Below are 126,667 nucleotides of genomic sequence, written 5' to 3'. Positions count from 1 at the left end.
ATATATAACGGCAGTGCACAGTGCTATCTCCTCACAGTTTTCTCCTTCAGAGTGCCGATAATTTCTCTCTCGTACCCTGCACGAAATTTTTATTTCTCTCTATTAGAATTTCCCGTCAAGATCTGCACCTCTCACAGTGGGTGAATCAGAGTTTTCTTCAACACCCTGTGGTGCTCTGGCAATCGCGGATTACTACATTCACCGTTGAATGGCAGTGTATGGATTTTCCCTCCTGTGGGACAGCGGGAGGGAGAAACATCTTTGCCGTTTTCACCGCTTCACAGTGAAAGGACTATTCTGCAGCCTGTGGGCTCAACGGAATGTATTTGAATTACTGGATTTTCTGTAAGCACGTAGCATAAGTGCTACAGCCTGATTGTGTTTGAACGTGTATTTGTATACTGTGCACAATTGTAAAGAGCCGTTTGCTTAACGACGTCTTTATAAAGATGACGTTTTGCAAATGTTTCCACAAGCACATGAAAACCCTCTGTCTGGCAGGCATGAGCGCTGTTTTACATTCAGCGGTACTCGTTGAGGCTGATTGTGTTCACTGTGAATGCATGAATCTCAAAAGACACTTGCACTCAGCTCGTTTTTAGTTCTAAAAGCCAAAGCCGGTCCCCTCTCCTCCTGCCATACTCCTTCTGCGGCTCCCAAGGGACCGCACGAAGGAGGCGTGTGAGGACAGGATATAGAGCATGGAGAACTTGAGGATGTTTTGTCACTGGGTCACGCCGTGTGTTTCTCTTCTCCACATAGAGCGGCTTCACCTGCCCAGTACGGCCGTGATGCGCGGCACACATGATGCGATCATGTTCGGAGGAGTTTATGATTAGAGGGGTGCTATGTCAATAACATTATCCCTGCCTGGCATGCTTGTTGAGATTGATCGTATTATTGCGAGTACGTAATACTTAAATGCTTTGCTCTCAACCTGCTTCTGAGGAAGCTGACGCTGTCCCCCTCTCCTCCCTATATCTAGCGAGGACGGGACACAGAGCGTGAAGAATTTGAGGGTGATTTTTGCTGCCTTGTGCCTGCGTCCCTCCTCTTCTCCATTTCCAGCGTCCTCGCCTGTTCCGTTGTGATTTATAACTTGCTCCAACACGCTACAATTGTTCACGATGGTTTATGTCAGGGATACTTTGTCACTAGGCTACATTAGTGGATATGTACGCACTCAGGTGAGATGTTTACCGTAATTTCCCCCCACCCCCCCACCCTTCTGTGGGCGGGAAAATGGTACGAAACGGCGATGCCTGAAGATTCCTTGTTTAAGCCTTAAAAAAAAATTTTTGGCATGCCTCCGAGTTTCACCACTGGTGACGTTCTTCCAGAGCTGCACAAACAGCTTATTATGGCTTGATGTTCTCCCTATTCAGTGAGAGTTCAAGTCTCTGGCGCTGTCACTTTGCTGTGCTTATTAAACACGCTCCTCATTTATCCCGCCGTTGCGAGCTGGGAACATAGTGTGTAATTTCCTCTGTAACGCAGGACGGTTCGCTCTGTTTTTACTATGGTTGGTGTGACCGGCCTTTGTTTAGCTCTGCGTTGTGTGGATAAATGAACAAGACCGGGCAACAGGAATTACTCTGGCCAGATTTTATTCTGCATGAATAAAGAAACAAATTAATCAATCTGTGGCCTTCTCTCACAACTGGAACACCAGCCTCTCTTCAGTCGCGCTTACCGCGAACTGAACACATTTTACACTTTTCATGTAAATCAAAATCAATTGTGTTCAACATATTTCATAAAAAAATAGAAAAATAAAACTAAATAAAATAAAGCATTTTACATAAATTCAAAACAATATTATCAGAAGCATGAAAGAGAACATACCTGCATGAATAAAGAAACAAATTAATCAATCTGTGGCCTTCTCTCACAACTGGAACACCAGCCTGTCCGTGAAAAGCATTATTTTAGCCACAGAGCTTGCACACTCATGCTTAATGAACTCTCTCCAAAAATACATGCTCCATATCATTCACACAAACTTCATACATGTTTGAATAAGATTAAAGTGAATTTAAGAACAAAATTACATGTCTTATTACAATAAAAAAAACCCATATCAAACTTTTTAGATGGAGCTTCAGCACAACTAACCTCTCTTCAGTCGCGCTTACCGCGAACTGAAGGAGAGCAACCAGAACCGGAACATAAGTCTTAAAGGAGCCACGTGCCATTTTTAACAATACTGAAAAAGTACCATATAACCATAGAAACATGACATCTCAAATAAAAGAAATCAATATTAAAAGAATTTCCAGGATACAAAATAATTATATAAATATAACAAATGATAATAACAAAAAGAGAGATTTTGTGTGAAATTAATAAATAAATATAACACCTGTTACATTCACCTCCCCTAATTTCACCAAAATTCTACATGAGTAACGAGAATTTCCTAAAGAATCACAATGCAAAAATACCATAGTTACAGCAATGAAAGCTATCTGTCTTGACAGATACAGAGAAATTTAAGGGTGATCAAGCCTCAAAACCTCTTAGTAAAGTATGTTGCCAAATACACCATACCACACTTAACCTTTGCAACAAATCCTCACTCACATTATTCTTATATCACTTAATGAAAAATTGATCCCAAAAAGAAAAAGAAATAGAAAGTAAACTTCCTACGCAATCACGAAATTTAGAATAGGCTTAAAAGGGACTGTGACTTTTTCTGGAATCTGTTTGACAAGTTTGCCATTTTAAATGGCTTTTGGGCCATAGTCTCAATCAAACGGTTGACTTTTTTTACTACTCTACCAGCCCGTGTTGTAATTGTGCCTTGTTCAGGACCTGGCATTGACGCATCATCACAGACAGGTAAATCAGAGTCAGTAATACCTGAATTGGTCAAATCAGATGTTGCCAATGATGCATTGTCACAATCAGAATTTCCTGTGTTCAATGTTTTATCAGGGAGCATCTGGTTTTGACTGTCTTGACCAGAATTAACACAGTAAGTGTCATCACCTTCATCTTCCTCCTGTTCCATTTGTACATCAAAAGGTTTTGAACTCTTTGAAACATCCTCATTTAATACTAATGAATGTGTTTTGTTTTCAGGATCTTCATCCTCCAAGGAATCAGTGGAATTTGTTGATCGGCTCTCACACTCAAAATCATTTGAGCAATCGGCAACCGTTGATCCACATGTTTCATCCTCAGGACATGTCACTGGTAAGAAACTAATGTCTAAGAGCATGTTCCGATGTACCACTTTAGTGTGCCCTTTGTCATCCTTCACTTTGTATATGTGTGTCTGGGGATCATTATCCACAATGGTGTACACAGTAGGTTCCCATCTATCTGCCAACTTCCTTTTTCCTCTTTCTCCTTTATTGGCAATGAGCACTCTATCTCCATTGCTCAAATGTACTCCCTTGATCTTGCGGTTATAAATCTTGGTCTGTTTCCTCTGTTCTTGTACAGCATGTTTTTGAGCAATTTCAGCTGCTTCGTGAAGGTGAGACATTAAAGTTGCAACATAGCTACTATAATCAACAATCACCGGATCCTTCAATACTTGCTTGAACATTATGTCCACAGGTAATCGTGGGACACGTCCAAACATGAGTTGGAAAGGTGCGTAACCAGTCGTCTCATGTATTGTTGAGTTGTAAGCGAAGGTCAAAGTCTGAATTTGTTGTGGCCACTTATCCTTAGATCTCAGGGGCAAGGAGCGAAGCATATTTCCTAATGTTCGGTTGAACCGCTCTGTGATGCCATTTCCCATAGGATGATAGGCAGTTGTACGAGATTTGGAAACCCCAGAAAGTGCTAGCAATTCAGCAATGAGCTCACTCTCAAAATTTGTGCCTTGATCCGTATGGATCCGCTCAGGGAACCCATACACGCAGAACACATGATCCCATAACTTTCGAGCAACTTGCTTTGCCGTTTGGTTAATGCAAGGAAAGGCATGAGCGAGTTTAGTGAAATGATCTGTCAAGACCAACACATCCACTGAACGCTGCTTGTTATCCTCTGCACTCCAAAAGTCAAGACAAACCAACTCCATAGGTGCAGAAGTTTGAATACTTTCCAGTGGAGCTCGAGCAGCTGGCTCAGGTGTTTTTGCCAGAATACACCTCTTGCAACACTTCACATATTCTCTGATCTCGCTCTCCATCTTGGGCCAGAAGAAGCGCTGTCTTGCCAAATGAACTGTTCTAGCCTGTCCTTGGTGACCGGCAAGATCGTGAAGACCGTGTAGAACTTTTTCTACCATGCTATGAGGCAGAACATACTGATGTCTTCTCTGTCTGCTTATTGGGTCCTTAGTTAACCTGTACAGAATCCCATCACACACTTTTAGGTGATCCCATTGCTTGACAAGGGCTAAAGCTCTGTAGTCGAGCTTTTCTTTCTCTCTTCTTGAAGGGCGTCTTTTACGAAGTACAAAAGGGAGAACCTTGGAAATGGTAAGGTCGAGCTCTTGACTTCTTTCCAACTCATCATGAGAGAACATGGGTAGAGGCTGTTCACCTTGGCTAGTAGCTGCAATCTGCTGAACTAACTGCACCAGCTGAACTGCTCGCGTCACTGTCGCCATTTCCCAGTCATCTTGGACATGGCAAAGTGTCTTGACGGTTACTGGATCACATGACTGCACATGACAACTTGACTGACATCCAAGCTGATCACTCATCTTGTGACACTCAACCTTCAGACGAAACACATCCTGTATTCCTTCTTCTCCTACAGCATCAACTTCGTTAAGTAAGCGGTTGTAACTCTCATTCATGAGCCTATGACTAATTGACCTTGCAAATGGATCTCTGCTTAAGGTATCAGCCACAATGTTCTTGACTCCTGCAATATGTTTTATGTCAAAAGAATAAGAGGCTAATTTTGAAACCCACCTTTGTTCACAGGCATCGAGTTTTGGCTTAGTCATAATGTGTGTAAGTGGATTGTTGTCAGTCCAAACTGTGAAGCTGTGCCCCTTGAGCCAGTGGCTGAACTTTTCGCACACACTCCATTTCAAAGCCAAAAACTCGAGCCTGTGCGCAGGGTACTTCCTCTGTGACACGGTTAGGGTCTTGCTGGCGAAGGCAATAGGCCGAGCTATTTCTTCCCCTGCTGGAACTTGGGATAGCACAGCACCTAACCCATCTAAAGATGCGTCAATTGAGAGAATCAAAGGCCTAGAGAAATCAGGATGTGCTAGCACAGCACAGTTTGACAACCTCTCTTTGAGTGTATTGAAAGCAATGTCACAGTCCTCCGTCCAATCACTTGGATTCAGCTTTCTGAATGTGCCAACAGGCTTCCTAACTTTCTCTTTACCTCGTCTCTTCTGACCCGCAGTTAGAGCAAAGAGAGGCTTGGCGATCGAAGAACAATTATGGATGAAGTGTTGATAGTAGAAAATCATTCCTAGAAATGACTTGATTCTTCGCGCTGATGGAGTGCAACCATCTTCCTCCATAAGTTGCAACTTGGACATTTTGGATATAACATCCACCTTCGTGAAGTCCACTGAGATGCCATGGCCAGAAATAATATGACCCAAGAATCTCACTGAATCACGCAAGAAATGACATTTTTTGGGACTCAGTTTCAGGTGATATAACCTAAGCCGCTGAAAAACCATTTCCAACCTGCTTAAAGCCTCTTGCTCCGTGGGTGCAAACACAAGTAAATCATCCAAATAGCAGAGCAGACTGCTAAAGTTCATATCCCCAAAAATGCTAAGCATCATCCGCATGAACGAAGCTGGGCTGTTGCACAAGCCTTGTGGCATGCGGTTATACTCATGTAGTCCCATAGGAGTAATGAACGCGGTGTATTTTTTGTCTTGTTCATGCATAGGCAAATTGTAGAATCCGGAGGTTAAGTCCAAGGTGCTGAAGTAATTGTTACCTCCTAAAGCAGCGAGACAGTCGGACTGATGAGGGAGTGGGTGAGCATCCTTGAGTGTCCTCGCATTAAGCCACCTGAAGTCCGTACAGATGCGGAGGCTTCCATCCTTTTTCCACACAAGCACCAAAGGCGATGCATATTCGCTTACCGATTTTCTAATTATCCCTTGCTCCTCCATCTCAGTTAACACCTGACGCAGCTTCTGGTAATGAGCAGGAGGGATCCTCCGATATGGCAACCGGAAAGGCCTCTCATCTGTAAGTCGGATACGGTGTTCAAACTCCTTAGCCTCACCACAGTCTAAGGGATGCTTTGAAAACACATCATTGTAATTCACCAATAACTGTACAAGTTTCTCTTTGGATGCATCAGTAACTTTGCAGAGATCAATGTCAATTTCACTTAACCCAACATCTTGCAGTCTCAAATTTGAAGTATAATTTGGAGAAGCTTGCATCTCTGAACTAACCTCCTTTATCTTTCCAGTGCCCTGCAAAACTGGGAAATCTTCAACAGCCAAACAAGGTGAAACATCTGCCAATTTCCGATTCTTTCTTAGCGTGACAGGTTGGTCTGACAAATTGGTTATTTTCATAGGTACCCACCTATCACCCCACATAGATGTTATCACACGAGCTACCATGATGTTTCTTGGCATAGTCTTGGAAGTAGTTGGTTCAACAAGAATGGTACTCCCGAGGGACAATAAAGTGTCGCTGGGCAGTCTTCCCCACACTAAATGTTCTTGTCTAGCAGCAAGAGTGACAGCATGATGAAGCTTTATTGTTCCGATTTTGCTAGGGATCTCATCATGTCGCCAGCGAGTGAGATTTGACATCACATCCAAAAAGTGTTCACCATCCGGTGATAACTGTGTAGCGCTTTGCGATATGAAGTCCCAATACTCATCTGTGTTCTTCATTTGATTCACAATATGCTTGATCAAGTTGGTGCCAAGAATTAAATCATCATGTTGTCCTGGAACAACAAGAATTGGAACTCGACAGCTGATGCCATACACTTTCATACTAACTTCGTACAAACATTTTGGCTGTGCGGTCTTACCCCCAACACCGACAAGAATGATATTCTCAGGTAGTGATCTTTTGTCCAAGACAACATTTTCAGCCAACAACTTTTGTTCAGCTGTCTCACTAAGAGTACAAGACATAGAGCCAGTGTCAAGCATTCCTCTCATGTGGAACTGGTCATTTACAATCACAGAAGTATAGAAAAGATCATCAAAAGCCTTTATTTTCTGCATGTTTTGTGCGTATATCACGCAAGTACCATCAGATGCTGTATGACATGCATTCTCATACTGCTGTTCCAGATCACTTATGAGGGTTTGATCCTCACCCACACATCCCCTCTCCAAATGTGGGTCTAATGGTTTAAAGGACCAGCTCCTCGTGGCGAGTAGTTTACCTCCAGACTGTCATGACTACTCCACTTCGGACACTCTCTTTTTCTGTGTCCATGTTCAAAACAAAACAAGCATAAACCATCTCTTCTACAATGTGCAACTGTAGAATGGTCCATGCCTCTGCACACTTTGCAAAACTTCCTGCTCGCATTCCCATGCCTAAATGAATCTACAGGTACAGAGGGGGTTTGCATGTTATGCTTCAGCACACGATCGAGCAAACTGATAAGGGACTGAGTACAGCTGTCACTTGTCTGAACTGATGGTGTAACTGACAGCCCACCTTGACCTGCTGATACTTTCGGCACATTCCCAGATGTTCCATCATCTAAATTTGACATTTGGGCATTGGTAGCTACAGTCTTCGTAAAGGCAGAATGGTTAGACTGTGCCTTCATTTGTGCTCTTTTCTCAGCTTGATATTCATCAAGACGTTCTTGTATTTCAGCCGCCGTCCACCTATCAGCAGACTTGAACTTCAAGATAGCAGAAAGAGATTGGTCAGGGCAATGCTTAACAAACATTTGTGTCACCTCACGGGTAGGATCTTCAATACTTCTGCCCTGTCTTCTCAAACACTCGTCAGCTACATCAACAGCTTTATTAAGCCGAATCCAATATTCCATTGCATTCTCTCCTGCTACAGGTAAAGTGCCATAGAAGTCAGCAAGCGGCATAGATGAATATGACAATTCGCTGAAGTGCTGTTTGAGTATGTCTGTGACAATCCTTGGGTTTGTTTTAGGCTTCAGTGATGGATTGCTGCGTAGTGCTATCTTGATTACATCTTTAGCTCTCCCCATTAAATTCGACATGATCTCATCGGATTGTTCAGCTAAAGGAACACCTTTCTTCCTCAAATAAACATCCATGAATTCTTCCCATTCGTGTACTGATAATTTGTCAGATCCATCCCCTCTGAAACAGGGAGGTGCCTTAACATCAGGCTTCATCACCAACTTCATACCAGTCAAATTTAGAGAAGGTGACTCCACGAGAACCTGGCTCGTCCCTATGCTCTGCGTTTGAATATCAGGACACTCATTTTTTTCACTGCTTTTTTTCAGCTGATCAGATATTGACTGCCCTATTTGTTGAGCAAGCTGTGTGATTAAACTACTTAAGTCAGTGTTACTGTAGTCTCGGTTGTCTGAAGCAGCACCTTCACACTTTTCTGATTCAGTATTATGTACTCTACCGGGGTTACGGGTAGAACAGAAATCAGGAGAACCAATATTAACTGTCCTTCTGAGTGGTGTCTGTTCAAGTTCACCAAAGATACGCCCCCTGGCAAAACCCAATTCAAACCCATCATTAGGAGAGTAACTTGTCTTCTCACTATTTTTTGACATTTTGAGTTTTACAGATCAACAAAAGTAAATTAGAACAGATAATGATCACAGCAACCAAATAATCAAACAAAATGGTATTACAAATTCAACCTTTTCTTTTTCTTTTCTCTCTTCTGTAAATATGAACTTTCAACCTTTTTTCTGAATTATGTACAGTCTAATGTCCAACCTTTTTTTTTTTTCTTACACACAGGTACAGGCAGAATTAGGACGTTTGAATGCAGCAAACCCCAGCGACCAAGCTGACGTTGATCAAGGAGGATCCACGATGACTTGCATCAAATAAAAGTCACGGCACCAATGTGACCGGCCTTTGTTTAGCTCTGCGTTGTGTGGATAAATGAACAAGACCGGGCAACAGGAATTACTCTGGCCAGATTTTATTCTGCATGAATAAAGAAACAAATTAATCAATCTGTGGCCTTCTCTCACAACTGGAACACCAGCCTCTCTTCAGTCGCGCTTACCGCGAACTGAACACATTTTACACTTTTCATGTAAATCAAAATCAATTGTGTTCAACATATTTCATAAAAAAATAGAAAAATAAAACTAAATAAAATAAAGCATTTTACATAAATTCAAAACAATATTATCAGAAGCATGAAAGAGAACATACCTGCATGAATAAAGAAACAAATTAATCAATCTGTGGCCTTCTCTCACAACTGGAACACCAGCCTGTCCGTGAAAAGCATTATTTTAGCCACAGAGCTTGCACACTCATGCTTAATGAACTCTCTCCAAAAATACATGCTCCATATCATTCACACAAACTTCATACATGTTTGAATAAGATTAAAGTGAATTTAAGAACAAAATTACATGTCTTATTACAATAAAAAAAACCCATATCAAACTTTTTAGACGGAGCTTCAGCACAACTAACCTCTCTTCAGTCGCGCTTACCGCGAACTGAAGGAGAGCAACCAGAACCGGAACATAAGTCTTAAAGGAGCCACGTGCCATTTTTAACAATACTGAAAAAGTACCATATAACCATAGAAACATGACATCTCAAATAAAAGAAATCAATATTAAAAGAATTTCCAGGATACAAAATAATTATATAAATATAACAAATGATAATAACAAAAAGAGAGATTTTGTGTGAAATTAATAAATAAATATAACACCTGTTACATTGGCAACATACTAGGAGACAGCCTATGCTGCAACAGAGTTTTTAGGCGCCTCCACATCACCTAATAGCCATCTCGCTTTCCCCGCCGCTGCGAGCTGGGAACGAGTTAGTGCCTTGACACAGGTCATTTCAATGCCTGTTTGTACATTTTGTTGACGCTGTGCCGCAATGCAGAGATTTTAGGTGCCTCAATATCGCCTAATAGCCCTCTCACTTTCCCCGCTGTCGCGAGAAGGAAATTAGGTTCTGCTTTGGGCACGAGTGTGACTACGTGCTACGATTCACGAGGGAACCACCTTGTTTTAGTGCCGTTATGTCCTCCACCGTAACGGTGCAGGACGTGGCGATTCTCAACTCAGAGATATTAAATCTCCTCACAAAAGACGCGATAGAGGTGGTATCAGGGGACAATGCCCACAGCGGATTCCAAAGCCACTATTTTCTAGTTGCCAAAAAGGACAGAGGATTACATCCCATTTTGGATCTGAGACGCTTGAACTGAGCACTCACGAGGTTTCCGTTCAAAATGATTACTCTTTTACTTTTACTCTATTACTTAATGATTATGAAACAAATTCTGTCTCATGTTTGTCCTATGGACTGGTTTGTATCGATCGACCTGAAAGATGCTTACTTTCATGTACACTTCGCCCATGCACTTTCTGCAATGGGCGCCCAGCCTTTGGCACCTGGACAGGTGCTCAAGCGACCTGGCACAAAAGTTTTCTGGAACTACTCTGTGTATTTCTAGCATTAATTACTTTCAGTTAAAAATGACAATGTGTGGCAAGCGCGAGTATGACAAAATAGGTGTTCTATTGAATAATTTGCAGATTTGGAGAACATACCTTTAAAAGTGTACTTACGTTATTGATTTTGTAGCTGCAGAGCAATCTGATGATCTTTTTCACGCACACACAAACTGTACAGTGAGCGCAAAGAGAGCAGGCAGGTGCGCGAGATAGATGTAAAAAAGTACTTTGAAAGAGTGCGCACTCTGTCGTGATATGGTCCTAACGGTAGGGAGCAGATCAATATGAAGACAAAGCCACGTCCCCGAAATTTTTAGCCAATTTTGAAATCCCAGCCAGACGCTTCTTTCAGGTTGGAAAAGAGGACATGTCCTGGAAAAAATGATGCATGGTCACCCTATGTAACCATTTATCAGTAGAACTGAAAGGACGTTAGTGGAACATCATGCTTAACACAGGGGTAGAGGGGCGCACGGTTGTCATAAGAGCGGGCACTAATGACAAAAAAAAAAAAATCCTCTCATGTGGCTCCCCTCTGTCATTTTGCACCACAGGCAACCGCCTATGTCACCTTTGCCACAGGCCGGCCCTGGCACGGCGTGATGGTATAAATTCCCTACAGTGTCAGCTATGATGCATCATTCATGATTGAATTGAAAGGGAATGATAAAGTTACGACTGTAACCAGGGTTCCCTCAAATGAGGGAATGAATGCTGCATAAGATGGCCGCGCTACTGAATCTTCGCTATAAGGGTCGAGTATTGCTTGCACCCTTCAGTCGAATATTCAGAGGAGGTAGTGCTGTGCACTGCCATGCTCGCTGATGCGCGCGAGGGAGGCGGAGCACAAAGTGTTATCTACCAATTAAAATTTGTGAGAATTTATAGAGTTTCAGAGATTGGCTACCCCTGTAGGGATAAACCCATATTGTCAGCTATGAAGCAGCATTCATTTCCTCATTTGAGGGAACTATGGTTACAGTCCTAACCTTATCAGTCTCTAGATTTAGGTTTTGTTAATCACCTCATGCTTCACTCTTGTTAGGCTGAGAACTGAAAAGAAAACTATTGCTAGTCTTTGCTTGTTGCCAGTTAAGTATATTTTGCATAGGTGTGGTCTACTATCATAAATGTACTCATAATAAATAAAGCCATTTAATTCTGCTAAATACAATGCTACCAGCATTACTGTGGTGTTGGGGGCGTGGTTGTGTGTCTGTTTGCGGGAGAGAGGGAGTGGTGTGGCTCGTCAAGCTGGTTGACATGATCTCTAACAGCTGTTTGTTGTTACAGTGATAGTGGGGAGAGGCCTCAAAAGCAGCCAAAACTTGAGAGAGAGAGTGTGTGTGTGAGAGAGAGAGAGAGAGAGAGAGTGTGTGTGTGTGAGAGAGAGAGAGAGAGAGAGAGAGAGAGAGAGAGAGAGAGAGTGTGTGTGTGAGAGAGAGAGAGAGAGAGAGAGAGAGAGAGAGTGAGAGAGAGAGTGAGAGTGAGTGAGTGAGTGAGAGAGAGAGAGAGAGAGAGAGTGTGTGTGCAGCGGTTTAATGGTTTTAGGTGTTGTGAATCTGAAATTTCAAGTAGTTTATGCTGACTGAGAGTTTTGTTACACTGAACTGTTTGAAATAAGAAACGCACTGTGAAGAAGGCACGCCGAGAGTGTGGAAGGCAGAAAAATAAAAGCCTACCTGAAGCGTGTCACTGCTCCCCGTCTCCTTTCCCATACCCGAACTTAGAGTGTTACAATTACATTAGCCTATACTTAATTAGGGATGTAATGCTAAGGGAATTATAAATGTGGTAAATTAAAAGATGGTATAATTGCACAAAAAGGACATTAAAATTACTTTATAGACTATAGCCTATATTTTATTGTGAAATGTAAAATCTGGAGGGACTGTTTTCTTCCTTAAAGATTTTGGACAATAACTGTGCACATCAAATAGCTTGATCACGTTTATGTTCAAGGCTAATTGTGCACATATGTGTTGTGCAGGCTACTTCATTTCCTGTCAAAAATTGAATGACTTTACCATGTCTAAAGCAAACCCTTCTTCCACAATAATTAATAGGTTAGCATTTTTGTAATTTAACATGACGAAGAGTAATTGATCCTATAGGGACCGTCGCAGTTTGTTTACACGCATCTAAATCACACGCGTTTAGTTACTAGCATTAGAAGGTGCTTTTGCTGATGATTTGTTCTAGATCTCGTTCTTAAACCCATTTAATTTTGTTTCATTTGTTTTCAGCCCTTGATGAAAGTGTGTTTTTTCTGCAATTTCAAAAGGACGAGGTCCCACCGAGATTTGAACTCGGATCGCTGGATTCAAAGTCCAGAGTGCTAACCATTACACCATGGGACCACGTTGCCGAAAGTTGTGACATAAGAACTATTATTCGTTCCGTGTATGGTCAGGGGAAACTTGTAACATTATTTACTGTTTAATGAATTTGATCACAGTATAGTTACAGTATAGTAAATGTGTGCGTGTATTTGTGTGCGTAATGTGAATATGATATGCCTCATTTCAGAGATAGCTGTTACCTGGCTAGATTATTTTGCTAAATCCGCATCAGAGACAGGTTCTCGTGCAGTATTTCTCTTGCACTGACTTTTCCTCATTTAGTTATTTATTGCTTAATATTTTATTGTATAAAATATTTTTGATACCACCACAAAAACATATTTAGTTGTGCTTAACCGACTGCATACGGCAACATTCATACAGCACGAGCGCTAAATTAATTTCAGCTCATCACGGTATGTCAGTGCCACTGTCTGGATGCAGTTCTTCGACACGTAGATTCTCCCACGAAAAGTTTGTATTTATTTATTTTCATATTATATCATATAACGTTTCTACCGGAAAACAAAACCATCAGATTATTATGAAACCGTTTCGCTCATTTTTAACGTAATTTACAGTCATGTGACGACTTTCGTACTGTACACACATTAATATTTGTATTGCTTTATACGTGACAAAAATAACTGCAACAAACAGAGCAGATAGTTACAGCACGTTTTCAAAAGTCAAAGAGTGTTCAGGGTTGGTAAAACGAAATTTATCATTTTAAGTCTTCATATTTTTCCAGTTTATTTGTTTTTATTTGTCATTTTCTCTTCAGGAAATTAAATGCTTTTCATTTTATGACTTCTTGAGTGAACATGCACCAAGCAAGGTGAGTTAATCCTGTTTTATCCTTCTATTTCTATTTTCGGTTAATCTGGCAAATATGAGATAACTAAATGAGGGACAAAATACAGTATACTAGACTAATACAGCTCTTAGTAGGCCTACTCTATTATCTTACAACAATACAGCATGCAACTCTATTAATTCTGTGCTATTCTATCGTTATGTACAAAGTGCATTATATTGCTGATGATCTTTTATTGCTCTTATATCTCAGAAAAAAAAAAAACATGTTCAAAGGATATGTAAATTAAATATTACTGTCAGGAAAAAGATCCCAATTGGCTGGCTGCCCTTGAACTTTGACATACAATGAAGTAACACTGTATGCTCCTTCACATCCCACCATGATCTTTGTAGTCTCGGAGAGGTCATGACCTGTTACATCATTGTCACCATCAGAACATTTTGTACATGGGAAATGTAGGGAGATTAATAGAAGAACAAAGATGTGGAAAAAAAGAAAGCAAGCTTTAAGTTTTGCTAAGGCTTCTGCAAATGCAGACCGCTATAATGAAAGGGATCTTTTAGAGGTGAACACTATGACAGAGCCATTTGAATGTCACAAGAATAAATCTCCCTTGAAACACAAAGCATGATCCATGTCTAAGCAAGCATATTCTCATTTTATTTTGCTCTCATTATTTTAATCATAATAGTGTAATAGCAATGCACCTATGCAGTGGAGCTCCTAAACATCTGTATATCTTTCTCGTCTTTCTCTCTGCAGTGTTTCTAGTGGATGTGCAAAGCATACTCAGTACCCTATATGTGCCCCTCCATATTTCCAGACAATAGCCCATATATTCCAGCAAGAGGGCGGCGGAAACGGGCTGGGAATATCCAAGAGAGGCCCCTCCTCAGCATCTTTTACTTCCGCTCATGGCTCTACGATCTTTTCCACTCTCTATGTTTCTCCATCATGCTGCTCTTCCATTCCCTCGTCATTCCATCAATCCATCTTCCATCACTGCATGACCATCCTATGTATAAACATGCACACACACATACAACACATAGCCATTCTTCTCCCACTGGGTTCCACAGGGCTAAATTCCCCAAGTGACCAAAGCTCACACAATCAAACTTGTATGTTTTCCTTTCTCTTTAATGCATACATACGCACACACTGTTATGTTCTACGTTTAATACCCTAAAAACAATACCCTTTGCTATACTACTTAGGCAGACATGCCCAAGGCAAGTAAAACATGAACTCATGTCTTCTCAAACCCAAATTTATATTTGAAAAGCTGCCTGCCACAGACTGAACATTTCCATTACTTGCTGCTGTAACTGCAACGACTGGAAATCGCCTACGACTGCTATTAGGTTAAGCAGGTTATTGGCTCCGTTTGTTTTGTGTTTTATTTATAACGCTTTTCTTAGGGAATGAGCGTGGACCAGCCTAGCACTGCTGAATTAAGTGACTGACACGCAGTTCTCCTCATGCGGATAAAAATGTTTACCTCTTTGGTGCCTCTGACGTCATGACACACCCCTCGCGCTGTCGCTTGCCTGTGAATACAAGGGGTGCGTGCGTGAGTGTGTGAGTGTGTGTGTGTGTGTGTGTGTGACTGTTTTGCTTGTGGAATGTGGGAGATGTCCCCACGCGCTTTACGAACAAGCGATCTGTCCAAACAGTGCGCGCGTGGCAGAGGGTGTCACACCAACCAAAACAGCGGACGCACACTCACAGCATAGTCTTTGATCCGTTATTGGAGGGAAATCCGCCGTACGGGTAGAGTCTGGGCGGGGCGTAAATACACTGAGCCCCATCTATTTAGGGTCAAGTACAACATTTTTATAGCCCTAACTAGCGTGGGTTCAAAGTTTGTTTTGTGCACGGAAAACCATCGCGGCGAATCACCCACTGGGCGCGGAGGAACTGCTTTCAGATTCGATCTTTTCTCTCTTTTCTCTCTTTTTTTTTCATTTTTTTTTTTTTTTTTTTTTTTGCTAATTAATCCACAGACTCAAGATAAATCTGCACGGGATGGATCGAAAAGCAGCTGTAATGGGCAGAGTAATTCGTTAGCATCTTTTCAACTAGCTCCTCCAGAGGCTCTTCCGTGAGTACGGGGCTGCCGTGCGACTGGACGCAAATCGAGGCGACCCTCTGCGGGCTGAGCTGCCGAGGCGGTGGGCGTGTTTTCTCTCCGTGTCTCGGCGTGCTAGCATGTGTGCTGGCGCCAAGTTCTCCGCGTGAAGAAAAAACAAGATTTACAAGTTACGGGCCTGAGTCAAGCAGCAAAACTCACATCACGCTTGATCGGAAAAGTTACGCGGAGGTATAAAGCTCGCAGTTTACTCTGACAGACACTATTTCCAAAGTGAACGTTGTGCTCACACTAATGCAATTCAAAACAAAAGCTGCTAGTCTGCTAATGTTAGGTAACCTACTTAAGTGACTGTTTTGTCAGCATGAACTTGGCACATGAGAACGAGAGAGTTCTAAGTGAGTAAGTTGCTTTGCTTAAACACACTTGTCCAATGTCTGTTTATTTATTCGATATGTTTCTCATACATTAGAGTGCATCTATCTTTAGAGTCGCAGCACTGATTCAATGCAATTTAAACACCGACCTTGGCAGGTTATACAACGTGGAAAACTTTGCACATGTCTCCGAGTAAAGCTACCATTGAAGAACGACCTAAATCACCAAAGTTCACTATAATGATGCCGTAATTATATATAAAGCGGATAAGTTATGAGTTTGATAGTATAGCAGCGCATCGCCTTTTCTGATGCAGTAATTTCCAACTGCGACATCATCCAGTCACAGCGACAAGATCGCCTGATTTACCAGCAGTTTTTATACACACAACTGAGTTTAAAAAGTTTAAAAATTGAGCTCCCCTTAAGTAATGTACTTAACTCAGTCAAAACAAAAGATAAAGGCTTCAGCGTACTGAATCAGATCTTAAGAATGGAGAAGGAAATGGGTGTTTATTTGATAGCAGAGGGTTTTTCGGTATCACTTTATAAGTTGAATTACTAATATGAAAAAAAAAAAAGTAATTATATAACACCTAGTCAATCATTTGCTAAAGTACATTAAAATAGTTGCAGTGTCATTAAACTTTCATTCATATATTTCCATACAAATGCATATATAAAATGCATATGAACAACTGATCTGTTAAGCATTATGTTTAAGAATTACAAGGGAAAGTTATTGTTTTACTCAAGCCTTTTATTACATGTTTTTCTTCTACTTGTTAATCTTATGCTGTGGTAATAATATGCATTGTTGACATTTCCACAATATGAACAGAAAAAAATTGTGCATCTCAGTGTTGCTTTACCATAACTTTACTGAAACGTTTATAAAGCCTATATATTTTTTATAAAACCTAATAATAAAAGTACATTATAAAAAGTTTTATAAAAAATATATAATTTATTAAAATCTTAATGATGATAATAATAATGTTATATCAATCGTATTAACCCTAACATAATGCCCGTGTGGATCATATAGCAGAGTGAGCGTTTGACTCGTTGACATGAAAGCACATTGTGCTGTTGGTATGTTGAGAATCTGTAGTAGTGTGCAGAGTTTGTTTAACATGTTTGTTGAACTGGGCTAGGACTTTTTTTTTTTTACAGCAATCCTAGTGGGCAAGCACAACCAGTTCGGACATGTTGGACAAACATGGTCCAGAGGATATGATTGGCCACATTAACACCCATGTTTTCAAATTGTTAAATTAACATGATGTCGGGGGATAGACCTTGCGAATCAAAGTAATAGGAGAGGGTGGAAGGTTTGACATGCTTAGGAGGACTATTTGTGTCAAAGAGTGTGTGTGGCTTTAATGCAATTGGTAGCGGTAGTTGTTTTGTTAACGATGCTCCATTGTGTAACTTCAGGGCACTTATTCGCTAATTTGAGTGGAAATAGAATGAGATAGTCAACCATGTAACAAGATTAGACGTGATACCCTGGACAAATTTCCAAAACCGCCTCTCTCTCTCTTTTGCTCAGTTTCACTGTCTGTTACATGTATACATCCACATACTGTATATGTATAAAGATATACGTATCCCATTTTTTCCCTCTTCATTTGTGTTGGTCTTTTCCATCTTGCTAATTTGATTTTCAGTGCTGGTTGACAGAGTATGGGGATTTATTTTCCACTGAGCTCTAGAACTCGCCACATCTTCATTGCTGCACTGATTGCTACATTTATATTGTCCTATGCTGTAACTACATATGTTAAGGTTACCATCTTGAGAATACCCATTTCGTGCACCTGTAGTAAGTACATAACATGATCGACTGTCTGTGTATGTACGTGTCTCCCTTTTGTAGAGGTTGAATTGATGTTTCTTTTGTTTAAAGGGACTGGATTGTAATATTTTGGATGTTATTGTGGCGGTGCTCATTTTAGAGGCTGGAATGTGTGTGCCTGTGTGTAGTTTCTGTAACTCTAGGCAGAAGCTGTGAGGCCTTGACTGTAGCCCTGTAGAGAGGCCCATTAAAAGGGAAGTTGGCTCTGTATGTGTGTCTATGCGTGTGTGCATGCAGACCACTGGGATTGGACACAGGGTAGAAAGACCCCCTGTACGGTAGGAGGGAATAGGGAGGAAAGAGGAAGGAGGAGTCAATTACACTTTTCTGGTCACGTGTGTTCTTGCCCTGTGTTTTGCAAGTTTTATGGAAAAAGTAACCAAAGACGAACACGTAAAGAGACCATACACAACTGAGAAAGATTGCTCATTAGTAAACGGTTTGATTTTGAATTCAGGCCCTTTTGTAGACTAACAACATGAACAGTATTTGCCCGGATGTTCGTTTATTCATTGTGGCATATCTTTACAATGCTATCTCCATATATGTATCTCTTTCAATAATATTTGTTTGCTTATGATGAATTTAACAGTTAAGAAATAATTTATGTTCAGTGTTAGGAGCGTTCCCAGCATGATGGAATGATTAATGATTAATGTGTGTCTGCACAGCTTATCTTCATCTACTGTGGATTGGTCCTATGTGCTCAACATTTCGCATGGCTTTACATCAAATCTACATGGGCGTCATTGAGAATTTAATAGACAGAAAAAGCACAAAAAATAGATTGATTTTATTCCATTTAATTGATTACTGTTAGATCCTATTGATATTTTTTTTAAATGTCAAGCACTATTAAATCAAAGTCTTTTTTAGCAAGTCAGTCCACTGTCAGCCATCTTTGAAATGCTCTCAGGAGGCTATTTCCAGTCATGCCAGTTCAGCTCCTATCTACTTGAATGGAGAAAGAACAAAATCTCAAAAATGGTTGGTCTAGATTTTGATCAAAGAACAGATTTCAAATCAGCAATAAAATCTGACAATACTGGAATCATAAATTGTGATTCTTTACCTCAATTTTCCCAGCTTGTATAGCTAATGCGCATGCGCGTTCTAGAGTTGATTGACAGGTGATGTCTGTATCTAAAAGGTGATTGGCTCTTTTACCTGTAAGGCGGGACTTCCTTTGTACATCCGTTGACCATTGGGCACTCAGAGCTCCTTGGTTGAGCATTCCAATTTCTCTCATTCATTTTAATAGAACTGTCCCATCTCTGCTAAATAATCTGATTAAATGCACCCACAAAATGTAGCAAAGAGCCAGGCGATGCTGAGCTCGATTGAGGTTCTTGTTAACATAATGTCATGTGTTCAACAAAACTTTGATCTTGGTTTAGTGTGTACTTTATGTCAAGAAAGCTTTTTAGATTAGATTAGAATCTGACAGTTTTCAATAGGGTAATTTCATACTGAGCCTTAATGAAAGCTAACTGATACTCCTAAGCCTGTCTGGAAATTCACATTTGATCCTTATTTTACAGTTTGCTGTTATAAAAGGATAGAAAAGAATGAAATATAAAAAATTGAATATGCTGATGTTAAAGAACACATGAAATCGTTTGACATATGCAGGTTTCCTATTGAAACCAGAAGCGGGACATATCGAAGGACTTTTTTTTTATTTATTTTTTTTAAATAGCCAATACGTTTTAGTTACGTTACAGCCATAAACCTACTTGCTAGTCAGTTGCATGTGGTATTGGGGGAGGGACAAAAATCTATGTAGTGCCAGATGAAACTTCAATATTTTTTGGACTGATTGCCAAGAAATTAATGACTGTACTTTTTAAATGCATAGATTAGGGCTGGGTATTGATATAGATTTTTATGATTCACAAGCTCTTGATTCAATTCAATTCCAATTCATTTAGATATATTTTAGTTCTAATCTCCATTTTACATATTTACATTGATTTGCAGAACAAGCGCTAAACCGTTTCTGTCTCTTTAAGAATAGCGACAGTTCAGTGAGCGTCTCACAGAAGTGTTTTGGTTGAGCACACATAAGAGTGGAGTTGAACTGCTTTTTTACCAAGTCTGTGCTATGTGTGGTTAGAATTAAATGTTTATTTTTTTTTATTGCTTTTAATTTGTTGGTAGGCTATTAAGAGACATTCAATCACAATTGGATTGCTTGGACACTGGACACACATTACACATAACGAGTCAAACCAAACTTTTACTTTTAACATGCCATGAAAGGATCTCGGTGCTGAACTGCTTTGCCACTAGACTACTCAATCACTGGTCCATATCTGAAAATGTATCAGCCAGTGGTTAATCACAGACATTTTTAGTCGCATAGTTCAAAATTTGGTCCCATCTGCGTATGATTTTGCAGAGAGTTCTGCATAGAACAGGGGTGGGGAACTAAAGTTTGAGGAGAGATGAGGCAAGAGAGCAGGATCTAAATGCAGATTATTTTAATGAAAAAAAAAAATAATCAAAACATTTGTAACATAAGAACAGAACAAACCATTACAGCCTAAAACGGAAATGCAAATGAACTGAGGAAAACACAGGGATTAAATACACAAGGATTAATAGGATTAACAAAACACACCTGGGAGTGATAAACAAAAGAACCAATGAACAAATACAAGGAAACGAACTACAAAACCCAAAATGCAACCAAACACAAAGAGAAAACTGAACATATATGGCGGCCCCTGGTGGTCATCGGGGAATCCGTAACATAGTCCCCCCTTTAAGGAGTGGCTCCTGATGCTCCTAAAACACAAGTTCATGGGACGAGCAAGAGATCACGGGGGACCTGAGGGCGCTGGAGATCAGCGTGGACCAGGAGGCCAGGGCGGAGCCGGTGGAAGACCCAGAGACTGGTGTGGAACAGGAGGCCAGGGGAGAGCCGGCGGAGAACCCAGAGACCGGCATGGAACAGGAGACCATGGTGGAGGACCCAGAGACCGGGTGGACCAGAAGACCAAGGCAGAGCCAGCAGAGGACCCAGAGACCGGTGTGGACAAGGGAGGCCAGGGCGGAACCAGTGGAGGACCGAGAGACGGGCGTGGAGCATGGCCTGGCGAGACTGGGCGTGTGGCTGGCATGGAGGCCTTGGAGGATTCAGCCGTGGCATCTTGTGGACTGTGGCTGGTGTGGAGGCCATGATGGGGGATTCAGAGGTCAGGGCAACTGTAGAATCAGAGGGCTTAGAGGTCAGAGCAGCTGGGGACTCAGAGGGCTTAGAGGTCAGAGCAGCTGGGGACTCAGAGGGCTTAGAGGTCAGAGCAACTGGGGACTCAGTGGGCATAGAGGTCAGAGCAGCTGGGGACTCACTGATGACTCGAGGGGCAGAGCCATGGAAGACTTGAGGGGCAAGGCTGCAGGAGGTGGAGACTCATGGGTAATGGCCGCAGGAGGTGGAGACTGAGGGGGCGAGATGGCCGCAGGAGGCGGAGACTCAGGGGACTCGGAGAGCTGGGCAGGGGCCTCACAGATCTGGACAGACTGGTACCAAGTGTCAGACAGGTGCTGGGTACCGGGCTGAGCAACAGACTGGTGGCTGGTGTCTGATGGTTGCTGGCTACTGGGTGGAGCATTAAACTGGTGGCTGGTGTCTGGCAGGTGCTGGTTACTAGGCTGAGCAACAGACTGGTGGCTGGTGTCTGATGGTTGCTGGATACTGGGTTGAGCAACAAACTGGTGGCTGTTGTCTGATGGGTGCTTGTTACTGGGATGATCAACGGCTTCTGGGGACTGGACAGGCTCGTCAACAGCCTCAGGGAACTGGACAGGCTCGTCGACAGCCTCAGGGAACTGGACAGGCTCGTCGACAGCCTCCATGGCCGGGAGCGCTGGCAGCATCTGGGGAATGGCCTCCGTGGCCGGGAGCGCTGGCAGTGACTGGAGAGCAGTGATACTTCTCCTCCTCTTTCGGATGGCTGGAAGCACTGCTGTGGAAACAGCCTCCATGGCTGAGGATGCTGGCACTGGGACGGACGAGGCTTCAGGCGCTGGCACTGGGACGGACGAGGCTTCAGGCGCTGGCACTGGGACGGATGAGGCTTCAGGCGCTGGCTCTTTGACCGTGGCAGGCATGGGTGCTGGCTCATTGACCGTGGCAGGCGTTAGCACTGGCTCGTTGACCGTGGCAGGCGCGGGTGCTGGCAGCGGCAGTGGAATGGCCTCCAATGAAAGGGAGCTGGGTGCCGCAGTGGGGTTGCTGCCATACCCCACAGTGTAGGAGGAGAATGTGAGCCTCAAAGCATAGTCAATTAATTCAACCAAGGAAAGTTTACATCTGCCTCCTGGCAGACAGGATTTCACAGGCTCATGGAGTCCAGATCTATAAATGACCTTCAGCGCAATGTCTCCCCAATTAACACAGCTTGCCAAGGCGCAGAAAACTCTTGTGTACTTCTCTGTAGAGTCTGTCCCCTGCCGGAGAGACAGAAGCTCTAAAGCCGCTAGATCCATGTGAAGAGTTCAGTTCTTCTGCAACGTTTGAGAAGAGATGAGGCAAGAGAGCAGGATCTAAACGCATCTTATTTTAATGAAAAAAAAAAAAAATCAAAACATTAGAAACAGAACTTTACAAACCATTACAGCCTAAAACGGAAAAGAAATGACAATGAACAGAGGAAAACACAGGGATTAAATACACAAGGATTAATAGGGTTATCAAGACCTGGGAGTGATAAACACAAGAACCAATGAACAAAGACAAGGAAACCAAAAATGCAACCAAACACACAAAGAGAACACTGAACATATATGGCGGCCCCTGGTGGTCACCGGGGTATCCCTAACAGGAACCTTTTTCCTAGTAGGGGCCATTTTAATATTTACAAAATTATTCGTAGGCCATAAAATTGCTTGCAATTTCTGATTGTGGGTTGATATTAACGTACACATTCGGTTACATGGTCACGCACCAAGAATAAAAATCAAAAAGGTCTTTCTATTATACAATATGTTGTGTTTTGTTATTATTTTATTTTATTTTTAATCATTATTAAGATTTTTTTATTATTTATTTTTTGCAGTTAATGGAATCAAGGCTATATTTTTTGCTTTTCAAATGATTTCTCGAATGGCCTCGGAGGCCAGGTAAAATGGTCTTGCAGGCCTTATACTGACCTGAGGCCTGACATTCCCCACCCCTGGCATAGAGTAAAAGATCGATCTTGGGATTATAAGAACCCATCTCATGATCATTCAAATTAAGATTGAATATTTTTACACAGCTCTAGCATATATGTGCTAAAAGTTGATTCTGACATTTAACTTTTATGAGTACACTAGCACATATTACTAGCACTTGCACACAGATGCTTCAAAGCTGAAAGAAGGGGACTAAAAGCCACATTTCATGGATTCTTTAAAATAAAATACTAACTGAGACGTTGCTACATTCTCAACTCTGTTAAGCTGTGTTTATGATTAAAAAAATGCTTTTTTTCCATTGAGGATGATATGACTTTTGATGTTGGCCTACATGGTTTTGGATATACAATGTTCCACAAATGTACAATATTTCTTGAGTTTAAATCAAAACTCAGTTTCAGAAGAGATCTCAGCAATGTTTCCCATTGTGCTTACATTAGCCAAGATGCCAAAGTCTGCAATCAAAAGTAAGAGATTTCAGTATGAACTTAAAGAAATCATAATCTGTGTTCAATACAAGTTAAACTCAATCAACAGCATTTGTGGCATAATGTTGATTATAAAAAATAAATAAAATAAAAATATTATGGTAAAGTATTTAGTATATTAATGTATCATAGATATGCTGAAATTGTAGCCAATGCCAATTATAATTTTTTTTATCTAAATCAAAGAATCTAACTGGGGAAAAAAAATGACTTTAACATGTCTTAGAGCATTGCTTGGCATGGCTGTGGGTTTGTATTTGTGTGGTGTACTTGTGGAATTTTTGTGTGTTGTGTGTGTAAGAGAGACTGTGTGTGTGAGTGTGTGGCAGTGTTATAATCGGCTGTGTGTTTCCAGTCGGGTTCGTTTGAGGACAGCAGCATTTTCTGTGTGTTCTGGACCCGAACTGACTGACTGTTTGTGCAGGTCAGTGGATTATTGTGTGTGGAGGAAATGTGTAGGACAGTGTGTCTCTAAGTCTCTGTCTGTTTTATGGTTTTTATGGCTCTGCTGCTGTTCATTCTTGCATTATAGCCATTAAAGCCAAATTGCTGTGTTGCTCCAAGTATGAGAACAATTCTCTGGTACTTTAGAATGCCCTCTTGTATGTGTTTCTGTGTTTTCCATATGGTCTCTATGCCAGGCCTGGCATTCCTGTAGCGTGAATCTGACTGTCTGTTGTTCACATGCAGACACCCCTCATCCTTTCACTACCAGGGCTGGGGCACTTTTCTCTATTTACTCAAATTTATTATGCTTAACTATGCCTAAATGCCACACTAGTTATGAAGTAAAAAAGAACCGCATTATGCAGTGACTAGAAATATTTATTGCAGAGAGACCATAGTTACGTATGACAATTTCTGCATCACCATAGCTACGCAATTAAAAAGTTGCAATAGCACTAACGTTGTACGTTACACTATAACCACAGAAATATAATATGGAATTTGCTAATCCATGTATATGCACTGCACAGTGACTGTGGTTTAGTCTCCTCTGGTTTAGTCATAGTGTACCTCCCGTTCTTCTAGCTATATGATAAACAGGCCATTGCACTCACAACCAGGTCATTCTGCTCAAGAAGGACAGGCTTTCTCGTACACCTTGGCCTATATACTCATAAGAGCTCTGTGATGCTTCAGTCAGTTCAATGATTAACTTTGCACTACCTTAAAGATCGTCGCGATCATACATATAGTGAGGCCACAAAGTGCCAGTCATGCTGTTTTCACATGTCCAGACCTAAAATATCCCAGCATGCCATCTCAGGTGTTCTTGGGTTTTCTTAGATGTTATGTGGCATCCAATGAAACATTAACCTAAGCACCCAATTAAGACACATTGCTCGACATTTCTAAAAATCTCTCTATCTCCTTCATGCTGTGTGTTTGTTGATAAGAAGAGCCACTAAAGCAAGTGAGAGCAACCAAAAGTAGGCTCTTGTGTCATGTGTACAGTCTAAAATCTCTACAGAACACACAGCATGCATAGTTAATGATTTTGGAAATCTTGTGAAAGCAACTTCCTTCTCAGCACAAGGTCTAAGATTTTCTACAGGGTTCCCACGGTCGTGAAAAACCTGGAAATATCAGGGAATTTTTAGGGCCCGAGCATCGAGGTGCGAGGACCCTATTGTATCTGCTCCGTTTATTATTATTCTGTATTCTTTTTTTTCCAAAGTGAATCACATTTTTGAGGGCCTAAACATACTCGAAAACTCACGAAACTTTGGACACACGCCAGAAGTGGTGAAAATGTACATCTGATATGGGTTTCAAAATGAGGTGTGGCAAAATGGCTCGATAGTGCCACCTACAAAATTTCAACATTGTGTGCCTCACGCTACGTTTCACCTACATGTACGAAACTCGGTACACATGTGTAACCATCAGCCATTTTGATATTTCTCTCCAATTTTTGCCATTTCCAGGCCTTGTACTTTAACGAACTCCTCCTAGAGGTTTCATCTGATTGACATCATATGCGGTCAGTCTAATCTAACGGCCATGGCAATGCTAAATTGCGAAGCTTTTGAGTTTTCACTGCACGGTGTGGCCGTGGCGGCCTGACAATGTTCGATGTTACACCATGAAAGAGGAAGTTGTTATAACTCATACATACAATGTCCAATCTGCACCAAACATCAAATGTTTGATAATATTCCCAGCCTGAACACATCTACGTGTCAATATTCGGTTATAGTCATAGCACCACCTACTGACAACAGCTAATTCCAGGTCTTGTACTTTAACAAATTCCTCTCAGAGATTTAATCAGATCAACATCATATTCGGTCAGTCTAATCCATTGGCCTTGGTGATGTTAAATTGCGAAGCTTTTGAGTTTTCGTTAAAGGGCGTGTCCGTGGTGGCCTGACAAATTTCGATGTGAAACTAATAATATTTTTGAGGCCTAAACATGCTCGAAAGATCATGAAACTTTGCACATACCTCAAAAGTGGCGTAAATGTACATCTGATACAGGTTTTAGAATTAAGTATTGCAAAATGACTCGATAGCGCCACCTACAAAATTTCAACGAAGCAACCCTCGCCCCACGTCTCACCTACACATAAGAAAATTGGTAGGCATATGTAACATGTCAACATGTACAAAAAAGTCCCAACCCAACAGGAAGTCAGCCATTTTTAATTTTCTCTTAAATTTTTGCTCAGTTTTTGCCATTTCCAGGCCTCATACTTTAACGAACTCCTCCTAGAGATTAAATCAGATCAACATCATATTCGGTCAGTCTAATCTAAAGGCCTTTATGATGCTAAATTGCGAAGCTTTAGAGTTTTCTTTGAACAGTGTGTCCATGGCGGCCTGGCATAGTTCGATGTTTTGCCATGAAACAGGAAGTTGTTGTAACTCAAACATACAATGTCCAATCTGCTCCAAACTTCACATGTTTGATAACAGTCCTGGCCTGAATACACCTACATGCCAATATTAAGTTATAGTCATAGCGCCACCTACTGGCAACAGGAAGTGACATGTTTTGATGTATAGTTATAAAATGATTGATATTTAATTTGATGTCATTTATTTTCTCTAGCTTCAGTAATACATTGAGAAATCACCGATTAGGTGCAAGTGTTTTAAATGTTGAGTTATGACAAATATACACCATAAAAATCATGGTCACCACAGGGAGTTGGCACAGCAGCCCCAATGTCCATCGGAGTGCAAGGGCCCATTCATCGCTGCTTGCAGCTTTAATTATATTTGAATTTCACGGCATGGAAAAGCCATGAAAATTAAAACAATCTTATAAAATTTATTTCTACATTTAAAATTTTTCTAGTTATGCACCATTCTAAAATATAATTGACCAGAAATTGCCCTTTGTGAGTAAAATCTCTTTAAAAAGTTATAAATCCTTATGCAATAGGGATACACCGATAAAACATTTGTGTGGTGATACGATATCCAATAAACAATTATTTTAGAACAACATCTGCCGATACTGCAAACAATGCACCGGTACAAAATTTGTGTACCAATATTCGATTATTTAAGAACATCTGCCGAAACTGATACCAATGCACAGAAACAAATTTGTGTGCCAAAACCAATATCAATTATTTTAGAACAAAATCTGCCGATACTGATATCAATGCACTGATACAAAATTTGTGTACCGATATCCAATTATTTTATAACAACATCTGCTTATACTGAGACCGATGCATCAATACAAAATTTGTTTACAGATACCGATATCCGATTATTTTAGAACAACATCTGCAGATACTGATACAGATGCATGATACAAAATTTGTGTGCGGATACCAATTTTCAATTATTGTAGAACAACATCTGACGATTAGTTTTGTCATGATACCAAAATTCCAGTAGTTGGTACAGACACCTGATAATATTATTAATATTACTACAGTGAATATTACATTTTATTGTACAGTTGTAATATATTTCTGTTTTAATTACTTATATTTGATGCGTACAGTGCTTGTTTTGAATCATGCTTTTATATTGACGTGAGCTTTTATTTTGACTTGTGTTTTTGACAAAAGCTTCACTTTACCCTCACTTTGCTACATGGCCCAGTGTGATCGTTAAAGCGCAAAGGCTCTGATTTAATTATAGATAATATATAGTCTATATGTGCTGCATGCTTGACAGTGGATGAGTGCTCTGCTTTGTCAACTCATACAATGATGCAAATGATTCTCAATGTCTGTTGAGTTTTCAGTGTATGAGTGGTCAGCTTCACACATTTATTTAAAGCTGCAGCTCATACAGACTAAGATTGCAGTCTTTTGCAGATTAATAATCACACTAGGACTCATAACGATTTTAATTTGATTAATTATGCATTTCAGTGTAAAAGGAGTAACAGTCACACTCACTCAAATGTGTGTGAGCATTTGAAAGCAGCCGTGTGTCAGTCAGACAGCGTTCGAGTATCGAATTGTGTTTGTGCTCGGTATTAACGGTACTGCAGAAACACTGGTATTGTGATTCATGACATCTTTTTTTATTTTAGTATCGACTTTGTACCAAAGTACCGGTACTTTTGACATCACCACTGCCAATAGTGAGTATGTTTACATGGGCAGTTATATCGATCTACCGCAGGTTTTTGCTTTGTTGAGCTACAATCTTAATCTCTCTGTCCTATTATACATGACACTATGCATAATCGAATTGCTGAAGAAAGAACGTTAGCTGAGGAGGTGATGTAGATGTTTTCTGGTTGACATTTTTGCATCATAGTAGCATGTCTAGGAAGTCAGCTAGCTATCTTCTCAACTGCGAGACACAAATAACAGACACTACAACATGGAAAACTTTACATTCACGTGTATTTCTTATATTCTTTCAGATCAGTTGTACATTATCCGTTGTGCTTTTGGGGATGTCCGAAGGCAGAAGATGACACAGTTTGCTCCGGGATTGTTCGAACTATACAAGCTCTGCTTTTCTTAACTTTCATTCTTATAATCTCTGTGTAAAGTGTAGTAATGTTTAGACTGAGGAGAGATGTCGTGAATAAATAAACGATTAAGAAAATATATGGTTTGTCTATTTTCCTTGCAAATGCTGGTATTTCTTGTCTGAATACTTAAATAGTTCTGTATCAGTAGCTATCTTTTGCTTCAGGCTGCATATTCAATAAATTTTGTGCTCTCTGCCTCATTCTATGAATGGAATCCACATGAGATAAGTAAAAGCTGTTATAACCACTCGATGATTATTGAAAGTAAGATATGTGCAGTAGATATTGTGTAATTTGTAATGTTTACATCCTGCATTCATAGCGCCAATGCTAGCATGCTAACCTTGGCCATAGTATGCATCTTTTAACCTCTTTTATTGTATTTTATTGATGGAATGTGCTTTTCTTCTCTGCTTTGTGTTGCATTCGACTTCCAGGTTAAATATACGTTGCGTGCACCTCTGTTTTTCAGAGCATGCACATAATGCCGAGGCCTATTGTGGATCGATTGAAATGTATACATGCTAGATGGAACTGTTCTACAACTGCATTTTCTAGGCCCATTAGTTCTATTTCGCAAAATCCGTACAGGTATGATTTTGGTCGATCTATCGTGTTTACATGACATTTTAAAAAGACGAATTATTGCTTTAGTCTGACGGAAATCATACTTTTAAAGTGCATGTAAATGCAGACACTGAGACCGATAGTTTGACAGTCGGACGATGTAAAAAAAAAAAAAAAGCAGATAATTGCTTTTTTCAGCCGATACAGATTTTTATTGGCTGAGACATCAGTGCATCACTATTAATCACTAACGACTGGAAAAGTAATGAGAAATAATTGGTCAAAAAGAGTGGGAACACTGTTTCTAACAATTAGCAACTGAACATTTGGTGTACCTTTTTGGAAGGAAGGATGAAAATTTACTTCTGTGACACATTCAGCCTAATAATAATGTTTTGTTTATTGGGTAATTGTATTATTAAATAGAATATCCAAGAGTTTCTAATAGTGGTCTTCGTGTTAAACTTGTTGTGTTCTTCCTAAAATGTCAACTACATTTTAGTTTATTGAGTGTAATGTAGAGTATTGCTCAAAAATTAATTGATGCAGACTATATTGTATAGAAAGCCTAATCAGTCACAGCTACAGCTCACTTCACTAAGTCTACTTTATTATTTAAAAGAGTTTTTTTCACCGGCTGTTGATAAATCAGGCACGATCCAAAATAACCAAACTAAATGACTTTCTCACAACACTACCTATTAAGTGCATGTACTTGGTAAGATAATGTACATTCAGTGGCCCCAAAAGTATTTATTTAAAGGGATAGTTTACCCAGTAACTGTACCACAGTCTTTTGGCATATATATATATATATATATATATATATATATATATATATATATATATTATTTTTTATTTTTTTTTGAAGGCTTATTATGAATATTGATTGGGAGGAACATAAAATCCATCAAAAAACAACATCCATCTGCAGGTTACATTCAGAAATATGCACATAAGTAGTGCCATGTTTATGGCTGACTGCCAACGAGATCTTTGGAAAAACGGGACTCCAAATGTTTCTCACATTTGAATAGATGAATAAATGAACAGCCCAATTTAGATAAATGCATCATTATGTGGTGAAGTGTTTTGAAATAACTGTAATGGTTAAGTTTTTCTGTGTGTGGTAATTTGAGAACTTTCACTCAGAGAGGTCATGTCTTTGTGCGTGTTTGTATAATAACTGAACTGGTATTTCCATAGGGTAACTCACGCTATATGAAGCTTTCAGCATATTTTCCAGATGATTGTACGTTTATTCTAAAGAGTGCACAAAAAAAGATGGAATTTCCTCATAACTGAATAGTGAAAACAGGGAGAGCATGATATCATTCTCTGTGCTGAGGTGTGTTTATTTAGCTTTGCACGCAAAAATAGGAAATGTCGTGATGTCCCTTTAGCAAGCCCATTCACATAGAACGAAAAGTTCTCGTCCATCTTTAAATCACTTTATTGCTAATCACATTTTGTATGGTAGTGAAGGGGTTATTCGTGTGCTGTTATCTTGTCATCAGGCTCGTCAGGTTCTTCATAAACATTTATTGTCACAATATTCTTATCAGCTGATGCTTTTAGCTGTTTGAGTTTATGTGGCACTGTGACTCTATGACTAATTCCAGCATGGCTGCTGTTCCTCATTGGAACGTTCAGAGGGGCTATAGTGATTTTGAATTATTTTGTGTCAGTGATGCTCATTGCTTTGTCTGGATCTATTAAGTTATTCAAAAATACATTAAAAATGCAGTTCATACAAAACAATTATTTAAAATAATTAAAATCTGATATGATGAACATGTTTTCATGTTATTCTGATTTCAAAGACATTTTGATATTTTTTTCTGAAGGTTAAAGTAAAAAAGGTAAAAATTAAATAAAAAAAAGTGGTGTGATCGTCTGGAGACAGTAACAAAAAAATAAATAGAAGTTTAATTTAAAAGCTAGAATTCTTGATAAAAGAAATGTTAGCATAATCAAGTAGTTGGGAATAATCTTTTATTTTTTATTTCTAAAAATAAGATTTGGAAAAAATTCTGAGAGAGGGAAAATATAAGCAGTGAATTTTTTTCAGATGGTGCAAAGTCTTTCTAGCAGGTCAGTCCACTGGCGGCCATCTTTGGAACACTCCCGGGAGACAATTTCTCCCTTTCATTTTAATAGAAGTGACCCATCTCTGCTAAATAGTCTCTTGATGGTGGAACCAACATGCAGGCAGCCATTCAAAAAATAAATAAATAAACAGAGCAGAGGACATCTTTAGACCTTCACGATTGTGTGTGAAGTTTTTTTTTTAAATGTGACTGACATTTTTATGAAAATACATTTTTTTCAGGTCAATTGGACTAACCCTATGACAACCTTTTAATATTTTTTACAAAAAAATGGATGATATTTGTAAAAAATATTTAGTACCTTGACAAATATGTTTGAAAACTTTTTTTAAATTAACAAAAAGTTAAAGATGCAAGGATAGTTTTTTAGTAGCTTTTACTTGATGATTAGACCACTTGACAATAATTTTTCATTAATCAGCTTTAATATTATTGATTTGTTTATTTATTTAATTTTTTGAGAAAATTCTATGAATATTTTTCACAATTGAGTGAAATCAACATGGGCACAAATATAAAATTTCAGTGAACTTGATATGTGTGTTTTACACTAAATTTTTAAAAAATTTCTCATTTTAAATCACCTCATATTACCTTAAAGGGGTCAACAACCCTTGTGTTTGTTGTTATTACATACCATGTTGTAATTTTTGTAATAAATACACAAAAATATTCTGATAGATTTAATGAGACATTGATGCAAACAGCTGTTTGTTGTGATTTGGATGGTCACCTACTAGCACTCAAGCCCTGCCTGTTTCTCTCTCGGAGCTGTCCGGCCCTTCCTCAGTGGAGAAGCACTGATAGCTAATTAATATTCTCCTCTATCTCGGACGCTCTTTATCGATGCGCATACATTAGTGATGCTTACATAAAGAACTGTCTCCCCCCCCCTCCCCCCCACCCTCTGTTTGTGTTACTGGCCTCATGGCTTTAATCAGAATGATTTACTGTTCTATTAAAGGATTGTTAATTATTCAACACTTGCAAAGGAAAGTCAGGTATGATTTGTGGTTTTGTTACGCTGTCAGTCAATGCCGAAGTAATAGGGAATTTCCTTTTATTTCTGCTTTGCAGTCTGTTGTTTTTCTCCTTCCTGTCATTGGTCCCAACAAATGCACATCTTTGTATATATGACACAATCTGTCTCTTTCTCTCTCTGTCTCTCCTCATCCTCCATCTCCTATAGCGATGGAGTCAGCCGTTAGTACATCCACTGATGTGCCAGATGAGTTTGACCGCAATGTTCCACGGATCTGTGGTGTGTGTGGAGACAAAGCCACTGGCTTTCATTTTAACGCGATGACCTGTGAGGGCTGCAAAGGCTTCTTCAGGTACACGCACATGTGTGCGCACACTTTCTCTCATCCAATTTGGTATTCTCACATTTGCACAGATGTTCATTATGAAACACATTAACACATTATTTGTGACCAATGGGATACTGTCAGACTATTTATAGTTCCTGTGCTGTTTATGTGTGTGTGTGTGTCCATTAGGCGCAGTATGAAGCGGAAGGCCAGTTTTACCTGTCCATTTAATGGCAGCTGCACCATCACTAAAGATAACCGTCGGCACTGCCAGGCCTGCAGACTCAAGCGTTGCCTGGATATTGGCATGATGAAAGAGTGTGAGTTACTAGCCAACATAACTTATCTCACACCACTGATCAGTGTGAGCCAAGATATTCTACATTACTGTGTATCACTCTTTGTTTAATTTTAGTTTCAATTTCATTTTGTCCTGGATAAGTGTAGCAATGAATTCAGTATTTAATTTTTATGCTTTTGATTGCAGGAAGGAAATGCTATTCATAGGGTTTCAAACAAAAATGACTAATGTGATCCCTTCATAAAGGTCCCTTCTACAAGGCCGTTAGTGAAGTGAAGAGGGGATGGCAATTCCTTGCAATTCATTTCAAAACTTAAGATAACTTGCTGTAGACCTTACCTGGGATTTCAAAACATTGAACTGCTCTTGTTTACCAAAAGACCATTAGCAGGGAAATATTCTTTATATAGTGTCATGTTTTTTAAATGCATTGGGAACAGCATTTTCAATGAAAAAAGACACAATACACAATATTTTACGCTAACATATTATTGGCCACAACTATATATATAAATATATATTTTTTTTAGGTTTTGTTGTTTTTTTTTATTCCCTCACATTAAGTTTTGCGTTCCCTAGCAACAAGTTTGGGGTTCCCTCACAATAACTTTATTACAAAAATAATCATGGTTTTACTGCAGTAACCATAGTTCAACAATGTTAACCACAAAATATACCATAGTTTTACTAAGTTAAAAACCAAGAATGATTGTTATTACCATAGTTTTGGTTTTCTTGTAAGATTACTATGGTTTTACTACAAATATCATGGTTAAAATATGGTTACAGTTGTTAAAACAATGGTATATTTTGTGGTTATGGTTTTACTACAGATAATACTATAGTTAAACTATAGATACTGTAGGAAAACCATGGTACATTTTTTTAAGGAATTGAAAAAGCTATTGTGAGGGATTGCAAAACTATTGTGAGGGAATGCAAAAATATTTCAGAATTTTTTTTTTCATCCTGTCCTCTAAAGACCTCGATATACTTCCTACGAAATCTAAGCTTTTGCGTTCGTTTCAGTGGTTCGTAACAGCTCACTAGGGCAAACTTTTAGGAAAAGTTCTATTTGACAGCAAAACACCTTCTTACTGCCATTGGTCCATGTCATCGTTAGGTGTGACCTAGAGCTCCACCTACCTTGATGCCGACAGCAAGTTTTGTTTATGTTGTTAGTGAGTCAAAATGAGTCAACATGAACACATTGGCTTGTAGAGTTATTAGTGACCTGGTGCAACTTACCTACGTCTGTATAATCGTTTGCTTAGAGACATTTTCCAAGACCATGTCATGCGATTTATTTTTGTTTAATTAGTCTGCTAAAGGAATCAAATCTTCTCAAATACTCTCAAGTGTCCATTCACTCGTGCCATCTGCAGTGAAAGCCATTCACACAACTGTGTAAAGTAAGATATGCCCATGATTGTTCTTTTGTCTTTATTCTGAACATTATCACTTTTATACACTTATCTTTGCAATTGTATCAGTGTTATAAATCACAATAACAGTATAACCAGAGCACATAATGGCCACATATAGCGTATTAGCACATTAGCGGCTTGAATTCAGAATATAAACAAGACAAATAAAAAAATTTCTACTGCATATACAGTGTATTACTTTAAATCATCATCGAGTGATTAAACGGCTTCTTTTACTGACCTCATGTGAAGTGTTCTCATAGAGGCATAAAGTCATTGATAACACATTTTAGTTTAACACATTGGTTAAGGTTTTACATGTAGCGTCCTCATATTTAAATGTACTTCTAAAAGCCTCCCACATCGGTGTGGCAGGTGTCTGAATGTTCGGAAACAGTATACTGTTGCTTGGCTGTTTAGAACTTCTTTTTACCCATGAATGAAGAACAAAAAGGAACTGCCCCGAAAGTATATCGAGGCCTTTAAGCGCACACCCGGGTTCCGATGACATCAACGTTCTATTCGTTTGGATGATGTGAACGCTGTTTTCCGAACGAACCACACCTGAATCCGCTTGAAAAGGTTGTCTGGGGTACGGCCATGTGAACTCCAGTACGGTTTGCTGCTGATACCAAACTGCAGAATTGAACTGCTTGTGATGACGTATAATTCGCGTCTTTGCAGGCTTTTGGTCGCAATAATTATGGTATAATGCATTTCTCATACCGGCTTGTATCCAGTTAAATTGCCTTCAGAGAGCAGCTCACATTCTTCACATTTCTTGCATGCATCCGAAGGCTCGCAGCAGACAGGCGCTAACAATCATCTCATCACTGCACATTCAGTGTATCCGTGGCAGACAAACACGATTGTCGTTTTGTGCATGTCAAGTTTTGGTGGTAAATCCAAAGAGATGAATACTTTAATAACACAGCGAAGCTGATATCTTCTTGAGTTGTTACCTAGTTACAGTGGTAAACAGCTGCCGCTTGTACTCACATTGATGAAGCAGATGGACATCAAATCCAAATAATATGATGTGAACTGAGACCAGGAGGAAACAAACTCTGAATCGGTCCAAGCAATCGAACCAAGTGAGAAAGCACCCTAAGGGGCTCCATACACTTCAACCATAACAGCTATAAACATGAATTTTGTGTCTTCAAGGTTCATGTCAATATAACCTTATAAAAGCTGTTTTATTCTACATGGGGGAGGGGCGCCCTCATGGGGCTGCCATTTTAGAATCACATGACTAGCTGAATACTGCTCGCTTAATCACAGTAACCATCTTGTTATTGGACACTTTCACACTTTGATTAAATTAATCATGGCTGATTGTGAATAGTGAATTTCTACAATGGCATCTGTAACTGAAAACTATTGATTTTAAATGATGCTGCATCCACACCACTAGGTGTCACTGTAAGTCCAAGATGACACAAACAAAAAGTTATTGAGTGCACCTTAAAGAAAACCTGAAAACACAAAATATAAATAAAGAATGGGGGTTTAACATGGGGCAAAATATATAAATAAAATAATAAATAAATCCCATTAATTTCGGTCTGGAAAGTATCCAATAGATTTGGCTATTTTTGAAAGAAAAACCCACCAAAAAGTGTTTGTTTTCACTTCAAATAAATAAAATCTAAAACTGATTTTTTTTCCCCACTACCCAATTGAATAAAGCAACCCAAGTGAATACAAGCAATTCAGCAGAAAGATAACAAGATATATATGTAGAATCACACATCTAAACGCATGTCCTGTATGTCTTTTGCAAATTATGTAAAAATACATAACTGCATTGCCAACTGTTTATTTTTTATTCTCTATTTATTCCAGATTGATTTGAAGGTTATTGAGTATCGTCAGCGAACTATTCAACATTTAAAATATTGTTTCTCCAATCCTGGTCCTGGACACTGCACATTTTGGAAGTTTACTTTATTTGACACACCCAGCTCGGGTCATGGAGCCTCTACTAACAAGCTAATGAGTTGAAACAGGCATGTTAGATTAGGGAGGCATCCAAAATGTCTAGTGTTGAGGATACTCAAGGACCAGGATTGGGAAACACTGATCTAAAAATATGATGAATAATAAGAGTACAAAACACCTTATCGCATAAAAGAAAATTAGCTTGTAATACTTTTTGTCATTTTACCTAATCTCATTTATTATGTACTTTTATTTTACCTGTACTAAATTGTTATTAAATATGTCTAAGGCTCCCTGAAAAAATCCCTGTAATAGTGTTACCAAACAGACACGTATGAGATGGTAATGTTGTGAATCCTCCAGAGTGAGTAGGGCAGAGTGATGCTCACATTCAATTGTAATTTACTGTCTCTCTTTCAGTTATTCTGACGGATGAGGAAGTTCAGAGGAAGAAGGAGCTGATCCAGAGGAGAAAGGACGAGGAGGCACAGAGGGAGGCACAGAAGCCCCGCCTCACAGAGGAGCAGCGAAACATCATCGACATGCTGGTGGAGGCCCATCATAAAACCTATGACGATTCCTACTCCGATTTCTCGCGCTTCAGAGTAAATAACTAATCAGATTTTTCTCTATTCTCTTTTCATTTTTTACATTTGGTTTTAAAGGTAAAGTGTGTAATTTTATTGATGTTAAAATATTTCTTGTCCGAGCTCAATATGCAGAGACAACTACAAGTAAGCCCCTTGTAGTGTTGTCTACAACGCTAGTGGCGCAGGAATTACACACTTCACCTACACTGGCCAAAAGTTTGGAATAATGTACAGATTTAGCTGAAATTGGTACTTTAATTCACCAAAGTGGCATTCAACTGATCACAAAGTATAGTCAGGACATTACTAATGTAAAAAACAACACCATCACTATTTGAAAAAAGTCATTTTTTATCAAATCTAGACAGCCCACTTTTCCAGCAGCCATCACTCCAACACCTTATCCTTGAGTAATCATGCTAAATTGCTAATTTGGTACTATAAAATCACTTGCCATTATATCAAATACTGCTGAAAGCTATTTGGATCGTTAAATGAAGCTTAACATTGTCTTTGTGTTTGTTTTTGAGTTGCCACAGTATGCAATAGACTGGCATGTCTTAAGGCCAATATTAGATAAAAAATGGCAAAAAATAAACAGCTTTCTCTAGATTCTCATCAGTCAATCATTGTTTTGAGGATTGAAGGCTATACAATGCTTGAAATTGCCAAAAAAAAAAAAAAACTGAAGATTTCATACAAAGGTGTACACTACAGTCTTCAAAGACAAAGGACAACTGGCTCTAACAAGGACAGAAAGAGATGTGGAAGGCCAGATGTACAACTAAACAAGAGGATAAGTACATCAGAGTCTCTAGTTTGAGAAATAGACGCCTCACATGTCCTCAGCTGACAGCTTCATTGAATTCTACCTGCTCAACACCAGTTTCATGTACAACAGTAAAGAGAATACTCAGGGGTGCAGGCCTTATGGGAAGAACTGCAAAGAAAAAGAAAAACAGAAACTTTTAAAACAGAAAAACAAAAAGAAAAGGTTAGAGTGGGCAAAGAAACACAGACATTGGACAACAGATAATTGGAAAAGACTGTTATGGATTTTAACCCCATTGAGCTTTTGTGGGATCAGCTAGACTGTAAGGTGCGTGAGAAGTGCCCGACAAGACAGCCACATCTATGGCAAGTGCTACAGGAAGCGTGGGGTGAAATGTCACCTGAGTATCTGGACAAACTGACAGCTAGAACGCCAAGGATCTGCAATGCTGTCATTGCTGCACATGGAGGATTTTTTGATGAGAACTCTTTGAAGTAGTTTAAGGATTTTTTTTTTCAAATTATAATAGTAATTTTTCACGTTATATGTCTTGACTATACATTGTGATCAGTTGAATGCCACATTGGTGAATAAAAGTACCAATTTCTTTCCATAAGAGAAAAATCTGTACATTAATCCAAACTTTTGGCTGCCAGTGTATATGCGGTTCTTTGATGTCTCATTATTACATTGCTAATTTTTGCACCATATGTGTGTGTGTGCATGTATTTGCATGTGTGTGTTGTGTTGCAGCCTCCAGTTAGAGAGGGTCCAGTTACACGTAGTGCCAGTCGCGCCGCGTCTCTTCATTCTCTGTCAGATGCTTCCTCAGACTCCTTTAGCCACTCTCCAGGTGAAACACACACACACAAACAGATATAGATGCAAAACAAGTGCATACACATCCACACAGTTAACCTCATCTGTTCGTAAATCACCCGTTAAGTTTATTCTGAGAAATGTTTTTCAGCCCAGTGTGAGGCGCGGGGGTGGGCATGCGTGTGTGTGCGCGCGTGCTTGGGGCTTGTGTGTCTTATCTGCACAGCAGGCTCCATCCATCTCACCATGCCTGACGTCACAGGAGAGCCATTCTAATGACAAACAGACTATTCACATGCACGCACACGTTTACATGTAAACACACATATAACTCATCCTGAAAGCAGCAAGTTGTTGACTTTATTTTGCTACATATAAGATAAAATATAATAAAGTTTTTTTTAAAATGGAAATTCAGTGAAAAAGATAGAATCACTGCACTCTACCAGTTTAAGGTATGAAGATCCATGGGCCTTAACGATCTCAAAAGAAAAATGATCAGTACTTTTTTTTTCTTCAGTTTTTTGTCATTTTATTTTATTTCTCACAAGTCAGGAAACATAGACATTTAGGCCTCACGGCCTTCTTCAATATATATCTGGTTAACTAGTTCAGACAGTTTATAAGTTTAGTCTAATTGTTCCCTAGTGTGGTCATTGACTTACCTGTAATTAGAACACACAAGCACAATCACCTAATTAATCATTTAACAAGCTCATTAATCGAGCAGAAAATAAAAATAAATAAAAAGTTGCAATGCAATCATATTAGGCATAAAACCACATTTTATTTTCCCCACGATGTATGGACCAGAGCATATTTAGAAACACTTAATCAACATATTTCTATTTTCAGAATTGAATGCAAATGAACTGTACAGAAATAAAAAGTATAAACATATTTAGTTTTCCCTCAGAGAATGGGCTAGACTGAAGCTTATTCAAGAATGCTTAAAGGAAAGGGGAAAGGTCGAAATCCTCAATAAGGCCTAAAGGAGACTTCAAGCGATACGTCCAATAAACTTATCTTTGAAGTAATTTTATCTCAACATTCCCTCCTCTTCGGTAACTTTCTACCTTTTCTATTCCAATACAGGTTAACTGCTTTATGTCATGTTTATGCTCATGAAAATGTCTAGTGATTGGAAATGCAATGGAACAAATCATTTATATATTAAATAGCTATGTGGTATGGTCTGTTTTTGCCTATAGAGTTTACATAGTGTAGTTTTATGCTTGAGGGTCAGATTTTTAAAATCCAATCCATATCCACAAGAAAAAAGCCCCAACCATTTCTGGGTTCCTTTTTAGTTCTTCCTCTTGACTTGTTTGGAACACGTAAAGCAGTCCAGCGCTCTGATAACTATACAAATATATCTTCTACCATGGTGGAAATGGTATAGCAGAAAATCTACCAATTTAAACATTTCTGCTAGTGGTTGATCAATTTTATTTAAATATATATATATATATTTTTTTATGGCTGTAACAAATATCTGGAGAGAACGATGGCTGATGTAATGCTGATAAATACATTATACAGGGTTGGGCAAAATTCAGAATTGAAGAATCGGCTCTGCTTCCTTTTATGAGTTGGCTTTTGAATTCTATTGACCACATTCCACAGGATGTTGAATTGGAATAACAGGGAATTCAAATAGTTTCAACACAGTCACACAAAATACATTTTAATTAGTCTGAATACATGTTTTACAGCAACGTGTAAATATTTGATCTTTCATTTTGACTAATTATGGCTATTTATTCCCTGATATATAATTTTCTTTTTTCAACCTTGATCCTTGTGTTGCTTATTCTTGCTACTTTTCTTTCTTTTTCATTTGTAAGCATGCTTTATATTGTTTGGTTCCATTTTGCAGACTTTGGGGTAAATTTGGAAATTAAGTGTTCTTACACTGTGGTCCATAAAATGAAAGATAATGTAATGAAATGTACAGGTGGCATTTCAAACATTATTTATTAATAATATCATGGCCATCATGTTTAAAGAAATACCCCTTATGTTGTGCGTTTATAACTTTTATGGGTAATTCATACTGAAAATCAAATTATTATTCTTTAAAACTACATTTACATTAATTTTATCCTTTTCTTTGAAATTAATTCTGTTTTAATTCTACTTCCTTAAATTACATTTCAAGTTACGATTCTGTATCCTGTTTGCTACCTCAATTCGAATTCAGGAATTAAAATGGAATTTAAAAGGCATAGATAATTCAGTTTTAAATAGCCACAACCCTAACATAATACAAATAAATGACACACAAATGAGACCTACACAACATTTTTAAAATGAAAGTATGAAACCAATACTTATATTCACAATATTTACTAAAGCATTATGGCCTGGCTGATAACAGTCTATCCTTATTTTTTATTTTTTTTCATTGCATGATATATATCATCATACCACCCAGCCCTAGAATCTACCATGCAAAATGACTACATTTAAAGAATGATCACATTTCCTATGATTTGCCAGCATCTGTTCAGAGTGTTAAGTGCTCCGGTCACCATTCAGAAAATACTGGAGGCCCAGTCTGTAATGTTGATGAGAAAGAAGCAATGCATTAACCATTTTTTCTTTCTTTCTCTCTCTCCCTCTCTCTTCACATGTGAAGAGTCAGGAGATCGTAAGATGAATCTGAGTAATCTCTTGGTGATGTATCAGGAGCAGGGTTTGGGCTCCAGTCCTGATTCAAAAGAGGATGAGGGCTCTGGTCTTTCCATGCTTCCTCACCTTGCAGACCTGGTTTCCTACAGCATTCAGAAAGTCATCGGCTTTGCCAAGATGATACCTGGATTCAGGTAGTGTTTAATGTGTGTAGCAAGGCCAATGCAGTCACTTAAATCGGAGTTCCCACAGTCATGGAAATTCTGAAAATATCAAGTAATTTTAAAACTGTGTCATCCAGACTTGGAAAAGTCATGGAAATTTCAATAGTGAATATACCTTTTTCTAGTCATGCTCTGCTGTAAAACTAGATGTTTTAGATCATCCACAAGATATTACCCTTGTGTAGAGTAGAACTTGCTTGCAAGTTACGGTGATGTTCTTTTTAATGAACCGGTCAACAAAATGGTCTGAATGTTCCATTGGTGAATCAATCTGAATTAAAACTATTTTTAAACATTTGTCCAGTAATCACAAACAGCTGGAAAGATCATGGAAATTGTGAAAGTGTGGGAAACTTGTTAAATTCATAGGGCCCGAGACAAAGTTTTAGTGAGTGCTTGAGCAAGTGGCAAATAGGTACCAGTTTGTGGATAGTTCAAACTTTTTCCCAACATGCTAATGTTGACATTGAATGCATATATTTAATTTCCTCAGGCACATAAAAATAGGTTTGACCTTATATACTGTCACTCTCGGTACATGCTTCTAGCCTGCCTCTGTGTGTGTAATTCTATGTATTTACCAGCTCCCTCAGAATGTGTGCACATGCATATGCATCACTGACCGTGTGTTGCTGTGGTAACCATAGGAGTGCTATGATATCAGAACTGAATGCGCCCACTCCCTCTACATCTGCCATTCACAGAATCCAGCGTGAGCCAGCGTTAATGTGTATTTGTGTCTGTTTATGTGTGTGTGTATGTGTGTGTTTCAGGGAGCTAACAGCTGAAGATCAGATTGCTTTGTTGAAGTCTAGTGCTATAGAAGTGATCATGCTGAGGTCCAACCAGTCTTTCAGTCTAGAAGACATGAGCTGGAGCTGCGGAGGACCAGAGTTTAAATACTGCGTCAACGACGTTACAAAAGGTACACGTAAACTCAAGCGTACATGGACATGCATTGTTTCCACAACAGTTATGTCATGGTCTGCGTGAGTCATATATCGCAGAGGAAGTTTTACTGCATTTGTATCATGTCAGCAGTGGGTGAACAGCAGGGTAAAAGTGAAGAGTGTACATTTTCAAAGCAGAGCGTTAGGAGTGTTTGGAAAACCTGCTTGCAGCACTATCAAAACATTGCTCTGTTTAGCTCCATTTACACCTGGTATTAAGATGCGTTTTGGGCGATCCGTTTAAAACAAGGCGGCACTGAAGACAGGTTTAAACAGGGTCCAAAACGTTTTGAGATTTGTCCAATTCAGCCACATTCAGAGGTATTCTAGAGCGGTGGAATATGCATGTGACCACATTGGGCTTGTAGTGTAAATGCTAATCCATTAGAATACGTTCGAACAGCAGCAAACTTTGCGGCTTATGTACAGCTTTATGTAAGGGATAATGTACAGTCAGCCTGTTGTTATCACAGAATAAGGATCAGGATCGCGAAGCGGAGGGGTCTTGTATCACCCTGAAGGGATTTATTTTGTGATAACCGGCTGAATGTACATTATCCTGCTTATTACATGGCTACTAACCAAATAAATAAATACATGGACATAAAATATTGATTTGAGTTGAAAATATGTAATAATGTGAGAAGAAATTAATCACTGAACATCTGAAATCCACCTCGTTTGCATCAGACTTCTGTTGGGGTTTAATTTTATTTAGCTTATTAAAAGACTAGTTGCCAAATAAATAAGTAAATGAACATGAAACATTGATTTGAGTAAAAAAAAAAAAAAAAAATTATTAGCTTGCTTGTAAAGATGGCACAGTAATTTGAGAAGCAGGAAATGTGCAGTTGTTACAGAGAAATATCAGACCTGTAGATGGCGCCATTGACCAATAAGAATCGAGTATTCCAGAGAACCGTGTAATAATAGGAAATAACCATCCAATCTGAAAATTTGTCAAAGCGAATAAATGTACATGCTCAAGAGCTTCACTGAACTTCTTCAGGGAGTCTGATACTAACATATAGTGATACAGATGTAAATCTGAAGTTCAATTAATACAGGTACTCCACTAAAATAACTGAGAGTTCTGCTCTAAACATCATGTTTGTGCTTAGATTAAATGTAAGTATCATTAAGAGAAATGTTATGCTGGTTTTTAGCACTTTGGTTTTCCTCTTTCACCTTTTCTGCGCTTTATTATGCAGTAATGCACTGATGTAATGATTGATGTATGTTGCCATGAAATCCAAGACCCTCCCCTCGACATGTGTGGTCGAAAGATGTAAATGGTGATATGTCTCACTTGTGATTGGATTGCCCAAAATGCCTCTTAATACCAGGTTTAAACAGGAGCATTGCATCCATCCCATAGAACATAGCAACATTGACCCAATGCTGTGAATTGGGGTGGGACTATCTGTTTGTAATTTGTATGATCATTGGAAACAAGAGGAGTGTACAGGAGACTTTTTTGAAGACACTCATTATTTTTGCAATTAGGTTTAGTGACGCAAGTGGAACACCTTTTCCTTTAAAACCCCTAAATGGACAACTTTTCTGTTAATCAAATGGCTAATAAAATCATCTTGATTTTGTGTGTGTGACGGTGCAGCTGGACACACTCTGGAGCTGTTGGAGCCTCTGGTGAAGTTTCAGGTGGGCTTAAAGAAGCTCAGCCTACATGAGGAAGAACATGTGCTGCTGATGGCCATCTGCCTGCTGTCTCCAGGTCAGCGCCTGCCCTCTATACACTGAACTTTGCAGACATGCCCGTACTTGCAAACAGGAATCTCATTTCGGCTGTGTTTATGTGATTATAGACCGGCCTGGGGTGCAGGACCACGAGCGTGTTGAGGCGTTGCAGGACAGGTTATCCGAGATTCTGCAGGCATACATCCGCGCAAATCACCCAGGGGGTCGTCTGCTATACGCAAAGATGATTCAGAAGCTGGCGGACCTGCGCAGCCTGAACGAAGAGCACTCCAAGCAGTACCGCTCACTCTCTTTCCAGCCCGAGCACAGCATGCAGCTGACACCTCTGGTGCTGGAAGTGTTTGGTGGGCAGGTCACCTAGCAATTGCACCCGAGTCGGGACAAGACGCGTGGGTCACATGGCGTGGTGCAGGTGGAGTGAATGTATGGACAATTACCTTAAAATGCATACAGAGTTTCCAGGATGAAGTTTATGAGTGCTTGAGGGTGTGTGTGTGTGTGTGTGTGTGTGTGTGTGTGTGTGTGTGTGTAAGTCTATTCCCCTATCACTTACAGATCGTCTAGAGAGTGCCATAGATATTTCCGTTTTCTTGTTTATGTAAGGACATTCTTACAAGAATGTAATATGGTCATGGTGTTTTGCACTGTGGCAACTAAATACAGTAAAATTTTACTGTATCCTCAATAGCCAACAGTATTACACTGCATGTGTAGTTTATTTACAGATTGAATGTGTTTGTGTGTGTGTGTGTGTGTGTGTGTGTGTGTGTGTGTGTGTGGTCCTGTTCTAAACCTCTGCATGGTCCCCAAAGCGCTGTCCACTACTGCTGATATCCTGAATCTTCACCTCCTGCCTTTAAATGCACAGGGTTGACCGTATTAATGCAAGCACACAGCTCTAACGCACCCCTCACCTAGCCACTTAACCAATCAAACGACAGCTCCCCCCCCGCCTCCAAAGCTCTTATAGGTTGCTAAACCCCAATGGCTGTCTTCTCTACTGTTATTTGCTTGTGCTGTGATTGGGCAATTAAGTGACGCCTGTTCAAAGTGGCCAGTGCTGCATTAGCACTCACGCAAGGCTGTAAATAAGACTTAGTATCAATTTTCTTCTTGAGTCAGTGTAAATAGAGTTTGATATAAGCTCACTCGCAGCTTAGAATATAGCAGAGGGAGACCCTGCAGCCCTGGCTGGTTGTAATGAATATGTTAAGATAAACTGTGCGGTTATTGAAATATAGGAATTGAAACCATTAATTGTTTTTAAAAACAGAGCTTTACCTCCATTCTTTACATTGTTGTGAACTCCTCTTGTCATGAAATCTTGTAAATCCTATAGCAGAATGTCCTTAAAGGTTTCTTATTTCTCTTTCCTTCTTTACTGTGTTACTCAGTTCCTGCATTCCATCATTCATTTTCACTTGGATAATCCTCCTCTTCTTCTTTGTTTTTTTTAATTTTTTTTTTTATGTACTTTGTGATTTAATCACATTTTTAGCCTTTTCTAACTGTTTTACCCTTTGTTGGCCAACACATTATTATTATTTTTTCAGAGAGCTGAGAAAATGCTCAATGCTCTTTATCGTTAATTAATTTTTTCCCCATTTTTCCATGATTACGTTTCACACAGGTATTAGTTAAACAGCCATAATAGGGTGAACAAAAAAATGCTCAGGTCATATTTCACCCCAAAATCAAAAAAAAAAGTTAGTGCTATCATATGATTAAAATAATTAATCGTAATGAATCGCATAATTTTTTATGGTTAATGCATTCCAAAAAATAAGCCCTATGTGTAAATATCCTAATATTTGAATCCTAATATTAATATTTGAAATCTGTCAATTTGAATGGATGTCACTCATAACACTTATTTGTGTAACAGCACTCTTTACTCGTCTCACCAAAATAAGCGAAACAGATTTTATATTTCTCAAAAGGCATCAAAAGACAGAATGCAAACACAAAACTCTAACCTGCAATAATTCAATAATAAAACAGCAACAGTTTCCTACACTTATATGAATATATCTTCAACTGGGTTTTGAATTTTTTAGAATGACAGCATTTTGCTCGTGGCTGATATTTCAATTGTTGAGAATCATATTTAATTAATTTGACTGCTCTAAAAAAAGTTATTTACCCAATTGTAATGCAAAACAAATATATCTATTATTTCCATTACTATAAAGAAATTGCAACACGGTTATGAAAATTATCTTGCTCCGTTTAGTAATTATTAATTAAATTAAAATCCAGTACAAGGACTATCATTATTTATAAATACTCTACAATTATTATTATTATTATTATTATTTTGGCATTACAGTAATACATTTATTGTGTTTTTTTCTTCGCATTACAGTAAAAATGTAAGCTTCATTTTCTTTATACAAAATATAATAATTTTTCTTTTGAATTTGGGGTGAAATATGACTCTGACATGTTCTTGACAGGTTTCATGTGATTCACCCAATAACTGTTTGTTTACACACCAGCAGTTCCATCTGCCACATTCTCAAAGATTGGGTAATAAGACTCTATATGGTGTCTCTAATAGCAGTGTGCTTGATCATTTACGATCTTAATGTTTATCATCTGTAACTACAGTGTTACCTGGGTATTTTCGTTATTTGTGGACATAGGATGTTTCTTTAAAACATAAAACATAACACAACTCAGCATATTCTTTTCGTATGCTAGTTGTTATTATCTAAACACAGTAATTAGGTACAACTATTACCATGTCGGCATGGTATAGAATTTAATGCATGTCTATGGACACAGTATTAAAATCACATTAGCCACTGCCTGTGCTGTGTCCACTAAACCAAACACGACTGCCTTAGCGTGGCCTTAGCTGTTCATAGGTATGCGTCTTAATTTACCTAACTTGTGCTTTTTAAGTGTGCTAAATTATTGGGTTTTGTGTAATTCAAGGGGGTGTTATCGCCAAAGTCCTTTTCTCCACTGTTTTTGTGATATTTGTGGGACTTTCGTCAAGGGCTATCATAGAGCTAAAGTAACAGAGCCATATCTGCTACTTTATGCATCTCATTCTCTGTTTCTCCACGAAACTCTATTTTTTTTTATTTTTATTTTTTATCATGAGTAATTTGTATGAAGCTTCTCCTCTGTCAGGGCTCAGGGTCATTAGATAAACTTTTCTGTGGTATGAGAGTTAATCATAGCTAATGAAGATTGTCTTTAGGTGTGAGTTTGGTGTCCGAACTGGGTCGGTGATTTAATGATCATGTAAGCTAAATTTAACTACCTGGAAACTGTGTTCGCTCGGTAGGGCGAGCGCAGTGTGTGTGTCTGGTTGTGTGTTTATGAAGCGAAGGAGGCGATGTATAGCATTTTATCTATACACCAAGTATATTCATATATGACTGGGCATTGCATATTTGGCCCAGCCTAGATGGGTAGTGTGTGTATGTGTGAGAAGGAAACCGAGTGAGGTAAAGAGTGAGCAAGTTCTCGTTTCCTCAGTACACAGTTGTTATAACTAATAAATACCTTAGTCATGGCACTTAAGATTTAATGATATGGAAGGTTTGCTAAATATAAATATATATCTCTATGAGTATTACTTTGACAGTGTAAAAGATTAAAATATTTTCTTGTAGACTAGTTTTGATATTCTGGTATCAGTACAGGTGGAGGCACAGGGCAGAGAGTTATATGTATGAGTAGGCAGGTATGCAAAATATAGGAACGGACGGTTGAATGCTAACCTCCTGCCCAGTGCAGGTTAATGTATACTTTATTTTTCCTTTCACTTTTTTCTTGTTGCTGTCTGTTTTGTTGTCCTCATGCCTTCTCTCTATACTAAGCTGCTCAGTACTTTGTGGGATGAGGGTGTTGAATCGATTTTAAACTGGAAAACAAAGAAATCTTCCAGTCTTCTGCATTTTGTAATCATTCACAATGTATTTGTTTTGGTCTGATTTAGTGTCGAAAAATTGAGAATGATATCCCTGCAGCACTTAGCATACACATAGATCAGACAAACCAAGATAACGTGTCGTGTAAACGGTTGCAAGAAATACATTATGCATGATGATGATGATGATGATGAGAGATAAGAAAGTCGACAATGAAAGTGATGTTGGTCTCTATTCCGAGTCCAAAATGTAACCATAACAAACTACCTCTCTGGGGAACAGACACATTTGATTTGTATTTTTTTATGATTCATGTTTGTATTTATTGCTGTGCAGTGGCTCACATGGACAACCCAGTACCTCATATATAAATCTCACTTAACAACAAAGACGCCTTAACAGCAGTTTTATCAGATAATTTTTTGTTGTTGTTGTTGTTTTTAAACTATTATTATCTCTGTGTACAGTATTGTATCCTTGGCTTTCTTCAACATGTTCAAATATTCACACACACGGACAGACAGACAGACAGACAGACAAACACATATGCATTCACAAAGAAAGCTGAGAGCTGTTTAAGGCGTGGTTACTTCCATGATTGACAGTGTTCATTTGCTGCTGGGATTGGTTGCCACTCCTCAGGCCCCTTCCCCCTCTTTACTCTGACTGCTCAGTTGGATTTTGCTGCTTTGCAAAAATAATTACACAAATGGAACATGAACGAGCATGACCTTCTCTCTCTTTTCTCGTTTGTTAATGGTGATATTATGTCAAATCGCTATTCTTTAGTGTCATCAACTCTACAAATCACACTTGCTCGAATGTTACCTCATACAAAAACACATATGCTCCACAGTCAATACCTCAAGCCAGGTCAATCCTAAAATGTAGAGTCGGATGATTTGCGAGAAAATTGATGACCGATTCACCCTTAAAGGAATATTCTGGGTTCAATACAGGTTAAGCTCAATCAACAGCATTTGTGGCATAATTTTGACTACTACAAAAACTTATTTTGAATTGTCCCTACTTTTCTTTAAAAAAAAAAAAAAAAAAAAAAAAAAAATCTGGGTTACATTGTGGCACTTACAATGGAAGTGAATGGGGCCAATCCATAAACATTAAATACTCAGTGTTTTAAAAGTATAGCCAAAACAATATGCATGTTAACATGATTTTAGTGTGATAAAATCACTTACTAACCTTTTCTGTGTAAAGTTATTTCCAATTTTACAACTTCGTTGCCATGATAATGTAATGTCATCAAACCCTAAAACGACTGTAAAAACAATTATTTAAACAACTTTACAGTTCAAATAACACCAGTTTTAATAGAACTATTGTAAGTGCTTTTATAAAATTAAAAGCTTCAAATTTCTGCTTTTAAACTCACGAAAAATTGGCCCCATTCACTTCCATTGTAAGTGCCTCATTGTAACCTTGACGTTTGCTTTTTTATTTTTTTTTTAAAGAGACTGAGGGACGAGTCGAAATAAATTTTTTTGTAATCAACATTATGCCACAAATGCTGTCGATTGAGCTTTAACCTGGAATATTCCTTTAAGAACGAGATGGAGAATAGAGACATGCTCTTTACCTCTCCTCTTCTGAGTGCCAATGGACAGGAGTTCAATAGAAAGTTTGTGGCACCAAATGGAAGCACTTCTGTCTCTGAGTGAATGGGTACCATAAAGAAAACTGTTATACAAATGCTAGCTGTTTACAGGCTAACAGTAGAATGCCTGCTCACAAAGACAAAACCAGTTGAATAATACCATTCATGAAAATCAATGGTGAAAAATTGCCTTTTTTTCTTTTCTTTTTTTCATCATAAAGTATTGTAAATTCATGTTCCTGATCTCATGTAATTGGTCAAATGTTTTACAAATCAATAAAAGACTATAATAATGAAAACTGGTGATTTTGTTTTCATTAAATATTTGTCTTTTTGCTACACGGCTCTCTGGAATACTTGATTCTCATTGGTCAATAGTGGTAATCTGTGTTTTAAAAATATATATATTTTTACAGCTTGTATCAACTGACAATCTCTTCTCACAAAATAGCTTAAAATAACTCCAATCAAAATGCTATTTTATGTCCATTTATTTATTTATATGGTAAGTAGCCATGTAATAAGTGGGATGATGCCGGTAATTTTGTGCAAAATCACAAATAATAAAATACTGTTTATTATCCCTTACATACTGCATGACTTTATGTCAAGGTTCATTATGTTTTTAAGAAAAACAGATTATATTTAATGGAACACAGGTTTGACCTTACTGTTAACATGTGATCTATTTTGGTTATATATCAAACCATGCCTTAATACATACAGTTGAAGTCAAAAGTTTGCATACACCTTAGCCAAATATATTTAAACTCAGTTTTTCACAAGTCCTGACATTTAATTGAAGAAAACATTCCCTGTCTTAGGTCAGTTAGGATCACTACTTTATTTTAAGAATGTGATGTCAGAATAATAATAATAGTGACAATTATTTATTTCAGCTTTTATTTATTTAATCATATTCCCAGTGGGTCAGAAGTTTACATACACTTTGTTAGTATTTGGAAGCATTGCCTTTAAATTGTTTAACTTGGGTCAAATGTTTTTGGGTAGCCTTCCACAAGCTTCTCACAATAAGTTGCTGGAATTTTGGCCCATTGCTCCAGATAGAAATGGTGTAATTGAGTCTGGATTGTAGGCCTCCTTGTTTGCACATGCTTTTTCAGTTCTGCCCACAAATTTTCTATCGGATTGAGGTCAGGGCTTTATGATGGCCACTCCAATACCTTGACTTTGTTGTCCTTAAGAAATTTTGGAGGTATGCTTGGGGTCATTGTCCATTTGGAAGACCCATTTGCGACCGAGCTTTAACTTCCTGGCTGATGTCTTGAGATTTTGCTTCAATATATCCACATAATTTCCTTCCTCATGATGCCATCTATTTTGTGAAGTGTACCAGTCCCTCCTGCAGCAAAGCACCCCCACGACATGATGCTGCCACCCCCATGCTTCACGGTTGGAATGGTGTTCTTCGGCTTGCAAGCCTCACCCTTTTACCTCCAAACATAACGATGGTCATTATGCCCAAACGGTTAAATTCTTGTTTCATTAGACCAGAAGACATTTCTCCAAAAAGTAAGATCTTTGGTTGATTTATTTTGATTTTCCCATGATGTCAAGCAAAGAGGCACTGAGTTTGAAGGTAGGCCATAAAGTACATCCACAGGTATACCTCCAATTGACTCTAATTAGCCTATCAGAAGCTAATTGCCTAAAGGCTTGACATCATTTTCTGGAATTTTCCAAGCTGCTATAAGACACAGTTAACTTAGTGTATGTAAACTTCTGACCCACTGGAATTGTGATATAGTCAATTAAAAGTGAAACAATCTGTCTGTAAACAATTGTTGGAAAAAATTTGTCATGCACAAAGTAGATGTCATAAACGACTCGCCAAAACTATAGTTTGCTAATATTAAATCTGTGGAGTGGTTAAAAAAATGAGTTTTAATGACTTCAACCTAAGTGTATGTAAACTTCTGACTTCAACTGTATAATGCATACCTGTATGTTAGTTGAAGTTAACGGCAACATTGTATGTCTGCTTTTACTATATAAAATGTGTTTCTCTGAGATTGACAAGAACTTAATTTAGTAAGGTATATTGTGCAAATCAAATATATGTGCAAATGCATTAATTTGCATAAGTATGTGAGAAGACCATTGCATTCATGTTCATTGTAAATAAAAGGTCATGATAACTTGCTTTTCATTTCTATGGTCACTAGATGGTGATATTGTACACACTGAGGCAGACGTTTGTGGTCATGCTGAAGTGCAGACTGTAAACTGTGTGCTAAAGCTAATGCCATTGCTTTTCACCCTTCACAACAACAGAAGGCAAAAATCCATGGCAGTATAAAGACATCCTAAAGTTCTTGTTTAGAATGCTGATCTCTTATTAACGTTCTCTTTGTGATTAAACCGTAATAAATAAGTAAAATTTACTGAGGCCACAGACCTAAAAAAATGTCCCATACATCTACCAGAACTTCTTCAGGTTGTACTTGTGTTGAAGAGATGGTCTGTTAGATGATGTGAAGCTACTTAACCAGTATGTGTTGGACGAGAGCAGGGTTGAAGTGAACTGTAAGAGCCTTGTAAGTCACATCATGTTTCTTGTTTCTACATCATGCTGCAGCTAGATAGTAATGTGATGGTGTAATCGGTCCTGCTTGATCCACTCCAAACAGGATTCGAACCAGCGTCTCCGGTGTGGGAGGCAGGTGTGCTAACAAGGAGGCTAAAGCCTCTAGTGTCAGTCGCTAGTGAGCCTCTTGAGGCCAGGGGAGTGAGGTTTACACACTGCACAGCTACCTACCAGCTGGCTACCGTTACAATGGCTCATGACTTATTGAATCATAATAAATGTGTCATTGTGCATTTCTTATCGTAAAGAAAATTGGCAATACGCAGCTTTATTAATAAGAGAGAGTTTGTTTTTTTGTGAGTTAAAGATGGATTAAATTGAACAGAAAGGCGAGAGAGGTAGTCTTCGCCCCATTATACGCTGCAACAAAATACGCTTTTTTTGTTTTGTTTGTTTTTTGTTTTTTTGGCTTGTTTTCCAATATAAATATCTAAAACTCCTTTAAAGTTGTGACTCCAGTCAGGCTTCCTAAGTAACCAATTGGCCCGGATGCTAGGGTGGGTAGAGTCACGTTGGGTTAACCTCCATGTGGTCACTATAATGTGGTTCTCGCTCTCAGTGGGGCTCGTGGTGAGTTGTGCATGGATGCCGCAGAGAATAGCGTGAAGACTCCACATGTCTCTGCGGTAACGCACTCAACAAGTTACATGATAAGATGCGCTGATTGATGGTCTCAGACGCGGAGGCAACTGAGATTCGTCCTCCGCCACCCAGATTGAGGCGAGCACTACGCCACCATGAGGACTTAGAGCGCATTGGGAATTGGGCATTCCAAATTGGGGAGGAAATAAAAAAGATTCCATGGGAAACTTAACTAATGTTAACATATAGTATATAAGCTTATTGTAATTTCTAACATATGAGGTTAATAAAATGGACCAAATGATTAGTGGTTGAACTATTATACTGGCTTTATTTTACTGTTTTAAATCTTGGGAATTGGGCATACCAAATTGGGGAGAAAAGGGGAGAAAAAAAAACAACATACATTTTCTTTAACAGCTATACTGCAGAAGAAAAAATTGTTATCTGAGAATGTTCGGTGAATATAATATTAAAAATGCAAATATTTTAAAATATCTTATATGTTGCTTCTCAAGTAAATGTATCTTGTTTTAAGGATTTTTAGACCATTTTAAATGGAAAACAAGACAAAAGCACTTGATAACAATAGGATTTTTTGCAGTGAATTTCTTTACTGAATTAAACTTAATAAAAAGCATTTTTTTCCACATTAATTCAGTGAATGTCATTTAGAGGTATTTTTAAAAGATGATTTTGTCCTCTTCATTGTTAGTATGCACGTTTAATACAACCTTTTATGTCAGGGCACAAGCTAAATAATCGGTTAAGAGCTAATGATTAATCGTTGCAATAATCGCCGAATAGTCGAATAATCATTCTGATAATCGTTAGATTCATCGATTATCAAAATAATCGTTAGTTGCAGCCGCTTGAACAACCAGATGCATTTACATTTGTCTGTGTAGCATCTTAGGCCACGTCCACACTAATACGTTTTTGTTAGAAAACACATCAATTTTGCTACGTTTATGCCTCTCATCCACACTAGAATGGCCTTTTCCTCCACCAAAAATTTAGTTTTTCGAAAACACTCACTAGTACCACGTACTTTGGAAAACGATGATGTTATGAAACTAAAGAATGGTGTGAACGTGGCCTTATTTGCTTCTCCTGAGGTGGTTTGAGTGATCGAATTGCTATCATTTCATATTTGTCTTGGAGAGCATTTACCCTTGGTATTTTCATAACTGACACAACTCATTAAGTGACCAATGCCCCCTAATTATTCAGTGTTTCTTCAGTGGCTTAGGCTACGTCCACTCAAATCTGTTTTTGTTTGAAAACTGAATTTTTTAGTTTCCAAACGAATGCAGTTACAAAGAGCATTTTTTTTTTTTTTTAAGTCTCCTTTTTCGGTGGAAAAGAACACCGTTCCAGTGTGAATTAGCGTAAATATGGCTAAATTAATTTGTCTTCAACTGTATTAGTGTGTGGATGTGGCCTTAGAGTCTCCCTGTCAATTGAGCACCTCTTAGATACAGTATCTAATACAAAACAGATATGTTTTCCAGTCGCTTGTGTACCTTTGCATCATTGTGGTGAAAGTACGTGTGTGAAAGACTAAGGAGAAAATAGAGTTTATCAGGGTGCACAGTCACAGGACGATCGTTAGTAGAGCGCAGGGTGATTTTCGTTGTCATGCAGGGGAGAGGAGATAAGAGGTGCCCTATTCCACAGACGAGATGGTCGGCCGTTTCCCCAAACCCAGGAGGGGAAGGGAGGGGGTTAAGAAGTGCATCGAGGTCACTGAATCTATCTGATGAGTGGCAGCTTTTTCTCTGTATATTGTCTTCAAACTGTCTCTATTCAAAATCAGAGACAGACCTCTTCTATCTCTCTAGAGACTTTGCAATGTGAGGCCTTCACACAACAGTGCTTGATGCTTTGGTTTGGTGTCTCCAGTGTTGGGTAGATTAGGCCTACTTCTAATACGATACTACTAAAATTACAACTAAAAAATTGTTATCAATAACATAATCTTATAAATTACACATTCTAATGATTACTGTTGGATAACTTTTGTACTACTTATTGCATGTTTTGATGGAAACCTAATTTCTCGATATACTGTATAATCATGTAATCCATACAAAAGTAACTGTAATCTGATTAAGCACATTCAAAATTGTAATCTAATTACATGTACTTGATTTTTGTAATCCGATTGTGTAATCCAGATGACATGTAGTCCAATACTATCCAGTACTGGGTGTCTCTGCTTCCATCTATGAATAGTTTGCATAAGAGTAACATTTGCATTTGACCTCTGAAGCCACATCAGATCTCACACATACTAAGAATGCATAAAACCTAAAGAACTAAAGAAAAGAAGTGGTGTTTTTTCCTCCTCTGCGTATTTCTCTGAGTAGGGTTAGTTTTGAAAATAAATGTCTGCATAGACACATATCTTGGAAGTTTTACTACAAAAAAGCCAATGAAAATTTTCAGTACTTTTGTCCAGGAAAGAAAAACTGTCCAAAACATGTTGACCTTTTGTGACAACATGCCTCCACAGTGGGGCATGCTGCCACAGTGGGAACCTTTTGTGTCTCTTTACTGACACTGATTTGAGAAGAATACTACATTTAAAATACTTAATTTTAATGAACCAATTTCACATTTATGAAAAATACTCCACCTTCAAAGTTCATAATATAGTTGAATCTTGCCTTAATATATCCCAGTGTGGTTGGTGTTGCAGTGTTTACCTAAGAGCTGTTACAAAAATATGATACTATTGCAATTTTTCTTTGAAAGAGAGAATTCACAAAAATGTCCTAATTTGAGACAGTTTTGAATTAGGTGTTTGAAACCAACTTATAAAACCCACTCCTAGAGAAACATGCAATTTGTGCAATTGGCTCAAAATTACTTTACTGAGATATAGCCCTTGTAACAACTTGTGTACATGCTTTACTGTATCCTAACTAGTCAACTCACTACAGGGGTCACACCATGGCAAGACAAGTTTTAGGCACAGAAGACCGGGTGTGTGCAATCAAATTAATAAGAGCAGTTTTGGGGTAAGTGTGTAAGGATAAAGAGAGAATGGAACTATCAGTGGTCTGGAATGCAGGATAGCTACATAAAGTATGTGCCAAAATGATCATAATAGTATGCATTTTGGTCAAGCTGACGTAAAAGTTGAGTGCCGTTTGTGTGTGTGTGTGTGTGTGTGTGTGTATGTGTGCGTGTATATGTGTGTAGTAGATGAACATGGGTCTAAATCAGGGTGGGGTGATGCACGTCTATTTGATAAAGTTGTGAAAAAAACCTGAAAAATGAATGCCTTGTTATAAGTGTCTTATCAACTATTTATTTCTGTGTGGATATCACGTATTAATATTAATACAGCAGAAAGCCTAAAATGACCGAACAAACGACGATTTAAACAACAGCTCAAACAACACTCAAGTTTAAACAGAAGAATGAAACCTCTTCTAAATTTATATGCTTCACATTTCTGCCTTTATCCCCTTCAACAATTGTCCCCATTCACTTCCATTGTAAGTGCCTCACTTTAACCTCGATTTTTCCTTTTTAAAAGAAAAGGACGGAAAAGTTGTTTTTGTTTTTTTGTGGTAATTAACATTAGGCAACAAATGCTGTCATTTGAGCCCAAAACATTCCTTGAATACATTTGGAACAAAAAAATCCATGGGCATTAACTATTTATAATAGTTAAAAAAACTTTTAGATAATTTTATTCTAATTTTCTACTAATGTCAACTAAGGCTTGGTAGGCTATTGCCCACTGACCTTTTAGTGACCTTTTCGGATGAATATTTTAATACATTTGTGAGAATCTACCATGATGTATAAATAATACAATTTAAATATATATTTTTTTCACATTACTTTAATGAGATATCATTTTATTTCATTATTTTTGTTTTACATTACTGAGAATGGGAGTGTGTGCATAATTGTCTTGAAAATAATGTCAAATAATGCCTATATACAGTTGTGCTCAAAAGTTTGCACACCCTGGCAGAAGTTGTGAAATTTTGGCATTGATTTTTAAAATATGACTGATCATGCAAAAAAACTGTCTTTTATTTAAGGATAGTGATCATATGAAGCCATTTATTATCACATAGTTATTTGGCTCCTTTTTAAATCATAATGGTAACAGAAATCACCCAAATGGCCCTGATCAAAAGTTTACATACCCTTGAATGTTTGGCCTTGTTACAGACACACAAGGTGACACACACAGGTTTAAATGGTAATTTAAGGTTAATTTCCCACACCTGTGGCTTTTTAAATTGCAATTAGTGTCTGTGAATAAATAGTCAGTGAGTTTGTTAGCTCTCACGTGGATGCACTGAGCAGGCTAGATACTGAGCCATGGGGAGCAGAAAAGAACTGTTTAATGACAGGACGCATATATTATATCCACTTCCTACCGTTGTCATATCAAGGTGCTTAACAACATTTACTCAGTATGGTTGAGTTAATGTACAGAATAAGCTTAAATTGATTAAAAACAGGTTGTTAGAAGTCAATACAACACAGTATAATAAAGCCATCATATTCTCCCACGCAGAAGACAAGCGGAAAACCCCAATTGCATGGTATCTCCTCAGTCTGGCTCTGCGTCAGAATGTCACTGTGTCATTGAAATGTCATTTACACACGAACACAGAAAAAAATATACAGATTTGGGCAAATGGAAAGGAATGCAGTGAGGTCAGCACATATTTACAGGAACAGCAGACAAAATATGTGTTTTTGTTTTTGTGGTATCAAAATACGAAGGGCACCCTTGAGCTAGGCTAATTATGTAAAGTGAATATAGGGATGCATTTGCAGGTGGTTGTGCAAGTGGCCTGGGATGGTTCTTATATGGGGCAGCCTGCTCGTATGTGTTTCTGAGTAAAACCACATTGTCCTCACTGCTGTCTCAGCAAAGAGCCCAGGTACCAGCAAAGACAAACCTGGATAGAGAGAGTGAGAAATACTGAGTGGGAGTAAGGTCAGATTTGGAGAGTGTGTGGTTCCTGTAAAGCGGTAAAGCAGATGCAAAACCAAACACAAGCCAGGCGCACTTTGTTTAGAGGAACTCTATGCATGGTATATGTGGTATATGCACATTTACTCCCAAATTTCTAATGTACAGATATGTATATGTAATATAAAGGGCTATTCAATTTCCCTATACAGATTTAAAGTACTGGTGTGTAACTTGTGTAACCATATAAATAACCAGTTTAACATTTTAGTGGATGTCACTTTCTTGCAAATGCAGTGGTGGTAGCTGATCATGGTCTGATCAAAAAGCCACAGAACCACCAAGTTCTTCTAAAGTGCATGAGCCTTATATTTCAAGCTATTAACCAGTTTAAAGAGAGGAAGAGAAAGACAGAATGAGTCAGTGTGTGAATGTAGAGACAGATCAAGGGTAAAAGAGAGAAGGGCTAAAAAGAATGCTTCTGTTCTGCTCTGCACTCAGATTATGTGTTTAAATTTTGCTCTGTTAAATGACACAACAATACATTGATGAATGTTAGGAAGTAAGAGAGAAAGGATAACTAGCAGGTAAGATGTCTGATTTTGTTATAGGCTAAAGGTTACTGTCTGTCTGCAAGATCACTTTTAGATCTCATAGTATGATGAATCTCTGTAACTCTTAAAACAACATGGTGAAATAACACAGCAACAGTTCTTTTTTTTATGGGCAAAATATTTTTTTTACTGTTGTATGTTTGGTTGTACCCAATACATTCTTCCTGACAGGCAGAACACCCAAGCAAAGCAAGTTCAGTGATATTTCTTTCTTCAAAGTTTTGTGTAATTGCATTTTCACCTATTTTCTACATATTGACTCCTATTGGTAAGCTATTTCAACTTTTTCCCAGAATTACTGTACAGTACATCAGATGGTAATGATGCACCAGACATAGCTAATGTATGCCCTGCCTTCCTTATCTTTCTAACTCACATGCTTCTTTTTACGTGACTCTGGCAGCAAACCATGCCATATCGTGGCTTATTGCAAACATTAAGATATGTAAAATTTTGAATGCACAACTAAGAGGGATTCAAACACCTGTTGATGTATTGAGATGAGAGGAAGCACAATGTAGCCTAGTTAGATGTAACTTGACAAAATCACATCTTTGGAGGACTGACAGTTTGCATTAGGACGTTAGTGCTATTCACCTTACGTGCCAGAAAAACTAGCATGCAGCAATCTTGAAAATGTTGTCTCTGAAACTCCGTTCTAGTGGTTCTATATAGATATCTATGATGTTTATGTCAAAGTGTAATTAGCTAGCGAAGTGGATTTACAGGTTATAGAGTTGTCAAAATTTATCATGAGTATTTTAAAGTGTTCAGGGGATGTCATAACAACTGGCAGCAGAGTGGGGAGATTCATACATTTATCCACAAGATCCTACCTTCAAGCTGTGTATGAACTGATGTGCCTCTTTGCTCATGAAAGATAAAGTCATTAAAAATATCTCTGTACAACACCTCTAGCTGGTCATCTTTTCGTGTCATTCACCCATCGTGTTATTGTTAAGGTGAGTAGATTTATTTGAGCATTAAACCGGGACAGGGGAAGGGTGCAACTATATTTATACATACATATACATGTGAAATGGTACGTTTTATTTTATATTACATTTACAACTATTTTAATCACTTTTAAGCCTCTAAAAAATGTAGGGTTAAAATTTTATTTTAAAAAGTAAATTGTAAGGGCTTGGGTAGCTCGGCGAGTAAAGATGCTGACTACCACCCCTGGATTCGCGAGTTTGCATCCAGGGCGTGCTGAGTGACTCCAGCCAGGTCTCATAAGCAACCAAATTGGCCTGGTTGCTAGGGAGGGTAGAGTCACATGGGGTAACCTCCTTGTGGTTGCTATAATGTGGCTCGCTCTCGGTGGGGCATGTGGTGAGTTGTGCGTGGATGCCGCAGAGAATAGCATGAAGCCTCCACACGCGCTTTGTCTCCACAGTAATGCGCTCAACAAGCCATGTGATAAGATGTGTGGATTAATGGTCTCAGATGCGGAGGCAACTGAGATTCATCCTCCGCAACCCAGACTGCGGCGAGTCGCTACGCCACCACGAGGACCTAGAGCACATTGGGAATTGGGCATTCCAATTGGGGAGGAAAAAAAAATAAGTAAACTGTAATTTGATATGAGCTGTCACTGTTGGAAATTTCATGTCAACTACACATTTTAACACAAATTATTAAATTGAAACCTAAAAATTAAGCAAAATTAAGACATAGCTGTCTGAATGTGATCTGCCAAGTCCAATTTACCTCTGTAGGTATCGGAGAAAAAGAGTAAAAGTAAAAAGGTGCTGTTGACTCACACCATCAACTCTTGGTGAAAAATACTTTCTGTGCTCCCACACATAATCCATTTTGATCCACTCTTCTTAGTAGCTTCAATACAAACAGGAAGTTAGATGACAAAATTCGGAAGAGCAGAGTGCAGAAAAGGGGCGGGGCTGAATATGTACACAAACTTTTACCTTTTAGAGTTTTAGCTTATAAAGTCATTTTAACGACATTCACTTTTTAAATCGTATTTGAGAAGTTAAAAAAGTATATATATATATATATAATTGTTCTTTTTTTTTATTTTTTTATTTTTTTTCAAAATAGGCTTTTGCTAACGCAAATAAATAGTTTGATGATTTTTGATTCCATTGGGGGATTTTTTTAAAGTACTTGACACAGCGTCTAAAAATCAGCGACGTCCGTCTAGCTAGCACATGCTTAAACAGCGCAGACTGACTGAAAAATGCGATCGGTGAGAAGGGTCGCTTAGAGAAATTGCAGAGTGAGTTCCTCAAACAGGCACATCACGCTGCGCATCCTGAGGGGAGTGTTCACTGTAGTGCTCTGTGGAGGGTCCGTTAGTTATCTGCAGGAGGTTGAATTCAGATTTCTGTACATCTGCTGTGCTTAACTGAGCATCCAGTAAAATAGGCAGCCGAAGAGAGTGCAAATGCCTTGTCTTGTTCAGATGAGCACTCTAATCTGGAACAATTTGATCTGGAAAGAGATTACAGGCGGAAAAACTATGCAGACGTGACAGGTAAGGATCTACACGTGCAAAAACTTTGTTTGATTTGGTTACTTGAATATAGACTTTATATGTAATTTTGCCTATCGCGCATTAGGCTGTGCAGGGATTCGCAACATCCAAACTTTGAAATCGGGAGATCAGATATTATTACATAATTAAAGGCCGAATTTTAATATTACTCTACTCTCATAACATTATGCAAAATTTTACATTTGAAAACACACACATATACAACATGATAGTTTCATCATAACCCTGCAGAAATAAACTCAGATGGTATGTGTATTCCAAAATGCATTTAAGTAGGCCTATTCAACTATTGTAGGTCAAATAAAATAAAAATAAAAAAAAAAAAAAAAAAGAAAAAGAAAAAAGAGACTTGGAATCATTTTCCTACATTTTTTATTTGTTCGTTTGTTTAATAAGAGGGTCCTCAAGACAAGCATACGAATCTCTCGAGCCTTTCAATTATGGGGTGAAATTAGACTCAAAATGATTAACATATGCGTGCATACTTGTTCATCAATTTGATAAATATTGCACATGTAACTTTCAATCCACAGACAAATGCCTTTCAACTTGTTTCTCTGAAATTCAAAATTAAATGAAGGTGCTGAGATTTGTACAAATAGAGACATATTTGTGAGCACAAATGTTCCCTTTTGTATAAATGTATCACAACTTGTGTATGCAACCAAAGGAAGATGTTTCAAATCAAACACAAAATGGTCTTGTGAAGTATTGAATGTACATTTGTGGATCAAGTGGCACGCATCGGTGTCTATTTGTGTCAATTTTGTTTGATTCATTTGAATTTTGAGACTTTTCTTTAGCTGTTTTTACCATGGCCGACTCACACACGAACAACTACCAATGGATAAGTCCTCAGTTTATTAAGAAATGTGCGCATATCTACCCATTAATTTGAAAACACTTAACAAATGTGTATTTCAACCCTCAAAAAAAATGCATTTCAACTTGTATCTGTGAAATTCATCATTAAATAAATGTGTTGGAATTTTTACAAATAGAGACAGATTTGTGAATACAAGCGTTCCTTTTTGTACAAATACATCACAATTTGTGTGTGCAACCAAAAGGAGATGTTCCAAATCAAACACAAATTGTCCTTGTGAAGCATTGAATGTGCACTTGTGGAACAAGAGATAAACACACATTCATTGACATCTATTTGTGTCGATTCCCTTTGATTCATTTGAATTTTGGGACTTCCTTTCCGCTGGTTTTGCCTTGCACAATCCACACATAACTTTGTGTGAGCAAAGCAGCTACCACTAGATGGCAGTCTCATTTTACAGAAATACCATCAGGCGGGGCGTGGTTTGTTCACAAGGTCAATGAGCAAGCGCTCCGCACTTCAAGCAAACAGAGGCTGACATCAACAGAAAGGATAAAAGGTTTGTTTCAATTTCTCTTATATATAACCAGGATAATATCACATATTAATAGGTGAAAAAAGTCCATTTTTGAGTGCAAGTCCTGGTGACAATGTGTTTGTGTTATATGTCAGTACCTTCTAGTTAACAGGTTTCCAACACCTGACTGACTGTTTCATTGTTTCTGGCACCAGTCAGCATTAAAATCTGCTATTTTAATCTTAAAGTTTATAGACTGCCAGTGGGTTACACCAACAAGGAATCTGATAAATCTGTTGCGCTAAATTTTAAACCTTGTTTAAAAATAATCACGGTTACATTAGCGAGTATGATGGCTCATCTTGTTGGCAGCGCGATTACCCTCTTACCGATTGTTTACATGCAGAGGCATGGGACAGATCTCTCGAAAAGAATGAGAGTGTTAATTCAGCATTTAACGAGAGCTCTTACAAATGTTATTGCTTCCCTCCTCTCTCATACTCGCTTCGGTTGGCAGCCCACACTCTTTATTTCTGACGACAACAGTAGCGCTGACGTGAGGGGAGGTGGTCGATCCGATACCCGTGTGGTCCTTTTTTCTTAAATTATGCTGCCATATTCAAGGCTTGTGACATTGTACATGCTGCTGAGACATTTTCTTAACATGCTTGATCGGCCCTGTGTACTAATGATCACACATGGCACTGTTGCATCCTTTCTTAGGCTTCACTCTTGACTCACCTGCTCCCAAACTCACTTGTTCCAGCTCCAGTACAGGATACATTTTAAAATGAATATTATTGTTCTTTGATGCAGTCAAACTTTTTAAGTTATATTTCCATGTCTTCAAATGAAAGTGCAATAAACGTTTACATAAATAATAAACATTGTCTTCTTTTGCCAGGACTTCGTTTTGTGAAGATGAAAATAGAATGAATGTTGTCATCATTTACTCACCCTCATGTTGTTCCAAACCCATGACTCCTCTAGTCTCTTTACGTGCCTCCTAACCTCTTTCATGGGATGTGAGTAAACAATGACAGTTTTAATATTTGGGTTAACTATCCCTTTAAATATGTAAAATTTTTTTAGCACAGCATTTAAAGGTTTTAAGAAAGTGTGTCTGTTAAAAAAAAAAAAAAAATAAGTCGATCCGATACCCGTGTGGTCCTTTTTTCTTAAATTAAAAAATTTTGCTTGAAGTTACCCTTCCTCATTGCTACTGCATGGTGTCGTGTCAGTTGTCGGGGACTGATAGATACCTCTAGCCAGGGCAAGAGCAATCTGGATGGACACATTTAAAATAATTAATAACTACACAAAAACCTGTTTAAATTGTTACACAATGAAACAAGGTTGTTGCCATGAAGCTTTGTTATGCCGAACCAGTTGCACAAAGGTCCTACAACAGGGTCAGTCTACAACAAACAGGCCAGATTCACAAAACATTCTTAAGAAGAAAATGGTAGTTCAGAAGAATTTTGTTCTTATGAATATTTTGTGAATCTGGACCCTGTTTGTGTTGTCAAAGCACGAGGACAGTTCTTAATGTTGTATCCAAACAGGTGCAGAGGTCAAAGAACTATCACAAAAATAAGAGAAGACTGATCAGTTAATTATGGATGCCCAATAACACTCACAGGTTATCTATAAGAAGACCAAATAAGATGTGAGTTAAATCCCTCCTGCTAAATAATGAAAGACTCTTTAGAAACATTTTCAGTGTGCAGACCTTCTCTTACTGTACTGTTACATCATTTTTCAGGGTTCACTGTCAGAAGTTGTTACTTCTTGGTCTCATATAAGACATCAGTGCAGAAGAACAGCAGCACAGCAAGTGCCTGCATTAAACATGAATCATGATTACAGACGATTAGCTGAAGAGCACATACTTTATATTAAGATTTATACAAGATCTGCTGTTGCAGAAATTGGTTTTCATAAGCATTTCTTAAAAGTGATAGTTCACCCAAAAATGATAGTTCTCTCATGATTAACTCGCCCTCCTGGCATCCCAGATGTGTAGGACTTTCTTTAACACTTTTCTTTTTGTGTTGTTATGGCAGAGCAGTTCACTGTTATTCATTAGAAATACAAATGTTTTGTTAAACTTTTAAACAGTGGGCCTCATTCATGAAACACGAGCAGAACAAATTATTGTATAAATCGTTCTGATGTAAATTGTCGGATTCATGAACATTTTTGTCATTTCAAAACGTTAGTTGGTACCTACGAAATTTACATCTGCTCCCGAAAATGTATAAATCGTGTGTAAGACATCCGAATGTGTTGTATTCTTTCAGGTAAACTGCCATGACTACAATTTGATAGAAGTGAAATTGAACAAGTAATGATAAGTAAAATTTACTAAAAAAAGGAAGAAGAAGAAAAAAGCTAAATTTACTACATGCAGTAGCAATGAGGAAGGGAAACCTCAAGCAAAATGCCACAGAGCTTTAGTTGTGATGTTCTATTCCATTGTTTGTGTGTGTAGAAAAAAATGGAGAAAAATACTGGCACACTGCTGACATTCCAATTTAACGAAATTGTTTCGACCCAAACAGAACAAACAAAATGTTTCATATTGATCAATATTAAAACTGTCATTCTTTACTCACATCCCATGAAAGAGGTTAGGAGGTATGTAAAGAGACTAGTGGAGTCATGAGTTTGGAACAACATGAGCATGAGTAAATGAAGACAACTTTCTATTTTCATCTTCACAAAATGAAGTCCTGGCAAAAAATGACAATGTTAATTATTTATGTAAATGTTTATTGCACTTTCATTTGAAGACATGGAAATATAACTTAAAAAGTCTGACTGCATCCAGGGTGGGGGCCTGGGTAGCTCAGCGAGTAAAGACGCTGAATACCACCCCTGGAGTCGCGAGTTCGAATCCAGGGCATGCTGAGTGACTCCAGCCAGGTCTCCTAAGCAACCAAATTGGCCCGGTTGCTAGGGAAGGTAGAGTCACATGGGGTAACCTCCTCGTGGTCGCTATAATGTGGTTCTCGCTCTCGGTGGGGTGCGTGGTGAGGGGCGCGGAGAATAGCGTGAAGCCTCCACTCGCACTATGTCTCCGTAGTATCGTGCTCAACAAGCCACGTGATAAGATGCGTGGATTGACGGTCTCAGATGCGGAGGCAACTGAGATTTGTCCTCCGCCACCCTGATTGAGGCGAGTCACTATGCCACTACAAGGACTTAGAGCGCATTGGGAATTGGGCATTCCAAATTGGGGAGAAAAGGGGAGAAAAAAAAAGTCTGACTGCATCAAAGAACAATGAAGGATAATATTAATTTTAAAATGTATCCTGTACTGGAGTTTGGGAGCAGGTGTCAAGTGTTGTTGATGGGCAATGCAAAGGAAAAATCTGAAAAGGTATAAGCAATGAGTTAATGATCATTGTTTGAATCTGAAATAGTATATCATGGAATTCATATCTATTGCCTTATTGGGGGAAAAAACATATTTATTAATTACATTTACATAATGTGGAAACCAATTCTTACATCAGCAGATCTTATGTAAACCTTAATGTAAAGTATTTATGGTATGTGCTCTTCAGTTTATCGTCTGTAAACATGATTCCTGTTTTATAAAGGTACTTGTAGCTGTACCACTGTTCTTCTGCATTTATACCTTGTTTTTGTTTTTTTCCAATAACAATTTAAAAACAATGCAGTATGAGTTGTACAATCTAATTGTGATACATGAGACCAAAAAGTTACATGAGACCAAAAAGTTACATCTTCTCAAAGTTAAACCTAAGAAAGGATGCAACAGTGCCATGTGTTTGGATACTACAACATTAAAAAGTGTACTCATGCTTTGACAATTATGTAGACAAAAGTTTCATGGTGGGTTGCACCAATAAGGATTAAATTAAGCAGAGTTTGGCGCAAATCCAGGGTTTGTTGATCCATATTTTATTTAAATTTGAGTCATGTTGCACCACTTAATTTTAAAAACGGTTTAACAAATCTGTCCTGATGAATTCTGAACCTATCTGTAGATTGTTAGTACACACGGCTGATCAAGCAGGTTAAGAAAATGTCTCAGCAGCATGTACAATGTCACAAGCCTTGAATATGGCATCATAATTTAAGAAAAAAGGACCGCACGGGTCTCGGATTGACCGTCTCCCCTCGTATCAGCGCTACTGTTGTGGTCAGAAATAAAGAGCGCAGGCTGCCGACTGAAGCGAGTATGAGAGAGGAGGGAAGCTATAACATTTGTAAGTGCTATTTAACGCTTTCCTTCTGTTCGAGAGATCTGTCCCATGTCGCCACATGTAAACAATGGGGAAAAGGGTAATCACGCTGCCAACAAGATGAGCCATCATACTCGCTAATGTAACCGTGATTATTTTTAAACAAGGTTTAAAGTTTAGTGCAACAGAATTATCAGATTCCTTGTTGGTGTAACCCACTGGCAGTCTATAAACTTTAAGATTAAAATAGCAGACTTTAATGCTGACTGGTGCCAGAAACAATGAAACAGTCAGTCAGGTGTTGGAATCCTGTTAACTAGAAGGTACTGACATATAACACAAACACATTGTCACCAGGACTTGCACTCTAAAATGGGCTTTTTTCACCTTTTAAAATGTGCTATTATCCTGGTTATATATGAGAGAAATTGAAACAAACCTTTTATCCTTTCTGCTGATGTCAGCCTCTGTTTGCTTGAAGTGCGGAGCACTTGCTCATTGACCTCATTTGCAAGGCAAAACCAGCGGAAAGGAAGTCTCAAAATTCAAATGAATCAATGGGAATCGACACACAGGTCCGTAGCTAGTGGGGTGAAAGGTGGTAATGATTCTAGGGTCCCACAACAAATTCTAAACTGTATTTTGTAATAGGAAAGGGAGTAATATGCAGTCAGGGGACCCAGAATACCTTGCAACGGCCATATCGACACAAATAGATGTCAATGAATGTGTGTTTATCTCTTGTTCCACAAATGCACATTCAATGCTTCACAAGAACAATTTGTGTTTGATTTGGAACATCTCCTTTTGGTTGCACACACAAATTGTGATGTATTTGTACAAAAAGGAACGCTTGTATTCACAAATCTGTCTCTATTTGTAAAAATTCCAACACATTTATTTAATGATGAATTTCACAGATACAAGTTGAAATGCATTTTTTTTGAGGGTTGAAATACACATTTGTTAAGTTTTTTCAAATTAATGGGTAGATTTGCACACATTTATGAATAAATTTAGGACTTATCCATTGGTAGTTGTTTGTGTGTGAGTCGGCCATGGTAAAAACAGTGAAACAAAAGTCTCAAAATTCAAATGAATCAAACAGAATCAACACAAATAGACATCAATGAATGCACGGGGGTGTCACTTGATCCACAAATGCACATTCAATACTTCACAAGACCATTTTGTGTTTGATTTGAAACATCTTCCTCTGGTTGCGTATACAAGTTGTGATACATTTATACAAAAGGGAACATTTGTGTTCACTAATATGTCTCTATTTGTACAAATCTCAGCAGCTTCATTTAATTTTGAATTTCACAGACACAAGTTGAAAGGCATTTGTCTGTGGATTGTAAGATACATTTGCAACATTTAGCAAATTGACGGATAAGTATGCACGCATTTGTTAATCATTTTGAGTCTAATTTCATCCCATATTCAATTACCTAGCTTGCTTTTGTGTGAATTGTGTGAATTTATATATGCTTGAAACCCTGAAAAGTGTGTGATTTTTGTAATGGCCCACATTCTTAACTAGTTATTAACTTTTTTGTTTTGTTTTTTTGCTTTGCTTCCTTTCTGCTTTTACTTATCTGCTGTTTTTAATTATTTGAATTTGTTCTACTTTGGGATGTCTTTATCATCTTGATTTAAACTTTTTCCCATAAGTCAAATATAGGTCAGGCAAATCGTAGGATGAGAAAAGCATACCATACTTACATAAATCACCCCTAAATAAGACAAACAAATTCTAATTTTAGCTTCCGGATGTGGATGTTTTTTTTCTTCAATGCACAGTTTAATAGACCACTTCCTCATCAGCTGGAGGGTTACCATAGCGATCCATGCAACATGGTTTCTGTGGTAGCATGAAGCGAAATGGTGATGATGTTTCGGTATGTGTATGCTCATAAAAAAACTGCATAGGCGCAGACATTACAGAAAGTGAAATGTCTTCTCACACTATAGACGGACTATTGTGAAAACATGGTCCTATTTGGTTTCAGAAGTGAACAGAATAGGCTATTGTCTGCCCTGCATTCTCATTAGAGTATGCTCATGCAGTTGCCATTTCAAGCATTTTTTGTTGGAAGTTCTGTTAACTCCAAAGAGGACTTTGAAAATTTCGGAGTGACCATTTGCACTAGGTGTAAATAGCACCTGCACACAGCGCAGCTATCTGCACTCAAATAGTCTGGTGGAAACACTGAAATTAAATACTGTACTTGCAAGTGTTTTTCCCATCCTGTTTTCTGCCTCCACTCTTAATATTTCCTTTAGTACAACTTATAAAAATTAATATAAAGGTTTATTTCCTCGCAGTGATTTGGTCACGGTAAAAGTCAGGGAGTTGAGAGAAAGGTTTGATATGGGTAAAATGAACCATGGTTTTCTATAGTAATATTGTAATAACTATTGTTTTTGGCAGAAGCCTTAGTTTTAATGCAATTAACCATGGTTTTACTACAGTAATATGGTGTAAATATAGTTTATATAATATAGAATATAAAATATAATTTTGTGGTTACTATGATTTTACCTCAAAATACCATGGTGATACTATGGTTACTGTAGTAAAATCATGGTTAATTTTTGTAAGGTAAGGTTAAAGTTAGGTTTAGGGGTAGGTGTGGGAGGGTGTCTGTTGGACTCTAAACAAACACAATAAAGATGCTGCAGTGAAGTGATGCCCCTACACTGTATGTATTTAATTAGGGGTAAAAATATTATTTGTCACTATTTGCACCAGGGTGTAAATAGCAGCTAACACTATTTACACTTAGTGCAAAAAGGATGCTTTTGGTTGTCATTTACACTTGTGTAAATGGCATCTATCGCTATTTGCAAATAGCCTCTGCCTTAAAATTTTCTTTTTAACGTTGTATCATATCATAATTAGTGTCACTTCAAAGATACTTGTTCATTTATGATTGTGTAAAATATTTTGGCATGGTTGATGTCTATATAGTTTGGAGAATGAATGGAAGAAGTGTGCGTATATCCAAATCAGGTTGGGTGCAATCTGCAACAATCTAAAAAATAGTAACTATCCGCACACTGTTGTGCTCTATTGTTTTATTGAACAACTGAAACATTTTGACCTCACACTGCATTGCTGCATCCCTGTATCAGTACTGACAGTCTGTCTTATTATCTCTTCATTCAGATGTCTCAACTGCAGCACAGGAGGCAGGAGAGAGGGAGGGAGACCGAACAACAGAGAAAACAGTCACCGAACCAGCTTTTGATTAAAAAGAAGAGTGAACAAAGTACTCTCTTCTAGTTTTTAACAATAATAGTTTTGGTTATATAAATCTACAGTACTGTGCAAAAGTTTAGGCCAGTTGTGAAAAATGTTGTATAGTGGGGATGTTTTCAAAAATAATGCCATGAATATTTTTTTAAATTTAACAGTTAACTTCTTACAAGGTGCAGTAAACATAAAAAAAAAAAAAAAAAACTAAACCAATATTTGGTGTGACCACCTTATGGCTTTAAAACAGCACTAATTCACCTAGGTACACTTGCACACAGTTTTTCAAGCTTGTTGGCAGATAGGTTGTTCCAAGCATCTTGGAGTACTTGCCACAGTTCTATCTATTTAGGCTGTCTCAATCTCTTTTGTCTCTTTATGCAATCCTAGACTGACTCGATGTTGAGATAAGGGCTCTGTGGGGGCCACACCATCTGTTGTAGGGCTCCTTGTTCTGCCTCTATTCTATTTACAAAGGGAATGTTTGGAATTCTTAAATTAATATTTCCAAATGACAGACTAAAGCAGAAGATATAAAATAACCATCTTAAGACAAAAGTTTTTGTGAAACATTTAATGTGCCTAAGACCGTTGCATAGTACTGTTTATTGAATACTGTTATTACTCTCAGCTCTCTTTCTTTTGTTAAATTAATTGTTTTTGCATAAGCTTTCCATATAACTGGCCCAGTTACCTAAACCTTAAGCTAAACATACATTTTGTAAAAGCTGTATGTTAGATACAGTATAGCTTATATACAGCAATATCTCATTGGTTCTCAACTAGTATTGCTTCAGGACACTGTTTTTATATCGGACATCAAGCGACCCAACACAATACAAAGTTTTTTATCTGTGCAAAAGTAAACAAAAATAAGAAAAATTCAGTTACAATTAAAATGTTTTAATTGGTTTATTATTAGTTCCTATATGTCTCTTGAATTTCAGTGGTTTCGTGCTCTCAGCAGTCAGTGATTCTGGGTCAAATTTTTAATAACCTTTAATTTTGTTCATGTGTTTTGAGGATGAGGGCATGTCACGCAACATGTCCATGTTGGCATCTGCCTAATTTGTGGATTGGATGGATTCGCACAAAAATGCTGCATGAGATGCACAGCCTTTGACATCAACTACACAAACAAAAGTGTTTTCTCCTCCCTTTTTAAAGTCGACATACACTGGCGGATAAAAGTTTGGAATAATGTACAGATTTTGCTGTTTTGGAAGGAAATTGGTATTTTAATTCACCAAAGTGGCATTCAACTGATCACAAAGTATAGTCAGGATATTACTGATGTAAAAAACAGCACCATCACTATTTGAAAAAAGTCATTTTTGATCAAATCTAGACAGGCCCCATTTCCAACAGCCATCACTCCAACACCTTATCCTTGAGTAATCATGCTAAATTGCTAATTTGGTTCTAGTAAATCACTTGCCATTATATCAAACACAGTTGAAAGCTATTCGGTTTGTTAAATGAAGCTTAACATTGTCTTTGTGTTTGTTTTTGAGTTGCCACAGTATGCAATAGACTGGCATGTCTTAAGGTCAATATTAGGTCAAAAATGGCAAAAAAAGAATCAGCTTTCTCTAGAAACTTGTCTGTCAATCATTGTTTTGAGGAATGAAGACTATACAATGCATGAAATTGTCAAAAAACTGAAGATTTCATACAAAGGTGTACACTACAGTCTTCAAAGACAAAGGACAACTGGCTCTAACAAGGACAGAATTAGATGTGGAAGGCCAGATGGACAACTAAACAAGAGGATAAGTACATCAGAGTCACTAGTTTGAGAAATAGATGCCTCACATGTCCTCAGCTGACAGCTTCATTGAATTCTACCTGCTCAACACCAGTTTCATGTACAACAATAAAGAGAAGACTCAGGGGTGCAGGCCTTATGGGAAGAATTGCAAAGAAAAAGCCACTTTTGAAACGGAAAAACAAAAAGAAAAGGTTAGAGTGGGCAAAGAAACACAGACAACATTGGACAACAGATAATTGGAAAAGAGTGTTATGGATCTTAACCCCATTGAGCTTTTGTGGGATCAGCTAGACTGTAAGGTGCATGAGAAGTGCCCGACAAGACAGCCACATCTATGGCAAGTGCTACAGGAAGCGTGGGGTGAAATGTCACCTGAGTATCTGGACAAACTGACAGCTAGAACGCCAAGGATCTGCAAAGCTGTCATTGCTGCATGTGGAGGATTTTTTGATGAGAACTCTTTGAAGTAGTTTAAGAAGTTCTGAAAATTTTTTTCAAATTGCAATAGTAATTTTTCACGTTATTAATGTCCTGACTATACATTGTGATCAGTTGAATGCCATTTTGGTGAATAAAAGTACCAATTTCTTTCCATAAGAGCAAAATCTCTACATAATTCCAAACTTTTGGCCACCAGTGTACCTATTTATTTTGCTATTCTATCAATACACAATTATATGGTTTGTTAAATAGTATTATTTTCTTTTTGTATCAGAACAGAGTCACAAACCACCAGCTGAGATTGAGAACCACTGCAGTAAATTTTTTGACAACATACTTCGCCTGGACAGGTCTGATTTGTTGATTGTTGTGATTGGCAGGTGCCGTTGCCAGTCCCTGGGTGAAACAAAAGCTACAGCAGCATATTTTGAGTAGGCTGGACCAAGCTGCAACTACTCCTGGCAGTTACCTCAGGTTGGACACGATAACAACTGCTATATGACAATTGTTGTCTCCTTACTCTGTATGTGGAAGTCACTCTATAATTTAATAATTTTAAAACAAATGAAACTGGAATATATCTTTTCTTGAAACCTCGTCACTCTAAGGTTGCATTCGAATTACCAGGATTTTGTGAAAAGGTGAGGTATTATTATTTTTCTATGCATAGGAAGCCAAGTCAGGATCCACACCATTTCCAGTGTGTATCCCACTATTTTGGGGAGGACAATCCATTACGAAGAACAGGTGACATACATACATGTATACATTCACATTAACACGTGAACATAAATACACAAAGTCTTTGAAATAAATGTAAAAAAATAATCCAATAGGTCAGTCCTGCCGACTGATTTTGTTTTCATGCCTTAAGACCTTAAGCTTAAATGTGTGTGTGTGTGTGTGTGTGTGTGTGAGCAGTCTCAGAGCCAATTCTGAAGGTGCGGCCAAAGAGAAGTGTATTGGGCAGACAGAACCCACTGCTGCGTAAAACAAGTGCACCCCCTTCTGTCCGAGCATCTGATGCTATGGGTGTGTAAAATTTGTATTAATTGTTCATTAGTTTCACACTTCTGCTTCAGCTCAGATTAAAAACATGTTCATCCACACATTTAGAGCTAGATTTTCTGACCCACTTTAAACTTTGACACAGATAATGCTTTACGTTTTTATTTAAACCAAATAATTTTCTACAAAACATAATAATTCCTCCAGAAGTTATTGTAAGTCTATAATAAGTATAGTAAAATTATTTTTTGGTGAATACAATTCTCATTATGCACCATGATCGTTCATGCAGTGCTGTATTTAGCTGGTGTGTATAAATATTTTGTAGGTGCCTCTCCCAGCACTGTTTCAGTATCCATGGGGAGTTCAACACCAGACAAACTATTGAAAATCCTTCTAGATCAACAGACCTATGGTGCACCAATTTCAAAGGAGGTTTGTTATTGGTTTTCTCTTGTGCTGTTTTCTCTCTTTCACCCTTTTGTATGCAAACATACCGGACTGTCCCATAAGTATGACTGATTTCAGGGGTTCAAGCAGCAAAGTTTTTTGTTTGGATTCCTTTTCTTCTTCATTCTAATAGCAATAACTTTGTGACTTTGAGGTGAACATCACCAAACTTTGCATGCAGTTTATTTAGGTGCCTAAATGTATTATTCTCAACTATGGGATGGATTAGCGTTGTGGTTGCTTAGCATCAGGCATGTTCATTCATGAAATGTGAAAGCCCAGTTCTCAGATTTGCTGAGCTCTTTAATCTACAGTCTTGGAATTTCACACACATTTATTTGCCCTTGACACCCATTTTATACAGTATGTTTTTTAGTTTATATTTTAGTTCACGGGAAAGTTTACAGAAAATGAAAAGGAGATGTTAGGCAGAAGTTTAGGGACTGACAGCCTCAGTCACCTTTCAATTTTATTGCATCTTTTTCTTTTGTTCATACAATGAAAGTAAATAGTGACTGAGGCATGCCTAACATCTTCATTTGTGTTCCACGGAAGAAAGAAATTCATAACTTTTCTCATTTATTATGGCTACATCGTGCTCCTGGTGAGTTATTAGCATCACATATTTAGCCTGTGAGGCAGTATTTAAGCGTGTGACATCACTGATGCTATCCATCCCTGTTGGAAGTGTATTGTTGGTGGGTAGATTGGCAATCTGTGAGGGCAGCTGTGAAGTGACTATAATGTTGTGTTGAACTCTAAACATTTAGTTGGTGAGCAACAATATAAAACAGGCGGAATCTCATCTGCACATTGGCGCCCAGAACCCCATCCTTTTGCCTGTCATGCCACAAGGTTGGGTTGCCTTTCCTCATTTACAGCCACTTCATCCCCATGTTCTTACAGTGCATCCATATGTTCTTACAGGTAACACACACCTACAAATCGATCTTTTAATGAATGTCACCAGAGAAAAGCTGTATGTGACATGTATTTCCTCTCTCACAGTTCCTGAGCCATGTGCAGTGTTGTCCCATAGGGTTTTGGCCAAAACCCAGTCAGCACCATCTTTCATCCAGCACAACACAAAAATTCACAGACAGAGTCTTACATTTACACTCCCCGCATACCAGCAGTCCAACTCCTGGCCACAGGAGAGAATCCAGCAACACACTCTTCCAAAAAAGGTGAGATATATACTGGCCCTGTTTACACCTGGCATTAACATCCAGCTTGGATGATCTGATCACAAGTGATACGCTGAGACACAAAACCGTTTACAGTATTGAGTACTGGATTTATGGGAGGGTCTTTAAATTCATGACTGCATGCATCACTTACTACAATAGTGTATCACTGCATGTTGTCAAATTAGTTTTAAAAGTTTACAATTTTAATCTCACCATAAACGTGATATTTTGAGTGGAATGCTCATAGGTTTATTTAGTTAGGCACCTGCTTAGGCAACTTTTGCTGTGTGTGATCAACATTTTTCTCATGAACTACTTTTATTTATTTCTCAGGTACTTTTATCCAAAGCAAATGATCTGTGTCACTGCATATGGTATACTGAAGATGTACAGTATACACTGAAATTTTTGTTTTTAAGCTGATGTGCATAATTTTTTCAGTGTTAAAAATACTTTCTTACTATGCAGTCAGCTATAAGTAAACCATTCAAAGGTTGATTTTCCCAAAAAGTGTAAACACTGTGGCTCTATGGCACTTTCAATATTTCTGTTTGTTTGAGTGGCCCGACAGTGAGATTGGGGTGGGACAATCTGTTAATTCAACCAATGGAAGGCAAAGGTGTATTCAAATATCTGAAAACAATGTTTGAAAATAATGTTTATTTTTTTGCAATTCAGTTTGTTGATGCTATTACATACTTCAGATTTAATATAAAAATGTGCTTCATGTGGTACATCTAAATTTACTGTTTTGATTCAAAGTAAAAAAATATTAACATGTCTGAATCTGACTACTATAGGTTAAAACAGAAAAAAAATATTTTTTAAGGTTTAGGTCTGGTAGAAATAGCACATAAAGGTAACAATTGCAGGTTACCACTTTTTACAGGGTATGTGAATTTCTTTTTAACATTTATCCATCAGATTGTTTTAACTCTTAATGGAGTCACATGCACACAAGCACACAGAGCTTTTTCTCTATCACTTTAAAGTACAACCCCTATTCTGAAAAAGTTGGGACAGGATGGATAATGCTAATACAAACAAAAGGGAGTGATTTGTTATTTCTATTCACCCTGTTATATATTGACAGCACAACAATAAAATTATTATAATTTTTTTTTAAAATATACACTCATTTCAAATCAGATGATTGCAACACGCTCCAAAAAAGTGTTTACCACTGTGTAATATCACATTTCTTCTAATAACACTTAAGCATTTGGGCACTGAAGACACAAGTTTGTTAAGTTTATCAAGCAGAATTTACCCCAGTCATCTATTATGCATGTCTTCAGCTGCGCAATTGTATGGGGCCTTTGTCGTCGTATTTTGTGTTTCATAATGCGCCACACATTCTCAATTGGAGATAGGTCAGGTCTGCAGGCAGGCCAGTCTAGCACCCACACTCTCTGCTTACACAACCAAGCAATCCGGGCAGTATGAGGTTTGGCGTTGTCCTGCTGGAAAAACACTTTTTGAATGTGCATGATTTCCGATCCCTCTGATCTTACTGTTTTAAAAATTGTAATTCGTCCAGGAAACGTGTTACCACGCCCCTCGTTTCGCTGGCCCGTGTGATGACGAGTCACTAGAAAAAGCCACCAACCACACGTTTCATACCCCTTCTCTGCACTGCCTAACCTTTAATGATCACAGTGAAAATGCATCGTTTATTTTTAGTGATATCACGATCCCCTTAGATACTTTATTTAGACCTTTTGTGTTCAATTTTATTTAAAATAAGTGACCGATCTGATGCCGTGTACTGTATGTCTTCGCTTACATGAATCGATAAGGGGAAAATACTAAAATAGGCAAAAGGTGGACTCAAACCCGGATCGCCCATACAACTAATCAGCTTTCTTACTAATGCCACCACATCAGATTTTAGTCTGAGGGAGGTTAAATTCACATACTTATCTCTCCATGTCTTTTCTTCAAAGCATATGCAATGTTTTTAATAATTTTGACAGGTTCCATTGGACTATTGGCATGCATGCAGTATAGCTGGTCTGTGTGCCCAGTGCTATTTTCATTTATTGCATACATGGATACGATGACAGAGGCTTGGAAAATAGAACAGTAGAAAAAGATTTTTGAGGGAAAAAAACAGCCGATGTGTTCTCCAGGCCAAGAGGAAAAGACCATCCAAGCTGTTATCAGCATCAGGTTTAAAAGCCAGCATCTGTCATGGTATGGGGGTGTGCCAGTGCCCATGACCTGGGTAACATGCACATCTGCGAGGGCACCATTAATGCAGAAAGATATATACAAATTTTGGAGCAACATATACTGCCATCCAGATGTCATCTTTTCCTTGGATGTCCCTGCATTGTCCAGCAGGACAACGGCAAACCACATACTGCCTGGATTATAAGTGCATGGTTGTGTAAGCAGAGACTCCAGGTGCTAGATTTGGCTGCCCGCAGTCCTTAGCTATCTCCAACTGAGAATGTGTGGCGCATTATAAAGTGCACAGCACGTCAACGAAGGCCTCTTACAATTGTGCAGCTGAAGACCTGAATAATGGATGAATGGGGGACAATTCCACTTTCTAAACTTAATAAACTTGTGTCTTCAATGCCCAAATGCTTAAGAAGTGTTTTTAGAAGAAATGGTGATGTTACATATTGGAAAACGCTCAATTGTTCCAACTTTTGTGGAGCATGTTGCAATCATGTTATTTGAAATTAGTGTATATTTAAACAAAACAACAATTAAATTCACAAGGTAAAACATCAAATAATGTGTTGTTGTTTTACAAATCACTCCTTTTTGTTTTTATTAGCATTTTCCATACAGTCCCAACTTTTTCGGATTGGGGTTGTACTTTATCAGCTTGATTGCTTTGCATACAATATTGCTAAAGCATGAACACACACGCACACAAAATAAAATATTATAATATTTTATGTTATTTTAGTATATACAGTATGTTGTTATCACACTTCTTGTCTCTTTTGAAGGTGCTTGTTCGCAGAGTGTGTTCCATGTCTCCTGAAGAGTTGCATGAAAAGAAGAGCGTTGAGGAAGAGAACGCAAAAGAGGGCGGACACAGTCTGTTTGAATCACCATTTCATAACAATTGCAGTAATCCACTGGAAGCACAGAGCCTCGGAGAACGTTACCATCAGCCAAACAGAATGTCTCACCGGAACCTTATGCATGCTCATTCCTCTCCAGGCTATTACACTTATAACAGAACTCTGCCCTCATGCTTAACCTCACCTCTGTCCTGCCAGAGTATCAGGAACATACCACACCACACCACAGGTAAGAGGAGAGGGGATGTCTAACACAGCAACCTCATATTTCTTCACATATACAGTACTGTGCAAAAGTCTTGGGAACATTAGATTCACAAAAACATTTGTCTTAAGGCGATTATTTAATATCATCTTCTTTAGTGTGTCAATAGGAAATCAGTTTTATATTTCAAAACATTCCTTTTGCAAATAGAATAAGGGAGATTGGCATGTCCATTTGAGTGTTCGAGAAGAAGACAAATAGAATAGAAGTAGAACAAGGAGCACTTCAACCAATGGCATAGCTACCGGCAGTGCGGGCGTGGCAGCCGCACTTGGGCCCATGGGGCCCATGGTCTACCTTAAAATGTTAAACTGTCTACACAGTTTAAATGTCTACACTGTCTATACTTTCGTCAGCGTCAGCATACAACACATGCAAACACCACAGGTATTCAGATGGAACTGCTTTGTATTTATAGCTGGACTACACTCATCTCATGCATCTCATCAATTTTTTTTTAAATCTAAAAACTTCTAAATTATAGTTTATTATTAACATAACATCTTACTCTAACACAAATTAGAAATTACTAATTTTAAGCAATACATCGAACGGTTCTCTGCATTTTTTATTCGACATCGAAGGGATTCTTGGGAAAACTTACTGAGCAAGTATGTTGCGTCTGACATCATTACTCAGTCGTACGGAGCGTCAGCCCTGAGCTTTCATGGCTACCACTGTATATTTTCTCTGCAGTTCCAAACTCGTTTCTCCCTCCCCGAGAAAACAGCATCTCTACCCTGCATTATGTGAGTAAATAGCAGCCGATGATGCAGTTTCACGGTCATTCGGGAACCTTCAATTCCCCCCAAAAAACTAAAAATGCATGTTTGTAAATCCATTCCATTTATTGTATTCTCCAATGTGGTTTTTGTTGATCCATTTAACACATTCTGTCTCTATTTAGCAAGTGTGCTTGTTCAAAAATATTTCAAGCTCATTATGCTTCACTCTAATCAGTTGCGGACGGTGGTAGAGGCTGCATATTCGAGAGCGGCACGAGACTGCGCTTTTCATTTCTGTTTCGCGCTGTGGTCCGATCTCTGTTTCATAGAAATAGTGTAATATGGAATCAACTGCTCACCCTTTTCTTAGATCCACTGATATTCAGTAGGGATTTTGCTTAGTTAATTAAAAAGCTGCATACATGAAGGGGTTTTCAATCCAGAATCACTCATGCAAAGCAACATCAACATAGATAAAAATATCACTCGAGATCACAAGACCACTCGACCAACACATTGTAAAAGGTTTCAGAATCAGAATTAGAATCAGAATCAGCTTTATTGCCATGTATGCTTACACATACAAGGAATTTGTCTTGGTGACAGGAGCTTCCAGTGTACAACAATACAAAACAATACAAAAACAGCAGCAAGACATAGATAATAATACAAAATAAAAAATAAAAACTAATTACACACATATGTACAGACACACACAGACACACACATACATACATACACACATACACATACGTAGTGCAATCTAATACAAATCTGTTATCTGTTATGTACAGTGCAAATACAAATCTGTTGCAGGGGGAAACCAATAATCCTCTCAGCAGTCCACATTGTCCTTTGTAGTCTTCTGATGTCTAATTTCGTAGCTGAACCAAACCAGACAGTTATTGAAGTGCAGAGGACATACTCAATGACCGCTGAGTAGAACTGTATCAGCAGCGCCTGTGGCAGGTTGAACTTCCTCAGCTGGCAAAGGAAGTACAACCTCTGCTGGGCCTTTTTCACAATGGAGTCAGTGTGGGTCTCCCACTTCAGGTCCTGTGAGATGGTAGTGCCCAGGAACCTGAATGACTCCACTGCTGCCACAGTGCTGTTTAGAATGGTGAGGGGGGTCAGTGTTGGGGTGTTCCTCCTAAAGTCCATAATCATCTCCACCGTTTTGAGTGTGTTCAACTCAAGGTTGTTTTGACTGCACCAGACAGCCAGCTGTTCAACCTCCCTCCTCGTTATCTCGGGTGAGGCCGATGACAGTGGGGTCGTCTGCAAACTTCAGGAGCTTGACAGAGGGGTCCTTGGTGATGCAGTCATTCGTGTAGAGGGAGAAGAGTAGTGGGGAGAGCACACATCCCTGGGGGGCACCAGTGCTGATTGTACAGGTGCTGGAAGTGAGTTTCCCCTGTCTCACAAGCTGCTGCCTGTCCGCCAGAAAGCTGGTAATCCACTGACAGATAGACATGGGAACAGAGAGTTGGTATAATTTATTCTGGAGTATAGCTGGGATGATGGTGTTGAAAGTCCTGAACTGAAGTCCACAAAAAGGATCCTTGCATATGTCCCTGGTCTGTCCAGATGTTGCAGGATATGATGCAATCCCATGTTGACTGCATCATCCACAGACCTGTTTGCTCGATAAGCAAATTGAAGGGGATCTAGAAAGGGTCCAGTGATGTTCTTCAGGTGGGCCAACACCAGTCTCTCAAATGATTTCATGACCACAGACGTCAGGGCAACAGGTCTGTAGTCATTAAACCCTATGATTTTTGGTTTCTTTGGAACAGGAATAATGATGGAGTGTTTGAAGCAGCATGGGACTTCACACTGCTCCAGTGATCTATTGAAGGTCTGTGTGAAGATGGGGGCCAGCTTGTTAGCACAGGATCGAAGACACGCTGGTGAGACGCCATCTGGGCCTGAAGATTTCCTCGTCTTTTGTTTCCGAAAGACGCGGCTCACATCATCTTCACAGATCTTAAGTACAGGTTGAGTGGGGGGGGGGGGTTCCTGGCCTGATTGTACAAGGCTTAATCCCCACCCCTGTAAGCATCCTCTTTGGCCTGACGAAGCTACTTGAGCTCTGCTGTAAACCACGGTTTGTCGTTGTTGAACTTTAAATAAGTCCTAGTAGGAATGCACATATCCTCACAGAAACTGATATATGATGTTACAGTATCTGTGAGCTCGTCCAGGTCTGTGGCTGCAGCCTCAAAAACACTCCAATTCGTGCAATCGAAGCAGGCAGTCCTTACTACTGGTTTGGTTGATTTTAATTTCTGCCTGTAGGTTGGAAGAAGATGAACCAGACAGTGATCAGAGAGTCTCAAAGCTGCTCTAGGGACAGAGCGATATGCATCCTTTATTGTTGAGTAGCAATGATCCAGTATGTTCCTGTCTCTGGTGGGGCATGTAATGTGCTGTTTATATTTGGGCAGTTCACGTGTGAGATTTTCTTTGTTAAAATCCCCAAAATAATAATAACTGAGTCTGGGTATTGTAGTTCCGTGTCTGTGATTTGATCAGCCAGCTGTTGCAGGGTTCACTGTTTCACTGTTATTTGTAAATTTAGGTGTGTCGATTCAGCATTTATTTTTATTTTGTGTGTGTGCGTGTGTGTGTGTGTGTGTGTGTGGGCAGGTTTAAGTGGTTTACGAGGACTTTTTTTTAGGATACAAACTGGTAATTACAAGGGTATTATGCTATAAATGTGGTTTATGAGGACATTTCTAGTGTCCCCATAATTCAAATCGCTTATAAAACATACTAAACAATGTTTTATTGAAAATTTAAAAAAGTTTTTTGTGAGGGTTAGTGTAGAGCCGAGGAGGGCGGGGCCCCAATCAGCCTGATGGGGCACGCGAGGGATAAAGGCGGCCGGGGACGACAGTTCGAGAGAGAGAATTACATGCAGCTGCCCTGTGTGTGTTTATGGTTGTGTGTTTTTGGTTAAGTTGTTCATTAAATTATTATTTAAGTTGTCAAGCTGGTTCTCGCCTCTAACCCCCCCTTACAGTTAGGTTTAGGGGTAGGGTTAGGGTTAGGGGATAGAATCTATAGTTCGTACAGTATAAAAATACTTATGTCTGTGGAGAGTCCTCATAAGGATATCCGCACCAACATTTGTGTGTGTGTGTGTGTGTGTGTGTGTGTGTGTGTGTGTGTGTTTTCTTTTGGAAAAATTACTAGTGGATTGACTAGTGAAAATGCAAAAAGAATTTTAAACTCTTTTATAATTTAATGCAAATGTTTTCATTACAAATGATATCATCAGAATAACAATTTGAGTAAAAGGTAGTTGTGTAGAAGATGTTTGTTTCCCCCATTAAGAACTATGTGCATTTACTTTTCACCTGTAACACAATTAGATTTAGGCCTAAGTTTAGCATCTTCTATAAGATGACCCACAATCTAGGGTAAGAAGAAGGTTACTTGTCCCAGCTGTCATTTGATTTTTATAAAATGTATAAAATACATTTGATAACATTCTTAATCAAGTTTGTCTTTTTGTCAAGTTTGTTTGTCATCTAATGTAAAACACTAAACCAAACATTCCATGTTATTATATGTATTTTTTCACAATTAAGTTGATTAATTACATACATAAATAATGACAGACAAATCATTATCCCAGTAAAATTGATTCATCTGAAAGAAAAAAAACTTACATAATAATTACATAATAAATCCATATTTAGACACCCATGTATTTTATTAAAAGTTTATGAAATACATGGGCGAAAGGCATGACTGCGACATCACCCGATTTTAGGGTTACCCCACCTCTGAAATACCAATTTAACCCCTGATGATAGTACAAAGCAGAGAAAGCTGTGCTGAGAAAGAGCATGAAGCAACAGTGATAAGGCATCTTCAGCATGAAAGTTCAGCTGATCAAGCAAACTATGTCTGTTATGTCAGATAAACTTGAAGTGTCTTGTCGTTTTGTTCAGGAAAAAAAAGCTGATAATAGTGTCATAAAGATACTGGCAGTAAATTAATCTAGTCCCAAAAACATGGGTATGATCAGCTGGATTACTGATATAATTGTTTTATTTTAAATGTAGCTTTGTTTTTGTTTTGTTTTAAAAGTAAAATGCAACCTTTCAGAATCAATAGCACAACTCATTTGTGGAATTCCATTTTAATAATTTAAGAAAGATATTTTAAGATAAATAAGTAATAATTTCTGTAAAGGTGCCTTGAGAGGATCAGATTTATTGAGACATTAGGAACAATATTGCACACACACACACAAAAAAAAAGCCATTATAATGTCACATATTTTAAGTTAATTTTTGGAGGCTACGAACATCGTAGCCATCGTTGGCAGATAGGAACATCCTGTCTGCCAACAACCTTGAAAAACTGTGTACGAGTGTACTTTGGAGAATTGGTGTTGTTTTAAAGGCATAGGTTGGTCACAGCAAATATTGATATAGTTTTTTATATTGTTTCCTGCAATAATGTAATATTAATTATGACATTAAATGCATTTTTTACACATGACTAAGGCTTTTGCACAGTACTGGATGTCAGATCGTAAAGCGTAGAAAACCTGCTTTACCTATTTACCGTTATCTCAAGATTATAAAATCACAGAAACTCGTGAATACATGTGAGTGTGTGTGTAGGCTTGGTGTATGACTCTCAGATGCTGAAACATGAGTGTGACTGTGGAGAAAACAGCAATCACCCTGAGCATGCTGGCAGAATTAAGAGTATCTGGTCAAGATTGCAGGAGTGTGGACTCAGGAATCAGTGTGAGGTACAGACCAATACTGAGCAGACCATTGGCCATAGCTGTCTTGACACCCAACCTGGCATCCTTTTATTATGCTTTTTGTGCTTGTGTTTTAGAGGGTTAAGGGCAGGTTGGCCAGTTTAAAGGAACTACAGTCCATCCATTCTGAGAAACATGTTATTCTCTTCACTGAGCTCTCAGAAACAGATTTGCCCAACCACATGGGTATGCCTAAAACATGTTTTAAAAAAAAACACTAACTTGCACAGCATACACTGTGAATGAAATACCTGAAATGCATTTTATTGTATGTTTTTCTCAATTTGTAATATTTTTTTTATTTGTTAACATCCTGCCGCTGTTTCATATAAAGAGGTGTTTCAGACACAGCCATGTGGAGGAAAGGGGGTGAGTTTGAACACTTTGGATACTGCGTCATTCCATTGTTTTTGTACATTACCTTTTACATTTTCACTGTTTCATAATTGTTTAAAATGTTTTGTATTTCATGTGTTTAATGGCAGAGTCCATTGTACCCCGTATAATGTGATGAAATGCCCCGCTGTTGGGGCATGTTGTCACAAAAGTTAAACGTGTGTTCAATGAGCTGCACCTTTTTTCCTGGGGAATAATGGTAGAAACATTCAATAGATTTATTTTTTATTTATTTATTTATTTTTTGCCAAGGCTTTAAGGCAGATGCATATACAGAAACTGACTTTTCAAAAATAAACCCACACTGAGAAATATTCAAGTGTGAACACTAGCCCCATTCTCCCCTATATCACAGTTCCATGGGATTACCATCTGATGCTTTTTTGTAAGGGAAAATTTAAGATAGAAAGAAAAAGCAAGGAAGGGAAACCCAAGCAAGGGAAGTTCATAAGAACTGAACTGATGTGATTGGTTGTTTGTGTGTGATTGACAGAGGGATCTTGATATGGTATGGAATGGCACCTCCAGCATAGCGGCACTTAAGATGGCAGTTGGTAGTGTGATTGAACTGGCCCTGCATGTGGCTAAGGGAGAATTAAGGGTTAGATTCCATTAATCCATAATTCCTTCTCCCATTATCACAAGGTAGTGACTAGTTCAGACTTTCACTCCATCTCTCTCTTTGTCTCAGAATGGGTTTGCTGTGGTCAGGCCTCCAGGACATCATGCATCACACTCTCAGACACAGTGAGTTGCTCATAGCTGCAGACACATACAGCAGTATTTTTAAATGGCACTGTAAAAACTTTTCTCTCTCCTTCTGTATGTTTATAGTGGCTTCAGTATCTTTAACTCTGTGGCCATTGCTGCTAAACAGCTTCAGGACAGATTGAACGTTAAAAGGATCCTTATAGTGGATTGGGTAAAACACAAACACAGAGTATTTGTATCTAATGTATTTGGGAGAATCTCATGAAACCTGTCCAGAACATGTCTGAGTTATATTTTATACCAAAATCAAAAGAAAGCGATAAGAAATTATATTTTACTTAATGCAAATGAAGCCTTGCTTTAGAGCCAATATAATTAGCACTGACATTTATATCATGACAATTAAGCACATTTTCAGCCCAAAGTTTCTTTACCGTTATGCAAAAAATCACATTCTCTTTACTGTAATGCAAAAAAATGGCATATGAATTCAGTAGTAAAGTATTTATACATCATGATAGCATGAGGTATGCTGCCTTTATGCTGATTAAAAAATAAATTATTATACTCTAAAAAATTATTTAATACAGTTAAAAAATCCTTGTAATACAGAAATTACAGTCTAATTATTAATATAATCAAGAAAAATAATTGAGAATAATGATAATTACCAATTATTTGCCATATCACCCTGTAGCTCAAGACTGGTTGCCTGCTGAAGCTAAGCAGGGTTGAGCCTGGTCAGTACCTGGATGGGAGACTTCCTGTGAAAACTAAGGTTGCTGCTGGAAGAGGTATTAGGGAGGCCAGCAGGGGGTGCTCACCCTGCGGACTGTGTGGGTCCTAATGCCCCAGTATAGTGATGGGGATACTATACTGTAAAAAGGCACTGTCCTTCGGATGAGATGTTAAACTGAGGTCCTGACTCTCTGTGGTCATTAAAAATCCCAGGACACTTCTCGAAAAGAGTGGGGGTGTAACCCTGGTGTCCTGGCCAAATTCCCCCCATTGACCCTTATCAATCATGGCTTCCTAATAATCCCCATCCATTCATTGGCTGTATCACTCTACTCTCTCCTCTCCACCAATAGCTGGTGTGTGGGGAGCGTACTGGCGCACTATGGCTGCCGTCGCATCATCCAGGTGGATGCTGCACACTGGTGGTGGTTGAGGAGTGTCCCCTGTTCACTGTGTAAAGTGCTTTTGTGAAGTGTCAGAAAAGCACTATATAAATGTAATGTTCATTCATTCAAAAAAACTCAAAAATTAAATTCCTTGATACATTCACATATTGCAACATTCAGAGACAAATGTCCATAATTGTTATAGAAATAATATAACAATGCAGATACTCAATAATGGTCTCAATAATAGGCTTCATTTTCTTATTATGCAAAATATATTTCCTTTTTTGTAACATGCTAAATGTATTTTCTTATTTGTTTCTTTTGATTTTGAAGTATAATAGGACCAGGACAATTTCTTGACAGGTTTTGTAAGAATCACCCATATACACAAATGTTATACATCACTGAAAATCAATAAATAGTGTGTGAAATACTTTATGAAATTTGATTGTCCAAAAGGTGCTTTAAGACAACTGATTTTTTTTTATTTTTTTTTTTATAAAAATGGCCTTCCTCTTCTCTTTCTCAGGATGTTCATCATGGTAGTGGAACTGAGAAGATTTTCTACACTGATCCTAGTGTTCTCTATATATCTCTGCATCGCTATGATAATGGCTCTTTCTTCCCTGGTACTGGAGGACCTATCATGGTTAGTTTTGTTTACTTCCCTCGAAAAAAGGATAGTCAGTTAGTAAGTATGTTTGAGATTTGAGTTGGCATATAGCCATGTAAGAACATTGATTATGTGACTTTAGTGCTAGATTACTGTGGCTTCTGTGCATGTGACTGTGTGTTTCAGGTAGGATCTGATGAAGGTAAAGGCTATAATGTAAATGTGGCCTGGTCAGGAGGGCTGAATCCTCCAATGGGAGATGCAGAATACCTAGCTGCATTCAGGTACTATTTAGGGGACAAAGTAGGAGCGTTTGAGAAACCTGCTTGGAAACAATTGTTAGTGTCAACCTGGTCTCATAGAATGAACGTTACTCTATATAAATTTTTGCAAACTGACTTTTACGTGCCACTTTCCACATTTCGCTGCAGTTTCCTGCTGAAATGAACACTAGAGGCACTACAACAACTGTGTGTTTTAATCATCGTCACACAAATCACGAGTACAATTACTGATTTTTTTTTTCACCTAATAGAGCGTTGGACTTTAGGATCGATGGCCGTGGTTCGAGTTCAGCCAAAGATGCACAAAAGTGAAAGTGGCATAGAAGCAACACAAAATGACGTGGTAGCTTCAGTTAATGTGTGTTTTCTTTTTCTTTTCTTTCTTTTCTTTTTTGGAATTTGCATTTTAAAACACTATCTGTTAGAGTTAGGTGATGGTTAAGGGTAAGTTTGTCTGTTTTGTTAATAATTTTTTCAGGCACTATTGGTTAGGTTTAGGGTAAACACATAAAGGTTAGGGAGGTATGTTTTACTTATTAAAACCTCCATCTAAAGTTCACCTTAAAAACCTTGTCTGATTACAACCTCATTTCGCTGTTTTGGCCCCCCACCCGCTGGACATTTCACTTGAAAACTGCAGCCAAACGTGTAATGAAGCACGTAATTTCAGTTGTGCAAAAATTTTGCAATGCTCACAGAAATTTCATGAGACCAGGCTGATAAGTGGTGCTTGCTAAGGCAAAAAATGAATGATACCTCAAACCATGTGGCTTGTTGAGAACGGGTATGCTATTATTATTTTAAATGATCTGACTTACGATATTGCCTGCGGACGATAAAAAGGAAAATATTATATACTAATTATTATAGAAATACTGTAAAATAGCACCACTTATGTTTTAATAACAAACGTTAAAATCAAGCTTGAAAATTGCACACTTTGCCTTTGTCTATGAAAACCATGCATTTAATGTCTTCTCTATCTCTCTTTACAGAACGGTAGTTATGCCAATTGCTCATGAGTTTTCTCCTGACATGGTCCTGGTTTCAGCTGGTTTTGATGCTGCTGAGGGTCACCCAGCTGCTCTGGGTGGATACAATGTCTCAGCTAAATGTACGTAATAGAAATGCACACTGTGGCTGTTGAGTTTGTGTTATTTAGTATTAATGCACACCCAGAGTATTGTTCCACACCTTTGCACTTTTGATTATATTATCTGAGCTTAAGAGTGTCTTGATTTGACTATTTTTGTTGCTCTACAGGATGCTTAAAAAATGACTATATAATGACTTAGCATTCTTGACACTAGAGGTTGACCTATAGTGGATTTTGCAGATACTGATAACTAAGGTGGTGGAAAAGGCTGATAACTGCTTAATCAACCAATAGTTTTTAAAATTGATTTATTGAATGTAAAAAAAAATATCTTAGTCTTTCCTTACTGTGATGGGCACAGACACAGAGGCTACAAGAGTACAAAATGAGTAAAATAACAGATGCGTGTTTATAGTTCAACCAAAATCCCAATATTAACCAGAAGAAAAAAATGAAGTTTTGGTGCATAACTCAGAACCTTTAATTATAAACAAGCTCAAATTACTCTTATTTTGAAATGTTTGTGCTTCCAGGTCAAATGTACACCCAGGGGAAACAAATCATGCACTCTTACAATCATCTAGAAAACCATATATTGCAATAGAATCACTACACTCATTGAGCACTTTATTAGGAACACTATGGTCTTAATAAAATGCCCAAAGTGATCTTCTTCTATTTTAGCCCATCTGCCTCAACGTTTGACGTGTTGTGCATTCTGAGATGCCATTCTGCTCACTATACAGAGGGGTTATCTGTGTTACCGTAGCCTTTCTGTCAGTTCGAACCAGTCTGGCCATTCTCCTTTGACCTCTCTAATCAGTAAGGCATTTTCATCCTCAGAACTGCTGCTCACTGGATGTTTTTTGTTTCTGGCACCATTCTGAGTAAACTCTAGAGACTGTTGTGCGTGAAGATCATCAGTTACAGAAATACTCAAACCAGCCCGTCTGGCACCAACAATCATGTCACAGTCGAAATCACACCAAAATGGCCATAGAGGAACACAAAATAATAGAAAAAATAATATATTGGCAACTTTTTTGCCGATAACCAATAGTTCCAAAAAACAACTATCAGCCGATTGATCTGTTAAACCGATATATCGGTTGACCTCTGCTTGACACCACTAAAAATGTATGTCCAAATTATGGCCATGATTTAGCCAACACGTCAAGTCATTAAGACTCCCAGGCTTCTTGTGACTTTTATTTTCTTTACCAGCAACCATTATACCACATGTAAACAGCATTTAAGTATAACATGCGCCACTGACCGTATATGTGAATAATCTTGATATTAATTTTTTTTTAAATATTATAATGTTATATCTAAAATGCATTTGAACATTTTCAGTTTTACAGTATGTGGTCTATACGTTTTTCAGGTTTTGGACTCCTGACCCGGAAGTTAATGGAGTTGGCTGAAGGTCGTGTAGTGCTGGTGTTAGAGGGAGGTTATGACCTCTCGTCTCTCTGTGATGCATCCCAGGCCTGTGTCAATGCTCTCGTGGGATATGAGGTTTGTTCGTACATATGCCAAAATGTACAAGTGTTTAATGGACCCTTTTCCAATTTCTGGGTTTAAAACACAGAAGTAAACTATAGCAGGCTAAACTGTTGAAGCAGTGAATGGAAGACCACAGCAAATATTTTTTTTGTGTTTGCATTTGCTCCAACAGCAAATTAAAAAATTCATTATTACATTTCCATGACTTTCCAAAAGAGGAAAAAATAGATAGAGATGTATTATGACAGTCAGAAGAGAGAAAGATGCTAAATTTACTATCACTCACTCAGCAGCTGTATTTGATACCCCACTGTAGCAGTGGTGACTAGTTTTTTTTTTACATTTCAATCATGTCAGGGTAATATACTGTATATTGCGCAACGACGTGAGCTACGTCTTTTCCCATTTTCGTGAGAGAGCTAATTCTAAGCACAATTTTCAAGCCAGTGCAAGTGCAAGTGGGTGGGAGTGTTTGCGCTATCTGTGGGTGTATGTGCGCAAACTGTGGGCATGTTGTATGTAAATGAAGTGGTGCAAAGTGCAATTTGCTATTTTCCTGAGAAATAGGTCATTGCGCTAAGATGTTTTAGAAACACCTCTATTCTCAGCGCAAAGTCTAAAATTAGTTCCTGAATTTTCAGTTTAGAGATTTCACCAGCGGGTGGAAATAAAGTTCATGTCCAAACTCTGAAAGTATAGTGGAACATCGAATATGGTCCCTGATAATCAATGTTGTAGCCATTTTATAAAACGTATGAGATTTGTGTTAAACTTACTAGAGGCCATGGTTTACTTTTCAGTCATTATGTTTATATTTACAATTGTATTTATGACAGGGTATTCTGAGTGACTCCAGTCAGGCTTCCTAAGCAACAAATTGGCCCGGTTGCTAGGGTGGGTAGAGTCACATTGGGTTAACCTCCTCGTGGTCACCATAATGTGATTCTCGCTCTGAGTGGGGCACGTGATGTGTTGTGCGTGGATGCCGTGGAGAATAGCGTGAAGCCCCCACATACGTTAGGTCTCCGCGGTAACGCGCTCAACAAGCCACGAGATAAGATGTGCGGATTGACGGTCTCAGATGCAGAGGCAACTGAGATTCGTCCTCTGCCACCCGGATTGAGGTGAATCACTACGCCACCACGAGGACTTAAGAGTGCATTGGGAATTGGGCATTCCAAATTGGGAGAAAAAAAACAATTGTATTTAAGTCACTGCAAAAGAGGCCGGTGGAAGAATTTGGAGAGGGTTACATTTTTGTATTTTATGCGGAGGTGATTATATATAAAAAAAATTTGACCACTTTTTTGTTTTAATTATATTTTTGTTTAGTTTGTAATGTAATTTTAATCTAGAAATATTTTTGGTTTAAGTTTTTTGTGTTTCAATAAATGAATTCATTTTAAAGTAAAATCGACCGCTAAAAATCCACAGCCAGGCCGATAAAATAACTGTTTATACTAGCCATGATTTGTGTGTCACTTGAACAATATCATTAATAATACTTACATTATCTATAATTTAATGGAGCCTACATCCAAATTCTGATGAAAAACAAATTTTCCATACGTATAAAAGGCGCATATCACTGTCATAGAAATATGCCTGACATTTAACAAGAACACAGTAAATGCACAAAAGAATGTCCATGTTTCTATTCTTCTAATTCACTGCATACAGTCCATTTACACTACCAACTTCTAATGAATGTGCTGTCTTTGTTTAAATCACTTGTGCTTAACAGGGAATAGACTATACAGTATAACAGGACGCAGATGGTGTAGTAACCGGAGAAGAACCTTAGAATTAAATTGCACTTAACCCAGCCCATTAGCGCTTTGCACACGCAATTTCGCCAAACTCACTTGCGCCTGCATGACAATACAAAAACAGGGCCATGCCCACTGACTTTGTGTATACGACTTATCACTTTGCATTAGCGCTCTTAAAATAGGGCCCTATGTTACAATTCCTTGCCTTTTGTGTGAATGTGCATGTTTGCATGTGTTTTCAGCCTGAACCTTTAGCTGAAGAAGAATTACTGAGGAGACCCTGTGATAACGCAGTTGACTCTTTGGAGACAGTACTGCGTGTACAGAGTGAGCATCCTTCATCTCTTGTCTCCTTTTGCTACATATTCATACGTTTCCATAGTAAGTTGTGTCTGTCTCTCTCAGGTCAATACTGGAGTTCAGTGAGGGCTATGCTAGACACCGTGTCTCTGCCATATGTAAAAGCGGAGAAGAGATACTCGGTGGGCAGTGATGCTGCTTCAGCCCTGGATGGCCTCACTATGACTGTTTCAAGCAGAAGCCGGTAAGTCAACCATATAATAACCAAAGACTCAGGTTTAAAGCCCTGGCTGACAAAAAGAAAACTGTTTGTTGTCGGTATTTATTGAGAGGCATGCAGTATACAGTATGTTTTGTCCTCTTGCATGTGTGAATATGTTATTACAGATATATACGTATGTTTAATGCCCAAAAATGGTAATTTAAGCACTATTTTAACATTTTACTAGCCTACCATTTAGAGTGCATTTTACTGAAGAAAAATCTGCATATGGCCCTGCAAACAATTCAACAGTCATTTGTCCATTTTTCAGAAAGAGAAAGTCTGTCAATTATAAATGCACATATGTGCAAAAAAATAAAAAATACAAGTTGGCAACATTTTTGGAGTATACAAGAATATAGATGCATCAAAACTAACATGCACTAACTTTGCAGCCTTTAGATGGACAAAAAGCCGAAAAACCAACTTTTGAAGTTTTAAAGTGCTTAATTATTTTTCCACTGTTATTGACTGTTGATATTATCTGTAGTTTCCCAAATGAGCCAATGGAGCATGATGAAGATGATTTTATGTAGGAGCCAGTTACTGTTTCTCCTAATTTTATGCTGGAAGATTTCATATTAATTTCCAAGCAGAGGATGGACACCCAGTGCCATAGAGACCTGAAGTTAGTATGCCTGTGTTGTGTGAATGCCTTGTTGTGTAAGACAGGAGACAATCCATAACAACTGTTGCCAAATAAGTAGTGATAAGACCCTCTCTGAGCAACAAGAGAGCTTCAATGCCGTATCACATGTAATCAAATCTACCGAGTCATTATGTTAGTCATTTTAGCTCAACGGAGAGTTTTACATTGTGGTTAAAATGTTTTATTGTCAAATTTTTTTGTTGTTGTTGTTGTTTTTTTAATCAAAACGTGTTCTGAACCTGCTATTGTTAAAATGCTGATGGCTTTTTCTTGAATTAATATTTAAGGATGCTATCCTTCAATGTAATTTATCAGTCATTTAGTCGCGAAGTACTTTGTGCTCTGCTGTGTCAATTTGAAAGGCCACGAAAGCCTTGACTTACAGTATCGGTCAAAAGATTGTATATATTGTATATTGTCATCTTTTTCTTGAAGACCATTTGCCCTTTAGTTGTGTCCATGTACACATTTCTTTACTTTTTTAAAGTATTTTTTAAATGTATGCATTCAACAGTTAAAAAGTGGTCACCATAAATGGGAACTGTTATTTAATAGTTTTGATAACAGTACTAATATTCTAAAATGTGGAAAATAGTCAAGAATAAAGAATGAGTAGGAGGGTCCATACTTTTTGGTACCTTATCTTATGTCACTCTCATAAAAAGGGTTCTAATTTTCTGATGTTAATGTTAATTGTTGTGCTACAATTACAGTTTAAAGCATTTTTTTGTGTGAAATGCAACAGAAGGGATATTTCGCCCCCAAAACTGAAAATTCCCTCATCATTTACTCGCCCTCATGCCATCCCAGATGTGTATGACTTTCTTCTGCAAAACACAAAATATTTAAAAAAAAAAGAATTCTCAGCTCTGTAGGTCCACACAATGCAAGTGAATGGTGGCCAGAACTTTGAAGCTCCAAAAAAGTACATAAAGGCAGCACAAACTTAATCCATGATACGACTCCAATGGTTAAATCCATATCTTCAGAAATGATATGATAAGTGTGGGTGAAAAAAATATAAATATTTATCAATCTTTTTTTTTTTACTCCCAATTTGGAATGCCCAATTCCCAGTGCACTATAAGTCCTCATGGTGGCTTAGTGACTCACCTCAATCCGGATGGCAGAGGACAAATCTCAGTTGTCTCCGTGTCTGAGACAGTCAATCCACGCATCTTATCAAGTGGTTTGTTGAGCGCGTTACCGCGGAGAGATAGCACGTGTGGAGGCTTTATGCTATTTTCCACGGCATCCACACACAACACCACGTGCCCCACCGAGAGCAAGAACCACATTATAGTGACCACAAGGAGGTTACCCCATGTGACTCTACCCTCCCTAGCAACCGGGCCAAATTGGTTGCTTAGGAGACCTGGCTGGAGTCACTCACAACGCCCTGGATTCGAACTCGCTGAGCTACCCAGGCCCCCCAACTTTCACATTATTTTGTTTTTACCAATTTACATTCTTCGTGCATATCACCACCTACTGGACAGAGAGAAGAATTTATAGTAAAAAAGGATTTAAATATTGATCTTTTTTTTCACCCACACTTACATCACTTCAGAAGATATGGATTAAACCACTGGAGTTGTATGGATTGCTTTTATGCTGCCTTTATGTCCTTTTGAAGCTTCAAAGTTCAGCCCACCACTCAACTGCATTGAATGGACCAACACAGCTGAAATATTCTTCCTAAATTCTTTGTTAGTGCTCAGCAGAAGAAAGTCACACATCTGGGATAGCATGAGGGTGAGAAAATAATGAAGGAATTTTCATTTCTGGGTGAACTAACCCTTTAACATATAACAAATTCCTCTGGTTTGTTACATTCCAATTTTAGTAATGTATATCATTCAAACTTTTTACAATGTTTTACACTGTCAGCTCATTTTACTGTTCTCAGGATTAAAATAAAGCCATATTGTTACTTTTTCCAAACGTTACATTGATATCAAGGGTGATGTGTAATGATGTGTCACAAGTGTGCCACAGGGAATACTGGACTCGTATAAGGTAGGTTATTTTATTAATGGGCTGCCCACGCATACATACATAAAGTTACCAATTTCATGACATGATATAATGGATATGTATATAAAATTGCCCAAAGTGTTAGGCAAAAGCTAAAATCACATTCTATCACAATCTTTATGTAAATATAAAAAGATCAACATAATAAAACAAATGCATGCAGTCTTATATGAGTGAATCTATACAAACTTATAATCAGTCCTATAACACAGGTGACAGTATGGGCAGGTGATAACCAACTACCAGAGGTGTGATAGTATTACTCAAAGACATTAGACCATTAAAAAGGTTAAAAATGTTACATTGTCAAATCCCTATCCCTTTGTGTCACAGCAATTCTGGAACTGTGAAAAAAAATAAAATAAAAATTGCTACAAATTTATGCTAAACATTTGGTTCTGATTATTAATTTAATTTAAAAGTGTGCTGTCGAAAAAAAAATTAAAAAATGAGAGTTGCTCCCGTTATAATGCTTAGGAGTTATATAAAGATAAACAAGAACAATAAACATTAACAAAATGCTTTGGGCTTTCCAAAATCATAATGTGTCCCTTAACAGTAAAGTATCAAGATTCCCACAGCCAGATTCATCAGCTCATTTAACGGTTTACATACAGTACAATAAAGTGCTTATTCAAGACTTAACAGTCACATACCTAAATGCTATCATGTCATCTGTAGTAGCAGAATCAAAATTGTCTGTTAGTGACATCTGCTGGTCACCAGCTGAGACACAAATATCCATCACTTGCCTGTGTCCATTTGAGGGAGTGGAGAAAAACATTACAACAAGAGAACAGCAGCAGGGAAAAAGACAGAAGGCTCATCTTAATACCTCATTCAGAAATGGCAAGTATAAACAAAACACTCTCACATGGTGAAAAGGCTCAGAAATATTGATTTTGTTCATACGCTTGCAAAAAAAGGATATTAGAGTCCAACATTTAAAACGGTAATTAAACCCTTTAAGACACTCGACGCTGACAGTCCCTTATGTCTAATGTGTTTATATATAATGTATAGAGAGAGAGAGAGAGAGAGAGAGAACTGGATTGCTGATGCAATGGTAAACTGCCAGCAGTAGGTGTAGCCACCGGAAGTGTTCGAGAGGCCATCTTGGTATGCCCAAACTCTCATAGAGCATCAATGACTGACAGGCGAAAACAACCCCGTTTCACCGTCTCCAACCTGTGGATACGACAGTTGCATTTTGCCCTCTAGTGACAATCATGTTTAATTTGCTCGTTATGGATAATATTCGTTACGAAGGAGAAGATACATACGGATCGTGATGTCTGAGCATCAGTGCAGCACAACGATCACCAAAGGAAGCGGCAAACTGTTCACAAGTTGTAATATAAGTAGGAAAAGCTGTAAAATCTGCTTGTTTAGAGTAACAATATGTCTTTACCCCCGAACGGGACTTTAAAAAAAAGTCAGACTGGGATTTCTAAATCGCCTTAAATGCCCAGGATTTGCTTGTTTTCATTTTGAAGTGTTCTCTGTAGTCATAACATGGATTCATGTCATAAATACATGTTCGTTTGCCATTTAAACCTAGCGTATCAGTTTAATTTTAACCACATTTGCTTTGCGTGTCACCCTCTCTGCGCGCCCGCTGTGCGTGAGAGGGAGAGAGCGCGCGCTCTTTTTCAAGTGACCGCGAGAAAAAGGCACTTTTTTATGAAAACATAAAACAAGTAACTATGAACAAACACTTCGATGCTCACAATAAATAAGTCTGAAAATGGTTGTTTGTATCTTACCTCAGTTTCAGTGAACTTGTTTACATTCAGCTGATCTGTTCGCCAATGAAGTTTGATAGAGGTGAATACTGTTTGATCCAGATATATTGTACATAACTCGCTCGAGCTTTCAAGAAACAGGAAAAAAATCAGATTTTAAATAGATAAATAATTACATGTGTAGGACGTTTGCGTTGTAGGGATGTACATACAGATTTCAGATATAAAATCGGTTATTGAATGACTAATGTTTACTCGCTGAAATGAGATGATTTCCTGTTAAAATCAATAGGGACACTGGAATGTTTGGGCATAGCAATATGGCGGCGCAGTGGCTTAACTGATAGTTCCTCATGAGCAATCCAGTTCTATATTATATATCAGTGGTTAAAACGCATTGCCCACAATAGACTGTGATTCAAACCTGAAATTCCCACAGACAGAAAAGAGGAGGGAGAGGGAAAGCAATTAACTAATGTCTTTAATTACACTTTCTGACTCTCCTCACCATTTATTCTGACTTCTTATATCAAGTCCTCTTTATCCATTTAACAATGTAACAGCCAAGTCTTTTTAAGCATGTATGCTTGTTTGTCTGTGGGCATGAGTGTGCTATTGTGGGTGTATATTTAAAAGTCACTGAGGATGGAGATGTCAGCAAATTCTTTGCAGTATCGATGAGAATAGAGGGCCAGCAGGAATGCCCATTTCAAACTTATGAAGCTCCACACACACGACAGGAAGAGACTGGCAGGATCTTTCAAGGCTGTACACATAAAAACACACATTTTTAAGAGAGTTTTTAAAAAGTTCAAAGAGAGCAGAAATGCCTTCCTGTCAGTTTAATGTGCAGAAAGCCACTTCCTCTTTAAAACTTTTTTTGAGATTGATCTGACTGGGACTTCTCTTCAGTTCATACTTGTTATAAAGTATAACTGTGGTGTTGTAACACTCAGATCTAAAAAGGAATGTTCCGGTTTCAGTGCAAGTTAAGCTCGATTAACAGTATTTGCGGTGTAATGTTGATTTCCACAAAAAAATCATTTCAACTTGTCCCTCGTTTATTAAAAAATAGCGGTTACAGTGAGGCACTTATAATGGAAGTGGATGGGCCTGTAAATAAAGGCTTAAATACACACCATTTAATAGCCACAAGACTTAAACATTATACATGTTAACATTTAGTGTGATAAAATTGCTTAATAACCTTATCTGGTATAAGGTTAGTATGTGATTTTAATCACACTAAAATCATGTTAATACGTTGGCCTATAATGTTTACATCTTGTGGCTTAACATGCATCATTTTTACAATGTATATTTCAATGTTTATGGACTGGCCCCATTCACTTATTGAAAGTGCCTTACTGTACCCGCTATTTTTAATAAATGATGGGCAAGAAGAAATTATTGTTGTGGTAATCAACATTATGCCACAAATTAAAAAAAAAGCAAAAATCGAGGTTACAGTGAGGCACTTACAATGGAAGTGAATGGGGCCAATTTTTGGAGGGTTTAAAGGCAGAAATGTGAAGCTTACTTTAACTCTTCTGTTAGAACTCATGGATTATTTGAGCTGTAAAGTTGTTTAAATTGTCATTTTTACAGTCATTTTAGGGGTTTAGGGTTTGTTAACATTTCATTGTCTTGGCAATGAAGTTTTAAAATTGGCTATATCTTTACACAGAAAAGGTTAGCAAGTGATTTTATCACACTAAAATAATGTTTACATGCATATTGTTTATGACTTGTGGCTATACTTTTAAAAAAGTGAGTATTTTAACATTCAAAAATTGGCCCCCCTACACTTCCATTGTAAGTGCCTCACTGTAACCCAGATTTCTGCTTTTTTTAAAGAAAAGGAGAGGCAAGTCAAAATAAATTTTTGTGGTAATCAACATTATGCCACAAATGCTGTTGATTGAGCTTAACTTGTATTGAACCCGGAATACCCTTAAATACATCATACAGTGGCAGACACTGATATTTTTGCTTCACTGATATTTTTCTCTTTAAGCAGAGAAAGTTAAAGCAATAGTTCACCCAAAAATGAAAATTCTGTCATCATTTACTCTGTCGTTCCAAACCCAAATTAACACAAACAATGATATTTTGAAGAGTGTATGCAGGTTATTTGTTCATACAATACAAGTCAATGGTGTCCAAACTTTCAAGCTCCAAAAAGGACAAAAGGCAGGATAAAAGTGATCCATACGACTCGAGTGGTATAATCCATGTTGTCTGAAGGGATGTTTTTGCTTTGGGTGAGAAACAGACAAAAATTCATTCATTATAAATCTCGACATCCATCCCGAATGGAACACAGTGTTCGCTTCAAGATCGTGATGCTTTGTCTCTGCACGCAGTTCCAGGTATTAAATCCGGGTATCGCTGAACATCAATGAGATGCTTTTCATTTTTAAATGTTTATTATCAACCTTTTGGCGACTGTGGTACATTTTAAGAAAAATCCCACAATAAAACTCAACCTGCGACTCTATCAATTTAACTTGCATCTGCATTTTCAAAGTAGCCCAACTTTGAAAACAACGAACCTTGCCTTGTGTCAAAGTGCATGGAAGTGTGTGAACGATTATGAGTGTGCCAAGGAGACTGTGGATGTCAAGATTTATAGTGGATAAAGACTTAACTTTTAGTCAGTTTCTAAATCAAAGCTATTCATGTAGCTTCAGAAGACATGGATTAAACCACTCACGTCATATGGATTTATTTATGCTGCCTTTATATCCTTTTTTGAGCTTGAAAAACCCATTGACTTGCATTGTATGAGCAAAAACACATCATAGATCTTTCAAAATATCTTTGTTTTTGTTCTGCAGCAGAAAGAAATTCACGAGTTTGAGATGGCATAAGGTTGAGTAAATGATGAGAGAATTATCATATTTGGTTGAACTACCCCTTTAAATAATCTCTGCTTAAAAACAAAGACTTCTTGTGACACTCAAGATCTTCTTTTACTCACATTCTTTGTGGGAGATGGCAACACAGAGGAAGGAGATGAATGCAATGATTGACAGCACAGAGAAAATGACGCCTATGAACATGAAGAACTTCAGTCCCTTCAGCCACGTTCTCCAGTAGTCCTGAAGGTACATTATGTGTGTGACCAGAGCCCATAGTGCCAAAACACCTGTAGATGTACATACACACCCATACACATATATAAATATACTTCAAGCAAAGATCAACTGTGCAGTGTGCATGGTTTTGCATGCGCATGCCTGAATCTCAGTGACTCTGCATTTTTTATTGCTTTGTCACACTCACATCCATTTAGACTTGCTGTGCTCCTGATTGATTCTTATGACAGCGCTATTTTCTCTCAGTTCTGCATAGGCTCTTGGATTTGCAGGAAAGCATTTTGTGATATTACACAACAAAGCCGAAACCCTTGAACAACAATAACATCACCATATTTCCATTGTAAACTAAAGTGGTGTGTGCGGGTCACCAGAGGTTCTGTTTAACTCTCACAAATAACCTGAAATGCTATAAATTATATAAATAATTAATATTATTATTCATACAACTTTAAACTAAAATCTTGATGTTGACAAAAAACGTTAATGAGCATGGATAGGTAGCATTGTCCCGGCCTCAGCAGGTGTCTTAAAGGGTTAGTTCACCCAAAGATGAAAATTCTCTCATCATTTACTCACCCTCATGCCATCCCAGATGTGTACGACTTTCTTTCTTTGGCTGAACACAAACAAAGATTTTTAGAAGTATTTCTCAGCTTTTTAGGTGCAATGTAAGTGAATGGTTGCCACAATTCTGAAGCTCCAAAATCCACATAAGGGCAAAACGCAAGTACACCAGACGACTCTGGTGGTTAAATCTATGTCTTCTGAAGGGATTTGATAGGTGTGGGTGAGAAACAGATCAATGTTTAAGTCCTTTGTTTTTACTATAAATTCTCCTCCCTGCTCAGTCAATTTCCACATAACTTTCAATTTCACTTTCTCCTTCTGTTTTTGGTGATTCACATCCTTCTTTCATATCGCCTCCTAATGGGCAGGGAGGAGAATTTATGACAAAAAATTACTTAAATGCTGATCTGTTTCTCACCCACACCTATCATATGGTGTCTGGATTGAACACATGGATTTAACCACTGGAGTCATATGGATTACTTTTATGCTGCCTTTATGTGGAATTTGGAGTTTCAAAATATTGGCACCCATTCACTTGCATTGTGAGGACCTACAGAGCTGAAATATTTTTCTAAATATCTTAATTTGTGTTCTGCTGAAGAAAGAAAGTCATACACCTCTGGGATGGCCTGAGGGTGAGTAAATCATGAGAGAATAAATCATGTGAATTTTCATTTTTGGGTGAACTATCCCTTTAATGCCCCTCTATGGAGGATCAAACTTTAAAACCCAATAACTGAACAGACCATTTCTGTGAGCACTTAACCAATACACATTAATTGCATTTACATTTAATATTAATAGTAATTTAAAGCTTCTTTACTACTCCAGCTACTTTGAGCACTTAGCAGTGGGATGCTCCAGATATTGTTGACTTTGGTGTGACAAATCGCTTGCTATGTTCCTGTAAGTTACTTTGGATAAAAGCATCTGCTTAATGACTATATGTAAATTCTGCAAAATATTTCTGAAGGAAAAAGGACAATGATGAACAATGTGCAAAACAAAGTATAGATGCACATGCTGTATGAATCAGGTCAGTAGCCCTCTTACACAACACAAAGGCCAGTAATGTGTGTGAAGAAAGTTTGAAGAACACTGTGACAGATCAAAGTGCACTAAGCAGGGAAGGTTCTTTGTATCTGCTGACTTAGGCCAAAATCTCAACGTTTTTGCATATATTATTTGTGTATGGGTTATACAAAGATTTGCCTTTATTTTACTCCTTTTACTTAGTCTTCCCAAAGAAAAAAACTACCCAGCAAGAAGAAAAATATGTGTGCAAGTAGAAAGAAAGAAAGAAAAGAAAAGAAAGGAGTGAGCTGCCAACATAGAGAGCAATTTTTAGGCACCATAGACTGGCACGAAACGCCCAAATATGCTCTCCAGGTAGGCAGCTCACTAGATTTTGAGACACAGCCAAGGACTGTACCTGATAGTCCACCCATCGCGGCTGTCCACGGCTGTTTGTAAGCGATATTCCAGACTAGAAAAGCCGAAAATCCCACCAATACCCCAACACACGCGTAGCCCACGCTTATGTAGGTCTTTTTGATCGCCATCACCGCCGTCAAATCAACACCTGCACGAAAAAGGAAAATATTCCTGGAAAAAAATGTTTCTAAACAACAAAAGGCTGAGCAGTTACTAAAAATAGTTCTCACGAAACATCTGCTCTTCTGACCTGGAGACAGCGCGGGTCCAGCTGCAGTGCACAACACTAGTGATGAACTGTCATTCGCCGAGGTTTTATTTGCGATAACAAGACCGCCTCAAACGATCAATTCTCTTTTACTGTCATTTACAGCACCATATTTTGTTACTCTCCGATAGTACAAGAGCAAAAGTGAAAATATGCCTCCTTTTTAGAGAGAATAGCGACCCCTACGGACATGGAAGAAACAATGAAACCACACTCTGACTGGCTGCTTTGATGAAAGACTTGAGTGCGCAAAGCAACATAATTATGGGAACTCCAACGTTGCTAGAATTGGATTCGAAAATTATAAATAAATAGAATAAATGACTAATATTACTGTTTTGTATTTGTTATATTTTATGTAAATATATACACAAAAGTTTGGAATAATGTACAGATTTTGCTGTTTCAGAAGGAAATTGGTGCTTTAATTCACCAAAGTGACATTAAACTGATCACAAAGTATAGTCAGGACTTTACTGATGTAAAAAACAACACCATCACTATATGAAAAAAGTCATTTTTGATCAAATCTAGACAGGCCCCATTTCCAGCAGCCATTACTCCAACACCTTATCCTTGAGTAATCATGCTAAATTGCTAATTTGGTATTAGAAAATCACTTGCTATTATATCAAACACAGTTGAAAGCTATCTGGTTTGTTAAATTAAGCTTAACATTGTCAATCATTGTTTTGAGGAATGAAGGCTATACAATGCTTGAACTTGCCAAAAAAAAGATTTCATACGAAGGTGTACACTACAGTCTTCAAAGACAAAGGACAACTGGCTCTAACAAGGACAGAAAGAGATGTGGAAGGCCCAGATACAACTAAACAAGAGGATAAGTACATCAGAGTCTCTAGTTTGAGAAATAGACACCTCACATGTCCTCAGCTGATAGCTTCATTGAATTCTACCCGCTCAACACCAGTTTCATGTACAACAATAAAGAGAAGACTCAGGGGTGCAGGCCTTATAGAGTGTTAATGGATCTTAACCCCACTGAGCTTTTGTGGGATCAGTTAGACTGTAAGGTGCGTGAGAGTGCCCGACAAGACAGCCACATCTATGGCAAGTGCTACAGGAAGTGTGGGGTGAAATATCACCTGAGTATCTGGACAAACTGACAGCTAGAATGCCAAGGATCTGCAAAGCTGTCATTGCTGCACGTGGAGGATTTTTTGATGAGAACTGTTTGAAGTAGTTTAAGTAGTTCATTTTCATGGAGTGGTGGTGGCGTAGTGGGTAAAAGCACATAACTGGTAATCAGAAGGTTGCTTGTTTGATTCCCCACAGCCACCAACATTGTGTCCTTGAGCTATATATATTTAAGCAATATCACATGAGCAAGTATGGCCCTACATCAGCACTGCTGTGATTTGGCCGCAGGCATGAGGCCGTAGGAAAACACAGCAGTGTTGATTTAGGGCCATATAGCATGAGTGTGATATTGTTATACAGTATACAACAGTTCATTGAACAACTAAATGTAAAAAAATTTGGAAAAACCGAGTAGTCATAAAAAACGCATTTCTGCATGGAAATACTTTCTTACGCCACGGATCAGAATCTGCCGTTGCAAAACAAATGATGCATCCAAGCCTCTCAAAAACATCACTTTAGAACTAATAGTATCAAGGCTTGGGCTGTTTCTAACAAGTTATTGGAGAAACAAGGATATGTGTGTGTGTATGTGTGTGAGAGAGAGAGAGAGAGCGAAATAGAGATGGAGCATGTGCGATCACCTGTTGATGATGCTGTAGTCTGTTAGCTTTCTGAAGATAAGGTAATTTTGGTGAAATTCATCCTATATTCTCAGTAAGAAAAATAACCGTCAAAGTGGGGGTATTCCTCATTTCGCGGTAGCTGGTGCACAAGAGTCATTCACTATAGAAACCGCAATGTCCTCCGCCATTTTGGACAGCATGTACTCTCCGATGTGGAAACTCCAGTAAGAGATAAGCACCTTGAGTTTGTGTAATTAATCAGTCTGTTGTGTCTCTCAGCTGTGATGAGCCTTAATGCTGAAGTTGTTAGTTTAAAACCGTTTAAAGCTATTTCCTAACTTTAGTAGTGTAGTAGTAATACGAGTGATCATGGAGTGCTGTTGAATGAAAACACTGAGTGACGCTGACTAGCTGGCTCATATTACACACAAAAATGGTCTTTTGCCACCAATATGTAAAATATGTAATGTCACAAAATTAAATGAAAAGAGACACATATAGCTTTTAACACATCTGCACTGCTCTTACACTTTAGTTTAGAACAGCACGAACACAAACGGAGTGATACACACAGTGAAGCCTCCGAGTGCTGATGGTGTGAGACCATCAGTACTCATGGAACGCCTCTCGTCCAATCAGATTCGAGGACCGGAACTAACTGTTGTGTATGGACTAGCCCCATTCACTTATTGAAAGTGCTTTACTGTACCCGCTATTTTTAATAAATGATGGGCAAGAAGAAATTATTGTTGTGGTTATCAACATTATGCCACAAATAAAAAAAAGCAAAAATCGAGGTTACAGTGAGGCACTTACAATGGAAGTGAATGGGGCCAATTTTTGGAGGGTTTAAAGGCAGAAATGTGAAGCTTACTTTAACTCTTCTGTTAGAACTCATGGATTATTTGAGCTGTAAAGTTGTTTAAATCCTCATTTTTACAGTCATTTTAGGGTTTTAGAGTTTGATGACATCATCATGGTAATGAGGTTGTAAAATTAGCTATACATTTACACAGAAAAGGTTTGTAAGTGATTTTATCACACAAAAATCATGTTTGCACGCATATCCTTTATGTCTTGTGACTATACTTTTGAAAAAGTGAGTAATTTACATTCAGAAATTGGCCTCCATTCACTTCTATTGTAAGTGCCTCAGTGGAACCAAGACTGTTGTTGTTTAATGTTTGTGTGTAAGCATATGTGTTGTGGTGTGCAGCAAGTTTGATCGGCTGACACTACACACTCTCACTGTGAAATCGTAAGAATTCATACGACTTTTCTAAATTTGGCTAATTCGTACGATATCATACGACTGCACTCGAATGAATTCATACGACTTTCACTAAGGCCAATGACATTGCTGGACATCGTTTCCATCTAATACACAACAATTACTTATTCTGTCACACACAACAGCTTCCTATCATGTTTACACACTCTACTGATTGGTTAAGTTTAGATAAGGGGTTTGGGTAAGTGCATAATATTAATAAGCATGGCCTTAGCGCCTCGTGTGCGAAACTCACGCTGACTTCGGCATTAGACATCCGGGCATTTGTACGTGATGAAATCGTACAAATTTATATTAACGAACTTATACGAAATCATACGAAATAGCCAACTCGTAAAATATGTAAACATTTTCATGAGACAATGTAAAAGTAGCTTTGGACTATAAGTGGCAGGACTTTTAGAAAATTAGGCTGATAAAAAAAAAAATAATGATAATCCTTGAGACTGGTTTTGAGATATGATGGGGGTCCAGTACTCAAAAAAGGTTGAGAAACACTGGTCTAATCTCTGTTTCATAGAAATAGTGTAATATGGAATCTACTGCTCACCCTTTTCTTAGATCAACTGATATTCAGTAGGGATTTTGCTTAGTTTATTAAAAAGCTGCATACATGAAGGGGTTTTCAATCTGGAATCATTCAAATGCAAAGCAACATCAACATAGATCAAAATATCACTCGAGATCACAAGACCACTCGACCAACACATTGTAAAAGGGTTCACTGTTATCTGTATATTTGTGTGTACTCCAATAAATGTTGGTTCAGCATTTATTTTTATTTTGTGTGTGTTTTTATTTTGGAAAAAAAAAATATATATATATATATATATATATATATATATATATACAGTGGGATTCACAAGTGAAAATGCTTCTTCATGCCACAGTGAAAACTTTTAAACTCTTATACACCGATCAGCCACAACATTAAAACCACTTGCCTAATATTGTGTAGGTCCCCCTCGTGTCGCCAAAACAGCACCAACCCGCATCTCAGAATAGCATTCTGAGATTATATTCTTCTCACCACAATTGTACAGAGCAGTTATCTGAGTAGTTACCATAGACCGGTCTGGCCATTCTCTGTTGAACTCTCTCATCAACAAGGCATTTCCCTCCACAGAACTGCCACTCAATGGATGTTTTTTGTTTTTTTTGGGGTGAACTATGCCTCTAAGGATTGGTTAATCCTAATCCTAACCCTTACTTTAGCCAAACACCACAATTTAGCCAGATTTGGCTATGAAAATATAGTTTTCAAATGCTAATGTTGAGATTTTTATTGCTTAATAATTAAAATAGTGTGAGGATGTGCAAATTAGCGTTGGACACAACATTTCATCTACATCACACCTGATATCCTCCCTTGCAATGCAACGAGGGAAAAATCTTTTGGCATGACACAGCCACCCCCTACAAAAATCTGCTGTGATATCCTCACAACCAGCATCCATTACACCCAGTAAGGACAACTGGTCATTAGGACGGTGATCATAGACCTTCTATCTCCATGCAGAAAATAACTCCTCAATGGGATTTAGGAATGGGGAGTATGGTGGGAGAAACTCCATCAAAAAATGTGGGTGGGCAACAAACAATTCCCTGACTGTTTTTGAACGATGGAAACTTACATTGTCCCAAACTATAACATACGTTGGCAAGTAATTTCTTACCAGCCCCCTCTCATTTTCAGGAATGAGATCCCTGTAAAGAGTTTCCAGGAAATTGAAGAGACGTTGTGTGTTATAGGGCCCGATGATGGGAATGTGGCTGAGTACACCATTCCCACATATGGCAGCACACATTGTAATGTTCCCTCCACGCTGGCCTGGCACATCAACAGTGGCTCGGTGACCAATAATATTACGTCCACTACTCTTGACTTTGGTCAAGTTGAATCCTGCCTCATCAACATACACAAAAATGTGTGAGGATTCGTTAGCCTCCAGCTCCATCACTCTCTATAAAAGATAGTAAAGCAATTTAGGAAATAATTTACAGTAGATATTGTAAATCATACAGTTACACATATCCCACATTGTGTGACATATTCTGCATATACAGGTTGTACTTGTCAATACTGAAAGACAAGGAGATTACAGCACTGTGTAGTGTACAGTGATGAATTCTTACCTGTACGTAAATTGCTCTAAATTGTGAGGAAATAGAATTGTTCCCCAACTAGCCTAAGTCTATCCATTTGACAACTATTACAACAATACCACATAACTATTATGTATCTAATATATGTGTGACAGGTTATTGTAATTGTTGGTTGTTCTATTTAGCATGTAGGGATTTACACAATGAACATGTGTATAATTGCATTTGAGAGTATTATCATTCAATAGCAAAGGAATGCAAACTATTTTGATCTGCAAGGCTTACTCAATGCATTTTGTGCCAAAGCAATTATAAATGACTATAGTCATGTGAACAAATGACCTAATGTTCATATAGTTAGTCATATAGTTTGACAAAGTTTACAGTTTTTCTCAATCGCTTTGGCACAATCGTCGAACGACAAACTATATAACTAACTATATGAACATTAGGTTATTTGTTCACATGACTATAGTCATTATAATTGCTTTGGCACAAAATGCATCGAGTAAGCCTTGCAGATCAAAATAGTTTGCATTCCTTTGCTATTGAATGATATTACTCTCAAATGCAATTATACACATGTTCACTGTGTAAATCCCTACATGCTAAATAGAACAACCAACAATCAATATTAATTACATAGTGGGTAACTATCACACTTTCAGAGTACACTGTCATTTGACAGGATATCTTTACATTTTGACTGTCTTGGTCTAAGCAGTGATAAAGGAACCTTATGTTTTGATGACAATGATTTATTCATTGATGGATTTATTTACATTTGAAACATGAGTTAATTATTTTGATTGAGTAATCACCTTTTGCAGGTCACATCGAGTGGTGTGCTGAATGTACCACGTAATGTGAGGATTGTACTTAGAGTTTTGACAATTATAAGTTTGTTTCAGTAAATTTGCCAAATCGATTGAGAAAAACTGTAAGAGAAAAACAGTGTCATCTGCATGAAGACTGGCACGACAGATGTATGTGAACTTCCACTGTGTCCACTAGATGTCACTTACATCTTAAACATTACATTACAGTTTGTTTTAGTTAAAAATTGAATGGCGAATGATTTCCTGAATGATACTGTGCTATTCAAATGACAATGCCACCAAAAATACTTTGCACTGACATCAATAAAAGCATCAACATAGTACTTTCTTTTATCAACTGTCAACTTTATTGTAGTAAAACTATATATTTTCTCTGTTATTCATATAAGAAAACTGCTTCACAGTTATGAGACACCTACTTACATTAACACATTTTTTTGGTCCTGTAAACACTGAAGAGCTTGGTAGTTAATTGCTAAAAAAAATACATCTTTAACACTGTGAACTTTATCAGAAACAACATACACCACATCATTACACTCTTAAAACACATATGGAGACAGGACCTTTGGAACAACCACATCAAATTCAACAAAACACCAGAAAATCTATTAATACTCAATGCTTAAAAATGCTTTGGAAATATTTTTTTTGCATAGTACATACACACTGTTGTGATCTTCAGTGTGTCCAAACAAATTTTTTTCCTGATTCAAAATAAGTGGCTACGTTTATGCAAATGAGACAATGAACATTCCAAAACCACAAACAACACAAATGCAGTGATCAATATTACAAATCTATAAAAGAAAAAGACACAAAGTACAATGAAAAATCTGAAAACAGAGTGTGTGGCTGTCTTGAGGCAACAGGAAGTTGTAAGGACACTATATCCTTAAGTCAACAGATTGTCTTTCATGTCCAGAGCAAAGGTTAGACGGCGTTCATATTACAACATCAGTCATGATGGCACTCAGACAGTGTTGCAGCAGGCAGTTTGGGGAGCTCTGGTTCATATGATGCCATCCTGCATCCAAAGTTGTGACTTCAGAACATGTTTTAGTCAGAGGTGATGCGCTGGATCAAGGTCTCCTGGACAATGCCTGAGAGAAGGGTTAGGTCCTTGTACTGGATCCAGTCCTGCTCTCTCACGGCCCAGATGGTGCCCTCCGGCTGCAACAAAGAATTTACAAAACATTACAAGAATGTTAAAGAGTAGTATGAATTCATAATCGTGAACAATTAAGTTATTCATAAAAGCAGAAAATTCATACTACATTTAAAAAAAGGACAAAGAAAGCACCATAAAAGTAGTCCATACAAATGAAATTTAAGTAACTATTTATTGATAATCTTGCCCGTCAATAGCTAGGTTTCCATCCACGTTTATTTCAATGCATAATAATAAAAAAATTTTGATAACAAGAGATGTGCATAGACTATAATGAAAACACATTTACAGAATAAACTCCTATAAAACTTCCACTATATGGCCAAATGTTTGTGGACACCTGAACACCCAACATTCGTATGTGCTTGTTGAATATTTAACTTCAAAACCACAAGGATTAATCAAATTCTTTGCTGCCTGGATTTGCTCCTATTCAGACACAAGAGCATCAGTGAGGTCAGACACTGATGTTGGGTGATGGCCCTGGCACGCAGTCGGCGTCTAATCCATTCCAAAAAGTGTTAAGGTTCTCTGCACGTTATTTCTTTATAGACCTCGCTTTGTAGTTTGTACACAGGGGCATTGTCATGCTGGAACAGAAAAGGGCTCTCTACAAACTGACAGAACAAAGTTGGAAGCACACAATTCTATAGAATGCCACAGTCTGCTGTAGCACTAAGATTTGTCTTGATTTGTTAATTGCAAGTAATTTATTAAATGTAGTAAAAGAGCCACAACGGCTTAAACTTCCCAGCAAGTGATGATTTTGCTCTCTTGAACACATGGGATGGAAACAAGGCTTTATTTTTCAATTGTTTTCTTGACATTGTTCTTTCACATAAATTCGCAATTTGGATGGAAACATAGCTATTAATCCCAAACACCATACCATCTCATGACTAAATGTGTTGTGGCAAATTTGAATAAGCAGTACCACAAATAAGGTTTGAGAACTACAGTGGAGGGAAGTATTTTCAGTAGGGGTTGCAACTAACATACAACTATCAGCCGTAAGTCAACTAGTCACTCGCCACCTTATTTATAAAATGCATCTGTAGGAAATACAGCCGGTGTAAAGCCCGGTGGCTCTGCACTGAAAAGGCACAGTGGCTCAAATAAAGGCTGTGATGTTCTGTCGGACTCACATTAAAAGATGCACACACATGCAAAATGTACTTCAGACACTGGCATAGAATTGGGGGAGACAGGGGGCACATGGGGGGCTGCGAAGGGGGTGATATGCATCTGACCTGGTTTATATATTTTTATCAACGCTGAAAATTTCGTATGAGATACCTTGCAATTGCGTGGGTGTGAGTCTGTCATATTGAGACAAAAAAAAATTCCCCCCTCCGTTATACGAGTTGGTATCGTCCAACTAGACAGTGCTGTCACGTGGTACCTGTTACTTTTCTCAGCGCTGGCCAGGATGCATGAACTCACAGTCGTTTATTATTACTTGATGAGGATTTTTTTAAATTCTTTTATAGATAATGCTGAGGCGGACTTCCATTCACAGGTATGAATCCTTGCAATTATCATAAAATAAAATTTTATTATAAAAAATAAATATCCAGTGTAAAATGTCTCCAAATGGATATAAAGCGTTCTTAGATTTAAATGCGGATGAACGAAGGATTCGGTTTTGAAGGGTCAAGTGCACCCTGCAGGAATAAAACTTACAAGATAATTCATGGCTGACAACAGTCTGTTACCCACACAAAACTTTCGTATGAATTTAGAAAACAGGAAATGAGTCACTTGAGTAATATGTGGAGTCAGTGAAGATGTTAAAGGTGTCCATAGAAACGATCAGTTGTTTTTCATGGTGGAAAGCAGACAGGCATTTCAGATGAGCAGGTAAGAATTGTAATTTTCTGAAAGGGTACATTTTTTCTGAAACATTAACCCTAATGCTTTTTCTGAATGTTTGATATGATACAGTGTATAAATATTTGAGTATGCACTGAATTAGAGATGATTGGATTATACAGTTTTACTATTAACCACAATTAAAAATATCACAGTTAATTTCACCATAAGAATTTAGAATCCATGGTTAAAAACCTTGAAATGCTTTATTTACACTTGGCAAAAATATTATAAATAATATATAAATATATAATATAAAAGAGTTTTTCGTAAGATTTTGTAAGCCTAAAAGGGAAAACTCTGTGTGGGTACTGGAGCTGTTGCTATGGTTACGGACGGTGGTTGCGTGGTGCTTTAATGGCCAGGTGTAGCAAACTGAAAGTGAACTTTCAATTCACATGAAACTGAAGCTTAGACACACGAATTCCAAAATATAACAGAGGAATTCAATCTATCAGACTCATATCCATCAAAAAAGCGACTTAAATTGGCTGTTTGGCAGCATTTAAATGACTGACTGAAGACGACGGATGTAAAACAAGCAGACAGAAGTCCTAGAAAGAAACACATTCTAAAAACTGGACAGGATGCTCCACCAGTCGTCCAAGAACAAACTAGTCAATTTAATTTTTTTAGCTGTGGGGATTTTAAAGTGATGAATTAAAGAAGCCACTTTATGTAATGTTTAAGCGTGCTGACCGCATGTGGTACATTTGTGTGTAGTTACTATCAGCGAGTAAACTTTGAAAAGTTGCGTCTTAAATCGGCGTCAAATTCACCTCATTCAACAATAAATGTCAATTTTAGTCATAATCGGACTTTAAATTGCCTGCTGTAAGCAATGTTCCCGTTATTATTCATAGTCCAAAGGTTTATTTGTAAGGTGTTGTGGACAGTATTTTGAGTCTGTTTTCGATTCTTTATGTTGGGGTGTCTGACAGAAAAACGGATTGCTTTAATAAACTGATGCAGAAGAAAAAACTGTTTAATGCTGTGAACTACATGTTGCGCACCCACAATAATCTTACATTTATGCACTTTTGAAGCACTCTGTTTACACTTAAGTGCATCACTGAGCTCGGGATGCACATAAGCGGTGTTGTGCCCTAGATTGGAGTGTCTCTTATTACCTCCTTGTGTGTGTGTGTGTGTGTGTGTGTGTTCATCAGTTTTCTTATTATAGGGCTTCCCTTAGTGTCTACATATCCCCCAGAAATACAGTACATCCACTTAGACAATTGTTAAATGATATGCATTTTTTGCATCAGTGCTGTTGCATAATAAGAAAATGTGCATATAATTGTAAAACCGGTGAACCACAAATTTTTTCTCAGATGGTAATCTAACCGTCAAAAACTCACACTGTGGCATCCCTACATTGAATAGACTTTTTTTTTTTTTTTAATCTGTGCATTAATTTTAACTGTTATTATGCATTGTGTAATGTATTGTAATGAAACATTACGTCCCAATCAATGTTCAAACTAGAGGTATTCACAGGTCCAAAAATTTGTGCCGGAACCCAAAGAGACCCAGAAATGTACTACCCGGACCCGAACCGGACCCGTCTATTATTTGAAAGCTTGGAACCATACCCATGCAGAACCGAGAAATGCTGGACCCTGACCAGTCTATTATTTGAAAGCTGAGACCCGGACCCGGCCAGGAGACACAGACCTTATCGACACCGATTTCACAGCTGATTACTATTAACAAGTTAATTTACAAGTTGTGAAAATAAAACTTTGTGTCTTACCTAATGTAACGTTAGTAGCCTTCTCACCTCTGCCTGGCCGTGACGCATATAAACCATCCTCCTTGCCAAGAAAGTTGGTAAAATACATCCAGGTTTTCTGTGATACCTCTCTTGCTGATTGAAACAGCATAGCTAATCCACTCATTATTTCAGCTTCAAAAGTCCACTTGCTGTCACGGTGACGGATGACAAACGCTTCAGAATCAGCTTTGCAGTTTTTTTGTATCTCGCATAAGATAACTTCGGCTGTTTGCCCTTTTGAACTATAATAACAATTGCTCGTTCATTGCCACGGCTGCTAACGTTAGCATTGCTAATTTGCTATCGTGTGCTTTAACTCTTCCCGGGTCTTCCCGGATCGACTCGGGTATTACACATAATGTTAAACAGACCCGGGATCCACAGCAATAGAATGGGACCCGACCGGACCTGGCTGACCGTATAAAAACGTAGATCTGAACTCGTACGGGTCCCGGGTCAGGGTGGACCCATGAAGACTTCTAGTTCAAACCAAATCTATGCCATTGACTTCAGAACTGGTGTTTGGTTACAGTGTTGCTCTGCTCAACAATCTTACGCATTCTCCATATCTGTATTGCACATGCACAAAGAATTGTATCAACACTGATAATGTTGAGAAAATTACAAAAGCTACATGGATAAAGATGACACAAATGCTACGGTATCCAGCAATATATGAAAACTGTCCTTCAAATATAACCAAAATATTAGCGATACGCTGACCTGGACGCCGTTTGCTCTTTCCAAGAACACGATTCTGCATCAGTTAGAAAAGCGCCTTTAGTTGGAGTCTGATGACCTGACAGAATACATCCCAAAAGTCAAATTTGTGGGTTGGGACATCTGACTTGGATGATTTGGCTTGGAGTCCATTGGCATCTACATGTAATCCAGGCTAATCTAAATATGTTCAGACACTTTTGTTAACTTTTAGCAACATTAGAGTTCGATGTACTGCATGCCTACTGTCAGGTGTGCGGTTTGGGGATGGAATGACATCACGACTAGTCGAATTCGACTCGACTAATGGGCGCGACTAGTCGACTATTAAAAATCAGTAGTCACGCAACTCCTAATTTTCAGTGAATAATGATTACATTTTGGTCTATTCATTACACAAGTATGGCTTTAGAAGACTTGAAACAAAAGCACACAACAAAAATCTGGATTACTTTTATGGTGTTTTCATGTGTGTTATGGTGTTTTGTATGCCCTTTTATGAGCTTGATAGCCCATGGTCCCTATATGTTTTGCTGTATGGAAAACAACAGCTCAGACATACAAAATATCTCCTTTTGTGTTCTACAGAAGTAAAAAAAAAACAACAACCTGTGTTTGGATCGACATGAGGGTGAGTAAATTAAGAAGGAATTTCATTCTTGCTTTAAGAACTATTCCTTTAAGTTCCTAGCTTAAGGGCGCAATGATGACGAGCCTTAACCACATTGTCACACCACTTCTGTTGCATTCCCACTCCATATACTTCACCTTATCTTCTTCATCAACATATATAAGGATCACATCTCCCTTTTCAAACTGCAGAAGCACACCTTCATCCGAGTCCTGACTCTCCAGGGCAACAGCCTGCAAAAACAAAAACACGAAATTCTTACCCACACAAATACAAATCAATGACTATATGACACTGTCATAACCCTTTCTGGGACGAGGCACTGTACCTTGTAGAGGAAACCGGGAGGATTTTCGTACTCTGCCTTTTGGCCTTTGACGACTTCCTTTGCTTTCTCCAACTCACTACCTCCTGTCGTATTTTCATCCATCTTTTCCTCAATTTTCTTGGAGGTGCTGGGTCGTCGAGGAGTGGGAACAGGAACAATATTGTCTTCATCAGCTGATAAGGGCTTAGACTCATCGTCGCCATCTGTAGATGCATGCTGGGTGTCTTCTGATATACGAGTGTCTTCAGATGAAGCTACTGATTTTCTCTCATCCTCTTCAGCCTGCTCAGTGGATGCCAAACTTTGTGTCAGATGTTCCTGGCTATTTGTGTGTACTGATTCATCAGTGCTAGTTTTTGATTCAGTTTCACTGGCTCTCTCAGACTTAACCCCTTCACCCTCTGAGCACAAAGACTGCCGTTTGGGTGTATTGGGTTCACTGTCAAAGGAGTTGGATTCAGAGTCTGATATTTCAGATGAAGCACTCCATGTGCTCTTTGAGGGAATGTCTGAGTGCGTGTCTTTGTGTGTGAGAGTGTCAGGCATGCTGAGTTTGCTCATGGCAGGATGATCAGGAGGGAAGGCGGTGTTACACGGGATCGGAGCGGAGATAGTAACAGATTTTCTCTTCTTAGATTTCGTGCTAATCACAGGGGAAGAAAAAAAGGCATATAAAAGACAAAGACCACTAAGGTACATTTGGAGCTCCGGAAATATTTTAGTTTTGCCAATAATAGAAATTGCCAATTACTGGAAATTAAATTGTCAAAGAAACAAATAAAATACAAAAACAGAAATATAAATGTAGAAATGTGAATCTATGTCTAGATTTTACCTGTTAAGGCCTTTGACAATGAAGGGTTTGGTTGAGTGCTGATCCTCAAGCTTCTTCATCATATTATAAATGTCATGATTCAACTGAAAAATGACACAGAATTCCATATCTCAGCTACATTCAACTCTCATCTACTCAATCTTTTTTCTCATAGTGTCACTTATTCATGTTTTGAAAATCACATGGGGACTGACAGAAAAAGAAAGTTGAAATTGAGATATAAAATTAAGACAGTGTTAATCAAAAGGAAATGTTGAGTTAATGAGGAACAGTTATTATTAAGCTAAAGGCAGATTCTAGGTTAAATATAATTTAAGCTCTATTGACAGCACCTGTGGTGTGCTGTTTATTACTACAACAAAAAAAAAAAACAAAAAAATGTGTACCTCAGTTTGTGAAAACAAACAGAAATATGTGTTGACAATTATACAGTTACATCCGGTTGCCACATAGTCTTCCATTATACATGCATAACATGCATCAAATTATTTTGGTAATCAACAGCATGCCAAAAATGTATAGCTTCTCTGCTGAGATTAATAGAGCTTAAATTATCACCATTTACCCTACAATATTCCTTCAAATACAATCTGTACAGTTTGCAATCATTAAAACACTTCCAGTTCAACAGAAAGAATTTGTAATTGCATGCATACAAGTGATTTACAGTTAGGGTAATTATTGTTTGTTATTGCACTAGACACATTTTTGATGTAGGAGAAACAATGCACAATAATTTATTATTCACACAAACCAAAAAAAAAAAACATCTCATTCTTACCATGCTCATTTCCTTGTAGAAGACGTCCCGCAGGTTTGAGATGTTCTGAAACATGGTAACATAGCAGCTAATACGGCTGAAAGCAGGAAGAGGTTTGTGGCCAGATTAAGTAGATTAGTATTAGTAATCACCATAGTGACTTGCTGAATGTATTTAGCCAAATGTTTTATCTTTGCTGAAAAAGTTGTACCAACCTCTGATAAAGAACAGGTAACTCCTCTCTCAGCTCCTTGTTAATGTCTTCAAATACCTCCTGGGATTTATTGAACTCCTCCTCTGCCTGAGAAGAGATCAGCACCAGACATGGTCATATTATTTAGTGAGCTTTAACTATAAACTATTAACTAATGATATTACCAGGGAAGTGTGTAATTGCAAAATTAAAGGTTTCCCAAACACTCCTCCCTTTGCTCTGTAAAACAGGCATTATGGTTGGGGTACATTTGGGTTCCCACCCCAAACTCACACCATTAGTTGAGCCAATGGTGCCATCTTGGGCCGCCCAAACAAAGGGCAATTTTTTGAAAACGCTACAGGAAAAAATAAACACTTCACCTATAACCATTTCTGAAGCTATGGTATGTTTAAAAGACGAAATTTTTCACCTTGGTTATTTTTGCCTCATCTCTTTTCTTGGAGTTCTGTAGTGCCTCCAGATGGTGTCGAGCTGAATCATAGTCTACCAGCTTCCTTCCTCGTTTAGCCACTCTTTCCTGCAAGAACACAGTATACTTAGACTTTTAAAGCTTTAGTTAAATTTCACTGACGCCCATTGTACAAAGGTGCCTGGAATTGTTCCCGGCAGGCAGCAGAGGCTCTAACCCCGCCACCATTCCTAATCCTCATCATATTGCTTGTGAAGATGAGTAGCCTGCCAGTAATAACTCGGGGCACCTGTACGGGGCTTTAACCTATAAATGTGAAAAAGAATCCTTAAAAAAATAATAATAATCTTGCACCCTGTGACTGACAACTTTTCAAAAACACATTTTACAGCATATACAGCTGGAAAGGGGGAAAAAAATAACTTGGAAGAACTTGGCAGTTCATGGTTGTGTGCTGTGACTGATTGCTCTAATGTACGAACTTTGACATCTTGGAACTGTCCAGTATAATTCTCCATTGTTCGAACAACTTGATCACTCAGCTTCTCCTCATAGTCATTCCACAGGAGATCCTCACTCTGTAATGTAAAGCCAGAGAGATGAAGACAGTTAAGGAAAATACATTTTTCAAGCATAACTATAAACCATTTAGTAAAAGGTCTGATTCACCTCCATAATGACAGGCAGATCTTCTACACCGTGCCAGTCAGATTCATAGATATCTTTGAGAGTCTGGGATAGGCGTTTGGATGACTCATGCATCACTGGGAAGAAAGAGTGTAAAACAATACATCGTGGTGACTGTGTATTCTTTTAAAAATAATAAATAATTTGGAAGTTGCCCCAGCAGTTTATGTTTAACCCCAACAAGCTGTAGCAAGTAAAAGAGATGTGATTGAATAACAGGAAGACCAACTATTGCAAAACTGCAATGAGAGTTTAAAGAAATAAAAAATATATACACACACACACGCGCACGCACGCACGCACGCACGCACGCACGCACGCACACGCAGTATATATATGTATTTTGTTTTTGTTGTTTTTCACTAAATATGGGTTAAAACTACATATAACAGCAGAAATGTATCATGTAATGTATCACAGCAACAAGTTTGGCAGGGAAAACATTGACAGTTTGAATCTCCCAGTATGCCAAAATCACAACATGTTCACTGCCTAATGAAACTGTGCTCTTTGGTACAAACTAAACATGTTTAGTGATAGAAAAATCACAACATTCCAAAAGATATTTTTTAAAACAATTATTCGAAAATTTAAATACAAAATATGCATATATATTATGATTTTAGTTAGCACTTGCTTCCTAAAAACAACTTTAAAGGGATAATTTAAATGCGGTTGTCACTGCCTACATTTTTCGGGAGTTAATTCGGTTGTAGAATGTGGCTGTCACTCCCGTAAATTACTGAACTGTGTGTGTACAGAACAGAATTAAGCACTAAAAGGTGAACTGACAACCGTATTTATCTGCAGTGTGTACGTGGGCCAGAGAAATGCAACAGTTGGTGAAGATTTTCACTAAATAATACAATAGATTTTGGTTTGTTTCTCACCAAACCATATCTTATGCCTTCAGAACAAGACATACAGTAACTTATTAGACTTCTCAATTATTCTTTTGCATCCTTTTGAAGCTTGAGGAGGTGGTCACCATAAACTGCCATTGTATGTCAACACTGAGCATTTTTTCAAAATGTCTCCCTTTTGAATTAAAGTGACAGTTCACCCAAAAATGAAAATTCATAATTTACTCACCATCATGCCATCCCAGATGTGTATGACGTTCTTTCTTCTGAAAAACACAAGCAAAGATTTTTGAAAGAATATTTTAGCCTTGTTGGTCCTCACAATGCAAGTGAATGGTGACCAAAGGACATCAAGGCATTATAAAAGTAATCCATATCACTCCAGAGGTAAAATACATGTCTTCAGAAGTGATATGATAGGTGTGGGTGAGAAACAGATCAATATTTAAGTCTTCTTCCGCCAAGTAGGTGGTGACATGCACGATGAATGTGAATCACTAAAAACAAAAGAACTCTTTGAGAGAAGAGTGCTTAGGAGGGTTATTTGAAAGTGGAGATTTAAATATTGATCTGTTTCTCACCCACACCTATCATATCACTTCTGAAGATATGGATTTAACCACTGTTATGTGAATTATGCTGCCTTGATATGCTTTTTGGACCTTCAAAGTTCTGGCCACCATTCACTTGCATTGAATGGACCAGCAGAGCTGAGATATTCTCCTAAAAATCTACGTTTGTGTTCTGCAGAAGAAAGAAAGTCATACACATCTGGGATGGCATGAAAGTAGAGTAAATGATGAGATAATTTTCATTTTTGAGTGTACTATCCCTTTAAGAAAAAGGAGGAAAGCCTTATGAGGTTATACTAACAAAACAGGGGTGAGTAAACAATTACTACATTTTCATTTTTGGGTGAACTATCCCTTTAAGGAGGGAAAATAACACAATCAAATACCATTGCTTGGGTCTCTGAGGAAACCAACTTTTGTTTCCTTTTAAATCAAAACCATGCATGTGGTCTGAGCAATAAAACCATTAATGTCAGATTTCTTCCTCAAACTCAGTCTCCTTTTCATATCAGTCTCAACATCTACCGGTATTTTAAGAGGGAAGGTTGACTGGTCTTGTAGACATTTACACAATGAGCATTTTCAGTTCCATTAACAAACGTTCACTTCCCCAAAAGCTGATCAGAGAAACTAAGACCATCTGTGTCATCTCATCTCTTCTCCTCATGATCAGAGCAACCCACCATCTCACTTTCACTCTCACCCAGAGGCCTACAAGCTGACCACATTGAAGATTCCCGAGAACTTGAGATAAATATGAACTGCACATTGATCTTAAATTCATCTGAAATCTTTTCTATCTATAAAACAAGTAGAATGAACAAACAGCTCTATAGAAGTGACAAAACAGATTCAAATTATTTTAATCGATTCAACAGGTTTCATTAGTAAACCAAAATGCCTAATATACTGTACATTTCAAAATGTTTATCAAATACAGTAACTGATGGCTGCTCTTATCGTGTAAGAGAGTACCTTTAACAGCATTGTAGTAAGCCTTAACATCCTTATAGAGCCGGATGCCATCTGCCTGGTCAGAACAAGAAAATAAACACATCATGCAAACAGACTGTTTTTTATTTAAAGGTCACCTTTACAGTCCATGGCTTTTTGAAACACTTATAAGAAATACTCTTTATGTTTATTCTTACTGAATAGGCATCTTATCATTGGGAAATGGAAAACTTGCAGTATAGAATTCTTAAAACAGAAAATAGGCCTACATGGGTCATATGGTATGCAGTTGCTTTACAGCTGTATGTGCAAAGCCAGGACATAGTGAGAGATGCATTGATATCTGTGTCACAATTTAAACTCTCTTAAGGTGGAATTTCCTGTGCTACTTTAGTTCAATAATGATTCAATCAGTGTTCATACAATACAACTCACCAAGTACAGTTCCTTTAAATAGCAGCAGTATACCATAATTGAGCGGACACCCCAATAAATGCAGATTGTGTCTTGCTTATAAATCTGCTGTAAACCTATAGTAGATTTGAGGATGCACGCTCATCTTTAGTGTCTCACTTTCAGACACAATATTCAAGTACCTGTTGTTTGTTCAAGTTGGCAGAGCTCTCCTCAAACTGCTCATCTTTAGTCTCCATGGTTTTCCCCAACTTTTGCAGGACCTGTAATAAAGGCATGCATGGTCAGTGATTTCAGACAGATAGTTGTCACTGTATTGCCACTGAAACATGACCTGCCAGGCGGTTCCACATTTACACTCAAAACATTGCAACAATTTTAGTTTGTGATGAAGAAGGTCAGAAATGCTCGTGGGAACTATTCAGCAACAATTAAATTCCATAAATAAAAAGATATTGAAGACTGTTTGTAAGTTAAGGGGGAAATAATTCTTTAAAACCAAGTGCAAACTTGTGGAGGAGGTGAGAGGACAGAGCCTAGGGAGGAAGTGATTGAGGGGAGGAAGTGGCAGTCAATGTGCTGCATTTACACAATTGCATCTGAAACAGCTCTACAACTTATACACATCCCTGACAATGAGACTAAAGCAAATCCTATGTGCGCTTCTTTCTTTAGGACTGTAAATATGATGGAGCAAAGACAGGCACACACAAATACATGTACACACCAAGGACAGCATGACATGAGAGACAAGGTCCTGAACTCCAGTGACCCACCTACCTTCTCTTGAGCTCTGTTCATTGATTTCTGAAAGCGTTTAGCAAGGATGCCCGCACCCGCGCCAATGTTGCCCCCAAGGTTGGCACCTATTTTTCCCTCAGCCATCTTCACTTCTAATAAGCTGGCACAAAGGCGTTTCTTCTCTCCAATGTCTCAGCGCTTCCTGCTATAAACTGACGGTTCCTGGGCGGAGTGAACAGACTGAGGGGGTGTAAGAGCAAAGCGTGCTACAGTTAGTTAACCACTCCAAATGCTCTTCAATAAAGTGAATCTAGTTAGTTTGCGTAACGTCACGGCGCTTCACTGACTAAACGAGCAACATTCTCCGGTCGCGTGCCTCAACGTGTTTGGCGACCAATGCGGCATCAACAAGAAGTCAACTAGTGGAACGCCTGTGTCTTTAGCTATACAACTTGGCCTACTTATTCTAAAAACTGCCATTCAGTTTGTAAAAAAAAAAAAAAAAAAAAAAAAAAAAATATATATATATATATATATATATATATATATATATATATATATATATATATATAATATAAACAATTTTGCAGGACTGCCTATGAAAATACCTTCTAAAGAAACATTAAAGCTGATGTTGAGCGATTTTTTAAATACCGCTAATAAAATGACATTGAAATAAATTTCTTGAGAAATTACACATGGCTCTATGATAGCTCTAAACTCTTTACACACACACACACACACACACACATATACTCTTGACAATAGATCAGAATCAGAATTAGCTTTATTGCCAGGTATGCTTACACATACAAGGAATTTGTCTTGGTGACAGAATCTTCCAGTGCACAAACAATACAACAAGACAGAGATAATAATAAAAAAAAGAGAATAAAAATAAAAATTGAATAGAAAATATAAGTATAGAGAAGGCAACAATTCAAAAAGTAGTGCACAGGGTGAGTGGGGTCCAGAGTGATTTTTCCAGCCCTTTTCCTCACTCTGGAAGTGTACAGTTCTTGAAGGGAGGGCAGGGGACAACCAATAATCCGCTCAACAGTCTGAACTGTCCTTTGTAGTCTTCTGATGTCCTTTTTTTTATTTTTATTATTAACCATTTTTATTGATTACATTCAACTAATTAAATACACATAACAGAAAATGCAGAATCAAATTATATAAAATCAATCCCTTCCCCCAAACATCCCCCACAACAGCTGTAAATACCTAAGAACTGAGACCTGGGAATCCCAAAATGTTGAACCATATTTTCAAAGGATCTCAACACCACTCTCATTTAGGTCACCGAGCGTATTAACCTCCCTCACAATAATCCCCTTTTCTCCCAATTTGGAATGCCCAATTCTCACTACTTAGTAGGTCCTCGTGGTGGCGCAGTTACTCCGGGTGGCGGAGAACAAGTCTCAGTTGCTTCCCCTTCTGAGACCTTCAATCCACGCATCTTATCACGTGGCTCGTTGTGCATGGCACCGCGGAGACTCTGCATGTGGAAGCTCATGTTACTCTCCACGACCCACGCACAACTTACCAAGCGCCCCATTGAGAGCGAGAACCACTAATCGTGACCACAAGGAGGTTACCCCATGTGACTCTACCCTCCCTAGCCACCGCACCTATTTGGTTGCTTAGGAGACCTGGCTGGAGTCAATGTAGGCTAAATGTTAAATCTAAATATAAATCTTGAGCTAAACATTTAGAGGACATGTAAATTAATAAGGCTGTCTTGACTGATGACGTTAAAGCAGTGTGACCCTGCGTTTCAAACGGGATAAATCCACCCCCGAAGGGCACTTAAGGGGGAACGATCATGACTGCCATGTTGAAGGGTCGTTCCAAACCTAAGGGCTCATAAATAGCTGCTTTGAAGGGCCCTTCAAAACGAGTGTTTCCGTGGGGTTCAACTGATGGACACTTCGCTGCCAACCGGAATCAGTCCATATAAATCTGCAAGTTGGCCAAGTGTAATGTAAATAAAACCAGCTGCAACTACAATCACAATCTGGTTTTATACACAAAACATGTGACCTCCCTTCATCTCTATGGTTTATAAAACCTTTTATTCATTATAATGAACTTTTTACAATTATTTTTAACCACTGGCTTTCTTTTTTTTTCTTCCCTTTTCTCCCCAATTTGGAATGCCCAGTTCCCAATGTGCTCTAAGTCCTTGTGGTGGCGTAGTGACCCGTCTCAATCTGGGTGGTGGAGAACAAATCTCAGTTTGCTTCACGCTATTCTCTGCAGCATCCATTCACAACACACCACGCACCCCACCGAGAGCAAGAACCACATTATGGAGACCATGAGGAGGTTAACCCAACGTGACTCTACCCACCCTAACAACCAGGCCAACTGGTTGCTTAGGAAGCCTGACTGAAGTCACTCAGCAAGCCCTGGATTTGAACTTGCTACTCCAGGTGTGGTAATCAGCGTCTTTACTTGCTGAGCTACCCAGGCCCAGATGATGTTGAATGGATTCCAAATTACTGATATTTTTGATCCCAACACCCTTCAGCCCTCTGAAGCTCTCACTCTGGAAGGTAAAACCTTTAAAGGGATTGGGACATAGGGATGAGCCCTTCAGAATGGAACGCATTGGCAGAATCACTCGTGAAGTGTCTTCAATGAGCCTTCTTGCAGAGTTTATCTCCAACCTGCTCCAACACACCTGCTTGGAAGTTTGGAGGATTGAACACCCACCACATCATTTTATCTCTACTGCTTCTATTCTGACCTCGTCAACATAGTTTTGAATGGGTAGCCCACATGTCCAAAAATGGTAAAACCATGGTATTTTTCTTAAAATGATTAGTCTACTAATTTAAACAAAAACCAAACTGGCTTTGCCTGAATCAGACTGCTCCTTCAGTTAATGGCAGTATTCTATAAAAGACGTATTACATTTCTATCACTGAAAATGATGCGACCGCTCCCATTATAATTAATAAAGCTGTCTACACTGCAGGTGTGCCATGTGATGTCGGAAATGCGGTAGCAATCGAGTATTAATCTGTTGATGAACTTACAACACAATACATAGAGTGGACATTTTTTCTGGCCTGTGTTGGTTTGCATTTATAGCTCTGTGTTGGTGTGTCTGCATCGTTCTGTGAGTAGCTAGGCTAAACAGGCAAAATGCTAACTAGGCCTATATGTTTCATAAATAAACAAAAGCAATGCAAGCAATGTAATTTCTGGATTCAAAAGAATATATTAAATTACTGTAGTGTGACGCTCCTGTTCTATCCGCTCCATACGGGACTCGAACCGGCATCTCCAGCATGGGAGGCGGGTGCGCTAACAAGGAGGCTAAAGGCTACAGCCCCTAGCATCAGTCGCTAGTGCACCTCTTGAGGTCAGGAGAGTAAGGTTTATACACATTGCACAGCTATCGATCAGCTGGCTACCCTTACACTCAACCCCCTAAATCTCACTCCCATCCGGGTCATGGCACCATTGTGACGTTCCTGTTCTACCCACTCCATACAGGACTCGTACCGGCGTCTCCTGCGTGGGAGGTGGGTGCGCTAACAAGGAGGCTAAAGGCTACAGCCCCTAGTGTCAGTCGCTAGTGCACCTCTTGAGGTCAGGAGAGTGAGGTTTATACACATTGCACAGCTATCTATCAGCTGGCCACCATTACAGTAGCATCATAAATGAGTTCAAAGTATGTGAACATATTTAGTTACATTTTCACTGCATGCATTGCTGGCAGAAAATAAATGAGGAAATTACTGTATGCTTGCTCTTGGGTCGCTTAAATAATAATACATAAACATGTTCTGGCATACTTTGGACGTTCCATGCTGAAATAGAAATCATCAAAATAATTAATAACTACTCGCCTCAATAACACATAATTGGTGTCACTTTAAAGACGTTACAGTGCATACAGGCAATATAACCAACTCTTACCAGGTGCTTTTAATTTGCTGACAAATTAGAAGTGTTCCGTTTCCATAACTTACGAAATATGATTATTTACTCTACACAAACTGTCAAACATACGGTCAAATCATTGTGTCGATCGGAAAGTTTGCGATTAGAAAACAACACATTATTTTACTCACATATTAAATTAATATCAAGGGCTCTGCCATTTGGAGTGAGTAGGAGGGATCACTTACAATTAGAATCCGCCCCGATCTGCTGTAGCACGCACTGTTAAAGGCACCTACGCTTAAAAAAATGTTAATACCCCTGCGATTCCAGTCTGATCTCACATAAAATTCGGCAAGTGTGTGCTGAGTTTTCTTTAGCCGAAATCAGTATACGTTGACCAAATTTGAAAACACTGCCTCCAGAGGCTAAAGCGGTAAGTGTTTCAGAGCATATTAAAAAGTGTGACATCCATTTAATATCCAGGAGAGGTCGCCAGAAGCCAGCTGTAAAAAGAAATGTTTTCAGCTGAACGGTGTAAAACAGTGAAGAGAAATGCTTATTTTATTTAATCTACCCCCCAACCAAAACCCAAATCTAACCCTAACCAGCAGTAGAGACAAAATGTAATGTTAGGGATAAAAATGCAACCTTATCACGCTTGTGATTGTTTATACAAACGTAATCACGTCCTCCTTTGAATGGGGATTGAACTGTGGTCTCCAATGCAACTGACGCAAAGTGCTACCAATCATTCCACAAAGGAAAGTCATTGTCGTTGAGCCGTTCCAAATATGTCCGATGGGAGACAGGGCATGTCAGTGAGTCGACATACTGTTGCCGATCACAGGGTACTGGAACTTTAAGAAACAGCAAGCCGACTTCCCATGTGATCATGTTGAAAGAAGCCTTATAATAACACATTATTACTGTTATTGTGAGATTATTACGAGATTTTAATGTTGTTTTATTTAACTATTTTAATTTAATTATAAAAATTTCTACTTTTACAACCAGAAGGGCACCTTTTGAATTGTGAATGAAAGGGGCAAGGACTTGCGCCCCTCCTGCACCTGCTCTGTGCATGTCACAGTGACCGATATAAAGCTATGATATCATGCAATTTAATTAAAAGACAGTAAATAACACGTGCACAACATTGCTGCATTGAAATTAATGTTTATTTTATATAATATTTACTAAAATAGCTTGAAATAAATAATTTGAAATTTCTTTTTTTTTTTTACTTGATAAAAATACAACTGTAAAAAAATAAAAATAAATAACAGATTTAAAATTTAAATAGCAACTTCGTGATTCTGTAATCCTATTATAATATTTTTTCCACAAATAAAGAAATTGTTAAAACATATGTAATCTGGTAACTCAGTAATCTGGTAAGACTGTGCACACTGGGAATCACATTTTCTCAAATAAAGACCAGGTAATGCTAATTTACATACAGTACACAGTGAATATGATATAATGCCGCATGGTTTAGAATCAAATCAAAGATTTAAAGATGCTCGCTCGTGCGCGTCCAGTGATCATAGAAATCTCCTGACAGCATCTAATTCACACGGCTTGGATCCATCGCATAGACGATCCGTCACATAACATTTATAAGTCAGAGACACACAGAGTACAAACGTTTTCAGGCTAATACAGTGTACACTTCATCAGATCAACAGCTGGATTCGCCTAAGTTTGCAAGGTTCGCGGAATTAAATGTTTATTAGATATTCAAAGACTTGTTTAAATGGTATAACTGTGTATTTGCTGAATGCCGATGGAATACCGTTATTTATATTTGTATGGGTACAAATGTGCAGAAGCATGACAGAACAAATACATAATTCAGTGATGCAAAGAAAAAAACTACTAAATGTTGTGCAGGTTCCGCAAATCCTGATTCCTCGCTAATTCTTCACCCTTTTAACCATGATTGCTACATCGCTCATCGAAGACACTTAATGAGTGAATCTGCCGCTGCTCTCTGCTGCCCTGTCGCACAGCTTACGTCATCAGTCATCATAATTTGCATGTCCTCTAAATGTTTAACTCAAGATTTATATTTATATTTAAGATTTATATTTAATTTTCATATTTAAGATTTATATTTTAAATTTAGATTTAAAATTTGGATTTAGATTTAGATTTAAGGTTTATATTTAGGATTTATATTAATCATTTACATTTAAGATTAATATTTATATTTACATGTTGGATTTATATTTAACATTTATATAAAACATTTATATTTAGATTTATATTTAAGATTTATATTTAAATTATATAGTTTTACATTTACATTTCACATTTAGATTTAAATTGAAGATTTAGATTTAACTTTTAGATTTGATATATTTTTAAGTATTTGTCACACAATGAATGGATAAAACAATAGAAAAAAATATTAAATGCTTATTTAGGTAAATATGGCCAAACTGAGCAGAATTTGTTGTTAAATCTGACAAAATTTAACCAGTTTTTGTGACACCCCATATAAATGATCTATTTTTTTTATTTTTATTTTTATTTTATTTATTTTTTTTGGTACGTTGGTTATTAAAAGTTTTTATGTCTATTTATTAATTAATGGTTATTTGTGGACACAATAACA

The 126,667-nt window shown here is 38.1% G+C and overlaps 4 protein-coding genes and 1 non-coding gene across 11 annotated transcripts; 2 read left to right on the top strand and 3 right to left on the bottom strand.

Annotated features, from left to right (window-relative positions):
• Positions 1-12,851: 12,851 nt before the first annotated feature.
• trnaq-uug (transfer RNA glutamine (anticodon UUG)) lies at positions 12,852-12,923 on the bottom strand. Its single transcript has one exon. It is a non-coding gene; the product is annotated as a tRNA-Gln (tRNA).
• A 2,984-nt stretch (positions 12,924-15,907) lies between these two features.
• Positions 15,908-49,878, top strand: LOC127448838 (vitamin D3 receptor B). 2 transcript variants are annotated; one of them, XM_051711674.1, is made up of 9 exons: positions 15,908-16,048; positions 32,558-32,702; positions 32,868-32,998; positions 36,771-36,955; positions 38,466-38,565; positions 41,173-41,359; positions 42,163-42,314; positions 43,958-44,074; positions 44,166-49,878. In XM_051711674.1, the coding sequence occupies exons 2-9, from the start codon at positions 32,560-32,562 to the stop codon at positions 44,417-44,419; spliced, it is 1,269 nt and encodes a 422-aa protein (XP_051567634.1). In that variant the 5' UTR covers positions 15,908-16,048; positions 32,558-32,559; the 3' UTR covers positions 44,420-49,878. The 2 variants fall into 2 exon arrangements, with proteins under 2 accessions (XP_051567634.1, XP_051567633.1); XM_051711673.1 differs by lacking the exon at positions 15,908-16,048 and adding an exon at positions 16,075-16,219.
• Positions 49,879-58,637: 8,759 nt separating this feature from the next.
• On the top strand, positions 58,638-94,021 carry LOC127448837 (histone deacetylase 7-like). 5 transcript variants are annotated; one of them, XM_051711670.1, is made up of 22 exons: positions 58,638-59,283; positions 69,578-69,680; positions 72,257-72,350; positions 72,547-72,623; positions 72,798-72,908; positions 73,213-73,319; positions 74,105-74,261; positions 74,343-74,521; positions 77,494-77,800; positions 83,205-83,338; positions 83,431-83,539; positions 83,688-83,722; positions 84,243-84,350; positions 84,441-84,496; positions 84,584-84,671; positions 86,117-86,236; positions 86,387-86,484; positions 87,480-87,598; positions 88,968-89,101; positions 91,104-91,188; positions 91,267-91,405; positions 91,914-94,021. In XM_051711670.1, exons 2-22 carry the CDS (start codon positions 69,578-69,580, stop codon positions 91,957-91,959), a joined length of 2,406 nt encoding a protein of 801 aa, XP_051567630.1. In that variant the 5' UTR covers positions 58,638-59,283; the 3' UTR covers positions 91,960-94,021. The 5 variants fall into 5 exon arrangements, with proteins under 5 accessions (XP_051567630.1, XP_051567628.1, XP_051567627.1 ...); XM_051711668.1 differs by lacking the exon at positions 58,638-59,283 and adding an exon at positions 60,507-60,818; XM_051711667.1 differs by lacking the exon at positions 58,638-59,283 and adding an exon at positions 66,831-66,977.
• A 123-nt stretch (positions 94,022-94,144) lies between these two features.
• LOC127448839 (heme transporter hrg1-A) lies at positions 94,145-101,398 on the bottom strand. Of its 2 annotated transcripts, none has more exons than XM_051711676.1 (4): positions 101,213-101,398; positions 100,961-101,110; positions 98,838-99,005; positions 94,145-96,620 (listed from the first exon to the last, which is right to left on the bottom strand). In XM_051711676.1, the coding sequence occupies exons 2-4, from the start codon at positions 101,088-101,090 to the stop codon at positions 96,484-96,486; spliced, it is 435 nt and encodes a 144-aa protein (XP_051567636.1). In that variant the 5' UTR covers positions 101,091-101,110; positions 101,213-101,398; the 3' UTR covers positions 94,145-96,483. The 2 variants fall into 2 exon arrangements, with proteins under 2 accessions (XP_051567636.1, XP_051567637.1); XM_051711677.1 differs by lacking the exon at positions 94,145-96,620 and adding an exon at positions 97,807-98,112.
• Positions 101,399-107,517: 6,119 nt separating this feature from the next.
• On the bottom strand, positions 107,518-120,369 carry LOC127449197 (bridging integrator 2-like). The gene is made up of 12 exons (XM_051712458.1): positions 120,184-120,369; positions 119,586-119,666; positions 119,011-119,065; positions 116,583-116,677; positions 116,396-116,491; positions 115,914-116,021; positions 115,503-115,588; positions 115,309-115,384; positions 114,528-114,610; positions 113,693-114,335; positions 113,502-113,597; positions 107,518-108,366 (listed from the first exon to the last, which is right to left on the bottom strand). The coding sequence occupies exons 1-12, from the start codon at positions 120,286-120,288 to the stop codon at positions 108,253-108,255; spliced, it is 1,638 nt and encodes a 545-aa protein (XP_051568418.1). The 5' UTR covers positions 120,289-120,369; the 3' UTR covers positions 107,518-108,252.
• Positions 120,370-126,667: the final 6,298 nt, after the last annotated feature.

The sequence above is a fragment of the Myxocyprinus asiaticus genome, chromosome 12, assembly GCF_019703515.2.
Source record: "Myxocyprinus asiaticus isolate MX2 ecotype Aquarium Trade chromosome 12, UBuf_Myxa_2, whole genome shotgun sequence".
NCBI lineage: Eukaryota > Metazoa > Chordata > Actinopteri > Cypriniformes > Catostomidae > Myxocyprinus > Myxocyprinus asiaticus.
This window is presented reverse-complemented; position numbering and strand designations above follow the sequence as displayed.

Coding starts and splice junctions, on each gene's coding strand:
- LOC127448839 (XM_051711676.1), bottom strand. CDS start 101,090: ATGGCGATCAAAAAGACCTACATAAGCGTGGGCTACGCGTGTGTTGGG. Junction 99,006..100,960: donor CGCGATGGGTGGACTATCAG/GTACAGTCCTTG, acceptor GTACATCTACAG/GTGTTTTGGCACTATGGGCT. Junction 96,621..98,837: donor TGCCATCTCCCACAAAGAAT/GTGAGTAAAAGA, acceptor TTATGTGTACAG/CCTTGAAAGATCCTGCCAGT.
- LOC127448837 (XM_051711667.1), top strand. Junction 74,262..74,342: donor GCATCCATATGTTCTTACAG/GTAACACACACC, acceptor CCTCTCTCACAG/TTCCTGAGCCATGTGCAGTG. Junction 84,497..84,583: donor GCATCACACTCTCAGACACA/GTGAGTTGCTCA, acceptor GTATGTTTATAG/TGGCTTCAGTATCTTTAACT.
- LOC127449197 (XM_051712458.1), bottom strand. CDS start 120,288: ATGGCTGAGGGAAAAATAGGTGCCAACCTTGGGGGCAACATTGGCGCG. Junction 115,589..115,913: donor ATGAGGCAAAAATAACCAAG/GTGAAAAATTTC, acceptor ATCTCTTCTCAG/GCAGAGGAGGAGTTCAATAA. Junction 113,598..113,692: donor CTCCCGGTTTCCTCTACAAG/GTACAGTGCCTC, acceptor TTGTTTTTGCAG/GCTGTTGCCCTGGAGAGTCA.
- LOC127448838 (XM_051711674.1), top strand. CDS start 32,560: ATGGAGTCAGCCGTTAGTACATCCACTGATGTGCCAGATGAGTTTGAC. Junction 32,999..36,770: donor TATTGGCATGATGAAAGAGT/GTGAGTTACTAG, acceptor TCTCTCTTTCAG/TTATTCTGACGGATGAGGAA. Junction 42,315..43,957: donor CGTCAACGACGTTACAAAAG/GTACACGTAAAC, acceptor GTGACGGTGCAG/CTGGACACACTCTGGAGCTG.